This window comes from Dendrobates tinctorius, unplaced genomic scaffold (genome assembly GCF_039654945.1).
Source record: "Dendrobates tinctorius isolate UK_male_01 unplaced genomic scaffold, ASM3965494v1 ptg000369l, whole genome shotgun sequence".
NCBI lineage: Eukaryota > Metazoa > Chordata > Amphibia > Anura > Dendrobatidae > Dendrobates > Dendrobates tinctorius.
Window position 1 is genome coordinate 332,324 of NW_027362035.1, and position 144,179 is coordinate 476,502.

Sequence of the window (144,179 nt, forward strand, 5' to 3'; positions counted from 1 at the left end):
ATCTCCCAGTACTTAAAAGGTATATGAAATATCCGCTCCAGCTTCTACAAAATGTACAGAGTGGTATCCCAACTAGTGAAGCCCCCACTGCTCGGCCTCTATCCCATTTGTGTATAATGATTTGTCGATGTAAACTCAAGAGTGGAATCTATGGAAGGAAATGTAATGGGAAGATCTGCACGTCTTCTGGGATTTGTACCCAGTACTGGTTGTAAAACGCAGACCAGAATCCACAAGAACAAATGAGGTCTGGGATAAACCAGACATGGTTCTACCAACGTTAAAAGCTTATCCTGGGCCTGGTTTAGTCTAAAACTACTAATAAAAAAAACAAACCCTTACCGAGTGATCCTGCGCCACTGCCCAGGGTCCTCCGGTGCAGATGATGGTTACATCCTTAATTGATCATGTTTGTCCCGGTTTTATGACAGGAAAGTGGTGGACAACACCCTAAGGAGTTTGGACAAGTGGCGATACAGCTGCAACAGATGGACCTGTTCCGACCAACCCTCTGGTCGATTGGCGGACCAGGTCTAGACTATTTGGTTGAGTACACGGTCTCAATGAGCCCAGAAACTCTTGTTCTTGTAGTCTATCTGAATCTTTTGCTGTACATGGGCCAATGTGAACATGCCTCTAGACTTATATTGTGGTTCATTTCTTTCGGTTTTTGACTGGGTACACCTTGACGATGGTGGGATGGCTTTTACACTTTTTGGATAAAAAGACCATGTTTACCAAGTCCCCTATGTTGACCATATGCACTATTACTATATACTTATAGCAGGGTATATGTTCATTTTGTTTCCATCTTGGGGGTTTATAAATATCTGTAGTAAAAGTTCAAAGGCGACTTGGAGAAGAACGTGGCAGCGAGCGGATGTGGGTGCTCCGATTTCTGCCTGAGCCTCATTCACACTTGTGTATAAAGATGCAGATATAGACACTCTATCGCTCTTTGCAGAGTGATCCGTTTATTACATGATATTTTTTGCTATCTGCCCCGGTTCTTTAGGCAGATGTTTATTTACATCCCATTGACTTCGATGGGTTTGAAATGTGGCCCACGTGAATAAGCTGGATCCTGCTGTGTATAACAACCGTGTCAATGTATCTGATGTTTTTATAAAGCTATTAGACATGTAATGCACCAGCGTAAACGAGCCCTTATGTTGGTGGATGAGCCAGAGATGCTCTGCTGTATTCACGGTGCTCTCTGGTATTTTTCTTATTTATTCATACTGTAACAAGTCCCCGGTATGTAAATGTATGATTCCACTAATGTGGCCTCATTTGTCCTTGTAATTGGTTTCATGGCGTTCTTCTCTCCATAGGGTCATATGATCTTATAACGCCTTGTAGTTCCTTATCAGTCTGTCCCTTCCAGCGGTCACCAGAACTTTCGGCATGATGCCATCATATGGATCGTAACACACAGGCTGCCCAGAGAGGGACAGACACCTATCACAGTTACTACTGATGACTAGAAAGCTCCAGCATTTTCTATATGACAACGTGGACTGTACCATACAGGCTCTTCACAGGGGAATAAAAACACCTATCACAGTTACTACTGATGACTAGAAAGCTCCAGCGTTTCCTATATGACAACGTGGACTGTACCATACAGGCTCTTCACAGGGGAATAAAAACACCTATCACAGTTACTACTGATGACTAGAAAGCTCCAGCGTTTCCTATATGACAACGTGGACTGTACCATACAGGCTCTTCACAGGGGAATAAAAACACCTATCAAGTTACTACTGATGACTAGAAAGCTCCAGCGTTTCCTATATGACAACGTGGACTGTACCATACAGGCTCTTCACAGGGGAATAAAAACACCTATCACAGTTACTACTGATGACTAGAAAGCTCCAGCGTTTCCTATATGACAACATGGACTGTACCATACAGGCTCTTCAAAGGGGAATAAAAACACCTATCACAGTTTCTGAATATTATAAAGGAAACTCTGGAGCTTTGATAATTTCATTGCATAGGTTCTTCATAAGGGTGCAGAGATTCCTAACACAGGTACTAATGATTAGGAAGGATCCAACATTTCCTGTGTGATGTCATTGTATGAACTATATCACACACGCTCTTTACAGGATGATATGAAAACTCCTCTCACAGTTACTGATGATGAGAAAGGATTCAGAACATCTTGTATGATGTCATTACATGTTCTCCACAGGAGGAACATAAACCCTATCACAAATACTGATGGTAAGACAGACTACAGCACTTCCCATATACATTTAACACACTGACTATAGGACACAGGCAGGAGGAGAAGATTACATATGGTATAACTAACAGGTGTTTAGGGATAAAGACTGTCTAGGCAGGAGTGGCTATAAACAAAAAAAACAGCAGTGCTCCCTGTGTGCATCTGGTCATAGCCTGTGGTCATCATTAATGGCCCCCCTCACCCCGTATTCTTCTCTCATCATCAGTACTACAGTCCATTTCTCTGATATTACCCCACCTTCACGCTGCCAATTTCTTTCTTTCCATTGCAAAAGGTGAAAACTACACTGAATGGCTGCACAAGTCTGTATGACAACACATCATTTTATCTTGTTTAACCAGACATCTACTTTCAGTAAGCCAAGAGGAATAGACTCATCTGTATGTTGACTTTTGAATTTGCGTTTGTTCTTTGGCTGGTCAAGAAAACACAGACTTTTGTTCCTATAAGCCTGTAATTTTGACTTTTAAGTTGACGTTTGTTGTAACATATTGCGCCGTTATCCTGGATGACAGAAATGCTGGATAATTGAATAATGATGTTTACTGATATGTTAATTACACATTGTCCAGGCCAACTAGTTTGTTGACTTGAAAAAAGGAGCAGGAAAAACTATGCAAATAGATTAAATAATCAAACTTTGTAAGTTGATCTCGTCATCATTCTTCCCCTGTGAATGATGGCTTGAAGAACAGCTGTTGATTAGAAAAAGGGGATATATACCTCTGTGAGATTATACCATACATTCAAGAGATGCAAAGACTCTTTCCAAAACCACAGCCAGGAACACTTTACAGCAGACCTAGGCACAGTGCGAGACAGCCGAGGGGCTGGAAAACTGGGGTCCACGGGCCGCACCGTGCCGCTCGCTCACTGTCTCCATAGGTACCGCTGACTTCATTGGTGGAGGAGCCTCCGGCCACTTCCTCCACCAATCAGCGTGTGGAACAGCAGATGCAATGACATCATTTCATCGTGTTAGCTGTGTGCTGCGGTGCGGAGTCAGCACACCGGAGACAAGCAGAGCGCCGGGGAACCTGACCGAGGTGAGTATGTGGTGTTCATTTTTATTCATGTGTATGGAATGTTTGGGTGGGCATGGGGAGGCTAAGGGGGTATCGAGCTTAACAAGGGGAGTCTATGGGGGTGTGGCGCTTTACAGAGCGAGGCTATGGGAGTGTTGAGCTTTGCAAGGGGCGGCTATGGGGGTGTTGAGCTTTGCAAGGGGCGGCTATGGGGGTGTGGAGCTTTGCAAGGGGCGGCTATGGGGGTGTGGCGCTTTACAAAGCGAGGCTATGGGGGTGTGGAGCTTTGCAAGGGGAGTCTATGGGGGTGTTGAGCTTTGCAAGGGGAGGCTATGGAGCTTTACAAAGCGAGGCTTTGGGGGTGTGGAGCTTTGCAAGGGGAGGCTATGGAGCTTTGCAAGGGGAGTCTATGGGGGTGTGGAGCTTTGCAAGGGGAGTCTATGGGGGTGTGGAGCTTTGCAAGGGGAGTCTATGGGGGTGTTGAGCTTTGCAAGGGGAGTCTATGGGGGTGTTGAGCTTTGCAAGGGGAGTCTATGGGGGTGTTGAGCTTTGCAAGGGGAGTCTATGGGGGTGTTGAGCTTTGCAAGGGGAGGCTATGGAGCTTTACAAAGCGAGGCTATGGGGGTGTGGAGCTTTGCAAGGGGAGTCTATGGGGGTGTTGAGCTTTGCAAGGGGAGGCTTTGGGGGTGTGGAGCTTTGCAAGAGGAGGCAATGGGGGTGTGGAGCTCTGCAAGGGGAGGCTATGTATAGCTCCCAAGCATCCCGGATATGGTGGGACAATCCCGTTTTTAACTGCCTGTCCCGAGTGGGACTTTTTTTTCCCCGCACTGCACTGAGTTGCCACGCCCCCCATGCACCGACCCCATCCTCACGTTCAGAGAAACCCCCCACAGCCTGCGATGACTTGCTAGTTGCTTCTGTGTGGCACAGGACCAGTGAGGTCACAGGAGGGGAGGAGTCAGGGGTCACATGATCAGGGGCTCGGTGTGTGTGCAGGACTCTGCTGTGCTGGTTGTCATGATGCTGGTGAGAAGTTTGTGTGGGGTCAGGAGGGGTTTACAGGGTGTACGGAGCAGAGTCGCGTGTGTACGAGGTGTACGGAGCGGAGCCGCGTGTGTAGGAGGTGTACGGAGCGGAGCCACGTTTGTATGAGGTGAGCGGAGCCGTGCGTGTATGAGGTGTATGGAGCGGAGCAGTGTGTGTGAATCATATATCCTGCATCGGGAGGCTCAGGTGGGGATTACAATGGGAGCCAGGCTGCTATAGTATCTTTATAGAATCTCTTTTTCTCTGTTTCTTTCTTTCTCTCTAATCTTTTTTTCTCTGTTCTTTCTTTCTCCGCTCTCTGTTCTTTCTTTCCTCTTTCTTTCCCCTCTTCCTTTCTCTCTCTGTTCCTTCCCCTCTTCCTTTCTCTCGCTCTCTGTTCTTTCTTTCTCTCGCTTTTTTTTCTGTCCACTCTTTCTCTGTTCTTTCTATATCTCTCTGTTCTTTATTTCTTTCCCCTCTTTCTTTTGCTCTGTTCTTTCTTTCTCTCTAATCTTTCTTTCTATCTCTGTTCTTTCTCTAGGTGTGGTTGGGGGCACGGACATGGTTGTAACTAGTTGTGAAATGGGTGTGGTCTAAAACTTGCCACGGCGTGCTGCGCAACCTTTGTCCCTCTTTCCCTTCAAAAGTTGGGAGGTATGTCTATGGAGGTGAGCAACTTCACAAGGCGATGCTATGGGGGTGTTGAGCTTTGCAAGGGGTGGCTATGGGGATGTCGTGCTGCTCAAGGGGAGGCTGTGTTGGGCACATGCAGTACATAGGGAGGCTGTGTGGGGCTCATGCGCTATATACACACTGTGTGGGGCTCATATGATATGCAGAAGGGGCTGTACTTGGGTTCAAATGATATTTAGCGAGATGTCAGCATACTTAATTCTGCTCAATATTAAGTGATACAATTAATATAATTATCAATAATATAATTATATTGATATGAATATTGAGTAGAATTAATTCTGGCATATTGGTTCGGCCCTCCACAACAGTCACTGTCTCACATGTGGCCCCTCAGGAAAATTAAATGCCCACCCCTGGTTTACAGGATAGCTGCCAAATCATGGCTCCATCCCTAGGGACACGGATTTGACATTCTATGGGATGCCAGCTTAGGTGACCACGGCCCCGGATGAAAGAACACAGAGCTGCTCCATTGATCATCAGAGAATCCATGGATATGTTTGGGATAGTCAGGATTTGGACCCACCAATCACATGAGCCCCATGGATACATTTGGGAAAGCCAAGAATGGGACTCACTGGTCACCTGGCTCCATGGAGTTTCAGAGAAACCAGGTTGTGACCCTCTGGTCACCTGGCCTTGTACCCCAACGGACTGTCAACTTCCTACGTTTGTCATTACCTCCTTTCTGTGCATGCCACAGGTGGGGATAGTCGGCCCTGGAAGATCTGAAGTAACAGCTGCCATTATCCCGGCGAGTCATCAGAAGGTGAGACTGTGTAACTTTGCACCATCTTGGGTACTGTGCTGGGACTGTTTTATGTGTTATTTGCCTGTTTTGTGGTTCAATAAAGTATTGCCACAGTTTTACCCCCACCCTGTGCTGTCTGAAATGTATTGGTGGGATGATCCCTGGTCCATAAAGATTCGGCTAGCGGACTAGGGCACACGCTGACCCCCGTGTCTTCACAGTCTGGTGTTAAGATTTTCATCGAAATCATCAGTGATGTGGATTGGGTACCATCTCATCTACTGGTAGAATATGAGCTGCAATGTGAGCATATATAATCAACACATCCATAGTGTGAGCAGCTGGCCAGTTACTAAATACAATTGGTCAATGCATGTAGAGCGGAGTCCACGGCTCTAAGGAATGCAGACTTTTTCCAGCTGTGTTTTATTAGACATTAACTTGCTCGTCTGTTCAGCCTCAGGAATCAACATTTCCCTTCAGTGACAGTAAGCAGAGGACGTGTTGATCTTATGTATACATAAGGCCAGACAGGAGATTGCTAAAGGTAAATGTAAAGCAATCATCCTATTAATGTCATGCGTATCTCAGAAGGCCTCAAGCCCATGTTCTCCCAGGCACTAGGCCCATTGTGTGGATGGGAACAGTAGATGCAGGGAAGCTGTCACCACAAGGGGGTCTCACATGTAGTCCCAGGAGATGGGCTGCTGGAATATTTTTCATTCTTTGAGCCAAAAAAAAAATGTTTAAAGGAGAGGGTGTAAACACCTATGCACATTCAGGCTGTGTGCCCACGATGCGTTTTGTTAAGCGTTTCCGCAGCGTTTGTGCCGGATCAGACGCTGCAGAAACGCTTAAAAGATGCATCCAATTAAATAGCATGCGTTTTTGGCTTTTTGTGCCAATGCATGCGTTTTTAACCGCTCAGGAATCGCTTAGCGGCTAAAAACGCAGCATGCTCATTAATTCCCGCATTGCTGAGCGTTTTTAGCCATCCCCAATGATCCCAGAAATCGTGTGTCAAAAAACGCGTCAAACGCGTCAAAATCGCGTCAAAAATCGCGGGGAAAAAGACGCACGATTTCTGGGAAGGGGATCCTTTTCCTGAGCGTTTAAAAACGCTAGCGTGGGCACATAGCCTCGGGCTGAACCCGAAGGTAGGGGGGGAAGCTACATGTTTAATGAGGGAGTTGACATTGAAGGGAGAGGATTTAGGATGAGGCCTGGAGCACATGTTTCCGGCTGGGCTGGATCCACGTGCTACTGTTGAGGGATCTGTCGTCTGGATTTTAGGAACTTTGGGGATTGTTGCAACTGGATAAATGGGCTTCGGTTGTGTTGCGTATCACAGTCCATGCTCCTCTAGACGGCTACAGCCTATACTGGCGGGGGAAATAAAATCTGTAGGGCAACCAAAAGTTGGGAGACAGCGAGTACCGCCTGGTATGGGGGCAGTAAACGAGACCTTGTGGACTGGAGGCAATGTATTTTGGCCATCTACCCGGAGTTATAAAACCATGGATATAAGGAATAACAAATAGTTGCCAAAGCAAATGTTTAAGGGGGAGGGTGTGTACACTTCCACCCATTCAGGGGGCCTAATCACAGGGAGGGGGGAAGAAGCCAAATGTTTAGTCATGGAGTGGGGGAGAGTGATGTCGAACAGAGAGGATGGAGGATGAGGTCCTGGAGCACGTGTGTGGATGGCCTATGAAGTTTAGAGATCAGTTGCCGGCTGGGCTGGACACATGTGCTACTGTAGAAGGATTTGTCATCTAAATTTCAGAAACTATTAAGGATTGTGCTGCTGGATGAATGCACTTCGGTTGTGTTACCTGTCTTCTAGAGGAGCGTGGACTGTGACTACAGACTAGACTGGTGGGAGATACAAAATCTGTGGGCCAACCAAAATTTAGGAGACAGTGAGTATCGCCTGGTACAGGGGCAGTGGGACTACCGGCCCCAGGGAGGGGATCCTGTGGACTAGGGTCAATGTAGTTTGGCCATCTACCTGGAGTTGTGTTATAACCATAGATAAGTAAACAACTTTTTTTTATATCATTCACTTGCCTATGTGATTATTACAACCCCCAACCTCAGATTTTCACACTTAGGATAGGCAATCAACATTAGATCGGTATTTACATGATTTGATACTTGGTGCGGTGCCCAGCCCTGGGATTCCCAATGCTATAAATTCAGTATAGAGGCAGAGTCCAGTGGTCATTTCTGACAGATGAATGCAAATTCCGTTCATCACCATTTGACATTTATCAAGGTGTCGGAGCCACTATTGTTTCCCAATTAATCCACAATTTACAGCTTATAAGACGGAGACAACCACTGTCCGGGGCTCACTCCTAGCGTGCGATGTAGGTATTCAATCATTTTATGCAGTCTCACTCCAGTAGACAAGAAGAGTAAAAAAAAAAAAAAACTCACATGATGACAACGAGCCACGGCATGAACCCGCACGATGACAACAAAGATCCACGGCATGAACCCGCACGATGACAACAAAGATCCACGGCATGAACCCGCACGATGACAACAAAGATCCACGGCATGAACCCGTGTGATGACGACAAAGATCCACGGCATGAACTGGCGCGATGACGACAAAATCCACGGCATGAACCCGTGCAATGACGACAAAGATCCACGGCATGAACTGGCGCGATGACGACAAAAATCCACGGCATGAACCCACACGATGATGACAAAGATCCACGGCACGAACCCGAGATGACGACAAAGACCCACGGCATGAATCAACACGATGAAAATAAAGATCTGCAGTATGAATTGATCCGATGACAACAAAGATCCAGGGCATGAGTTCGCGCGGTGACAAAAATGCACGGCCTGAACCCACATTATGACAACGAGCCACGGCATGAACCCACGCAATGACGACAAAGATCCACGTCATGAACCCGCGCAATGACAACAAAGATGCACGGCCTGAATCAACACGATGACAACAAAGATCCAGGGCATGAGCACGCGCGGTGACAAAGATGGACAGCCTGAACCCACATGATGACGACAAAGATCCACGGCATGAACCCACACGATGACGACAAAGATCCACGGCATGAACCCACACGATGACAACAAAGATCCACGGCATGAACCCACACGATGTCAACAAAGATCCACAGCATGAACCCGCGTGATGACAACAAAGATCCACGGCATGAACCCGCGTGATGACAACAAAGATCCAGGGCATGAGCTCGCGCAGTGACAAAGATGGACAGCCTGAACCCACATGATGACGACAAAGATCCACAGCATGAACCCACACGATGACAACAAAGATCCACGGCATGAACCCGCGTGATGACAACAAAGATCCACGGCATGAACCCGCGTGATGACAACAAAGATCCACGGCATGAACCCGCGTGATGACAACAAAGATCCACGGCATGAGCTCGCGCGGTGACAAAGATGGACAGCCTGAACCCACATGATGACGACAAAGATCCACAGCATGAACCCACACGATGACAACAAAGATCCACGGCATGAACCCGCGTGATGACAACAAAGATCCACGGCATGAACCCGCGTGATGACAACAAAGATCCAGGGCATGAGCTCGCGCGGTGACAAAGATGGACAGCCTGAACCCACACGATGACAACAAAGATCCACGGCATGAACCCACACGATGACAACAAAGATCCACGGCATGAACCCGCGTGATGACAACAAAGATCCACGGCATGAACCCGCGTGATGACAACAAAGATCCACGGCATGAACCCGCGTGATGACAACAAAGATCCAGGGCATGAGCTCGCGCGGTGACAAAGATGGACAGCCTGAACCCACACGATGACAACAAAGATCCACGGCATGAACCCACATGATGACAACAAAGATCCACGGCATGAACCCGCGTGATGACAACAAAGATCCACGGCATGAACCCACATGATGACAACAAAGATCCACGGCATGAACCCGCGTGATGACAACAAAGATCCACGGCATGAACCCGCGTGATGACAACAAAGATCCACGGCATGAATCAACACGATGACAACAAAGATCCACGGCATGAACCCACACGATGACAACAAAGATCCACGGCATGAATCAACACAATGACAACAAAGATCAGCGCCATTAAACCGCAGTCGACAAGATGTGGAGGCAAACTTATAGCAAGCAACGACAATGTTGCAGCATAAATCCACACAACGCTAATGAAAAGCCATACGACACATGAATCTGTACGACACAAATAAAAAGCCGTAGCGCAGGTCAATTACCGCAGCTTTATGGAGTATGTGGATGAGATCGGAGTGTCCCATAAGCCCCTGCGGATTTTGCAGCTGTGTCTAGCATGTGCGATTGTACCCTATACCACCGTGCAAATTACCAGTCTGTACAGAACTAAACTCTGCTCTCACCTTCATAAATGTAACCCTAGGCACCTGGAGACCCCACATCCAGCATCCGTATGCCGTGGTGGAGCACCACCCCTCGTTGTGGTGGCTCAGGCTACAGCGGCAATGTAGTAAAAGGTACCAGGTCTACTCCGCATTGGCCACAGTCTAAGGCACGGCGTGCGGATCATTATTACACTACAGTTCCCACAATGCACCACAGCAAAGCACATGGCCTCACTGACCCGCTGAGGAGAAGGCACCAGACGAGATGTGGTGGGGGAATGGGTTTATTTGCAGCCAGCTGTTCAAACCTGTCATCATCCATCATGTATCATACAAAGGTCAGGCCCATGAAACAGATCCACATGTCGCCCTGCACCCTCCTCACATTCATACATTGCTGGACCTCTGGTCTGTGACCCCGTCCTACACGATGACACACAGTGGGGCTGGAGTGGCAGGTCTGGGTAATATGGCCGCCGGGGCTTCTGTTCTGCATCATACCTGAGCACGCCCAGCTGGTACACAGCTCTGCCACATGGATGATGGTAAATTATCGTCACCTCCGGGCAGAAGGTTTGCCAGCAATAGCTCCCCCAAAAACATGGCAGAAAATGATTTGAAGACGAAATCCAGCCAGATGCTGTCAGGAGCAGAGACGAGCGATACCAGCCGGGCGGACATCACTACGGCCTCCTGGAGATCAGGGCTCTAATCCCACTGACCCCATGGCAGGAGTAAAGCTACCTGGGAGCGCCTGGTGCTGCTCCGAAATAGGATCAGGTCCAATAGGGGGCTGCACCCCACACAGCTGGTGCTGAGCCGCTTACATGGGACTGCACATCTCCATATAGGGCAGTGACACATTCAGCTCTGCTGCCTCTGGACACACTGACCCCCCACCACAAGGGGCCCTGGCTCGGCCGTTCATGCTTGTGATGTGGCGAGGAGTGGGAAGTTACATTCATGGTGTGCGGACAAAGTAAAAAACTAAATACAAAAACAGTGAAGATGTAATAAAACAAAAGTAAAAAAAAAAACAACAGTCAGATGGCAATACCCCCAAATACTGACCTCCCCCACCCCATAGGGCCGAGGAGAAGACCACCTGATGGAGGCGGACATGGCAGCTGAAACGCCAATCAGCGATAACTTACCGACATCACCAGGATCAGGCACACATTCACTACCACAGCTTCAACACCCGCGGGGCCACTGACCCCAGAGCTCACGTCCGATGCCACAGCCGGAGCCACCACCAAGGTGGAACATCTGGGAACTGCATGCTGGGAAACCCTGTAACCAGCTGAGACCCTGTTTACCTTGCAGGAGCTTCTGTGATCTTGTGGCAACCTCGACAGAGAGGTGACCCTGGGGTGTAGCCCCATCCAGAGCAGAATCTACCGGCAGACATAACAGCATCCATCATAAAACATAATCAGTGCAAATATCAGAGAGCCACCATCATTGTCAGCAGTCGCGCGGGCCCAGCGAGCAGGGGCCGATCGATCCTCCACCGTCATTCCCATCAGTCTGTAAACCGCGCGGAGGAGACATCGGCGCGTCCATCGTCCTCTCTGACACGTAGTAAACATTGAGCAGCATCCATAGCAGAGTTCTCCAGAGAAATTAGAGCACGGAGAGAAAGCAGAGTAGGAAAATCTCTGGGCCGAGGGCACAGGAAAGCGGAGCACACAGGCGACACCGCAGTGTCGGGCAATAGGACAAGGAACTGGCGGCGGAGAATGGACGAGGAAATACCACTGCAGGATGAATACACAGAGCGGGCAGACATCATGTACACGCCGCGGGCTGCTATGCCCGAGACTCCTGTCCCACGTCACTGCAGATACCTGTACACCTTGAAGCAATGGTTTCCCGAGTCAGCAACCACCACATGACCATCGGAGGTTAGCGCCAGCCCCTGCGGACCGTACAGAGGGTCAGCCATGGTGTTAATGTAGGACAGAAATGAGCCAGAACTGTCAAAAACCTGGAAGGACAAGATGAAGGATGGGAGAGAAAAGACAAGGCGTTAAAGGACGAGTGCGCAGCGCAGGCGCTAAACTGCGGCCGGGACTGGGCCACCTGCTCCTATGTATAAAGAGTGGGGGCGTTACTGGATGTGTGCGCTATACTGCTGTCTGCTCCTATCTATAAAGAGAGGGGGCGTTACTGAGTGTGTGCGCTGTGCAGGCGCTATACTGCGGCCGAGACTGGGCCACCTGCTCCTATGTATAAAGAGGGGGGCGTTACTGGATGTGTGCGCTATACTGCTGTCTGCTCCTATCTATAAAGAGAGGGGGCGTTACTGAGTGTGTGCGCTGTGCAGGCGCTATACTGCGGCCGAGACTGGGCCACCTGCTCCTATGTATAAAGAGGGGGGCGTTACTGGATGTGTGCGCTATACTGCTGTCTGCTCCTATGTATAAAGACAGGGGGCGTTACTGAGTGTGTGCGCTGTGCAGGCGCTATACTGCTGCCGAGACTGGGCCACCTGCTCCTATGTATAAAGAGGGGGGCGTTACTGGATGTGTGCGCTATACTGCTGTCTGCTCCTATCTATAAAGAGAGGGGGCGTTACTGAGTGTGTGCGCTGTGCAGGCGCTATACTGCGGCCGAGACTGGGCCACCTGCTCCTATGTATAAAGAGGGGGGCGTTACTGGATGTGTGCGCTATACTGCTGTCTGCTCCTATGTATAAAGAGTGGGGGCGTTACTGAGTGTGTGCGCTGTGCAGGCGCTATACTGCGGCCGAGACTGGGCCACCTGCTCCTATGTATAAAGACAGGGGGCGTTAAAGGACGAGTGCGCAGCGCAGGCGCTAAACTGCGGCCGGGACTGGGCCACCTGCTCCTATGTATAAAGAGTGGGGGCGTTACTGGATGTGTGCGCTATACTGCTGTCTGCTCCTATCTATAAAGAGAGGGGGCGTTACTGAGTGTGTGCGCTGTGCAGGCGCTATACTGCGGCCGAGACTGGGCCACCTGCTCCTATGTATAAAGAGGGGGGCGTTACTGGATGTGTGCGCTATACTGCTGTCTGCTCCTATCTATAAAGAGAGGGGGCGTTACTGAGTGTGTGCGCTGTGCAGGCGCTATACTGCGGCCGAGACTGGGCCACCTGCTCCTATGTATAAAGAGGGGGGCGTTACTGGATGTGTGCGCTATACTGCTGTCTGCTCCTATGTATAAAGACAGGGGGCGTTACTGAGTGTGTGCGCTGTGCAGGCGCTATACTGCTGCCGAGACTGGGCCACCTGCTCCTATGTATAAAGAGGGGGGCGTTACTGGATGTGTGCGCTATACTGCTGTCTGCTCCTATGTATAAAGAGTGGGGGCGTTACTGAGTGTGTGCGCTGTGCAGGCGCTAAACTGCGGCCGAGACTGGGCCACCTGCTCCTATGTATAAAGAGGGGGGCGTTACTGGATGTGTGCGCTATACTGCTGTCTGCTCCTATGTATAAAGAGTGGGGGCGTTACTGAGTGTGTGCGTTGTGCAGGCGCTATACTGCGGCCGAGACTGGGCCACCTGCTCCTATGTATAAAGAGGGGGGCGTTACTGGATGTGTGCGCTATACTGCTGTCTGCTCCTATGTATAAAGACAGGGGGCGTTACTGAGTGTGTGTGCTGTGCAGTCGCTAAACTGCGGCCGAGACTGGGCCACCTGCTCCTATGTATAAAGAGGGGGGCGTTACTGGATGTGTGCGCTATACTGCTGTCTGCTTCTATGTATAAAGACAGGGGGCGTTACTGAGTGTGTGCGCTGTGCAGGCGCTATACTGCTGCCGAGACTGGGCCACCTGCTCCTATGTATAAAGAGGGGGGCGTTACTGGATGTGTGCGCTATACTGCTGTCTGCTCCTATGTATAAAGACAGGGGGCGTTACTGAGTGTGTGTGCTGTGCAGGCGCTAAACTGCGGCCGAGACTGGGCCACCTGCTCCTATGTATAAAGAGGGGGGCGTTACTGGATGTGTGCGCTATACTGCTGTCTGCTCCTATGTATAAAGACAGGGGGCGTTACTGAGTGTGTGCGCTGTGCAGGCGCTATACTGCGGCCGAGACTGGGCCACCTGCTCCTATGTATAAAGAGGGGGGCGTTACTGGATGTGTGCGCTATACTGCTGTCTGCTCCTATGTATAAAGAGTGGGGGCGTTACTGAGTGTGTGCGCTGTGCAGGCGCTATACTGCGGCCGAGACTGGGCCACCTGCTCCTATGTATAAAGAGGGGGGCGTTACTGGATGTGTGCGCTATACTGCTGTCTGCTCCTATGTATAAAGAGAGGGGGCGTTACTGAGTGTGTGCGCTGTGCAGGCGCTATACTGCGGCCGAGACTGGGCCACCTGCTCCTATGTATAAAGAGGGGGGCGTTACTGGATGTGTGCGCTATACTGCTGTCTGCTCCTATCTATAAAGAGAGGGGGCGTTACTGAGTGTGTGCGCTGTGCAGGCGCTAAACTGCGGCCGAGACTGGGCCACCTGCTCCTATGTATAAAGAGGGGGGCGTTACTGGATGTGTGCGCTATACTGCTGTCTGCTCCTATGTATAAAGACAGGGGGCGTTACTGAGTGTGTGCGCTGTGCAGACGCTATACTGCTGCCGAGACTGGGCCACCTGCTCATATGTATAAAGAGGGGGGCGTTACTGGATGTGTGCGCTATACTGCTGTCTGCTCCTATCTATAAAGAGAGGGGGCGTTACTGAGTGTGTGCGCTGTGCAGGCGCTAAACTGCGGCCGAGACTGGGCCACCTGCTCCTATGTATAAAGAGGGGGGCGTTACTGGATGTGTGCGCTATACTGCTGTCTGCTCCTATGTATAAAGACAGGGGGCGTTACTGAGTGTGTGCGCTGTGCAGACGCTATACTGCTGCCGAGACTGGGCCACCTGCTCATATGTATAAAGAGGGGGGCGTTACTGGATGTGTGCGCTATACTGCTGTCTGCTCCTATGTATAAAGACAGGGGGCGTTACTGAGTGTGTGCGCTGTGCAGGCGCTAAACTGCGGCCGAGACTGGGCCACCTGCTCCTATGTATAAAGACGGGGGCGTTACTGGATGTGTGCGCTATACTGCTGTCTGCTCCTATGTATAAAGACAGGGGGAGTTACTGAGTGTGTGTGCTGTGCAGGCGCTAAACTGCGGCCGAGACTGGGCCACCTGCTCCTATGTATAAAGACGGGGGCGTTACTGGATGTGTGCGCTATACTGCTGTCTGCTCCTATGTATAAAGACAGGGGGCGTTACTGAGTGTGTGCTGTGCAGGCACTAAACTGCGGCCGAGACTGGGCCACCTGCTCCTATGTATAAAGAGGGGGGCGTTACTGGATGTATGCGCTATACTGCTGTCTGCTCCTATGTATAAAGAGGGGGGTGTTACTGGATGTATGCGCTATACTGCTGTCTGCTCCTATCTATAAAGAGAGGGGGCGTTACTGAGTGTGTGCTGTGCAGGCGCTATACTGCTGCCGAGACTGGGCCACCTGCTCATATGTATAAAGAGGGGGGCGTTACTGGATGTATGCGCTATACTGCTGCCTGCTCCTATCTATAAAGAGAGGGGGCGTTACTGAGTGTGTGTACTGTGCAGGCGCTACACCGCTGCCGAGATTGTGCTGCCTTTTCCTATGTATAAAGAGAGGGGGCGTTACTGGATGTATGCACTGCGCAGATGCTATACTGCTGCCGACACTGCGCTGCTTGCTCCTATGTATAAAGAGAGGGGGCGTTACTGGATGTGTGCTCTGTGCAGACGCTATACTGCTGCTGAGACTGGGCACCTGCTCCTATGTATAAAGAGAGGGGGCATTATAGAATGTGTGCACAGCGCAGGCGCTATACTGTCAAGACTGTGCTGCCTACTCCTATGTATAAAGAGAGCGTGTGATGACACAGCATTTTTTCTTAATTATGCCAGACTTAAATTCAGTAGGACCAGAATCAAACTGCTGTCTGAAGTATTTACTCTTAAATTGATATATGCAAATGAACAAATGGTTATTTACCTCTTATATCAGCTCCTATAGTTAATTGTACAGCTATCTTTGCAAAATAGGGATGCAAGGACACTGAACAATGATGTTTGCGGATATGTTGATTACACATTGCAAACATTGAAGGATAAACTATATATAAACAAACAATGTGGATTAACTTCATAACATCTTTCTCTTGACCTCAGGATACCAGCTTGAAGGACAATTGTGAACTATATAAGGAGACTTTTTTCCTTTGTTCCAAGAGACTCTATAGGATGTTAGCTTAGGGAACCGCGGCCCCAGCTGGAAGAACAGAAAGCTGCTTCATTGACCATCACTAAACCCTCGAAGATTACTTGAAGAATCCAGGTTGGGACAGTCAGGTCATCTGGCTACATACATCACTGCCCTCTATTTGTTTCCTATGCTTGTCATTACTGCCTCTCTGTGTGGGCCCACCAAAAGCGAAGTGTCACTGCTGGGGGTATTCGGCCCTGGAAGCAGCTCTAATCATAGTGAGTCAGAGGGAAGGGTGAGACTCTTATTTGCACCATATTGGGTATTGGCTGGGACTCTTGTATATGGTATTGTTTGTTGGTGGTTCAGTAAATTATTGCCACACTGTTTTAACCTCACCCTGTGTTGTCCAAGTAGTGTTCTGCCCACAGGAAGAGAGAGCGGGTATTCAGTAGAATGAGCCCTGGTCCATGCAGTCTTTCTAAAGACAGCTAGGCCAGCAGACAAGAGCACCCACTGACCCCGTGTCTCCACATATGGCGGCAGCAGTGGGACACCACTCAGCCCAGCGGATCCAGGGGAGGTGCAGGGGACTGGTGTTTGTAGACACAGTTCAAGGAGGGCTCCACAACTAGGGAGGCATATAGACAGACCCAGCAAACCACAGGTAAGGCATACACAGCAGGTTTCGGACGCCACCATGTCGAACCCCACCAACTTGGCCTTGGGAAGAGGAACAGAGTGGATGTATAGCCGCATCAAAAAACGGTAACCACAGGAGCTGTGCCAGCTTTGACGGACTGAAAACTGGACCACCGACACTTGGTTGGCTTAGATAAGGAATTGGTCCGTTAGGATGTCCAGAAAGTCTTGGAGGACAAGGGAAACTCTGCTAAGATGGAAATTGCCAGAGAAATGACCCAATGCTGGTCTAGTGTCAACCCAGTCCCCAGCAGCTCGAATCCAGGAGTTGTTTTTTGCATTGGGACCTTAAGTGGGGAAAGGGCTTACGTTAAGGAATCCGTTTTGGGAGGTCCAGTACTCCCAAGATAGTCCCCCACTAAGGTCCTTATCTCCACTACAGGATGTGCCAGTGTTTAATGAGTCCAACATCCAAGTCTATGAACATCTGCAAGATTTTGAGACTCTAATGCTGAAACACCAGGTGCCCACAGCTAGTTGGGCTACTTGTAGACAAGTCCGACTGGTTCGGCCCAGGTTGCTGCCCGGTCACTTGGGCCTCAGGATTGCCAGGACTATGGAACTATTAAAGACATCCTGTTGGCCGTTTTTACCACCACCCCTGAGAGATATAGCACCAAGTTCCGGACATTGTCTCGCCACGGGGTCTCTTGTGTAGAATTTGGCAGTCAACTCCAGCGAGACTGCAACCACTGGCTTGACTATATTGCTACCCACTCTGCTGCTGCCCTTTGGGACATGATCGTGCTTGAGCAACTTAAAGAGTAGATAACAGAAGAAGGGGGGTGCTCAACCGTGGAGGTGCAGTGCCAAGAAGAAAATCAATCGAAAGTATAATATAATATAACTTCGGCACTCAGTGAGTGCCAAAGTTATATTATATTAAACTTAAAGAGAAAATGGCACCAGAAATACGAGAGTGGGTATCTGACTGGAAGCCCGACATCTCAGAGCAAGCAGCCCAATTGGCTGACAAGTTTACAGCCAACCGACTCCACTGGAGACTTGATATGATCACCGATCCCTGAAGACCCATCAACCAAAGATTCGTTGGGCCACCAGTCGGTCAAGCAGGATTATCCAGCTACCCAGCAGAAAACAAACCAGGACAAAGGTTTAGTAACAGTACCCGTGATTTGCCCAACCCACAGTGCTGTTATACATGCATGCTCCGTGGATACGATGCCAAAGATTGTTCCCAGGGCCGGGTCTCCATAGCTGGACTACATCTGCCAGCCCAGCAGGTCAAAATCTCCCAAAAGGAGCCAGCATTGTCTGAGGGATGCTATCCCCGGGATACACCAGCAGCGGAGAACGTGATATATTCTATCCATACTCTATGGTGGGTGGTTTGGCCACCCTACACCAGTCCATCGCCACATCCGGCCAGTCAAGGTCAGTGATATCCAGGCCTGGGGACTTTGCATGCTGGGTCCTCCATCACCATGGTCAGCCCAGATATTGTCTCACCAGAACAAAATTTACGCGGTCGCCAAGTGACATTCTCCCTGGCTGGAGGTCAGTGCTCGGACATTCCTCTAGCATGTGTGCATCTGGACTGGGGTACCTACCAGGGAAAAGTCGAAGTGGGACTCATGGACGACCTCCCCACACCAGTTATTTTGTTGAATTACCTACGACAAGGACTGTCCAGCCAATTTGTCAGACTCATCACCGTAACCAAGCCAAGCAACACCGTGATGTGGATCCTTCTGCCACCCATTCCAAGGATAACCAACACTCCAAGCCTCCATAATCCTACTCTGAGCCGACAGTGGTGAGTAAACCTGACTAGACTATGGCCATTGACTGGAAGAAGACCAGTGGCAAGGAATTTAGGGAAGCCAAACTCACAGACTTGCCCGCAGTATGGCCGCTCGACCTGGGAAAAGAAATCAGGGGAGGTGAAGGTATATAGATGGGAAAATGGACTGTTATATCGGAAAAAGCCAGCATCCTGCCAAGAGAAACCCTGGACCCTTGTCCATCAGCTCGTGGTGCCCCAGCATTATCAAACGCAACTCCTGTGCCTGGTCCATTACGTCACTGTAGCTGGGCATATGGGGTCAGAAAGACCCGGGCCCGACTGCTGGGTAGTTTCTTTTGACCAAGGGTCGCTCAACAGGTGCGGAAATACCAAGCATCTTATCCGGTTTGTCAACAGATGTGAAGTCCAATGGGGGAGTGTCATAGAAAATATTAAAAATCCTTGAGGTCACTCATATAGCCCCTTCCTTTTTCTCGTTCATCTACCATTTGTCATGAGGAGACAGGAGCTAGCACTTAAACCTGTCTTTATTTAAAATGGCAGTGACAGAGAGGTTTAGCAGATTAATTAAAATGCAAGGATTCCTCTTTATGTCCAGATGACTGAAGAGGTTGTGTATTGTCCACTGAGAGACAGGAAAAGTATTATTAGGGTCTGAAGTGGATCAAAGAAGATCTGACACCTTTTACAAATAGCTATGGTCACGGCAGTACAATGGGAGAGCAGACAGCCTCCGGGAGAAAATATGGAATATTGGAAATTCTATACATCCAATATTAATGAGACGTACGTTGTCGGCACCAGGATAACTAGGTAAAAATACACATTTTTTCATAATTATAACCACCACCATATTACTGCCAGCAGCTCAACCACGTTTGGTCTCTATGTGTAGATAAAATCCTGATAGAAAAGATGACCTCAGTCTCAAACTTCTGTGATCGCATTATGAGGAGTTATTGCATAAACTGGGATTTCCAAAAATCATGAAGGACTGAGTGGTGGTGGCGGCCTTCTCCGTTGATCATCAGCCAATCGCGTAATTGTCCGGATGATAGGGCGCAGCATAGAGCTCTTTGCTCCAAAGATCACAGCTGGTGGTATTCGTGACCTTCCCGGCCTGTGATATCAGGGATTTGTGGGATTAGAAAAGTCCTGACAAATATCGTCAGCCGTCACCAGCTGGAAAGGGGGTAAGCCAACAATGACCCCAAGTGTCCCTGCCAGCCAGCCCTCAAGGGTCTTGTCCCAGCTCCCAGCCTGCATCTGACTTCCGGCGGTGCTACACCTGAGACCAAGCTGGTCACATCAGCATCACCTGCCCACAGAGGCAAAAGAAGAACCCCACACCCAAGACCCAGGCAACTACTGCAGCTGTTCTTTTTGTGGGTGGGGTAGTTGGGAGGGTCTGTGAAAACTTGCAATCAGTTACCGTGGGTGATAAAGTCACTATGGGACTCAAGGACACCGGAGCTGAACGAACCCTCATCCGCCTGGAGTTGGTGTGCCCTGAAGACCTTATCCGCGGGAAAACCCTGACTGTCATGGGGATTGGGGGGGGGGGGGGGGTGTTCACCGACGCTTTACCCATGGCCCAGGTTTTCGTAGACTGGGGTGCGGGGAGGGGGTTAAGGGAAGTCGAGGTGTCTAAGACTCTCCCCACAAAAGTTCTGTTGGGGACTAATCAGGGACGGTTGGTTGCGCAATACATTCCTAACCACCCTCCCAGATCCGGGAATTCCTGTGATGAAATTACTGATTATGTGAAAGTTAATATGTTGAATGATGATAATATGTCTTGTGATAGCTGATGTTGCTGAGGATCCCCAAAAAGGAGCCAGCGTGAGTGTTAAGGACGATGGGAGCAGGCATGGAGACCATGAAGCAGGTGGTCCTGAGCAGCTGACCAGTGTCACGACGAAGTGTGACATGGCCGGTGGTAGCTGCCCCATGCTTAGCACTGCTCCTGAAGTATTGGGGGAGGAAGAGGAAATGGTACCCACAGTCTGTCAGGCTGATAGGAAAGGGTTGTCCTCCGGGGAGACGGCCTACATAGCCACTGTCACTCGTAGTACGAGTGCCCAGAATGCAAACAATGTGCTGCCTTCTAGGCCCACATCACCCTGCGGGTTAACTGAACCAGCTGCAGATCCACAGTAGGTCTCAGAAGGTTCCAGTGAGGTTGGAGCTTTAATGTCGCCTCTGGCTACATCTAGCCACGAGTTCCAGGTGGCTCTGGGTTCAGATGCCAGTCTAGAGACGTTAAGGGACCTCACAGAGAAGCCTATCTCAGAGTCTGATACGGAGAGGGTATTCTGGGACAGGGGAGGTTGTATCGGGAGACTGTTCCGTGTAACCCCCAACAGGAGTGGATGAGGGCAAGACAGCTGGTGGTGCCCCATCAGTTCAGGGAGGAGTTGTTGTGGGTTGAGATTCCTAAAGCTAGACATTTGGGGGTCCGCAAAATCAAGATTCAGGTGTCACACCACTTCTATTGGCCAAAAATGGGCACAGATGTTGCCAATTACTGCTGCTCCTGTATCACGTGTCAAAGAGTGGCGAAGTCAGGACCTGGGTCCAAGGCTCCCCTGATCCCCTTGCCAGTAATAGAAGAGCCAATCCAGAGGATTGCTGTGGACGTTGTCGGACAACTGGCTGTACCCAGTAGCTCTGGGAAACAGTTCATCCTTACTGTGATATACTATGCTACCAGGTACCTGGAGGCAGTAGCTCTGTCTTCAATTAGGGCCGATAATGTGGCGGATGCCCTTTTGACCATTTTTTCTATAGTAGGATTTCCCAGGGAGATGCTAACGGACCTGGGGACTCAGCTCATTTCTTGGTTAATGGAAGCTCTCTGTAAGAAAATGCAGGTGCGGCACCTGATATCGAGTCTATATCACCCACAGACCAATGGTTTGTGTGAACATTTCAATGGTACCCTTAAGCAGATGCTTAAGATGCTGATTGAGTCCCATGGGTGCGACTGGGAGCAATACCTCCCACACCTGCTTTTTCATAAAATCATAGAATCGTAGAGTTGGAAGGGACCTCCTGGGCCATCTGGTCCAACCCCCTGCTCAAAGCAGGATTCGCTAAATCATCCCAGTCAGATGTCTGTCCAGCCTCTGTTTGAAGACTTGCATTGAAGGAGAACTCACCACTTCTCGTGGCAGCTTGTTCCACTCATTGATCACTCTGTCAAAAAGTTTTTTCTAATATCTAATCTGTGTCTCCTCCCATTCAGTTTCATCCCATTGCTTCTAGTCTTTCCTTGTGCAAATGAGAATAAAGTTGATCTTTCTACAATGTGACAACCCTTGAGATATTTGTAGACAGCTATTAAGTCTCCTCTCAGTCTTCTCTTTTGCAAACTAAACATTCCCAAATCCTGCAACCTTTCCTCATAAGACAAGAGAGGTACCACAGGCCTCAACGGAGTACTCCTCCTTTGATCTCCTGTATGGCAGATGTGTTACGGGGGTTTCTTGGTCTGGTAAGGGAATACTGGGAAGGAGAACTGAACACCCCCAAAAGTGTCCGTCATAGAGTATGTCATGGGGCTCCATAACAAAATGCAGGCAAGGATGCAGCTGGTGCAGTAGAGCATGGTGCAGGTACAGGCCAGCCAGAAGCTGTAGTATGACCTAAACGCCCGGGAGAGGGTGTACGAAGTGGGTCAGAAGGTGTGGGTCCTAGTCACAATGACCCAGAACAAGCTTCAGGCAGCCTGGGAAGGTCCATACCCCATACATCAGCGCCTCTTCCACCATCGGTTCATTGTCCAAACAGATGCAATGGACACCGTATTGGGAGCCATACTCAGTCAATTGGGGGGCGATGGTCAGGAACACCCAAAAGCCTAAGTCTCCCAGAATCTGTTGGACCGGGAGAGGGCATATGACACAACAGAAAAAGAATGCTTGGCCATAGTCTGGGCACTAAAAAAAAAAAATTGCAGCCTTACCTCTACGGCAACAAATTCATGGACATAACCGGCCACAGCTGGCTAAATCAAACTGCTGGTGACAACGGACGTTTGCTCAGACGGAGTCTGGCCTTACAGTCCTATCATTTTTCTGTCTCCCATAAAAAGGACAAATATCATGGAAATGCAGATGGATTGTCCCAACAAGGAGAGAAGGATGACTGGAAGCCTAAGATGTCTGGAAGCTCCGTCAACAGCGGCTCACGCAGGACCCAGCAGTCTTCAGGGCTAATTAAGAAGGGTGAGGAATGTGATGACACAAAATTTCTTCTTAATTATGCCAGACATAAATTCAGTAGGCCACAATCAAACTGTTGACTGAAGTATTGACTCGTTTTGTAGATTGAATTGATAGTTGCAAATATTTACTTCCTATATCAGCTTCTACAGTTTATTGTACTGCTATCTTTGCAAAATAGGGATGCGGGGTCACTGAACAATGATGTTTGCTGATATGTTGACTACACATTGTACCAGGCCATGCAATTTGTTGACTTACAAACATTGAAGGACCAACTATATATAAACAAACCTTGTGGGTTAACTTTATCATATTTTTCTCTTCACCTCTGGATGCTGGCTTGAAGGACAATTGTGCATCTATGTAAGGAGACTTTTTCCTTTGTTTCAAGAGACTCTACAGGATGTCAGCTTAGGGGACTGCGGCCACAGCTGGAAGAACACAGAACCTCTTCATTGACCATCACTGAACCCTCAGAGACGTCTTGAAGAATCCAGGTTGGGACAATCAGGTCACCTGGCCACAAACCTCACTGCCCTGTTAGCTTCCTAAGCTTGTCGTCAGCACACAGCACATGTCCGCTGCCGTCTATTGAACGCAGATGACTCCTCTGTGATCACTGAGCCGTGTGGATCCACAACATCCAATACATTCGATTGATGTAATTTCTCTTGCGGAGATGCTAATAAGTAGATATGCAGGGGTCTGGAGAGAGGCGCCACGTCTGTCTCTGTGCGTGAGCTGCGAGCGTCTGTGGACGCACAGTGGGCATGGGATTTCTTAAAATACAATCCACTGTCCTGTAACATCTGTACTTGTGCAGTGTCCGACCCACAGTGTTTACTGATCGTGGGCACATACCCTTAGTCATCACTTAGCCTGACGCATGATCGGACCGCCATCCCACCCTTACACACCTGAATCCGGCTGTTTCCCCAGTCGGCCACAATGATGTTTCCATTGGAATCCACAGCAACTCCGGTCGGAGCGTTAAACTGACCGTTTCCTTCTCCATGAGAGCCGAACTTATAGAGGAACTCTCCCTCTGCGCTGTACACCTGCAGGAGGTAAACAAGAGCGCCACAGTCATACGTGACCCGTGACCTTATTACCGCCACAGCGCCGAGAGAGAACACTGACAAAAGGCGTGAGAACCAGGGGGATCGGGCACATAAGGGCGAGCGCCACTGATCTGGTGACCACCTAGGTGAGATTAGGGGTGACGGCGTCTACATCGGCCACACAGACCGTCCCGTGGGGTGCGACATATTGGCACATCGCTCACCTTCACAGAGTGGTTGTGGAAATCAGTCACAATAATCTCATTCTTGTTATTAACGGCCACAAAATGGGGACCTGGAAAGAGAGCGCACAGTCAACATCCTGTGCCGACAAGCCCCACCCTCACAGGTGCCTCCCACCAATCACAGCCACACATACCATCCAGACTGCCAGACAAGCCCCGCCCTCACAGGCGCCTTCCAATCACAGCCACACATACCATCCAGACTGCCAGGCAATCCCCGCCCTCACAGGCACCTCCCACCAATCACAGTCACACGCACCATCCAGACTGCCAAACAAGCTCCGCCCTCACAGGCGCCTCCCACCAATTACAGCCACACATGCCATCCAGACTGCCACATAGGCCCCGCCCTCACAGGCACCTTCCCACCAATCACAGCAACACGTACCATCCAGACTGCCAGACAAGCCCCACCCTCACAGGTGCCTCCCACCAATCACAGCCACACATACCATCCAGACTGCCAGACAAGCCCCGCCCTCACAGGCGCCTTCCAATCACAGCCACACATACCATCCAGACTGCCAGGCAATCCCCGCCCTCACAGGCACCTCCCACCAATCACAGTCACACGCACTATCCAGACTGCCAAACAAGCTCCGCCCTCACAGGCGCCTCCCACCAATTACAGCCACACATGCCATCCAGACTGCCACATAGGCCCCGCCCTCACAGGCACCTTCCCACCAATCACAGCAACACGTACCATCCAGACTGCCAGACAAGCCCCACCCTCACAGGCGCTTCCCACCAATCACAGTTACACGTACCATCCAGAGGTCCAAACAAGCCCTGCCCTCACAGGAGCCTCCCACCAATCACAGCCACACATACCATCCAGAGTGCCAAACAAGCCCTGCCCTCACAGGCGCCTCCCACCAATCACAGCCACACATACCATCCAGACTGCCATATAGGCCCCGCCCTCACAGGCGCCTCCCTCCAATCACAGCCACATGTACATTCCAGAGTGCCAAACAAGCCCTGCCCTCACAGGCCCCTCCCACCAATCACAGCCACATGTACCATCCAGAGTGCCAAACAAGTCCTGCCCTCACAGGCCCCTCCCACCAATCACAGCCACACGTACCATCCAGACTGCCTGTCTGCTGCTTGTCCCCGGGGCCGCGGCCGCCGAACCTGCCCACCAGCTTCCCGTTAGACTGGAAGATGAAGATGCAGCAGGACTTGTTGTCCACCACGATCAAGTGGCCGTTCCGGTCCACGGCCACACCCTTAGGACCCATGAGACGCCCGACGCCCACCTTGTTCTATGGACACAGTAACAGTGAGGGAAACCACACACAGAAAACAGCCGGCACCAAGCAGAGAGACACAGCCGGCACCAAGGAGAGAGAAAGACACAGCCGGCACCAAGGAGAGAGACACAGCCGGCACCAAGGAGAGAGAGAGACACAGCAGGCACCAAGGAGAGAGAGAGACACAGCAGGCACCAAGGAGAGCGAGAGACACAGCCGGCACCAAGGAGAGAGAGAGACACAGCCGGCACCAAGGAGAGAGAGACACAGCTGGCACCAAGGAGAGAGAGACACAGCTGGCACCAAGGAGAGAGAGAGCTGACACCAAGGAGAGAGATAGCAGGCACCAAGGAGAGAGAGACAGCCGGCAGCAAGGAGAGAGAGACACAGCCGGCACCAAGGAGAGAGAGAGACAACTGGCACCAAGGAGAGAGAGACACAGCCGGCACCAAGGAGAGAGAGAGACAGCCGGCACCAAGGAGAGAGAGAGCTGGCACCAAGGAGAGAGATAGCCGGCACCAAGGAGAGAGAGACAGCCAGCAGCAAGGAGAGAGAGAGACACAGCCGGCACCAAGCAGAGAGACACAGCTGGCACCAAGGAGAGAGAGAGACAACCGGCACCAAGGAGAGAGAGAGAGACACAGCCGGCACCAAGGAGAGAGACACACAGCCGGCACCAAGGAGAGAGAGCTGGCACCAAAGAGAGAGAGACAGCTGGCACCAAGGAGAGAGTTAGCCGGCACCAAGGAGAGAGAGACAGCTGGCAGCAAGGAGAGAGAGACAGCCGGCAGCAAGGAGACAGGGAGGCAGACAGCCGAAAGAGAGAGACAGCCGGTATCAAAGAGAGAGACACAGTCGGCACCAAGGAGAGAGAGACAGACACAGCTGGCACCAAGGAGAGAGAGAGACACAGTCGGCACCAAGGAGAGAGAGACAGACGGCACCAAGGAGAGAGACAGCCTGCACCAAGGAGAGAGAGATAGCTGGCACCAAGGAGAGAGAGACAGCCGGCACCAAGGAGAGAGACAGCCTGCACCAAGGAGAGAGAGACAGCAGGCACCAAGGAGACAGAGACAGCCGGCACCACGGAGACAGGGAGGCAGACAGCCGAGAGAGAGAGAGACAGCCGGCATCAAGGAGAGAGACACAGCCGGCACCAAGGAGAGAGAGAGACAACCAGCACCAAGGAGAGAGAGAGACACAGCCGGCACCAAGGAGAGTGAGAGCTGGCACCAAAGAGAGAGAGAGACAGCTGGCACCAAGGAGAGAGAGACAGCCGGCCGAGAGAGAGAGAGACAGCCGGTATCAAGGAGAGACACACAGCCGGCACCAAGGAGAGAGAGACAGACACAGCTGGCACCAAGGAGAGAGAGAGACACAGCCGGCACCAAGGAGAGAGAGAGAGAGACAGCCTGCACCAAGGAGAGAGACAGCCGGCACCAAGGAGAGACACAGTCGGCACCAAGGAGAAAGAGACAGCCGGCACCAAGGAGAGAGACAGCCGGCACCAAGGAGAGATAGCTGGCATCAAGGAGAGAGAGAGACAGCCGGCACCAAGGACAGAGAGACAGCCGGCACCAAGGACAGAGAGACAGCCGGCACCAAGGACAGAGAGACAGCCGGCACCAAGGACAGAGAGACAGCCGGCACCAAGGACAGAGAGAGACAGCCGGCACCAAGGACAGAGAGAGACAGCCGGCACCAAGGAGAGAGAGACAGCCGGCACCAAGGAGAGACAGCCGGCACCAAGGAGAGAGACAGCTGGCACCAAGGAGAGAGACAGCTGGCACCAAGGAGAGAGACAGCCGGCACCAAGGAGACAGGGAGGCAGATAGCCGAGAGAGAGAGACAGCCGGCATCAAGGAGAGAGACACAGCCGGCACCAAGGAGAGAGAGGGAGAGACAGCCGTCACCAAGGAGAGAGACACAGCCGGCACCAAGGAGAGACACACAGCCGGTATCAAAGAGAAAGGGAGACAGCCGGCACCAAGGAGAAAGAGAGACAGCCGGCACCAAGGAGAAAGAGAGACAGCCGGCACCAAGGAGAGAGAGACAGACACAGCCGGCATCAAGGAGAGAGACACACACCCGGCACCAAGGAGAGACAGCCTGCACCAAGGAGAGAGACAGCCGGCACCAAGGAGAGAGAGAGAGAGAGACAGCCGGCACCAAGTAGAGAGAGAGAGACAGCCGGCACCAAGGACAGAGAGACAGACAGCCGGCACCAAGGAGAGAGAGAGCTGGCACCAAAGAGAGAGAGACAGCTGGCACCAAGGAGAGAGAGAGAGACAGCCGGCACCAAGGAGACAAGGAGGCAGACAGCCGAGAGAGAGAGACAGCCGGTATCAAGGAGAGAGACACAGCCGGCACCAAGGAGAGAGAGACAAACACAGCCGACGCCAAAGGAGAGAGACAGCCGGCACCAAGGAGAGAGAGAGAGACAGCCTGCACCAAGGAGAGAGAGAGAATGCACCAAGGAGAGAGAGAGACAACCGGCACCAAGGAGAGAGAGACAGCCGGCACCAAGGAGAGAGAGAGACAGCCGGCACCAAGGAGAGAGAGAGACAGCTGGCACCAAGGAGACAGGGAGGCAGACAGCCGAGAGAGACAGCCGGCATCAAGGAGAGACACAGCCGGCACCAAGGAGCGAGAGAGAGAGACACAGCCGGCACCAAGGAGAGAGAGAGAGAGAGACAGCCGGCACCAAGGAGAGAGAGACAGCCGGCTCCAAGGAGAGAGAGACAGCCGGCACCAAGGAGAGAGAGAGACAGCCGGCACCAAGGAGACAGGGAGGCAGACAGCCAAGAGAGAGAGACAGCCGGCATCAAGGGCTGTCACATTGTAGAAGGATCAACTTTATTCTCATTTGCACAAGGAAAGACTAGAAGGAATGGGATGAAACTGAATGGGAGGAGACACAGATTAGATATTAGAAAAAACTTTTTGACAGTTAGAGTGATCAATGAGTGGAACAGGCTGCCATGAGAAGTGGTGAGTTCTCCTTCAATGGAAGTCTTCAAACAGAGGCTGGACAGACATCTGACTGGGATGATTTAGCGAATCCTGCTTTGAGCAGGGGGTTGGACCAGATGGCCCAGGAGGTCCCTTCCAACTCTACCATCCTATTATTCTATGATTCAAGGAGACACAGCCGGCACCAAGGAGAGAGAGAGAGACACAGCCGGCACCAAGGAGAGAGAGAGACACAGCCGGCACCAAGGAGAGAGAGAGAGACACAGCCGGTACCAAGGAGAGAGACACAGCCGGCACCAAGGAGAGAGACACAGCCGGCACCAAGGAGAGAGACAGCACCAAGGAGAGAGACACAGCCAGCACCAAGGAGAAAGAGAGCCGGCACCAAGGAGAGAGAGAGAGACAGCCGGCACCAAGGACAGAGAGAGAGACAGCCAGCACCAAGGAGAGAGAGAGACACAGCTGGCACCAAGGAGACAGGGAGGCAGACAGCCGAGAAAGAGACACAGCCGACACCAAGGAGAGAGAGACACAGCCGGCACCAACGAGAGAGAGAAAGACAGCTGGCACCAAGGAGAGACAGACAGCCAGGAGAGACAGCCAGGAAAGAGAGAGACCGACAGCCAGCATCAAGGAGAGAGACAGGCAGACAGCCAGGAGACAGACAGCCAGGAGACAGACAGCCAGCCAACACCAAGGAGACAGACAGCCAAGAGAGAGAGAGCGAGACAGACAGCCAAAAGAGAGACGAACAGCCAGAAGAGAGAGAGAGACAGACAGACAAACAGCCAAAAGAGAAAGACAGTCGGCACCAAGGAGAGACAGACATCCAGGAAAGAGAGAGACAGCCAGCACCAAGGAGAGAGACAAGGAGAGAGACAGCCAGGAGAGAGACACAGCCGGCACCAAGGAGATAGAGCCGGCACCAAGGAGAGACAGACATCCAGGAAAGAGAGACAGCCAGCATCAAGGAGAGAGACAAGGAGAGAGACAGTCAGGAGAGACAGCCACCCAGGAAAAAGACAGTCAGCCAGGAGAGAGAGACAGCTGGCACTAAGGAGAGACAGCCAGAAGAGAGAAACAGACAGCCACGAGAGAGAGACAGACAGCATCAAGGAGAAACAGACAGCATCAAGGAGAAACAGACAGACAGCCAGGAGAGACACAGCTGGCTCTAAGGAGAGACAGACAGCCAAGAGAGAGACGGACAGCCAGAAGAAAAAGGGACGACAGCCAGGAGAGACAGACAGCCAGGAGAGAGACAGCCAGCACCAAGGGGAGAGACATAGCTGGCACCAAGGAGAGAGACATAGCCAGCACCAAGGAGAGAGAGAGGCAGACAGCCAGGAAAGAGACAGACAGCCAATACCAAGGAGACAGACAGACAGCCAACACCAAGGAGACAGATAGCCAGGAGAAAGAAAGCATGAGACAGACAGCCAGAAGAGAGAGAGACAGACAAACAGCGAGGAGAGACAGCCGGCACCAAGGAGAGACAGACATCCAGGAAAGAGAGAGACACAGCTGGCACCAAGGAGAAAGAGCCAGCACCAAGGAGAGAGAGACAGCCAGGAAAGAGAGAGACAGCCAGGAGAGAGACAGCTAGCTAGGGGAGACAGCCGGTTACCATGGAGAGACAGCAAGCACAATGGAGAGACAGAGACAGCCAGGACTGTATATACACATGCGACATGGCAGATGAGAAACAGCTTCAAGAGACGAGACGCCGATTCACATCTCACCTTGAACTTCCCCTCGGGAGAGAAGATGCTGACCCAGCGATTGTCATAATCTGCCACAATGATGTCCCCATTCATGTCCACGGCCACACCGGTGGGGCGCTGCAGCTGCCCCGGAGACCGGCCCCGCACCCCAAAGCGCAGCCTAAACTGCCCCTCATTAGAGAAGATCTGCGGATGATGAGAGTGGCAGTCACCCGAGGACCTGTACATAGCGGATAGAACACCCGGCAGCGATCCGTACGCGGCGGCTGACCCCACGGCAGCGATCCGTACGCGGCGGCTGACCCCACGGCAGCGATCCGTACGCGGCGGCGGACCCCACGGCAGCGATCCGTACGCGGCGGCGGACCCCCACGGCAGCGATCCGTACGCGGCGGCGGACCCCCACGGCAGCGATCCGTACGCGGCGGCGGACCCCCACGGCAGCGATCCGTACGCGGCGGCGGACCCCCACGGCAGCGATCCGTACGCGGCGGCGGACCCCCACGGCAGCGATCCGTACGCGGCGGCGGACCCCCACGGCAGCGATCCGTACGCGGCGGCGGACCCCCACGGCAGCGATCCGTACGCGGCGGCGGACCCCCACGGCAGCGATCCGTACGCGGCGGCGGACCCCCACGGCAGCGATCCGTACGCGGCGGCGGACCCCCACGGCAGCGATCCGTACGCGGCGGCGGACCCCCACGGCAGCGATCCGTACGCGGCGGCGGACCCCCACGGCAGCGATCCGTACGCGGCGGCGGACCCCCACGGCAGCGATCCGTACGCGGCGGCGGACCCCACGGCAGCGATCCGTACGCGGCGGCGGACCCCACGGCAGCGATCCGTACGCAGCGGCGGACCCCACGGCAGCGATCCGTTACCTGTATACACTGGTTATTGCTGTCCGCCACCACGATGCGGTTGTTGCTGGACGTGGAAATCCCCTGGAGATTGGAGAATTCTCCTTTATCTCGGCCGCGGGATCCTGAAAGATGATGAGAGCGGACATCAATGGCAGAACACGTAGCGGTGACTGTCTGCAGCGCTGCACACAGGATTGTCACTCACTGTCCTCACACCAGCGGGATAAACGGGATGTATCAGAGGAAAAACATCCAAACACCATGTACAACATCACAAGTACCACTGCCTGGGCACACAGTATCACTCCCATCCTCCCTGACCCCAGCACACAGGATCACTTCCATCCTTCCTGACCCCAGCACACAGTATCACTTCCATCATCCCTGACCCCAGCATCACTCTCTCCATCCTTCCTGACCCCAGCACACAGTATCACTCCCATCCTCCCTGACCCCAGCACACAGTATCACTTCCATCATCCCTGACCCCAGCATCACTCTCACCATCCCTGACCCTAGCACACAGTATCACTCCCATCATCCCTGACCCCAGCAAACAGTATCACTCCCATCATCCCTGACCCCAGCACACAGTATCACTCCCATAATCCCTGAACCCAGCACACAGTATCACTCCCATCTTCCCTGACCCCAGCACACAGTATCACTTCCATCCTCCCTGACCCCAGCACACAGTATCACTCCCATCCTCCCTGACCCCAGCACACAGTATCACTCCCATCCTCCCTGACCCCAGCACACAGTATCACTCCCATCCTCCCTGACCCATGCACCACTCTCATCCTCCCTGACCCCAGCACACAGTATCACTCCCATCCTCCCAGACCCCAGCACACAGTATCACTTCCATCATCCCTGACCCAAGCACCATTCTCACCATCCCTGACCCCAGCACACAGTATCACTCCCACCATCCCTGACCCCAGCACACAGTATCACTCCCACCATCCCTGACCCCAGCACACAGTATCACTCCCACCATCCCTGACCCCAGCACACAGTATCACTTCCATCATCCCTGACCCCAGCACAAAGTATCACTTCCATCATCCCTGACCCCAGCACACAGTATCACTTCCATCATCCCTGACCCCAGCACACAATATCACTCCCATCATCCCTGACCCCAGCACACAGTATCACTCTCACATCCCTGACCGCAGCACACAGTATCACTCTCACCATCCCTGACCCCAGCATCTCTCATCCTCCCTGACCCCAGCACACAGTATCACTTCCATCCTCCTTGACCCCATCACAAATTACCACTCCCATCCTCCCTGACCCCAGCACACAGTACCACTCCCATCCTCCCTGACCCCAGCACACAGTATCACTCCCATCATCCCTGACCCCAGCACACAGTATCACTTCCATCCTCCCTGACCCCATCACACAGTACCACTCCCATCCTCCCTGACCCCAGCACACAGTATCACTCCCATCCTCCTTGACCCCAGCACCACTCTCATCCTCCCTGACCCCAGCACCACTCTCATCCTCCCTGACCCCAGCACACAGTATCACTCCCATCCTCCCTGACCCCAGCACACAGTATCACTTCCATCATCCCTGACCCCAGCACCAGCATCATTCTCACCATCCCTGACCCCAGCACACAGTATCACTCCCACCATCCCTGACCCCAGCACACAGTATCACTCCCACCATCCCTGACCCCAGCACACAGTATCACTTCCATCATCCCTGACCCCAGCACACAGTATCACTTCCATTATCCCTGACCCCAGCACACAGTATCACTTCCATCATCCCTGACCCCAGCACACAGTATCACTTCCATCATCCCTGACCGCAGCACACAGTATCACTCTCACCATCCCTGACCCCAGCACCTCTCATCCTCCCTGACCCCAGCACACAGTATCACTCCCATCATCCCTGACCCCAGCACACAGTATCACTTCCATCCTCCCTGACCCCAGCACACAGTATCACTCCCATCCTCCCTGACCCCAGCACACAGTATCACTCCCATCCTCCCTGACCCCAGCACACAGTATCACTCCCATCCTCCCTGACCCCAGCACACAGTATCACTTCCATCATCCCTGACCCCAGCACCATTCTCACCATGCCTGACCCCAGCACACAGTATCACTCCCACCATCCCTGAATCCAGCACACAGTATCACTCCCACCATCCCTGACCTCAGCACACAGTATCACTTCCACCATCCCTGACCCCAGCACACAGTATCACTTCCATCATCCCTGACCCCAGCACACAGTATCACTTCCATCCTTCCTGACCCCAGCACACAGTATCACTCTCACCATCCCTGAACCTAGTACACAGTATCACTTCCGTCATCCCTGACCCCAGCACACAGTATCACTCCCATCATCCCTGACCCCAGCACACAGTATAACTCCCATCATCGCTGACCCCAGCACACAGTATCACTCTCACCATCCCTGACCCCAGCACCACTCCCATCATCCCTGACCCCAGCACACAGTATCACTCTCACCATCCCTGACCCCAGCACCGGCATCATTCTCACCATCCCTGACCCCAGCATCACTCTCATCCTTCCTGACCCCAGCACACAGTATCACTCCCATCCTCCCTGACCCCAGCACACAGTATCACTCCCATCATCCCTGACCCCAGCACACAGTATCACTCCCATCATCCCTGACCCCAGCACACAGTATCACTCCCATCATCCCTGACCGCAGCACACAGTATCACTCTCATCCTCCCTGACCCCAGCACACAGTATCACTCCCATCATCCCTGACCCCAGCACACAGTATAACTCCCATCATCCCTGACCCCAGCACACAGTATCACTCTCACCATCCCTGACCCCAGCACCAGCATCACTCCCATCATCCCTGACCCCAGCACACAGTATCACTCTCACTATCCCTGACCCCAGCACCGGCATCACTCTCACCATCCCTGACCCCAGCATCACTCTCATCCTCCCTGACCCCAGCACACAGTATCACTCCCATCCTCCCTGACCCCAGCACCGGCATCACTCTCATCCTCCCTGACCCCAGCACACAGTATCACTCCCATCATCCCTGACCTCAGCACACAGTATCACTCCCATCCTCCCTGACCGCAGGACACAGAATCACTCTCACCATCACTGACCCCAGCACACAGTATCACTCCCATCCTCCCTGACCCCAGCACACAGTATCACTCTTATCCTCCCTGACCCAGCACACAGTATCACTCCCATCCTCCCTGACCCCAGCACACAGTATCACTCTCACCATCCCTGACCCCAGCATCACTCTCATCCTTCCTGACCCCAGCACACAGTATCACTTCCATCATCCCTGACCCCAGCACATAGTATCACTCCCATCACCCCTGACCCCAGCACACAGTATCACTCCCATCATCCCTGACCCCAGTATCACTCTCACCATCCCTGACCGCAGGACACAGTATCACTCTCACCATCCCTGACCCCAGCACACAGTATCACTCTTATCCTCCCTGACCCAGCACACAGTATCACTCCCATCCTCCCTGACCCCAGCACACAGTATCACTCTCACCATCCCTGACCCCAGCATCACTCTCATCCTTCCTGACCCCAGCACACAGTATCACTTCCATCATCCCTGACCCCAGCACATAGTATCACTCCCATCACCCCTGACCCCAGCACACAGTATCACTCCCATCATCCCTGACCCCAGTATCACTCTCACCATCCCTGACCGCAGGACACAGTATCACTCTCACCATCACTGACCCCAGCACACAGTATCACTCCCATCCTCCCTGACCCCAGCACACAGTATCACTCATCCTTCCTGACCCCAGCACACAGTATCACTCCCATCCTCACTGACCCCAGCACACAGTATCACTCTCACCATCCCTGACCCCAGCACCAGCATCACTCTCATCCTTCCTGACCCCAGCACACAGTATCACTCCCATCCTCCCTGACCCCAGCACACAATATCACTCCCATCCTCCCTGACCCCAGCACACAGTATCACTCTCATCCTCCCTGACCCCAGCACACAATATCACTCCCATCATCCCTGACCCCAGCACACAATATCACTCCCATCCTCCCTGACCCCAGCACACAGTATCACTCTCATCCTCCCTAACCGCAGCACCAGTATCACTCTCACCATCCCTGACCCCAGCACCAGTATCACTCCGTAATCCCTGACCCCAGCACCACTCTCATCCTTCCTGACCCCAGCACACAGTATCACTCCCGTCGTCCCTGACCCCACCACACAGTATCACTCCCGTCGTCCCTGACCCCACCACACAGTATCACTCCCATCATCCGTACCTACTCGCAGGATCATCTCGTCCTCTATGGGGTTCTCCTTCTTCTTGTTGGTGCTGTACATGCTGGACGGCCTCCTCACCGCCTTCTGGCGGATGTGACCTCCGCTGGGGGATTTCACCCTGCGCTTAACGTCCTCGGGGGAGGCCGGTACGTCTCCAGGCTTCACGGCCCGCACCCGGTAGGGGCTCCCGCGCAGAGGCTGGCCATAGAGCCGCAGGGACAGGTGGTGCTCGCCTTCATGGCGTGGGGTGAAGAAGACCTCGTAGGTGCCGTTCTTATTGTCTGCCACCTCTCCGTCCTGGGCCCCTCCATCTGGAGCAGTCAGCTGGGCCTGCAGGGTGGCATTGCCGCTTTTCACCAGCTCACCATCTTTATCCTTGGTGGTGACGGTGACGGAGGTTTGGTGTCCCACCAGCGCCTGGCGCAGACCCTCCCCTGTGGCCACCGAGGCGTGGGCCACCGCACTGGTGGTGAGCAGCGCTCCCAGGTTCTGCAGGGAGCGGCGCAGCCCGTCCGTCTCCACTCGGAATTCCAGCTGCGGGTTTTGCTGCGGGTGGAAGGGGAAGTCTCGGGAGGCCAGCTCGCTCAGCCGCTCGCTCATCTGCTTCCGCACCAGCAGGACCTCCGTCTCCGAGCCATGACCCAGCGCCTGCTCCGTGAAGCGCACGCTGCTCTCCATGTTATCCAGCCCCTGTTTGAGGGATGAGAGCTGCGCCTGCAGCACCTGCGGAGAGAGGAAGCGTCAGCCCCTGCTATGCACAGCCCCGCTCCGCAGCCCCTTGCCCTGCTCCGCACCTTCTGCTTGCTGACAGAGATGGCATCCAGGTCCTGGAGTAGTGCATTCTTCCTCTGCTGCAGCGCACGCTCCAGCTCCTCAAAGGTGGCGCAAATCTCGCTCACGGCGGCGTTCTTCCTCTCGCTGAGCTGCCGGCTGATCTCCCCTACCAGGTCAATGGCCGACGTCAGCTGCGGGATTCTGGGGGGCAGAAGCATAGCATAAGGCGGGTTACACTCTGCGGACACGCCGCTGCCCTGGTCCATAAAAATTCCGCCCTTGGAGTGCAACCTGAGGATGTAGACGCTTCAGCTCTTGAAGAGGCGGCCATATTTTGTAATCCCAGATAACTCTATTAATGCTCTGTGGAGGGCCCCCCAATATAGAGTCTTACATGACTGACACTACAGGTGCCAGCAATCCTCCTGACAGGTGAGGGCACTAGTACCACGCTCCTCTCCCCGGGACCACAGGTTGCCGTGTCTTCTATATCACACTAACTACCACCAAGTACAGCAATAAATAGATTATACTGGAGTCCAACATGACTGAAACTACAGGTCCCAGCAATCCTCCTGACAGGTGAGGCCACTAGTACCACGCTCCTCTCCCCGGGACCACAGGCTGCTGTCTATTCTATATCACACTAATTACCACCAAGTACAGCAATAAATAGATTATACTGGAGTCCAACATGACTGAAACTACAGGTCCCAGCAATCCTCCTGACAGGTGAGGACACTAGTACCGCGCTCCTCTCCCCGGGACCACAGGCTGCTGTCTATTCTATATCACACTAATTACCACCAAGTACAGCAATAAATAGATTATACTGGAGTCCAACATGACTGAAACTACAGGTCCCAGCAATCCTCCTGACAGGTGAGACCACCAGTACCGCGCTCCTCTCCCCGGGACCACAGGCTGCCGTGTCTTCTATATCACACTAATTACCACCAAGTACAGCAATAAATAGATTATACTGGAGTCCAACATGACTGAAGCTACAGGTCCCAGCAATCCTCCTGACAGGTGAGGCCACTAGTACCACGCTCCTCTCCCCGGGACCACAGGCTGCCGTGTCTTCTATATCACACTAATTACCACCAAGTACAGCAATAAATAGATTATACTGGAGTCCAACATGACTGAAGCTACAGGTCCCAGCAATCCTCCTGACAGGTGAGGCCACTAGTACCGCACTCCTCTCCCCGGGACCACAGGCTGCTGTCTCTTCTATATCACACTAATTACCACCAAGAACAGCAATAAATAGATTATACTGGAGTCCAACATGACTGACACTACAGGTCCCAGCAATCCTCCTGACAGGTGAGGCCACTAGTACCACGCTCCTCTTCCCGGGACCACAGGTTGCCGTGTCTTCTATATCACACTAATTACCACCAAGTACAGCAATAAATAGATTATACTGGAGTCCAACATGACTGAAGCTACAGGTCCCAGCAATCCTCCTGACAGGTGAGGACACTAGTACCACGCTCCTCTCCCCGGGACCACAGGTTGCCGTGTCTTCTATATCACACTAATTACCACCAAGTACAGCAATAAATAGATTATACTGGAGTCCAACATGACTGAAGCTACAGGTCCCAGCAATCCTCCTGACAGGTGAGGCCACTAGTACTGCGCACTGCTCCCCAGGACCACAGGCTGCCGTGTCTTCTATATCACACTAATTACCACCAAGTACAGCAATAAATAGATTATACTGGAGTCCAACATGACTGAAGCTACAGGTCCCAGCAATCCTCCTGACAGGTGAGGACACTAGTACCGCGCTCCTCTCCCCGGGACCACAGGCTGCCGTGTCTTCTATATCACACTAATTACCACCAAGTACAGCAATAAATAGATTATACTGGATTAAATCCATTATAACATATCAATCTTTATTACAAGATACCTACAAAACATCCAGAAATGTTACATAAACCTCCCCATAAATCCAGAAATAGGCAGTGTGGCTGCGAGGCGATTCAGGCCTCTTATTGTTACACACATTCAAGGGGTGCACAGACATAAACAAGTAATTAAAAAAGATTTTCGATTTCATATTTATTTTTTATTTTTAAATCACAAGGTTACAATATATAGAAATTACAGCATACGACGAAGATATTACACTGAATGAGGACAGATAGCTTGGGACATTCATAAAGAGCATGAGGGTAGTCGTGGAGGGCCGGAGGGTGGTCGTGGAGGGACCGTGAATCATTCAGAACTTAGTAAAAAGCGCTTGTCATGTCTGAAAGAGGAGACCCCTACAACAACCACTTCTGCAAGATGCAATTGAATCCACTCATGTGCCATTGCTAGGTGTAGAACCACACTGCCCAGTACCCCAACACGCTTTTCATGCTCAGCTTTGTCAGGGGGTCCATCTATTTTGATGAAAATGTAGTGTCAGCCATGTAGGACTCCAGCATAATCTATTTATTGCTGTACTTGGTGGTAATTAGTGTGATATGGAAGAGACAGTAGCCTGTGGTCCCGGGAAGCAGAGCGTGGTACTAGTGTTCTCACCTGTCAGGAGGATTGCTGGGACCTGTAGTTTCAGTCATGTAGGACTCCAGTATAATCTATTTATTGCTGTACTTGGTGGTAATTAGTGTGATATAGAAGACACGGCAACCTGTGGTCCCGGGGAGAGGAGCGTAGTACTAGTGACCTCACCTGTCAGGAGGATTGCTGGGACCTGTAGTGTCAGTCAAGTAGGACTCCAGTATAATCTATTTATTGCTGTACTTGGTGGTAATTAGCGCGATATGGAAGATGCGGCAGCCTGTGGTCCCGGGGAGAGGAGCGTGGTACTAGTGTTCTCACCTGTCAGGAGGATTGCTGGGACCTGTAGTGTCAGTCATGTTGGACTCCAGTATAATCTATTTATTGCTGTACTTGGTGGTAATTAGTGTGATATAGAAGACACGGCAGCCTGTGGTCCCGGGGAGAGGAGCGTAGTACTAGTGACCTCACCTGTCAGGAGGATTGCTGGGACCTGTAGTGTCAGTCAAGTAGGACTCCAGTATAATCTATTTATTGCTGTACTTGGTGGTAATTAGTGTGATAAAGAAGACACGGCAGCCTGTGGTCCCGGGGAGAGGAGCGTGGTACTAGTGTTCTCACCTGTCAGGAGGATTGCTGGGACCTGTAGCTTCAGTCATGTTGGACTCCAGTATAATCTATTTATTGCTGTACTTGGTGGTAATTAGCGCGATATGGAAGATGCGGCAGCCTGTGGTCCCGGGGAGAGGAGCGCGGTACTAGTGTCCTCACCTGTCAGGAGGAATGCTGGGACCTGTAGTGTCAGTCATGTTGGACTCCAGTATAATCTATTTATTGTTGTACTTGGTGGTAATTAGTGTGATATGGAAGACACGGCAGCCTGTGGTCCCGGGGAGAGGAGCGCGGTACTAGTGTCCTCACCTGTCAGGAGGATTGCTGGGACCTGTAGTGTCAGTCATGTAGGACTCCAGTATAATCTATTTATTGCTGTACTTGGTGGTAATTAGTGTGATATGGAAGAGACAGCAGCCTGTGGTACCAGGGAGAGGAGCGCGGTACTAGTGTTCTCACCTGTCAGGAGGATTGCTGGTACCTGTAGTGTCATGTAGGACTCCAGTATAATCTATTTATTGTTGTACTTGGTGGTAATTAGTGTGATATGGAAGACACGGCAGCCTGTGGCCCGGGGGAGAGGAGCGTGGTACTATTGGTCTCACCTGTCAGGAGGATTGCTGGGACCGGTAGTGTCAGTCATGTAGGACTCCAGTATAATCTATCTATTGCTGTACTTGGTGGTAATCATTGTGATATGCTGTACTTTCGTTACCCCAAGGATTCGTTACTTGATTTAGATTATGGTTAATATTTCCAGTTATTGGCTTTAATCTCGCCTTCTCTTCCTTTCCTTTACCCTCCGTACTGTTATTCCCAGCCAGCAGTAAGACGATGGGGGAAGTAGTACCTGCTGCGAATGCTGTCCAGCTGGCTGCGAAGAGACGCTTTGTGCTGTTCCAAGACGTCTCTCAATGGCACTGTGCAGTGCTCCCGATGCTCCCCCTCCGTACACTCCACACACATGGCCGTCTCACAGGGTCCGCAGTAATACTCCATCGTCTGCAGAGAGAGTCATGGGGAAACTGCAAGATAAGGGATGACTGCCCACCTCACCCTGGGATCGGTGCAGAATAAGGGGATGACTGCCCACCTCACCCTGGGATCGGTGCAGAATAAGGGGGTGACTGCTCACCTCACCCCGGGATCAGTGCAGAATAAGGGGGTGACTGCTCACCTCACCCCAGCATTGGTGCAGGATAAGGGGTGACTGCTAACCTCACCCCGGGATCGGTGCAGGATAAGGGGCGACTGCTAACCTCACCCCGGGATCGGTGCAGGATAAGGGACGACTGCTAACCTCACCCCGGGATCGGTGCAGGATAAGGGACGACTGCTAACCTCACCCCGGGATCGGTGCTGGATAAGGGGCGACTGCTCACCTCACCCCGGGATCGGTGCAGAATAAGAGGGTGACTGCTCACCTCATCCCAGCATCGGTGCAGGATAAGGAGCGACTGCTCACCTCACCCCGGGATCGGTGCAGAATAAGGGGGTGATTGCACACCTCACCCCAGCATTGGTGCAGGATAAGGGGTGACTGCTATGCTTACCCCAGGATCGGTGCAGGATAAGGGGCGACTGCTAACCTCACCCCGGGATTGGTGCAGGATAAGGGGCGACTGCTCACCTCACCCCAGGATGAGTGCAGGATAAGGGGCGACTGCTCACCTCACTCCGGGATCGGTGCAGAATAAGGGGGTGACTGCTCACCTCACCCCGGCATTGGTGCAGGATAAGGGGCGACTGCTCACCTCGGGATCGGTGCAGAATAAGGGGGTGACTGCTCACCTCACCCCAGCATTGGTGCAGGATAAGGGGCGACTGCTCACCTCGGGATCGGTGCAGAATAAGGGGGTGACTGCTCACCTCACCCCAGCATTGGTGCAGGATAAGGGGCGACTGCTCACCTCACCCCGGGATCGGTGCAGAATAAGGGGGTGACTACTCACCTCACCCCAGCATTGGTGCAGGATAGGGGGCGACTGCTCACCTCACCCTGGGATCGGTGCAGGATAAGGGGTGACTGCTCACCCCAGGATCAGTGCAGGATAAGGGGCGACTGCTCTCCTCACCCCAGCATTGGTGCAGGATAAGGGTCAACTGCTCACCTCCCCCCGGGATCGGTGCAGGATAAGGGGCAACTGCTCACCTCACCCTGGAATCGGTGCAGGATAAGGGGCAACTGTTCACCTATCCCCCGGGACCGGAGCAGGCTCGTGAACAATTGCTCACCTCACCCGAGAGATTGGTGCAGGATAAGGGGTGACTACTCACATCACCCCGGGATCAGTGGAGGATAAGGGGCGACGACTCGCCTCACTCCGGGATCGGTGCAGTATAACAGTAATTAGACCTACTGGTAAATGTATTTCCAGGAACCCAATCCTGACAGCATCATGGAGGACATCCTTCTTTTCCTCATTGGGACAGGAAACAAGAGGTTAAAAGGACCCTCCCATCTCCACCCCTCAGTGTCTTTTCAAAGTACCACATCTGGATGAATGCAACAAAAAAAATGTATTAATGATTCTTTATACAAACGTTACATCACATTAGTATAGAATTTTCTCAGAACTGAGGGAACTAGTAGTCCTGTCAGGATGGGTTCCTGGAAACACCATTACCAGTAGGTCTATTTACTGTTTTCCAGTTTACCAATCCTGACAGCACCATGGAGAATACCAAAGTATGATGACCTAGGGCGGGACCACTACATGAAGAACCTTCCTACCGAAGGCTAATTGCTCTGAGACTACATCTAGTTTATAATGTTTCAAGAAGGTAATTTAGACTAGACCAAGTTGCGATTCTACAAATCTGATCCACTGAAGCCCCCCTTTTTCAGCCCATGAAGTAGCTATGGCCCTACTTGACTGGGCCCTAAGAGTATCTGGGAGAGATCTTCCCTGAGCCTCATAGGCTAGACCAATAGTGGATCTGATCCACCTAGCTATTGTGGATTTGGCTGCTCTTCTACCCCTATTTGAACCCCCATATTGCACAAACAGGCTTGTGTCCTATCTCCAGCCCCTAGTTGCCTCTAGGTATTTAAGGACCATTACTCTGACATCTAGGCAATGAAAGGACTGTTCCTTCAGGTTTCAAGGGTGCTGGCAGAAGGAGGGGAGGACAACTTCCTGATTCACGTACGGAGTTGATACAACTTTGGGGAAGAATACTGGGTCGAGCCTCAGGACCAGTCGATCCTCAAACACCTGTAAATATGGGTCCTGAATAGATAGGGCTTGTAATTCCCCTATTCTTTTTGCCGATGTGATCACTACCAGGATTAAATGAGAGCCTACTAGTGTCCATATCATCTGCTGGTTCATATGGGTGTTAACCTAGTACTAAATGCACTTTGTAAAGATCCCAAGGAGGGACAGACTTCCTCACAGAAGGCTTCAGCCTCTTTATAGCTCTAGAAAACCTAGCTATCCAGGGGTGGGTGGATAGGGGAGAGTCAAAAAACACGCTAAGTGCAGAGCTCTGTTCCCTAAGAGTACTTGGTCAAAGACCCTTCTTGAAACCTGTCTGCAGGAAATTCAAGGATCTTGGGGATGTCAGGGTGAGACATATCTACCGACAATTCTTCGCAATAAATGCAGAAGCACTTTCAAATTTTGTTGTATATAGCAGAGGTCACGGGCTTTCTGCTTGCTTGAAGGGTAGAAATTACTTCGTTGGACAATCCTTTTGACTTCAGGACCTGCCTCTCAGGATCCATGCTGAGTTTTCAAGACTGTCTGGGTTGTGGTGGAGAATTGGTCCCTGGTGGAGAGCTTTTCTTCTTGGAAGGAGGATTGGGTCTTCTTCCGTCATTTTCCTCAGCAGAGGGAACCAACTCCTCTTCGGCCAGAAGGGCACCACTAAGACAATCTTCGCCCTTTCCTCCTGTACCTTCCTGAGCACCCTCAGAATTAGAGGTGGAAATGCAGAGGACAGCCCCTCTACCCATGGCTGGGACAGTGCGTCGACTCCTGCTGAACCGTCTAGGGGGTCTAGGGTGAAAAATCTTCGGACCTTCGCATTCTCTCTGGCTGAGAAGAGACACCCCAGAGGGCTGACACAGCATACTGAACACTTCTTCGTTCAGCTCCCACTCCGTGGGGGATAAGTTTCTTCTGCTCAAGAAGTCTGCCACCTGGTTTCTGGATCCCTCCAGGTGCACTGCAGAGATGGATAGAACCATTGCTTCCGCCCATCTGAAGATATTCTTAGCCAGGTGTTGCAGTGCAGGATGTTTTGGTCCCCCTTGATGATGCAGGAATGCCACGGCCATCATGTTGTCGGACAGAATCTGCCTCCGACTATCGACTGGACCTGAAGTAGTACCTTCCATACTGCATACAGCTCCCTGAAATTCGAGGACCTGGATCCTATCTCTGGACTCCATTCCGCTTGGAAATATCTCCCTTCCACATGGCTGCCCCAGCTTAGCTGACTTGCGTAGGTGGTGACCACGACACATGGGGAGAAAATCCATGGAATTCCTGCCTGGAGGTTTTCCAGGGTGGTTCACAAACCTAAAGATTCCCTTACTGGGAGGGACAAGGGCATTACTTTGTCCAGAGACTGTTGGCGTTTGTCCCAGGTGGATAGAACCGCTCCCTGAAGCTCCCGAGAGTGGAACTGACTCCACCCGTATGCAGGGGATACAAGATGTCATTAGCCCCAAGATTCTCATTGCTTCTCTGATGGAGCAGCGGGTTCCTGTAAACTGGTGGATTCTTTCCACCATGGCGTGCTGTTTTTCTTCTAGCAAGAAAGATGCTCTCAATCGGAAGTCTAGTAAGACTCCGAGGAATTTCTTCCTGGGTTCTGGAACGAGGTCTGACTTCTCCCAATTTATGACCCATCCCAGCTTCTGAAGCGTGGAGACTGAGATCTGGCAATGGTCCCTGAGCTGTTCCTCAGAGCTTGCCATTATCAGGACGTTGTCTAGATAGCGGATTATGATGATGTCCCATTTCCTCAGGTAGGCGACTATCTCCGCGACAAGCTTGGTGAATATTCTGGGTGCTGAGGCTAGCCCAAAAGGAAGACATCAGAACTGGTAGTGCCAGACCCTCCCCTGGACCATCAGAGCAAACCTTAGGAATCTCTGGTAAGAAGCATGGACCAGAACGTGATAGTTCGCGTTTTTTTAAAATCTAGGGTACACATCACCATATTTTTGTCTATAAGAGGAATCACAGATTTGATGGATTCCATCTCGAACTTTTTGCATTTTATCCATTGGTTTAAGAGCTTGAAATTTATTATTGTCCTGCTCTCTCCTTAGGGTTTCTTTATTGAGAAGAGGCTGAAGTAATGGCCCTTGCATTTTTCTCTCTCGAGGACCAGGACTACCGCTCCTATCTTTAGTAGGTCCTGGACATCTGACCACATGGGTGAAGCGGTTGACTGAAGGCGGGAGTTCGTTATTATGAACTTTTCGGGGGCGAAACTGGGTGAAGTCTATTTTATTTTGTAGCCGTTGGAGACTCTCTCTAAAGGGGGCTTTACATAGCGATATCGCTAGCAATATCGCTAAAGCGTCACCGATTTTGTGACGTTATAGCGATATTGCTAGCGATATCGCTATGTGTGATACCTACCTCCGACCGGCTCCCCCGCTGTCTGTCGCTGATCGCACGAAATCGTGCAGCTCCATTTCTCGTCGGGCACTTCGTGCTGGCGCCGACGAACGACGCGTGGACGCAGGCGGGAGGACGTCAGGATCGCCGCGTCTGAAAGGTAAGTAACGACCGCTGCTGCGTCGCTACATCGCTGTGAGATTTGCCTGTGTGGCAGCTCACTAGCGACCATTTAGCGATGCACCAGCGATCCTGACCGGGTCGTATCGTGGTCGGGATCGCTGGTGCATCGCTAAATGTAAAGGGGCCTTTAGATGCATACATTTTCTGAGATCTGCTGCCAGCCCCCCTCCAGGAACCACCCTAGCCGTCCCCCAACTCTCATGGCTTCACTTTTTTCCTGAGCCCGAACCAAAAATGGAGTTCTTAACCCTACCTCCCTTGGAGTAACTCCATCTACCCGTTTTCCCTTTCTCCTTATAGCCTGACTTCTGGCTAGGTTGGGGCCTACGAAAGGGCTGATATTTGTTGTTGCTCCTCAGGGACCCCCTTCTTTTTGCATGATGCCTTTTCTACAAAAAACACGCCCCGTAAGAAGCCAGCGGTGAAACGCGCATTGGGGTGGGGAGCTGTCACTCTCTATTTCATCTGATCTCCAGGAATTGATATTACATTTATATTATTGTCTTGGTCACATGAAAACTTTCCTTTCTCACTGAGTTGTTAATTATATACTTGTAACTAATTGTGGAATGGTTTTTGTACCTAGTGTTTCCTATAGATTTTTGATTCATTTACGGTCTGGTGACTGGCACACCTGGTTTATGATCATGTTTATATTATATTCTTACTGGCATCTCTCTTTTTGAGACATTTTCTCAGCTTTTTTAATTTTTTGTAATTGTATTTTTATGCATCATTAATAAACATTGAGTTTCTATCACTATTGGATCTCTTCTTTTTCCTCTGACTACTGTCATTGGAATTTTGCTTCCAAACACTTTATAGCCAGAGAAGGGAATGGAACAGAGTTTATTTTTGTACTGAGTGTCCCCCGACCAAGTGTTTAAAAAGATAGCCCTTCGGGCAGCATTGGACAAAGACCCGTTCCTGGCTGCGAATCGTACAGATTCTGCAGACTCGTCAGCCGTGAAGCCGGTCACCAGTTTTAGGAGGGGAAGGGATTTTAAGATGGTGTCCCGGGAGTCTTAGCTCTCAAGTGTTCCTCTAAGTTGTCGACCCATAAGTGCATGGACAGAGCCACCGAGGTTGCTGTGATGTTAGCTCGGATTATGGTTGCCGTGATTTCCCAGGTTCTTTTTAGGTGACCATCCGCCATCCGGTCCATGGGTTCTTTCAAGCTGGATGAATCTTCAAATGGGATCAAAGTTCTTTACGCCACCTTGACTACCGTAACGTCTATATGGGGATGTCTTCCCAGGCTTTGACGTCCTTTGGCTCAAAGGGTAGGCGGAGTTTAAAGTCTCTCGGAATGACAAGTCTTTATTCTGCATCCTCCCATTCCTCCATGATCATAGAACGAATGTGGGCGTTGACCGGGAACACTCTACTTCTCTGGGAACGTAACCCTCCAAACATCTCATCCTGTACAGAGAGGGGTTTTGGGGTTTCCTCCACCTGCATTGTATCTCATTTCGCACGAAGGAGTTCAGCTGTGTTCTCAAAGGAAAAGAGGTACCTCTTCCCTCCCTCTGGTGGGTCAGTAAAAACTTCCCCTTCCCCCTGGTCAGAGTCATCCGACATCTCGTCTTCAGAGGACACGTCCGTCTCCCTTGGTATTTTACGGGACCCTCCCCTGGGATTCGGATTGTGAGGTATGATAATGTACTATCCCAGAAATTGATGCCTGGATCTCCTCTCTTATTATGGACCTCATGTCTGACAGCAAAGAAGTCTGTTCCTCTGTGATAATTTTTGAAGTGCAGGGTTCCTATAGGTGTTTCTGCCAGGACTCTGGAAGTTTGGTGTTACAGATAGCACAACTTTTAACTCTCCCTGACTTCGTGTTATCCTTCTTTGGAGTTGCTGAGACTGGTGTTCCCCCTAGAATACACAGAGTATATGCCATGTGTTTCTAAGTGTAGGATAAGGGCTACAAACGGGTGTTGCTTTGCAAGCTTACTTACATGCCCCTGGCTTTGTTCCAAGTTAATATCTAATGTCTGTCGTAGTGGAATCCTCCATGTAGGATTTCTGGTAAGAAGTCCTAGCTTACAGTAGAGCAGCCAACACACACGGGGACCCTATTTATACGATACCCATGTTTGGCTGTAAGTTCTCGCTGGATCTCTTCCTGCATTCCACGGTGGAACGCACGCTGGAACGCATGCTGGAGCGCACGCCGTCTGCGACCCGGAAGTGCTCTGCCTGGCCCGCAGAGATGACGTCACTGGAAGTGCGCCCGAAGGATTGCAGCTTGCCGGAGGCAGACGCCCCAGCCAAGAGCCCCCAGGCAGGCGGAAGCGTCTCACAACTCAGGAGCAGCGCTGCACTGAGGTAGGCTGAGGGACCCCCACATCGGATAGTGTCGGCTGCAGATCACTTGCTAGCAGGAAGGAAAGGCTGGGCCCCCCGATCCACGCTGATCTGCCAGTTGCGGCCAGGGATAGGAGCTTCTTCTCATTGGGAAAAGAAAAAAAAACACTGAGGGGTGGAGATGGGAGCATCCTTTTAACCTCTCGTTGTTTCCTGTCGCAATGAGGATAGAAGAATGACGTCCTCCATGGTGCTGTCAGGATTGGTGAACTGGAAAAGCGGATGATTGCTCACCTCACCTCGGGATAGGTGCAGGATAATTAGGTGACTGCTCACCTGACCAAGTGATTGGTGCAGGATAATTAGATGACTGCTCACCTCACCCCGAGATAGGTGCAGGATAAGGGGAGACTGCTCACCTCACCCCAGGATCAGTGGAGGATAAGGGGCGATTGCTCACCTCACCCCCGGGATTGGTGCAGGATAAGGGACGACTGCTCTTCTCATCCCGGGATTGGTGCAGGATAATTAGGTGACTGCTCCCCTGACCCCAAGGATTGGTGCAGGATAAGGGGCGGCTGTTCACCTCACCCCGGGATCGGTGCAAGATAAGGGGGTAACTGCTCACCTCACCCCGGGATCGGTGCAAGATAAGGGGGCAACTGCCCTACTTATCCCGGGATCAGTGCAGGATAAGGGGCAACTGCTCTACTCATCCCGGGATCAGTGCAGGATAAGGGGCAACTGCTCTCCTCATCCCGGGATCAGTGCAGGATAAGGGGCAACTGCCCTCCTCATCCCGGGATCAGTGCAGGATAAGGGGCAACTGCCCTCCTCATCCCCGGGATCGGTGCAGGATAAGGGGCAACTGCTCTCCTCACCCCGGGATTGGTGCAGGACAAGGGGCAACTGCTCTCCTCATCCCGGGATCGGTGCAGGATAAGGGGTGACTGCTCTCCTCATCCCGGGATCGGTGCAGGATAAGGGGTGACTGCTCTCCTCATCCCGGGATCAGTGCAGGATAAGGGGTGACTGCTCTCCTCATCCCGGGATCGGTGCAGGATAAGGGGCGACTACTCTCCTCATCCCGGGATCGGTGCAGGACAAGGGGCAACTGCTCTCCTCATCCCGGGATCAGTGCAGGATAAGGGGTGACTGATCTCCTCATCCCGGGATCAGTGAAGGATAAGGGGTGACTGCTCTCCTCATCCCGGGATCAGTGAAGGATAAGGGGTGACTGCTCTCCTCATCCCGGGATCAGTGCAGGATAAGGGGTGACTGCTCACCTCACCCCAGGATCAGTGGAGGATAAGGAGCGATTGCTCACCTCACCCCCGGGATTGGTGCAGGATAGAAGGCGACTGCTCACCTTGCCCTGATGATTGGGGCAGGATAAAGAGGTGGCGGACGTGTGCCCATCACTCGGGAGGACGCTTTGCTCCTGTCGCCCACTCTCCGGGCTCCGCTGCAGAACTTCCATGAGGTTGGTGATGAAGAAGTTGTTCTGCAGAGCGGAGACCCCGCGCTCTGGGAGTATGGACGTCTGCCGGCACACGGGGCAGGACAGGGTCAGGCTCTGCGGGGGGATGTAGCTCTGCAGACACCTGGAGGTGGGGAGAGTGAATGGATTAGTGGAGAAGGTTGGAGCAAAATGCCAGCAGCCCCGCACTGCCCTGATCTGTGATGTGCGATAATCCCGGTGGGGCCCTGACGTTCGATAATCCCGGTGTGGCAGTTATGTGTGATAATCCAGGTGTGGCACTGACGTGTGATAATCCTGATGTGGCGCTGACGTGTGATAATCCCGGTGTGGCCCTGATGTGCGATAATCCCGGTGTGGCCCTGACGTGCGATAATCCCGGTGTGGCCCTGACGTGCGATAATCCCGGTGTGGCCCTGACGTGCGATAATCCCGGTGTGGCCCTGACGTGTGATAATCCAAGTGTGGCCCTGACGTGCGATAATCCCGGTGTGGCCCTGACGTGCGATAATCCCGGTGTGGCCCTGACGTGCGATAATCCCGGTGTGGCCCTGACGTGCGATAATCCCGGTGTGGCCCTGACGTGCGATAATCCAGGTGTGGCACTGACGTGTGATAATCCCGGTGTGGCACTGACGTGTGATAATCCCGGTGTGGCACTGACGTGTGATAATCCCGGTGTGGCACTGACGTGTGATAATCCCGGTGTGGCACTGACGTGTGATAATCCCGGTGTGGCACTGACGTGTGATAATCCCGGTGTGGCACTGACGTGTGATAATCCCGGTGTGGCACTGACGTGTGATAATCCCGGTGTGGCACTGACGTGTGATAATCCCGGTGTGGCACTGACGTGTGATAATCCCGGTGTGGCACTGACGTGTGATAATCCCGGTGTGGCACTGACGTGTGATAATCCCGGTGTGGCACTGACGTGTGATAATCCCGGTGTGGCACTGACGTGTGATAATCCCGGTGTGGCACTGACGTGTGATAATCACGGTGTGGCACTGACGTGTGATAATCACGGTGTGGCACTGACGTGTGATAATCACGGTGTGGCACTGACGTGTGATAATCACGGTGTGGCACTGACGTGTGATAATCACGGTGTGGCACTGACGTGTGATAATCACGGTGTGGCACTGACGTGTGATAATCACGGTGTGGCACTGACGTGTGATAATCACGGTGTGGCACTGACGTGCGATAATCCCGGTGTGGCACTGACGTGCGATAATCCCGGTGTGGCCCTGACATGCGATAATCCCGGTGTGGCACTGACGTGCGATAATCCGGTGTGGCACTGACGTGCGATAATCCGGTGTGGCACTGACGTGTGATAATCCCGGTGTGGCACTGACGTGTGGTCCTGACGTGCGATAATCCCGGTGTGGCACTGACGTGCGATAATCCAGGTGTGGCCCTGACGTGCGATAATCCCGGTGTGGCACTGACGTGTGATAATCCCGGTGTGGCACTGACGTGTGGTCCTGACGTGCGATAATCCCGGTGTGGCCCTGACGTGTGATAATTCCGATGTGGCACTGACATGTGAAAATCCCGGTGTGGTACTGACGTGTGATAATCCCGGTGGGGTCGATGTGACACTTATGTCCTCCTTACGTTAGGACACTGGACACTCACTTTTCGCAGAAGGTGTGCAGACATGGCAGGACCTTGGGCACATGGTAGCGCTCCAGGCAGATGCTGCAGATAAGGAACTGCTTGTCAATCTGACGCACCACCGGACTCGCCATAATTGCACGCAGAGGCTTCACAGGAAAACCTGCAGTAAGAAAGAAGCATGGTGGAAAAGGGCGATACAGGAGCCGCAGCGGAGTAACAGGCAGGACGCGGCTCAGGAGCCGCAGTGGGGTAACAGGCAGGACACGTCCCAGGAGCTGCCGCGGGGTGAAAGGCAGGATGCGGCCCAGGAGCTGCTGTGGGGTAACAGGCAGGACGCGGCCCAGGAGCCACAGCGGGTAACAGGCAGGATGCGGCCCAGGAGCCGTAGCAGGGTAACAGGCAGGATGCGGCCCAGGAGCCACAGCGGAGTAACAGGCAGGACGCGGCCCAGGAGCCGCTGTGGGGTAACAGGCAGGACGCGGCCCAGGAGCCACAGCGGGGTAACAGGCAGGATGCGGCCCAGGAGCCGTAGCAGGGTAACAGGCAGGATGCAGCCCAGGAGCCGCCGCAGGGTAACAGGCAGGACGCGGCCCAGGAGCCGCCGCAGGGTAACAGGCAGGACGCGGCCCAGGAGCCGCCGCAGGGTAACAGGCAGGACGCGGCCCAGGAGCCGCCGCAGGGTAACAGGCAGGACGCGGGCCCAGGAGCCGCCGCAGGGTAACAGGCAGGACGCGGGCCCAGGAGCCGCTGCAGGACAGGACGCGGCCCGGGAGCCGCTGTGGGGTAACAGGCAGGACGCGGCCCAGGAGCCACAGCGGGGTAACAGGCAGGATGCGGCCCAGGAGCCGTAGCAGGGTAACAGGCAGGATGCGGCCCAGGAGCCACAGCGGAGTAACAGGCAGGACGCGGCCCAGGAGCCGCCGCAGGGTAACAGGCAGGACGCGGCCCAGGAGCCGCCGCAGGACAGGACGCGGCCCGGGAGCTGCCACAGGGTAACAGGCAGGACGCGGCCCGGGAGCCGCAACGGGGTAACAGGCAGGACGCGGCCCGGGAGATGCAGCGGGGTAACAGGCAGGACATGGCCCAGGAGCTGCAGCGGGGTAACAGGCAGGACAAGGCGCGGGAGCCGCAGCAGGGTAACAGGCTGGACGCGGCCCGGGAGCCGCAGTGGGGTAATGGGCATGACACGGCCCGGGAGCTGCAGCGGGGTAACAGGCAGGACACGGCCCGGGAGCCGCAGCGGGGTAACAGGCAGGACCCAATACGGACCCCTGCAGTACCCAATACTGACCCTTGCGGTACCCAATACTGACCCCTGCGGTACCCAATACTGACCCCTGTGGTACCCCACTGCTAACCGTGACTCAGTCCGAGTGTGCTCCATTAATAACCACCCTTTGTTTTCTATCCCTGAGCCAGCTCTTAACCCAGCTACACATATTTTCCCTTATCCCCATTGTTCTCATTTTATGTATCAACCTTTTGTGTGGCACCGTATCAAAGCTTTTGAAAAGTTCATGTACACCACGTTCACTGCATTCCCTTGGTCCAGTCTGGAACTTACTTAAATAGTCTGGGTGAAATGGTGGATGAGGAAAAAGCCAATATGCTAAATGACATTACAACAATATTTACACAAGAAAATCCCATGACGGATAACATGATCAGTGATCACAAAAATTCTCCATTAAATGTCACCTGCTTAATCCAGCAAGAAGTATGGCGGCGTCTAAAAATCACTAAAGGTGACAAACCCCCGGGCCCGGGCCCGCACTGGTCGCTACAGCGCACTGGTCACTACAGCGCACTGGTCACTACAACGCACTGGTCACTACAACGCACTGGTCACTACAACGCACTGGTCACTACAGCGCACTGGTCACTACAACGCACTGGTCACTACAGCGAACTGGTCACTACAGCGCACTGGTCACTACAACGCACTGGTCACTACAGCATACTGGTCACTACAGCGTACTGGTCACTACAACGTAATGGTCACTACAACGTACTGGTCACTACAGCGCACTGGTCACTACAGCGCACTGGTCACTACAAAGTACAGGTCACTACAAAGTACAGGTCACTACAGCGTACTGGTCACTACAGCGTACTGGTCACTACAGCGTACTGGTCACTACAACGTACTGGTCACTACAGCGTACTGGTCACTACAGCGTAATGATCACTACAACGTACTGGTCACTACAGCGTACAGGTCACTACAACGTAATGATCACTAAAGCGTACTGGTCACTACAAAGTACAGGTCACTACAAAGTACAGGTCACTACAAAGTACAGGTCACTACAACGTAATGATCACTACAGCGTACTGGTCACTACAGCGCACTGGTCACTACAGAGCACTGGTCACTACAGCGCACTGGTCACTACAGCGCACTGGTCACTACAGCGCACTGGTCACTACAAAGTACAGGTCACTACAGCGTACTGGTCACTACAGCGTACTGGTCACTACAGCGTACTGGTCAATACAGCGTACTGGTCAATACAGCGTACTGGTCACTACAACGTACTGGTCACTACAACGTACTGGTCACTACAACGTACTGGTCACTACAGCGTACTGGTCACTACAGCGTACTGGTCACTACAGCGTACTGGTCACTACAGCGTACTGGTCACTACAAAGTACAGGTCACTACAACGTCAGTTTGCAATTTTCACTCGGCAACATCCACTGCTGCCTGTTTCTGGAAAAGACCCATGGAGTCAAAATCATCACTACATCTGTTGATGAATTCCCCAAGGGGTATAATTTCAAAAATGGGGTCACTTGAGGGGGGATTCTGCTCTTCTAGCAGTTTGGGGCTCTGTATATGGAGTCAACAAACTGTTCTAGGAAAATCTGCGCTCCAGGAGGCAAATGGCGCGCCGTCCTTCCGAGTCTCTCTGTATGGTTTAGCAGCACTGTACAGCCACATATGGGGTGCTGCCACGTTCAGGAGAAATTGTGGGACAAAATTTGTTGCCGTTTTACCCACTTCTTGTGTGAAAAAGTAAAATCTTTGGCTAAAACAACATTTTAGAGGTAAAAATGTCGTTATTTTGTCTTCACTGCCAAATGGTATAAAATTCTGTGGCACAGCCGTGGTGTCAGTATGATCACTGCACCCCTAGATGTATTCACTGAGAGGTGTAGTTTGTAAAATGGGGTCACTTATGGAGGGTTCTGCTATTCTGGCCCCTCAGGGGCTCTCCCACTGGGTCATGGCACCTGCAAACCAAGAAAGTAAAATCTGGCGCTCCTTCCCTTCTGAGATTTTTCACTGTACCTGAAAAATATTTCACGATTACATGTAGTATATTGGGGCACTCAGGAAACAATGGAGCTCAGTTATAAAAAAAATTAAAATCTTGGGGCTAAAACAATATTTTAGTGGTGAAAATGTAATTTATTCTTTCTTCACCGCTCAGTGGTATAAAACCAGTGGTGAGCGCCGCTGATCGCGGCCGGGTGTCGGCTGATTATCACAGCTGACACCCAGCACTATGTGTCAGGGGCGGTCACGGACCACCCCCGACACATTAACCCTGGCACACTGCGATCAAACATGATCGCAGTGTACTGGGGGTTTAGAGAAGCATCGGCGGGGAGGGGGCTCCCTCCGTGCTTCCCTGAGACCCCCAGCGCAGCGTGATGTGCTGCGCTGGGGGCCTCCTTCCCTGCAGGCCTCCAAGATGGCCGCAGGGGCCTTCGGGGGCCTGCAGGGAGGCGGCTTCCTCCGTGCCTGCAGAGAGCAGGCACGGAGGAAGCCTGTGCAGCGCCTGTCAGATCGCTGATCTGACAGAGTGCTGTGCAAACAGTAATGTCCCCCCGGGACAAAGTAAAAAAAAAAAAAAAAAGTGTAAAAATAATTTATAAAAAATCCCTAAATAAATTAAAAAAAAAATTATACATACATATTATATATATATATATATATATATATATATATATATATATATATATATATATATATATATATATATATATTTATTCCCTAATAAATTCATTTTTTGGAAATAAAAAAAAAACAAAAAAACAATAAAAGTACACAAATTTAGCATCACCGTGTCCGTAACGACCCGCCCTATAAAACTGTCCCACTAGTTAACCCCTTTAGTATACCCCTTAAAAAATAAAAAAAACAATGCTTTATCATCATACCACCGAACAAAAAGTGGAATAACGCGCGATCAAAAAGACGCATATAAATATCCATGGTACCACTGAAAACGTCATCTTGTCCCAAAAAAACGAGCGACCATACAGTGTCATCAGCGAAAAAATAAAAAAGTTATAGCTCGCAGAATAAAGCGATGCAAAAATAATTATTTTTTATATAAAATTGATTTCATTGTATAAAAGCGCCAAAACATAAAAAAACGACCTAAATGAGGTATCGCTGTAACCGTACTGACCCGAAGAATAAAACCGCTTTATCAATTTTACCGCACGCGGAACGGTGTAAACGCACCCCCCAAAAGAAATTCATGAAATGCTGGTTTATGCTCATTTTGCGTCCAAAAAGCGGAATAAAAAGCGATCAAAAAATGTCACGTGCCCGAAAATGGTACCAATAAAAACGTCAACTCGTCCCGCAAAAAATAAGACCTCATATGACTCGGTGGGTCAAAATAAGGAAAAATTTATAGCTCTCAATATGTGGTGATGCAAAAACTATTTTTACAATAAAAAGCGTCTTTTAGCGTGCGACAGCTGCCAAACATAAAAACCGCCATAAATCGTAAATCAAACCCCCCCGTAATCACCCCCTTAGTTAGGGAAAAATAATAAAATTAAAAAAATGTATTTATTTCCATTTTCCGGTTAGGGCTAGGGTTAGGGCTGAGATTAGGGGTGTGTTGGGGTTAGGGCTGAGATTAGGGGTGTGTTGGGGTTAGGGCTGAGATTAGGGTTAGGGGTGTGTTGGGGTTCGGGTTGGAGTTAGAATTGGGGGGTTTCCACTGTTTGGGCACATCAGGTGCTCTCCACATGCAACATGGTGTCTGATCTCAATTGCAGCCAATTCTGCGTTGAAAAAGTCAAATGGCGCTGCTTCCCTTCCGAGCTCTGCCATGAGCCCAAACAGTGGTTCCCCCCACATATGGGATATCAGCCTACTCAGGACAAATTGCACAACAACTTTTGGGGTCCAATTTCTCCTGTTACCCTTGGAAAAATAAAAAATTGGGGGCAAAAATATAATTTTTGAGGAAAAAATATATGATTTTTTTATTTTTATGGCTCTATGTTATAAACTTCTGTGAAGCCCTTGGGGGTTTAAAGTGCTCACCACACATCTAGGTAAGTTCCTTAGGGGGTCTAGTTTCCAAAATAGGGTCACTTGTGGTGGGTTTCAACAGTTTAGGCACATCAGGGGCTCTCCAAACGCGACATGACACCCACAGACCATTCCATCAAAGTCTGCATTCCAAAACGTCACTACTTCCCTTCCGAGCCCCGACGTGTGCCCATACAGTAGTTTTCTCCCACATGTGGGGTATCAGCATACTCAGGACAAATTGGACAACAACTTTTGGGATCCAATTTCTCCTGTTACCCTTGGGAAAATAAAAATTGGGGGTGAAAAGATCATTTTTATGGAAAAAATATGATTTTTTTAATTTTCAGATCTGAATTCCAGCCAATTTTGCGTTGAAAAAGTCAAACGGCGCTCCTTCCCTTCCGAGCTCTGCCATGCGCCGAAACAGTGGTTCCCCACCCCACATATCAGGTATCAGTGTACTCAGGACAAATTGTACAATAACTTTTGGGGTCCAATTTCTCCTGTTAGGCTGCGTTCACACGTCATGTTTTTTTCCGCGTTTTTGCGGTGGTTTTTAACGCGCGATTTTGCCGCGAAAACGCAAAAAAACAGCATCCCATGCGATCCTATGGGATTCCACAATGCTGTGCTAATGCTGCTGATTTTCCTGTGGCGGAATCGCATCGCAGAAAAATATGCAGCATGCTCATTAATTTGTGGAATCGTGGCGATTCCGCCCACATAGGAATGCATTGTTCCGCTTACTTTACTGTGGCTGTGCCCACCATGCGAAAAGTAAGCAGAACATTTGCGGATGGTACCCACGGTCCGGAGGAGAGGAGATTGACCTCCAGGCTTTGGGTACCATATCCCTGTAAAAAATAGAATTAAAATTAAAAAATCGGGTTATATTCACCTTCCGATGTCCCGCGCAGCGTCCCCAGGCTTCAGGAATGCTCCCGGCAGGTCCTATTCCCAGCAATGCATTGCGATAATGACCTTTGCTGACGCTGCTATCTCGCGAGACCGCGACGTTATCAAAGGTCATTGCCGCAATCCATCATTGGGAACGGGACCTGCCGCAGCATCGCGGAGGCCCGGGAAGGCTGTGCGGGACATCGAAAGGTGAATATAACCCGATTTTTTTTATTATTTTTAACATCCTATCTTTTACTACTGATGCCGCATAGGCAGCCTCAATAGTAAGAAGTTTGTCACACTCGTCAAACACTGTGTATGACGAATGTGACCAACCAGCTACAGATCGCTTGGAAAACGCTAGCATTCTGCAAGCTAATTACACTTCCAAATCGCTAGTTTTCCCGCAGGAAAATCGCGGGAATTTAAATGCGATTTTCCCGCGGAATGGAATTCCGGAATTCTCGCGGTAACTTCTGCGGGAATTCCACAATGTGTGAACCCAGCCTTACCCTTGGAGAAATAAAAAAAATTGAACCTGAAGTAATTTTTTTCTGTGAAAAAAAGTTAAATGTTCATTAAACATTCAAAAACTTCCTGTGAAGCCCCTGAAGGGTTAATAAACTTCTTGAATGTGGTGTTGAGCACCTTGAGGGGTGCAGTTTTTAGAATGGTGTCACTTTGGGGTATTTTCTATCATATAGACCCCTCAAAGTGGCTTCAAATGTGATGTGGTCCCTAAAAATAAAATGGTGTAAAAGTGAGAAATCGCTGGTCAACTTTTAACCCTTATAACTTCCTAACAAAAAAAAATAATGTTGGTTCCCAAATTGTGCTGATGTAAAGTAAACATGTGGGAAATGTTACTTATCAAGTTTTTTGTGTGCCGTATCTCTGTGATTTAAGGGCATAAAAATTCAAAGTTGGAAAATTGCGAAATTTTCAAAGTTTTCACTTTTTTTTTCACAAATAAACACAAGTTATATGAATGAAATTTTACCACTAACATGAAGGACAATATGTCACGAGAAAACAATGTCAGAATCACCGGGATCCATGGAAGCTCCAGATTTATCACCTCATAAAGGGACAGGGGTCAGAATTGTAAGAATTGGCCTGGGAATTAACGTGCAAATTACCCATGGGGGTGAAGGGGTTAAAGCTATGAAAATTCAAAGTTGGAAAAAAAAAATTTTCACCAAATTTCCCTTTTTTCACATCAAAGAAATGTTACCACTAACATGAAGTACAATAAGAAATGAAAAAACATCTGTCATGGGGAGGAGCACAGAGTAATGTAGAAGGCAGAGGACAGGTCTAGGAGGAGGAGCAGAGTAATGTAGAAGGCAGAGGACAGGTCTAGGAGGAGGAGCACAGAGTAATGTAGAAGGCAGAGGACAGGTCTAGGAGGAGGAGCGCAGAGTAATGTAGAAGGCAGAGGACAGGTCTAGGAGGAGGAGCGCAGAGTAATGTAGAAGGCAGAGGACAGGTCTAGGAGGAGGAGCACAGAGTAATGTAAAAGGCAGAGGACAGGTCTAGGAGGAGGAGCGCAGAGTAATGTAGAAGGCAGAAGACAGGTCTAGGAGGAGGAGAACAGAGTAATGTAGAAGGCAGAGGACAGGTCTAGGAGGAGGAGCGCAGAGTAATGTAGAAGGCAGAGGACAGGTCTAGGAGGAGGAGCGCACAGTAATGTAGAAGGCAGAGGACAGGTCTAGGAGGAGGAGCACAGAGTAATGTAGAAGGCAGAGGACAGGTCTAGGAGGAGGAGCGCAGAGTAATGTAGAAGGCAGAAGACAGGTCTAGGAGGAGGAGAACAGAGTAATGTAGAAGGCAGAGGACAGGTCTAGGAGGAGGAGCACAGAGTAATGTAGAAGGCAGAGGACAGGTCTAGGAGGAGGAGCACAGAGTAATGTAGAAGGCAGAGGACAGGTCTAGGAGGAGGAGCACAGAGTAATGTAGAAGGCAGAGGACAGGTCTAGGAGGAGGAGAACAGAGTAATGTAGAAGGCAGAGGACAGGTCTAGGAGGAGGAGCGCAGAGTAATGTAGAAGGCAGAGGACAGGTCCAGGAGGAGAAGCACAGAGTAATGTAGAAGGTAGAGGACAGGTCTAGGAGGAGGTGCGCAGAGTAATGTAGAAGGCAGAGGAGAGGTCTAGGAGGAGGAGCACAGAGTAATGTAGAAGGCAGAGAACAGGTCTAGGAGGAGGAGCAGAGAGTAATGTAGAAGGCAGAGGACAGGTCTAGGAGGAGGAGAACAGAGTAATGTAGAAGGCAGAGGACAGGTCTAGGAGCAGCACAGAGTAATGTAGAAGGCAGAGGACAGGTCTAGGAGGAGGAGCACAGAGTAATGTAGGAGGCAGAGGACAGGTCCAGGAGGAGAAGCACAGAGTAATGTAGAAGGTAGAGGACAGGTCTAGGAGGAGGTGCGCAGAGTAATGTAGAAGGCAGAGGACAGGTCCAGGAGGAGAAGCACAGAGTAATGTAGAAGGCAGAGAACAGGTCTAGGAGGAGGAGCAGAGAGTAATGTAGAAGGCAGAGGACAGGTCTAGGAGGAGGAGAACAGAGTAATGTAGAAGGCAGAGGACAGGTCTAGGAGCAGCACAGAGTAATGTAGAAGGCAGAGGACAGGTCTAGGAGGAGGAGCACAGAGTAATGTAGGAGGCAGAGAACAGGTCTAGGAGAAGGAGCACAGAGTAATGTAGAAGGCAGAGGACAGGTCTAGGAGGAGGAGAACAGAGTAATGTAAAAGGCAGAGGACAGGTCTAGGAGGAGCACAGAGTAATGTAGAAGGCAGAGGACAGGTCTAGGAGGAGGAGAACAGAGTAATGTAGAAGGCAGAGGAGAGGTCTAGGAGGAGGAGCACAGAGTAATGTAGGAGGCAGAGGACAGGTCTAGGAGAAGGAGCACAGAGTAATGTAGAAGGCAGGGGACAGGTCCAGGAGGAGAAGCACAGAGCAATGTAGAAGGCAGAGGACAGGTCTAGGAGGAGGAGCACAGAGAAATGTAGAAGGCAGAGGACAGGTCTAGGATGAGCACAGAGTAATGTAGAAGGCAGAGGACAGGTCTAGGAGAAGGAGCACAGAGTAATGTAGAAGGCAGAGGACAGGTCTAGGAGGAGGAGCACAGAGTAATGTAGAAGGCAGAGGACAGGTCTAGGAGGAGGAGCGCAGAGTAATGTAGAAGGCAGAGGACAGGTCTAGGAGGAGGTGCGCAGAGTAATGTAGAAGGCAGAAGACAGGTCTAGGAGGAGGAGAACAGAGTAATGTAGAAGGCAGAGGACAGGTCTAGGAGGAGGAGCACAGAGTAATGTAGAAGGCAGAGGACAGGTCTAGGAGGAGGAGCACAGAGTAATGTAGAAGGCAGAGGACAGGTCTAGGAGGAGGAGCACAGAGTAATGTAGAAGGCAGAGGACAGGTCTAGGAGGAGGAGAACAGAGTAATGTAGAAGGCAGAGGACAGGTATAGGAGGAGGAGCGCAGAGTAATGTAGAAGGCAGAGGACAGGTCCAGGAGGAGAAGCACAGAGTAATGTAGAAGGCAGAGAACAGGTCTAGGAGGAGGAGTACAGAGTAATGTAGAAGGCAGAGGACAGGTCTAGGAGGAGGAGAACAGAGTAATGTAGAAGGCAGAGGACAGGTCTAGGAGAAGGAGCGCAGAGTAATGTAGACGGCAGAGGACAGGTCTAGGAGGAGAAGCACAGAGTAATATAGAAGGTAGAGGACAGGTCTAGGAGGATGAGCAGAGTAATGTAGAAGGCAGAGGACAGGGCCAGGAGGAGAAGGAGAACAGAATAATGTAGAAGGCAGAGGACAGATCTAGGAGGAAGAGCACAGAGTAATGTAGAAGGCAGAGAACAGGTCTAGGAGGAGGAGCACAGAGTAATGTAGAAGGTAGAGGACAGGTCTAGCAGGAGGAGCACAGAGTAATGTAGAAGGCAGAGAACAGGTCTAGGAGTAGGAGCACAGAGTAATGTAGAAGGCAGAGGACAGGTCTAGGAGGAGGAGCACAGAGTAATGTAGAAGGCAGAGGACAGGTCTAGGAGGAGGAGTACAGAGTAATGTAGAAGGCAGAGGACAGGTCTAGGAGGAGTACAGAGTAATGTAGAAGGAGAGAGGACAGGTCTAGGAGAAGGAGCACAGAGTAATGTAGAAGGCAGAGGACAGGTCTAGGAGGAGCACAGAGTAATGTAGAAGGCAGAGAACAGGTCTAAGAGGAGGCGCACAGAATAATGTAGAAGGCAGAGGACAGGTCTAGGAGGAGGAGCAGAGAGTAATGTAGAAGGCAGAGGACAGGTCTAGGAGGAGGAGAACAGAGTAATGTAGAAGGCAGAGGACAGGTCTAGGAGCAGCACAGAGTAATGTAGAAGGCAGAGGACAGGTCTAGGAGGAGGAGCACAGAGTAATGTAGAAGGCAGAGGACAGGTCTAGGAGGAGGAGCACAGAGTAATGTAGAAGGCAGAGGACAGGTCTAGGAGGAGGAGCGCAGAGTAATGTAGAAGGCAGAGGACAGGTCTAGGAGGAGGAGAACAGAGTAATGAAGAAGGCAGAGGACAGGTCTAGGAGGAGGAGCACAGAGTAATGTAGAAGGCAGAGGACAGGTCTAGGAGGAGGAGCACAGAGTAATGTAGAAGGCAGAGGACAGGTCTAGGAGGAGGAGAACAGAGTAATGTAGAAGGCAGAGGACAGGTCTAGGAGGAGGAGCGCAGAGTAATGTAGAAGGCAGAGGACAGGTCCAGGAGGAGAAGCAAAGAGTAATGTAGAAGGCAGAGGACAGGTCTAGGAGGAGGAGCGCAGAGTAATGTAGAAGGCAGCAGACAAGTCTAGGAGGAGGAGCACAGAGTAATGTAGAAGGCAGAGGACAGGTCTAGGAGGAGGAGAACAGAGTAATGTAGAAGGCAGAGGACAGGTCTAGGAGGAGGAGCGCAGAGTAATGTAGAAGGCAGCAGACAAGTCTAGGAGGAGGAGCACAGAGTAATGCAGAAGGCAGAGGACAGGTCTAGGAGGAGGAGAACAGAGTAATGTAGAAGGCAGAGGACAGGTCTAGGAGGAGGAGCGCAGAGTAATGTAGAAGGCAGAGGACAGGTCCAGGAGGAGGAGTACAGAGTAATGTAGAAGGCAGAGGACAGGTCTAGGAGGAGGAGTACAGAGTAATGTAGAAGGCAGAGGACAGGTCTAGGAGGAGGAGCACAGAGTAATGTAGAAGGCAGAGGACAGGTCTAGGAGAAGGAGCGCAGAGTAATGTAGAAGGCAGAGAACAGGTCTAGGAGGAGAAGCACAGAGTAATGTAGAAGGCAGAGGACAGGGCCAGGAGGAGGAGCACAGAGTAATGTAGACGGCAGAGGACAGGTCTAGGAGGAGAAGCACAGAGCAATGTAGAAGGTAGAGGACAGGTCTAGGAGGATGAGCAGAGTAATGTAGAAGGCAGAGGACAGGGCCAGGAGGAGAAGGAGAACAGAGTAATGTAGAAGGCAGAGGACAGATCTAGGAGGAAGAGCACAGAGTAATGTAAAAGGCAGAGGACAGGTCTAGGAGGAGGAGAACAGAGTAATGTAGAAGGTAGAGGACAGGTCTAGCAGGAGGAGCACAGAGTAATGTAGAAGGCAGAGAACAGGTCTAGGAGGAGGAGCACAGAGTAATGTAGAAGGCAGAGGACAGGTCTAGGAGGAGAAGAACAGAGTAATGTAGAAGTCAGAGGACAGGTCTAGGAGGAGGAGCACAGAGTAATGTAGAAGGTAGAGGACAGGTCTAGCAGGAGGAGCACAGAGTAATGTAGAAGGTAGAGAACAGGTCTAGGAGGAGGAGGACAGAGTAATGTAGAAGGCAGAGGACAGGTCTAGGAGGAGAAGAACAGAGTAATGTAGAAGGCAGAGGACAGGTCTAGGAGGAGGAGCACAGAGTAATGTAGAAGGCAGAGGACAGGTCTAGGAGGAGGAGCACAGAGTAATGTAGAAGGCAGAGGACAGGTCTAGGAGGAGGAGCACAGAGTAATGTAGAAGGCAGAGGACAGGTCTAGGAGGAGGAGCGCAGAGTAATGTAGAAGGCAGAGGACAGGTCTAGGAGGAGGAGCACAGAGTAATGTAGAAGGCAGAGGACAGGTCTAGGAGGAGGAGCACAGAGTATTGTAGAAGGCAGAGGACAGGTCTAGGAGGAGGAGCAGAGTAATGTAGAAGGCAGAGGACAGGTCTAGGAGGAGGAGCACAGAGTAATGTAGAAGGCAGAGGACAGGTCTAGGAGGAGGAGCGCAGAGTAATGTAGAAGGCAGAGGACAGGTCTAGGAGGAGGAGCACAGAGTAATGTAGAAGGCAGATGACAGGTCTAGGAGGAGGAGCACAGAGTAATGTAGAAGGCAGAGGACAGGTCTAGGAGGAGGAGCACAGAGTAATGTAGAAGGCAGAGGATAGGTCTAGGAGGAGGAGAACAGAGTAATGTAGAAGGCAGAGGACAGGTCTAGGAGGAGGAGCACAGAGTAATGTAGAAGGCAGAGGACAGGTCTAGGAGGAGGAGCGCAGAGTAATGTAGAAGGCAGAGGATAGGTCTAGGAGGAGGAGCACAGAGTAATGTAGAAGGCAGAGGACAGGTCTAGGAGGAGTAGCACAGAGTAATGTAGAAGGCAGAGGACAGGTCTAGGAGGAGAAGAACAGAGTAATGTAGAAGGCAGAGGACAGGTCTAGGAGGAGGAGCGCAGAGTAATGTAGAAGGCAGAGGACAGGTCTAGGAGGAGGAGCACAGAGTAATGTAGAAGGCAGAGGACAGGTCTAGGAGGAGGAGCACAGAGTAATGTAGAAGGCAGAGGACAGGTCTAGGAGGAGGAGCAGAGTAATGTAGAAGGCAGAGGACAGGTCTAGGAGGAGGAGCACAGAGTAATGTAGAAGGCAGAGGACAGGTCTAGGAGGAGGAGCGCAGAGTAATGTAGAAGGCAGAGGACAGGTCTAGGAGGAGGAGCACAGAGTAATGTAGAAGGCAGAGGACAGGTCTAGGAGGAGGAGCACAGAGTAATGTAGAAGGCAGAGGACAGGTCTAGGAGGAGGAGCACAGAGTAATGTAGAAGGCAGAGGATAGGTCTAGGAGGAGGAGAACAGAGTAATGTAGAAGGCAGAGGACAGGTCTAGGAGGAGGAGCACAGAGTAATGTAGAAGGCAGAGGACAGGTCTAGGAGGAGGAGCGCAGAGTAATGTAGAAGGCAGAGGATAGGTCTAGGAGGAGGAGCACAGAGTAATGTAGAAGGCAGAGGACAGGTCTAGGAGGAGGAGCACAGAGTAATGTAGAAGGCAGAGGATAGGTCTAGGAGGAGAAGAACAGAGTAATGTAGAAGGCAGAGGACAGGTCTAGGAGGAGAAGCACAGAGTAATGTAGAAGGCAGAGGACAGGTCTAGGAGGAGAAGAACAGAGTAATGTAGAAGGCAGAGGACAGGTCTAGGAGGAGGAGCACAGAGTAATGTAGAAGGCAGAGGACAGGTCTAGGAGGAGGAGCACAGAGTAATGTAGAAGGCAGAGGACAGGTCTAGGAGGAGAAGAACAGAGTAATGTAGAAGGCAGAGGACAGGTCTAGGAGGAGGAGCGCAGAGTAATGTAGAAGGCAGAGGATAGGTCTAGGAGGAGGAGCACAGAGTAATGTAGAAGGCAGAGGACAGGTCTAGGAGGAGAAGAACAGAGTAATGTAGAAGGCAGAGGACAGGTCTAGGAGGAGGAGCACAGAGTAATGTAGAAGGCAGAGGACAGGTCTAGGAGGAGAAGAACAGAGTAATGTAGAAGGCAGAGGACAGGTCTAGGAGGAGGAGCACAGAGTAATGTAGAAGGCAGAGGACAGGTCTAGGAGGAGAAGAACAGAGTAATGTAGAAGGCAGAGGACAGGTCTAGGAGGAGGAGCACAGAGTAATGTAGAAGGCAGAGGACAGGTCTAGGAGGAGGAGCACAGAGTAATGTAGAAGGCAGAGGACAGGTCTAGGAGGAGAAGAACAGAGTAATGTAGAAGGCAGAGGACAGGTCTAGGAGGAGGAGCGCAGAGTAATGTAGAAGGCAGAGGATAGGTCTAGGAGGAGGAGCACAGAGTAATGTAGAAGGCAGAGGACAGGTCTAGGAGGAGGAGCGCAGAGTAATGTAGAAGGCAGAGGATAGGTCTAGGAGGAGGAGCACAGAGTAATGTAGAAGGCAGAGGACAGGTCTAGGAGGAGAAGAACAGAGTAATGTAGAAGGCAGAGGACAGGTCTAGGAGGAGAAGCACAGAGTAATGTAGAAGGCAGAGGACAGGTCTAGGAGGAGGAGAACAGAGTAATGTAGAAGGCAGAGGAGAGGTCTAGGAGGAGGAGCAGAGTAATGTAGAAGGTAGAGGACAGGTCTAGGAGGAGGAGCACAGAGTAATGTAGAAGGCAGAGGATAGGTCTAGGAGGAGGAGCACAGAGTAATGTAGAAGGCAGAGGACAGGTCTAGGAGGAGAAGAACAGAGTAATGTAGAAGGCAGAGGACAGGTCTAGGAGGAGGAGAACAGAGTAATGTAGAAGGCAGAGGAGAGGTCTAGGAGGAGGAGCAGAGTAATGTAGAAGGTAGAGGACAGGTCTAGGAGGAGGAGCACAGAGTAATGTAGAAGGCAGAGGATAGGTCTAGGAGGAGGAGCACAGAGTAATGTAGAAGGCAGAGGACAGGTCTAGGAGGAGAAGCACAGAGTAATGTAGAAGGCAGAGGACAGGTCTAGGAGGAGGAGAACAGAGTAATGTAGAAGGCAGAGGAGAGGTCTAGGAGGAGGAGCAGAGTAATGTAGAAGGTAGAGGACAGGTCTAGGAGGAGGAGCGCAGAGTAATGTAGAAGGCAGAGGATAGGTCTAGGAGGAGGAGCACAGAGTAATGTAGAAGGCAGAGGACAGGTCTAGGAGGAGAAGAACAGAGTAATGTAGAAGGCAGAGGACAGGTCTAGGAGGAGAAGCACAGAGTAATGTAGAAGGCAGAGGACAGGTCTAGGAGGAGGAGCACAGAGTAATGTAGAAGGCAGAGGACAGGTCTAGGAGGAGTAGCACAGAGTAATGTAGAAGGTAGAGGACAGGTCTAGGAGGAGGAGCACAGAGTAATGTAGAAGGCAGAGGACAGGTCTAGGAGGAGTAGCACAGAGTAATGTAGAAGGCAGAGGACAGGTCTAGGAGGAGAAGAACAGAGTAATGTAGAAGGCAGAGGACAGGTCTAGGAGGAGAAGCACAGAGTAATGTAGAAGGCAGAGGACAGGTCTAGGAGGAGGAGAACAGAGTAATGTAGAAGGCAGAGGAGAGGTCTAGGAGGAGGAGCGCAGAGTAATGTAGAAGGCAGAGGACAGGTCCAAGAGGAGAAGCACAGAGTAATGTAGAAGGCAGAGGACAGGTCTAGGAGGAGGAGAACAGAGTAATGTAGAAGGCAGAGGAGAGGTCTAGGAGGAGGAGCAGAGTAATGTAGAAGGCAGAGGACAGGTCTAGGAGGAGGAGCGCAGAGTAATGTAGAAGGTAGAGAACAGGTCTAGGAGGAGAAGAACAGAGTAATGTAGAAGGCAGAGGACAGGTCTAGGAGGAGGAGCACAGAGTAATGTAGAAGGCAGAGGACAGGTCTAGGAGGAGAAGAACAGAGTAATGTAGAAGGTAGAGGACAGGTCTAGGAGGAGGAGCACAGAGTAATGTAGAAGGCAGAGGACAGGTCTAGGAGGAGGAGCGCAGAGTAATGTAGAAGGCAGAGGACAGGTCTAGGAGGAGGAGCAGAGTAATGTAGAAGACTTGCAGGCGGCAATCACCGTTGCGCGGGGGCGGTAACACTGTCGCTCAGGGGCAGTCTCACCATTCCTCGGAGGCAGTCACTGTTACTCAGGGGGGCAGGCGGTGCTGTCCTGCAGAGGCTGCGGGCACAAGGAGCAGTAGCGGCCGGTACTTGCAGGTGACTCCCCTAGGTTTGGCTCACTCACCTTAGGGCGCGGTCCCGGCGGCGCGCACTCTCCCTCGGGCGCGGTCCCGGCGGCGCGCACTCTCCCTCGGGCGCGGTCCCGGCGGCGCGCACTCTCCCTCGGGCGCTGTCAGGCCGCGGCCTTCTCGTCTCCTGCTGCCATTGTAGAGAGAACAGCTGAGAGTGATGACGTCACCGCAGCGACTGCCATCACTGTCCCGCCTCTGGCTGACGTCACCAGCTGCACCCACCACGTGACGGCGAGTCGCCGGATGATTGCCATGGTAACTGGAGCCTCATGATCCCGAGGAGAGTGCGCGCGCAGAAACCGGCGACAGAGGGGGGGAGGAGGATACACGGCGGAGAGGGGACATGATGGAGGTGGGGTGGAGTGATGGTGGTAGTGAGGGGACATGATGGAGGTGGGGTGGAGTGATGGTGGTAGTGAGGGGACATGATGGAGGTGAGGTGGAGTGATGGTGGTAGTGAGGGGACATGATGGAGGTGGGGTGGAGTGATGGTGGTAGTGAGGGGACATGATGGAGGTGGGGTGGAGTGATGGTGGTAGTGAGGGGACATGATGGGGGTGGGGTGGAGTGATGGAGGTAGTGAGGGGACATGATGGAGGTGGGGTGGAGTGATGGTGGTAGTGAGGGGACATGATGGAGGTGGGGTGGAGTGATGGTGGTAGTGAGGGGACATGATGGAGGTGGGGTGGAGTGATGGTAGTGAGGAGACATGATGGAGGTGGGGTGGAGTGATGGTGGTAGTGAGGGGACATGATGGAGGTGGGGTGGAGTGATGGTGGTAGTGAGGGGACATGATGGAGGTGGGGTGGAGTGATGGTGGTAGTGAGGGGACATGATGGAGGTGGGGTGGAGTGATGGTGGTAGTGAGGGGACATGATGGAGGTGGGGTGGAGTGATGGTAGTGAGGAGACATGATGGAGGTGGGGTGGAGTGATGGTGGTAGTGAGGGGACATGATGGAGGTGGGGTGGAGTGATGGTGGTAGTGAGGGGACATGATGGAGGTGGGGTGGAGTGATGGTGGTAGTGAGGGGACATGATGGAGGTGAGGTGGAGTGATGGAGGTAGTGAGGGGACATGATGGAGGTGGGGTGGAGTGATGGTGGTAGTGAGGGGACATGATGGAGGTGGGGTGGAGTGATGGTGGTAGTGAGGGGACATGATGGAGGTGGGGTGGAGTGATGGTGGTAGTGAGGGGACATGATGGAGGTGAGGTGGAGTGATGGTGGTAGTGAGGGGACATGATGGAGGTGGGGTGGAGTGATGGTGGTAGTGAGGGGACATGATGGAGGTGGGGTGGAGTGATGGTAGTGAGGAGACATGATGGAGGTGGGGTGGAGTGATGGTGGTAGTGAGGGGACATGATGGAGGTGGGGTGGAGTGATGGTGGTAGTGAGGGGACATGATGGAGGTGGGGTGGAGTGATGGTGGTAGTGAGGGGACATGATGGAGGTGAGGTGGAGTGATGGAGGTAGTGAGGGGACATGATGGAGGTGGGGTGGAGTGATGGTGGTAGTGAGGGGACATGATGGAGGTGAGGTGGAGTGATGGTGGTAGTGAGGGGACATGATGGAGGTGGGGTGGAGTGATGGTGGTAGTGAGGGGACATGATGGAGGTGGGGTGGAGTGATGGTGGTAGTGAGGGGACATGATGGAGGTGGGGTGGAGTGATGGTGGTAGTGAGGGGACATGATGGAGGTGAGGTGGAGTGATGGTGGTAGTGAGGGGACATGATGGAGGTGGGGTGGAGTGATGGTGGTAGTGAGGGGACATGATGGAGGTGGGGTGGAGTGATGGTGGTAGTGAGGAGACATGATGGAGGTGAGGTGGAGTGATGGTGGTAGTGAGGGGACATGATGGAGGTGGGGTGGAGTGATGGTGGTAGTGAGGGGACATGATGGAGGTGAGGTGGAGTGATGGTGGTAGTGAGGGGACATGATGGAGGTGGGGTGGAGTGATGGTGGTAGTGAGGGGACATGGTGGAGGTGGGGTGGAGTGATGGTGGTAGTGAGGGGACATGATGGAGGTGGGGTGGAGTGATGGTAGTGAGGAGACATGATGGAGGTGAGGTGGAGTGATGGTGGTAGTGAGGGGACATGATGGAGGTGAGGTGGAGTGATGGAGGTAGTGAGGGGACATGATGGAGGTGAGGTGGAGTGATGGTGGTAGTGAGGGGACATGATGGAGGTGGGGTGGAGTGATGGTGGTAGTGAGGGGACATGATGGAGGTGGGGTGGAGTGATGGTGGTAGTGAGGGGACATGGTGGAGGTGGGGTGGAGTGATGGTGGTAGTGAGGGGACATGATGGAGGTGGGGTGGAGTGATGGTAGTGAGGAGACATGATGGAGGTGAGGTGGAGTGATGGTGGTAGTGAGGGGACATGATGGAGGTGAGGTGGAGTGATGGAGGTAGTGAGGGGACATGATGGAGGTGAGGTGGAGTGATGGTGGTAGTGAGGGGACATGATGGAGGTGGGGTGGAGTGATGGTGGTAGTGAGGAGACATGATGGAGGTGAGGTGGAGTGATGGTGGTAGTGAGGGGACATGATGGAGGTGAGGTGGAGTGATGGTGGTAGTGAGGGGACATGATGGAGGTGGGGTGGAGTGATGGTGGTAGTGAGGGGACATGATGGAGGTGGGGTGGAGTGATGGTGGTAGTGAGGGGACATGGTGGAGGTGGGGTGGAGTGATGGTGGTAGTGAGGGGACATGATGGAGGTGGGGTGGAGTGATGGTAGTGAGGAGACATGATGGAGGTGAGGTGGAGTGATGGTGGTAGTGAGGGGACATGATGGAGGTGAGGTGGAGTGATGGAGGTAGTGAGGGGACATGATGGAGGTGAGGTGGAGTGATGGTGGTAGTGAGGGGACATGATGGAGGTGGGGTGGAGTGATGGTGGTAGTGAGGAGACATGATGGAGGTGAGGTGGAGTGATGGTGGTAGTGAGGGGACATGATGGAGGTGAGGTGGAGTGATGGTGGTAGTGAGGGGACATGATGGAGGTGGGGTGGAGTGATGGTGGTAGTGAGGGGACATGATGGAGGTGGGGTGGAGTGATGGTGGTAGTGAGGGGACATGATGGAGGTGAGGTGGAGTGATGGTGGTAGTGAGGGGACATGATGGAGGTGGGGTGGAGTGATGGAGGTAGTGAGGGGACATGATGGAGGTGGGGTGGAGTGATGGAGGTAGTGAGGGGACATGATGGTGGTGGGGTGAAGTGATGGTGGTAGTGAGGAGACATGATGGAGGTGGGGTGGAGTGATGGAGGTAGTGAGGGGACATGATGGAGGTGGGGTGGAGTGATGGAGGTTGTGATGTACAATGTCTGTGAGGTATGGGGTTTTGTCTACAAAATATGATGTTTTCTGTTGTAACTTTCCAGAAAAATCCAGCCCTCTATGCCAATGCAGGCTGTCAGCTCATGCAGCACCTTCCCCCCTCCTCTTTTCGCCCATGGCTCACTCACACACTGACCAGTGCCCCCTGCCTGGGCTAGCTCTGAAACCTTAAACCAACTTCCTCTCGAAGAGCAGGGGGAAGGGATCCCTTTGTTCGGAAAAACACAGGCTGTATGCCGGTATATGGGAAACATAAAAGTCATATTACGAAAACCATACCAAGTAGAGATATGAAAATCATATTTTTGTAACCTGAGCGGTCCCAGCTTCGATACCGTGTCTCTTTCGAAGTTCCACCCTGCCCAGAACATGAGATATGATTTGCGCCCAAATGGACGGTCATATCGCATAGATGTTTGATGTTTTCTTGATGGGCTCATTACGCTGGGAAACATGATACCACTGATGAGTCCATACCAGCTTCTCCCATAAAGTTATAGCTAATCTAAGTTTTGTAGCCAAAACATAACTTGGATAAGAGAGGTGGGATCAACCCAGAATGCACCTCTCCGTGATGTCACATAGGAAAGTCTATAAGGCATTTCCTGGGCAAACCAGCTCAGAACAGCTGCAGAGTCCGTGCTGACAAGAACTCCAGATGAATGGAGACGTGTGGCTCCTCCCCCCTTAAAGCCGCATGGTCTGCCTAAGGAACAATATGGAACTGTGAGTGTAATCTCTTTGTTTTCTCCACTTTTATTTTATACCTGTACTGTACATATTTTATGTCTCAATTTTATAGCAACTTTTATCTGTAATCACTGTCCTCTTTCGGAAAATAAATGAAATTATTTAGATCTGTCTCCATGCTCTAAGAATCGAACTATACGCCTTTGATAGATAATCGCTACTAATTCAAAGGGTTTGCCACGGACCCTCTTAATTTAACACTGTGAATTAAGTAACCGTGACTGGTGGCAGCGCGTTGTGCACGGCTATTACGGCTTGCTGGCAGTACAGAAGGGTCTTATATTGCTGAATAAGGGTCTGCAGCCACAGCATTGATAATTCCCTTACTGCAGAAGCCTAATTGCCGGTTCACAACAGGCAGCCCGTCCGGCGACCAATTATCCTAGGTGCAGTTCCCTGACTGACCTGAGGGTAAGGGGGGCGCCGGAGAGCTGTGAGTTCCAAAGTGGAACTGAGAAAGTGGGATATACATAAATCCCCGCAGTACTTGGAAGATTGATAGCAGTGGTGGGGCATCCAAATTAAACTCCCCCTGCGGCAAATTGTAGAGCGAGATTAGCTTGCTGGATATTTTTGGTCACATGGTGCCAGTGTTGGGATAACTAAGATAAGCCCCACTGCGCCTGTGATAGCCGTGTGCCGGCATTGTGTCACGCCCCTCCGTCCGCTGATACACCCGTGTCAGTGGTGGGACTGTGACATAGTGGTGACACAGGGTCCGCTGTCCGTCGCGTTTTACTGCCAGCGGGACCCCCGTTAGTCGTCGCCCGTAAGTGGACGAACGGCGGAGGGCTGTTCGTCACATATTGGTGGCAGCGCGGTGGGATAATCCTAGAGCATTAGTGATTTGGTTTGAGCAATCATTCCTCTCACTAAAGACCTGCACGGTTCCTGCGGGAATCCTGCATCATAGGTTTTGGAGAACAGACTCAGTGGTTACTAGTCCTGAGACATTAGTGTGTACTTGCAAGTATCCCCCTCCCGTTTCTTCGTTTTTCTTTTTCTATCTTTTATTTGGCAACCATGGCGGCGATGACAGTGGAGTGGTATCAGAAGCAGAAAAAGGACACCCTTGCTGGGTTATGCACGTACCGAGGCATAGACGCCGCAGGCGGAACCAAAGATCAAATGATCGCGGCTCTAGTGCAGCTGGACAACGGCCAGAATCCAGCGAGCGCAGAAGTTGGCCCAAGTTGCCATGGGGCTGCAGCAGAGGCTCCACTCCTGAGCGCTGGCCCCACATTCAACCAGAACGGGGTGGACCCCTATCTGCAAATGGCCTTGGACGAACTCCCCGCCGAAGACAGGGATGGGCGGGTGAGGCTGATCCAGCAATATCGGCAGGAGGCCCAAGCCGAACGTGAGCGCCAAGCTGAGGCTGAGAGAGCCGAGCGCCAGGCGCAGAGGGCCCATGAACTGGAGGTACTCCAGCGGGGTGGGAATGCCCCCACAGCCCGAAGCAGTGAGCCCAGCAGCGTCCAGACTCCTAAACCCCGGCCAGAGCATTTTCCCGTGATGGAAAAGGATGGGGACTTGGACACATTTCTGCGAGCCTTTGAGAAAGCCTGCAGACAGTACCAGCTGCCTAGAGACCAATGGGCAAGGTACTTGACCCCAGGGCTAAAAGGCAAAGCCCTGGAGGCATTTGCTTCTCTTCCGCCAGAAGCCGATGACGACTATGACGCCATAAAGCAGGCGCTGATCGCCAAATACCGGCTGACACCTGAGGTATACCGAAAGAAGTTCCGACACCTCCAACGTGGCCCACACGATAGCTACAGTGATGTGGTGCAAGGACTCAGGACCCACTTTGACCAGTGGATCCATGGACTGTCCGTTGAAACCTTTGAGCAGCTACGGGACCTGATGATCAAAGACCAGTTCCTGCATCTCTGCCCAGCTGAGGTCCGACAGTTCATCCTGGACCGCGAACCAACGAACGCGGACAAAGCGGCGCAGATCGCCGACAACCACGAGGCCAACCGGAAGCCCGAGACGCGGAGGCCAGTCGCCACCAGCTGGAAAGGGGGTAAGCCAGCAACCAACCCCAATGCCCCAGCTAGCCGTCCCTCCGGAGGCCCTGTCCCTGTTGCCAACAACAGGCCGGCTACTGACAGTCGCCTGTGTCACCACTGCAAGCGGCCTGGTCACTTCTCTTACACCTGTCCGAATAGGCCGAAGAACCCCCCAGCCAAGGCCCCCGGGCCCAACGCCTCTGTTCTTTTGGTGGGAGGTGTGGTTGGGAGGGCTGACGACACCGTTCAACCTGTTCAGGTGGGGGCCCGTCTTGCTACAGGCCTCAAGGACACCGGGGCTGAACGAACCCTCATCCGTCCTGGACTGGCGGCCCCTGAAGAGTTTGTTGAGGGGAAAACCCTGACTGTCACCGGGATTGGAGGCACCCGTTGTCCCTTGCCAGTGGCACGAGTTTTTCTTGACTGGGGTGCCGGGAGCGGGTTGAGGGAGGTGGGAGTGTCTGAAAATTTGCCCACTGATGTTTTATTGGGGACTGACTTGGGGAGGATGGTTGCATACTATGTCCCTGACACCCTTCCCCAAACTGATAATAAGGGTAACGTTAACCCTGATGATGTTGATGATGGGAAACTGAATGTGTTACCTGCTAATGCCTTGATGAGTAATGATGCAACTAACAACCATTCTTTCCCCAGGTACGATGCTGATGCTGATGTGAATGTACCAAAGCAAACTGATAACCATTCTTCTCCTAGGAAGGATGATGATGATGTTGATGTATCTGTGCCGACTGAACCCGTTAACCCTTTCTTTGAAGCGGTAGATGTGTCCACAGGTACCGAGGTGCTCAGCCCCGTCACTCTGCGGAGTGAGACGGCTGAGGAACCCCTGGCAGGAGCAAGCAACGGTGCTCAAGAGGATGGGGAGGTGCATGGGGACCATGAGGAAGGTAATGCCATGCAGCTGACCAGTGCCACCGAGGAAGGTAACTGGCCCATAAGTAGCACTGCTCCTGAAGTGTTGGGGGTGGATGGGGAGGTAGAGCCCAGGGCAGCACCAGCTGGTGGGTCTGTAGAAATCCCCAGGGAGACAGCATACATAGCAGCTGTCACACGCAGTCAGAGTGCCCAGATCGCAGGTAACGCACTGTCTTCTGGACCCTCTGCTGCTACAGGAGAGACTGAACCAGAGGTGAACCCAGAGCCGGTTCCAGAGGGTCCCAGTAAAGGAGGTACCCTGACGTCACTTCTGGCAGCCTCCAGCATGGAGTTCCAGGCTGCTCTGCACTCAGATGCCAGCCTGGAGAAATTGAGAGGTCTCGCCGAGACGCCCACCTCCAAGTCTGATAAGGAGAGGGTGTTCTGGGAACGAGGAAGGTTGTACCGGGAGACAGTACCCGGAGATCCTAAAAAGGAGTGGTTGAGGGAAAGACAGCTGGTCGTCCCCTATCAGTTCAGAACCGAGTTGTTGCGGATTGCCCATGAGATTCCACTCGCTGGACACTTGGGGATCAGCAAAACAAAGGCACGGCTGTCTCAACACTTCTATTGGCCCAAGATGGGGACAGATGTAACACACTACTGCCGCTCCTGTGCCACCTGTCAAAAAGTGGGTAAGGCGGGGCCTGCTCTTAAGGCTCCCCTTATTCCTTTGCCGGTGATAGAGGAGCCTTTCCAGAGAATCGCGGTGGACATTGTAGGACCGCTGTCCGTCCCCAGCAGCTCCGGAAAGCGATACATTCTCACCGTGGTAGACTACGCTACCCGGTACCCAGAGGCAGTAGCTCTGTCTTCAACCAGGGCAGATAAGGTGGCTGACGCACTGGTGACCATCTTTTCAAGGGTAGGATTTCCCAGGGAGATGCTTACCGATCAAGGGCCCCAATTCATGTCTCGCCTAATGGAGGCTCTCTGTGAGAAAATGCAGGTGACGCACCTGGTATCGAGTCCGTATCACCCACAGACTAATGGTTTGTGTGAACGCTTCAACGGTACCCTCAAACAGATGCTCCACATACTGGTTGAGACCCAAGGGCGCGACTGGGAGCGGTACCTCCCACACCTGCTGTTCGCTTACAGAGAAGTTCCGCAGGCCTCGACCGGGTTCTCCCCCTTCGAGCTCCTGTATGGCAGGCGAGTCCGGGGACCCCTTGGGTTGATAAGAGAATCCTGGGAAGATGAGCCAAACCCCACAGAAGTGTCCATCGTGGATTATGTCATGCGCTTCCGTGACAAGATGCAGACCTTGACGCAGTTGGTGCATGACAACATGACGCAGGCTCAGGCTGACCAGAAGCACTGGTACGACCAGAACGCCCGGGAGCGGACCTACCAGGTGGGTCAAAAGGTGTGGGCGCTGGTCCCTGTACCAACGGATAAGCTTCAGGCAGCCTGGGAAGGCCCATACGTCGTCCACCAACAGCTCAACCCGGTCACCTACGTGGTCACGCTTGACCATGCTCGGGGTAGGCGCAAGGCCTTTCACGTCAACATGCTGAAGGCGCACTACGAACGTGAAGCTTGCGTCCTACCGGTCTGCAATCTGCCAGAGGATGGGGAGGAAGATTCCCTCCTGGACATGCTGGCCCAGGCCAAGGCCAATGGGTCCATTGAGGACATGGAGATAAGTGGTTCGCTCACCGTGTCCCAGCGGTTGCAGTTGATGGCCACCCTGGAACTCTTCCGGCCCGTGTTCACCAACCGTCCTGGGAGGACGGAGTTAGCGGTTCATGAGGTGGACACCGGGAATCATGCCCCATTACGGCGAACACCTTATCGGATCTCTGAAACGGTGCAACAAGTCATGCGCCAAGAGAAATCGATGAGATGTTAAGGCTGGGGGTGATTCGACGGTCAAAAAGCGCGTGGGCTTCACCTGTAGTCCTCGTGCCTAAAAAGGATCGAACCACGCGGTTCTGTGTGGACTACAGGGGGCTCAATGCCATCACAACCTCTGATGCCCACCCGATGCCGCGCATCGAGGATCTGCTCGAGCGGTTGACAAACGCCAACTACATATCCATCATGGATTTGAGTCGGGGATACTGGCAGATTCCCCTGAGCCCTGAGGCGCAGGAGAAATCCGCCTTTATCACCCCCTTTGGACTGTACGAGTCCACGGTCATGCCCTTCGGCATGAAGAATGCCCCTGCCACTTTCCAGCGGATGGTCAACCACCTGCTTCGGGGACTGGAGGAGTACGCCGTGGCATACTTAGACGATATTGCCGTCTTCAGTTCCACCTGGGAGGAACACCTTCAGCACCTCCAGGAGGTGCTCAAGCGTCTTCACCAGGCAGGCCTGACCATCAAGCCGGGGAAGTGCCAGATAGGCATGCACAAGGTCCACTACCTGGGGCACCGGGTAGGCGGGGGTTCCATGAGTCCGGAGCCAGAAAAAGTGGACGCAATCGTGTCCTGGCCCACCCCCAGGACCAAGAAACAGGTGAAGTCCTTCTTGGGCACTGCAGGGTACTATAGGCGGTTCGTACAGGACTATAGCGCCCTTGCCAAACCCTTGACTGACCTCACCAAGCAGAGGCTACCCCAAACAGTCAACTGGACAGATGACTGTGAGGCGGCTTTCCAAGCTTTGAAAGCAGCCCTGTGCAACTCTCCAGTGTTGAGAGCAGTCGACAGCAGTCGCCCGTTTCTGGTACAGACCGACGCCAGCGAGTTTGGCCTCGGTGCTGTGCTTAGCCAGGTCGACTCGGGGGACCAAGAGCACCCCGTGTTGTACCTGAGCCGGAAACTTTTGCCGAGGGAAGTGGCATACTCGACCATCGAGAAGGAGTGTCTGGCCATGGTGTGGGCACTGCAGAGTTTGCAGCCCTACCTGTATGGGCGCGCCTTCACGGTGGTAACCGACCACAACCCTCTGAGCTGGTTGCACACAGTGTCCGGAACCAATGGAAGGTTGCTCCGCTGGAGCCTTGCCCTTCAACAGTACGACTTCACTGTAAAACACAGGAAGGGCAGCGAAAACGGCAATGCCGATGGGTTGTCCCGCCGGGGCGAACCCGCTGAGGTGCGCATGGCCGATTACCGAGAGGTAATGCCTCCTTAGCGCCCTCTTAAGGGGGGAGGTGTGATGTACAATGTCTGTGAGGTATGGGGTTTTGTCTACAAAATATGTTTTCTGTTGTAACTTTCCAGAAAAATCCAGCCCTCTATGCCAATGCAGGCTGTCAGCTCATGCAGCACCTTCCCCCCTCCTCTTTTCGCCCATGGCTCACTCACACACTGACCAGTGCCCCCTGCCTGGGCTAGCTCTGAAACCTTAAACCAACTTCCTCTCGAAGAGCAGGGGGAAGGGATCCCTTTGTTCGGAAAAACACAGGCTGTATGCCGGTATATGGGAAACATAAAAGTCATATTACGAAAACCATACCAAGTAGAGATATGAAAATCATATTTTTGTAACCTGAGCGGTCCCAGCTTCGATACCGTGTCTCTTTCGAAGTTCCACCCTGCCCAGAACATGAGATATGATTTGCGCCCAAATGGACGGTCATATCGCATAGATGTTTGATGTTTTCTTGATGGGCTCATTACGCTGGGAAACATGATACCACTGATGAGTCCATACCAGCTTCTCCCATAAAGTTATAGCTAATCTAAGTTTTGTAGCCAAAACATAACTTGGATAAGAGAGGTGGGATCAACCCAGAATGCACCTCTCCGTGATGTCACATAGGAAAGTCTATAAGGCATTTCCTGGGCAAACCAGCTCAGAACAGCTGCAGAGTCCGTGCTGACAAGAACTCCAGATGAATGGAGACGTGTGGCTCCTCCCCCCTTAAAGCCGCATGGTCTGCCTAAGGAACAATATGGAACTGTGAGTGTAATCTCTTTGTTTTCTCCACTTTTATTTTATACCTGTACTGTACATATTTTATGTCTCAATTTTATAGCAACTTTTATCTGTAATCACTGTCCTCTTTCGGAAAATAAATGAAATTATTTAGATCTGTCTCCATGCTCTAAGAATCGAACTATACGCCTTTGATAGATAATCGCTACTAATTCAAAGGGTTTGCCACGGACCCTCTTAATTTAACACTGTGAATTAAGTAACCGTGACTGGTGGCAGCGCGTTGTGCACGGCTATTACGGCTTGCTGGCAGTACAGAAGGGTCTTATATTGCTGAATAAGGGTCTGCAGCCACAGCATTGATAATTCCCTTACTGCAGAAGCCTAATTGCCGGTTCACAACAGGCAGCCCGTCCGGCGACCAATTATCCTAGGTGCAGTTCCCTGACTGACCTGAGGGTAAGGGGGGCGCCGGAGAGCTGTGAGTTCCAAAGTGGAACTGAGAAAGTGGGATATACATAAATCCCCGCAGTACTTGGAAGATTGATAGCAGTGGTGGGGCATCCAAATTAAACTCCCCCTGCGGCAAATTGTAGAGCGAGATTAGCTTGCTGGATATTTTTGGTCACATGGTGCCAGTGTTGGGATAACTAAGATAAGCCCCACTGCGCCTGTGATAGCCGTGTGCCGGCATTGTGTCACGCCCCTCCGTCCGCTGATACACCCGTGTCAGTGGTGGGACTGTGACATAGTGGTGACACAGGGTCCGCTGTCCGTCGCGTTTTGGTGGCAGCGGGACCCCCGTTAGTCGTCGCCCGTAAGTGGACGAACGGCGGTGGGCTGTTCGTCACAGAGGTAGTGAGGGGACATGATGGAGGTGAGGTGGAGTGATGGTGGTAGTGAGGGGACATGATGGTGATGGGGTGGAGTGATGGAGGTAGTGAGGGGACATGATGGAGGTGGGGTGGAGTGATGGTGGTAGTGAGGGGACATGATGGAGGTGAGGTGGAGTGATGGTGGTAGTGAGGGGACATGATGGAGGTGGGGTGGAGTGATGGAGGTAGTGAGGGGACATGATGGAGGTGGGGTGGAGTGATGGAGGTAGTGAGGGGACATGATGGTGGTGGGGTGGAGTGATGGCGGTAGTGAGGAGACATGATGGAGGTGGGGTGGAGTGATGGAGGTAGTGAGGGGACATGATGGAGGTGGGGTGGAGTGATGGAGGTAGTGAGGGGACATGATGGAGGTGGGGTGGAGTGATGGTGGTAGTGAGGAGACATGATGGAGGTGGGGTGGAGTGATGGTGGTAGTGAGGGGACATGATGGAGGTGGGGTGGAGTGATGGTGGTAGTGAGGAGACATGATGGAGGTGGGGTGAAGTGATGGAGGTAGTGAGGGGACATGATGGAGGTGAGGTGGAGTGATGGTGGTAGTGAGGGGACATGATGGAGGTGGGGTGGAGTGATGGTGGTAGTGAGGGGACATGATGGAGGTGGGGTGGAGTGATGGTGGTAGTGAGGGGACATGATGGAGGTGGGGTGGAGTGATGGAGGTAGTGAGGGGACATGATGGTGGTGGGGTGGAGTGATGGAGGTAGTGAGGGGACATGATGGTGGTGGGGTGGAGTGATGGTGGTAGTGAGGAGACATGATGGAGGTGGGGTGAAGTGATGGAGGTAGTGAGGGGACATGATGGAGGTGGGGTGGAGTGATGGAGGTAGTGAGGGGACATGATGGTGGTGGGGTGGAGTGATGGTGGTAGTGAGGGGACATGATGGAGGTGGGGTGGAGTGATGGTGGTAGTGAGGGGACATGATGGAGGTGGGGTGGAGTGATGGAGGTAGTGAGGGGACATGATGGTGGTGGGGTGGAGTGATGGTAGTGAGGGGACATGATGGAGGTGGGGTGAAGTGATGGTGGTAGTGAGGAGACATGATGGAGGTGGGGTGAAGTGATGGAGGTAGTGAGGGGACATGATGGAGGTGAGGTGGAGTGATGGTGGTAGTGAGGGGACATGATGGAGGTGAGGTGGAGTGATGGTGGTAGTGAGGGGACATGATGGAGGTGGGGTGGAGTGATGGTGGTAGTGAGGAGACATGATGGAGGTGGGGTGAAGTGATGGAGGTAGTGAGGGGACATGATGGAGGTGAGGTGGAGTGATGGTGGTAGTGAGGGGACATGGAGGTGGGGTGGAGTGATGGTGGTAGTGAGGGGACATGATGGAGGTGGGGTGGAGTGATGGTGGTAGTGAGGGGACATGATGGAGGTGGGGTGGAGTGATGGAGGTAGTGAGGGGACATGGTGGTGGGGTGGAGTGATGGAGGTAGTGAGGGGACATGGTGGTGGGGTGGAGTGATGGTGGTAGTGAGGAGACATGATGGAGGTGGGGTGAAGTGATGGAGGTAGTGAGGGGATATGATGGAGGTGGGGTGGAGTGATGGAGGTAGTGAGGGGACATGATGGTGGTGGGGTGGAGTGATGGTGGTAGTGAGGGGACATGATGGAGGTGGGGTGGAGTGATGGTGGTAGTGAGGGGACATGATGGAGGTGGGGTGGAGTGATGGAGGTAGTGAGGGGACATGATGGTGGTGGGGTGGAGTGATGGTAGTGAGGGGACATGATGGAGGTGGGGTGAAGTGATGGTGGTAGTGAGGAGACATGATGGAGGTGGGGTGAAGTGATGGAGGTAGTGAGGGGACATGATGGAGGTGAGGTGGAGTGATGGTGGTAGTGAGGGGACATGATGGAGGTGGGGTGGAGTGATGGAGGTACTGAGGGGACATGATGGTGGTGGGGTGGAGTGATGGTGGTAGTGAGGGGACATGATGGAGGTGGGGTGGAGTGATGGTGGTAGTGAGGGGACATGATGGAGGTTGGGTGGAGTGATGGAGGTAGTGAGGGGACATGATGGAGGTGGAGTGGAGTGATGGTGGTAGTGAGGAGACATGATGGAGGTGGGGTGAAGTGATGGAGGTAGTGAGGGGACATGATGGAGGTGATGGTAGTGAGGGGACATGATGGAGGTGGGGTGGAGTGATGGAGGTAGTGAGGGGACATGATGGTGGTGGGGTGGAGTGATGGAGGTAGTGAGGGGACATGATGGTGGTGGGGTGGAGTGATGGTGGTAGTGAGGGGACATGATGGTGATGGGGTGGAGTGATGGTGGTAGTGAGGGGACATGATGGTGGTGGGGTGGAGTGATGGAGGTAGTGAGGAGACATGATGGAGGTGGGGTGGAGTGATGGTGGTAGTGAGGGGACATGATGGAGGTGGGGTGGAGTGATGGAGGTAGTGAGGGGACATGATGGGGGTGGAGTGATGGTGGTAGTGAGGGGACATGATGGAGGTGGGGTGGAGTGATGGAGGTAGTGAGGGGCATGATGGTGGTGGGGTGGAGTGATGGTGGTAGTGAGGGGACATGATGGAGGTGGGGTGGAGTGATGGAGGTAGTGAGGGGACATGATGGAGGTGGGGTGAAGTGATGGAGGTAGTGAGGGGACATGATGGAGGTGGGGTGGAGTGATGGAGGTAGTGAGGGGACATGATGGAGGTGGGGTGGAGTGATGGTGGTAGTGAGGGGACATGATGGAGGTGGGGTGGAGTGATGGTGGTAGTGAGGAGACATGATGGAGGTGGGGTGAAGTGATGGAGGTAGTGAGGGGACATGATGGAGGTGAGGTGGAGTGATGGTGGTAGTGAGGGGACATGATGGAGGTGGGGTGGAGTGATGGAGGTAGTGAGGGGACATGATGGAGGTGGGGTGGAGTGATGGTGGTAGTGAGGGGACATGATGGAGGTGGGGTGGAGTGATGGTGGTAGTGAGGGGACATGATGGAGGTGGGGTGGAGTGATGGTGGTAGTGAGGAGACATGATGGAGGTGGGGTGAAGTGATGGAGGTAGTGAGGGGACATGGTGGTGGGGTGGAGTGATGGAGGTAGTGAGGGGACATGGTGGTGGGGTGGAGTGATGGTGGTAGTGAGGAGACATGATGGGGGTGGGGTGGAGTGATGGTGGTAGTGAGGAGACATGATGGGGGTGGGGTGGAGTGATGGAGGTAGTGAGGAGACATGATGGGGGTGTGGTGGAGTGATGGTGGTAGTGAGGGGACATGATGGTGGGGTGGAGTGATGGAGGTAGTGAGGGGACATGATGGAGGTGGGGTGGAGTGATGGAGGTAGTGAGGGGACATGATGGTGGTGGGGTGGAGTGATGGTGGTAGTGAGGGGACATGATGGGGGTGGGGTGGAGTGATGGAGGTAGTGAGGAGACATGATGGAGGTAGTGAGGGGACATGATGGGGGTGGAGTGATGGAGGTAGTGAGGAGACATGATGGTGGTGGGGTGGAGTGATGGTGGTAGTGAGGGGACATGATGGGGGTGGGGTGGAGTGATGGAGGTAGTGAGGGGACATGATGGTGGTGGGGTGGAGTGATGGAGTTAGTGAGGGAACATGATGGTATTGGGGTGGAGTGATGGAGGTAGTGAGGAGACATGATGGGGGTGGGGTGGAGTGATGGTAGTGAGGGGACATGATGGTGGGGTGGAGTGATAGTGGTAGTGAGGGGACATGATGGAGGTGGGGTGGAGTGATGGAGGTAGTGAGGGGACATGATGGAGGTAGTGAGGAGACATGATGGGGGTGGGGTGGAGTGATGGAGGTAGTGAGGAGACATGATGGTGGTGGGGTGGAGTGATGATGGTAGTGAGGGGACATGATGGGGGTGGGGTGGAGTGATGGAGGTAGTGAGGAGACATGATGAAGGTGGGGTGGAGTGATGGAGGTAGTGAGGGGACATGATGGGGGTGGGGTGGAGTGATGGAGGTAGTGAGGAGACATGATGGTGGTGTGTTTTGAGTTCATTCTCCCCTCCGTCACTGGCCTGGTGAACTCCTTATTCTAGTGAAGGAAGGTAGTGAGCCTGATTATCAGGCACCTGGGACTAATGAAGACGATTGGCTGAGTGGAGTCACTGACTGGATTTAAGGCAGCCTACGCCCTTTCTGCCCTGCGGGTGATTTCTCTGTGGACTCTTGGACACCAGTCTGATTCCTGCTCTCCTAAAGCTAAGTTTTCTGTTTTGCCTTTTTGCATTTAAGTTTTGTTTTTGTTTTTCTTGCTTTTTGGATTCTGCCACTCCCTGCTGGAGTGTGCAGTATTCCGTTAGCTCGTTCTCCTGAAAGTACCTGAGTGCTGATTTAGTTTTTGAAGCTTAGTTGCTTCAGGGCCATTTTTATATCAGCTTGTTGGCTTTTGTCTCTGATAGGGTTTTGGCAGATTGCAGACAGCAGCCTTCCTATCCGTTCCTATCTAGGTAGTTTTTGGGCCCCGTCTTTGCTCAGCCTGTCTGTCTGTGTAAGTGTTTTCATCTTGCTTCACCGTCATTATATGTGGGGGGCTGTCTATTCCTTTGGGGTCTGCTCTGGGGCAGTTAGATTTCCCCTTCCTTCTTTAGGCCTATGTATCTCTCCGGCTGTGAGCGAGTGGTCTAGGTCATCGTACGAACCCCCCACGGCTACTGCTAGTTGTGTTGATAGGTTCAGGGGTCTGCAATCTGATAGTTGCCAACCTCTCTGGTTTTCTGGACTTAGCTAGCATTTCTGTTTTTGCCTCCTACGGTGACTCAATCAAAACAGAATCACCCGCCATACCGCAGATCCTGGGGTACTCAATAGCAGGAAAGAATTGTGTTTAAAAAAAAAAAAAAAAAGGAGTGTGTATATTCCTTCCTCTATATCTCTGAGGCCGTAGGGGGAATTTTTTTTTCTCTCAATGGAGATAAAGCAATTGTCTGATCGTGTGGAGCAGCGCGCTGCTGAAGTTCGAGGAATTTCCGCCTATCTTGCTCGTTCACATGCTGTTGAACCAAAGATCCCTACACCTGATGTAGTTTTTGGGGATCGATCTAAATTTTTGAGTTTCAAAAATAATTGTAAATTATTTTTTGCTTTGAAGCCTAACTCGTCAGGGAGCCCCGCGCAGCAGGTTAAAATTGTCATCTCTTTGCTGCGTGGCGATCCCCAGGATTGGGCGTTTTCTTTGAAACCAGATGATCCTATTCTGACTAATGTGAACGCATTTTTTCAATCCTTGGGGTTGCTGTACGACGAACCTAATGCTATTGATCAGGCTGAAATGACCCTGTTAGCATTGAACCTGGGTCGAGAATCTGCAGAGTTGTACTGTCAAAAGTTCCGAAAGTGGGCAGTACTTACTACCTGGAATGATAATGCCTTGGCTGCTCTCTTTCGGAAGGGTTTGTCAGAAGCCGTAAAAGATACTATGGTGGGATTTCCTGTTCCCTCTGGTCTGGATGATTCTATGTCTTTAGCCATTCAGGTTGATCGGCGTTTACGTGAACGCAGGATTACACGAGAGGTGTTGCCACCGGTTTAACAGACGTCTCAACCTATGCAATGTGATAGAGTTTTGTCTAAGGCGCAACGTCAGGAATTCAGAAGGTGTAATAAGCTGTGCTTTTTCTGTGGAGATGCCTCACATATTATTTCTGTTTGTCCTAAACGTGAAAAACGCTTTGCACACACGTTTTCTGTTGGTGGGGTTCAGCCTAAGTTTCTTTTGGCGATTAGTCTGATCTGTTCCCTGTCCACATTTTCCGCCAAGGCTTTTGTGGATTCGGGAGCAGCGCTAAACCTAATGGACTTGGATTTTGCTAAACGTTGTGGATTTCCATTGACACCTCTGCAGACGCCTATCCCTTTGAGGGGGATTGATGCTACCCCTCTGGCAAAAAATAAACCTCAGTTTTGGACCCAGGTGGTAATGCGGGTCGCCCCAGACCACCAAGAAAATTGCAGATTTTTGGTGTTGCATGGTCTGCATGATGCCGTTGTTCTGGGGTTTCCCTGGTTGCCGAATCATAATCCAGTTTTGGATTGGAAGTCTGTGTCTGTGGTGAGTTGGGGTTGCCGGTGTAACTTTAGTGAGGCTCCGTTTTTTTCCACCTCTCCTCAGTCGCATGAGGTTCCTGACTATTTGGCGGACTTCTATGATGTATTTAGTGAGAATGAGTCTGCGTCCTTGCCTCCTCATAGGAGTTTTGACTGTGCAATTGAACTAAGCCCGGGGTGTAAATTTCCTAAGGGTCGGCTCTTCAATTTATCTGTACCCGAGCACGAGGCTATGCGGTCCTATATTAAGGAGGCATTGGAGAAGGGTCATATTAGACCATCCTCTTCACCCTTAGGTGCCGGTTTTTTTTTTTGTGGCCAAGAAGGATGGTTCTTTAAGGCCTTGTATTGATTATCGTGCCCTCAATAAAATTACTATTAAATATCGTATCCGTTACCCCTGATTTCGGATCTATTCTCTAGAGTCAGAGGTGCTTGCTGGTTTACCAAGCTTGACCTCAGGGGGGCGTATAATCTTATCTGCATTAAGCAGGGGGATGAATGGAAGAAGTCGTTTAATACTCCGGAGGGACATTTTGAGTACCTGGTGATGCCTTTTGGGCTCACTAATGCCCCTTCTGTCTTCCAGTGCTTCATAAACGATATTTTCCGAGACTTTGTCGATAAATTTTTGATTATCTATCTGGATGATATTTTGATCTTCTCCAAGGATTGGGATGCTCATGTGGAACATATTCGGACTGTGTTCCGGATCTTGAGAGAGAATTCTCTGTATGTCAAAGGATCAAAATGCCTTTTTGGAGTACAGAGGATTTCTTTTTTGGGATTTATTTTGTCTCCGTCAACTATTGAAATGGACCCGGCCAAGGTACAGGCCATTTATGATTGGGTTCAGCCCACTTCTTTGAAGGCCCTCCAGAAGTTTTTGGGTTTTGCTAATTTTTATGGGAAATTTATAGCAAAATTTTCTAGTATTGCCAAATCATTGACTTACCTGACCAGGAAGGGTGCGGATGTGTTGAATTGGTCTCCGGAGGCGGTTGCTTCCTTTCAGGAGCTGAAGCGTAGATTTACCTCCGCCCCGGTTCTGCAGCAACCTGATGTCTCACTCCCGTTTCAGGTAGAGGTGGATGCTTCTGAGATTGGTGCAGGAGCGGTGTTGTCCCAAAAGGATCCGGTAACATCTAAAATGAATCCTTGTGCTTTCTTTTCCCGAAAGTTCTCTTCATCTGAACGTAACTATGATGTGAGGAATCGGGAACTGTTGGCCAAGAAATGGGCATTTGAGGAGTGGAGACATTGGTTGGAGGGAGCCAAACATCAAGTTGTGGTCCTCACTGACCACAAAAATTTGATTTACCTAGAGTCGGCTAAACGCTTGAACCCTAGACAGGCTAGGTGGGCCTTGTTTTTTACACGTTTTCATTTTGTGGTCTCTTTCCTTCCTGGAACTAAGAATGTCAAGGCAGACGCCCTCTCTAGGAGTTTCTTTGCTGATTCTCCTGTGGTGACCAAGCCTGCTACCATCTTAGGCGAAGGGGTAGTTCTTTCTGCCATCTCGCCCGATTTGAGACTTACTCTGCAAGAGTTCCAGGAGGACAAACCTGAGCGTTGCCCCAGTGGAAAGTTGTATGTTCCTGACCAGTGGAAGAAGAGAGTGATGTCTTAAGTTCATTGCTCTGCATTGGCTGGTCATCCAGGTATTTTTGGTACTAGAGATCTGGTGAGTCGCTCTTTTTGGTGGCCCACCTTGTCTCATGATGTCAGGAATTTTGTGCAGTCCTGTGGGACTTGCTCCCGCTCTAAATCTTGTTCTCGCTCTAGTGGGTTGTTGATGCCATTGCCGGTCCCCAGGAGGCCATGGACCCATATTTCAATGGATTTCATCTCTGATATGCCGGTCTCTCAAAGAATGACTGTTATTTGGGTGATTTGTGATAGGTTCTCTAAGATGGTTCATCTTCTACCACTCCCTAAGTTGCCATCTTCCTCTGAGTTGGTGCCCCTGTTTTTACAACAGGTGGTTCGCTTGCACGGGATTCCTGAGAACATTGTATCTGACAGAGGAGTTCAATTTGTGTCTAAATTTTGGAGGACGTTCTGTTCCAAGTTGGGAATTCAGTTGTCCTTCTCCTCTGCTTTTCACCCTCAGACCAATGGGCAGACAGAGAGAACAAACCAGACCTTGGAGTCGTATTTGAGATGTTTTATTTCCACTGATCAGGATGATTGGGTTTCCTTTTTGCCCTTGGCCGAATTTGCTTTAAATAATAGAGCTAGTTCTGCCACTTTGATGTCACCTTTTTTTTGTAACTTTGGGTTTCATCCTCGATTTTCTTCAGGGCAGGTGGAGCCCTCTGCCTGCCCAGGTGTTGACACTGTGGTGGAGAGAATGCACCAGATCTGGGACCAAGTAGTGGATAAGTTATCTCTCTCTCAGGAAAAGGCCCAGCGGTTTTCCAATCGACATAGGACCATTGGTCCCCAGTTTAAGATTGGTGATATGGTGTGGTTATCATCAAAAAATATTGCTATGAAGGTGGCTTCTCCTAAGTTTAAGCCTAGATTTATTGGACCTTACAAGATTTTGGAGATTATTAATCCGGTCTCTTTTCGTTTGGCTCTTCCTGTCACATTTAAGATCCATAATGTGTTTCATAAGTCCTTGTTGAAGAGGTTTGTTGAGCCAGTTGTGCCTGAGGTGGCACCTCCGGACCCTGTATTGGTTGAAGGTAACTTGGAATATGAGGTAGAGAAAATTCTGGATTCCCGTCTGGCTAGACGGAGACTCCAGTATTTGGTTAAGTGGAAGGGTTATGGTCAGGAGGATAATTCCTGGGTCTCTGCCTCTGATATTCATGCCAAAAGATTGGTGCGTGCCTTTCATCGGGCTCACCCTGATCGCCCTGGTAGCGTTGTTGAGGGTTCGGTGACCCCTCCTCAAGGGGGGGGTACTGTTGTGAGTTCATTCTCCCCTCCGTCACTGAGGCCTGGTGAACTCACTATTCTAGTGAAGGAAGGTAGTGAGTCTGATTATCAGGCACCTGGGACTAATGAAGACGATTGGCTGAGTGGAGTCACTGACTGGATATAAGGCAGCTTACGCCCTTTCTGCCCTGCGGGTGATTTCTCTGTGGACTCTTGGACACCAGTCTGATTCCTGCTCTCCTAAAGCTAAGTTTTCTGTTTTGCCTTTTTGCATTTAAGTTTTGTTTTTGTTTTTCTTGCTTTTTGGATTCTGCCACTCCCTGCTGGAGTGTGCAGTATTCCGTTAGCTCGTTCTCTTGAAAGTACCTGAGTGCTGATTTAGTTTTTGAAGCTTAGTTGCTTCAGGGCCATTTTTATATCAGCTTGTTGGCTTTTGTCTCTGATAGGGTTTTGGCAGATTGCAGACAGCAGCCTTCCTATCCGTTCCTATCTAGGTAGTTTTTGGGCCCCGTCTTTGCTCAGTCTGTCTTTCTGTCTGTGTAAGTGTTTTCATCTTGCTTCACCGTCATTATATGTGGGGGGCAGCCTGTTGCTTTGGGGTCTGCTCTGGGGCAGTTAGATTTCCCCTTTCCTTCTTTAGGCCTATGTATCTCTCCGGCTGTGATCGAGGGGTCTAGGTCATCGTAGGAACCCCCCACGGCTACTGCTAGTTGTGTTGATAGGTTCAGGGGTCTGCAATCTGATAGTTGCCAACTTCTCAGGTTTTCTGGACTTAGCTAGCATTTCTGTTTTTGCCTCCTACGGTGACTCAATCATAACAGTGGTGGGGTGGAGTGAAGGTGGTAGTGAGGGGACATGATGGGGGTGGGGTGGAGTGATGGAGGTAGTGAGGGGACATGGTGGTGGGGTGGAGTGATGGAGGTAGTGAGGGGACATGATGGTATTGGGGTGGAGTGATGGAGGTAGTGCGGAGACATGATGGTGGTAGTGAGGGGACATGGTGGTGGGGTGGAGTGATGGAGGTAGTGAGTGGACATGGTGGTGGGGTGGAGTGATGGTGGTAGTGAGGAGACATGATGGAGGTGGGGTGGAGTGATGGAGGTAGTGAAGGGACATGATGGTGGTGGGGTGGAGTGATGGAGGTAGTGAGGGGACATGATGGGGTGGGATGGAGTGATGGTGGTAGTGAGGGGACATGATGGGGGTGGGGTGGAGTGATGGTGGTAGTGAGGGGACATGATGGCGGGGTGGAGTGATGGTGGTAGTGAGGGGACATGATGGCGGGGTGGAGTGATGGTGGTAGTGAGGGGACATGATGGGGGTGAGGTGCAGTGATGGAGGTAGTGAGGGGACATGATGGCAGAGGGGACGTGGTGGGGTGGAGTGATGGTGGTAGTGAGGGGACATGATGGGGGTGGGGTGGAGTGATGGTAGTAGTGAGGAGACATGATGGAGGTGGGGTGGAGTGATGGAGGTAGTGAGGGGACATGATGGCAGTGAGGGGACGTGGTGGGGTGGAGTGATGGTGGTAGTGAGGGGACATGATGGGGGTGGGGTGGAGTGATGGTAGTGAGGAGACATGATGGAGGTGGGGTGGAGTGATGGAGGTATTGATGGGACATGATGGCAGTGAGGGGACGTGGTGGGGTGGAGTGATGGTTGTAGTGAGGGGACATGGTGGTGGGGTGGAGTGATGGTGGTAGTGAGGGGACATGGTGGTGGTGGGGTGGAGTGATGATGGTAGTGAGGGGACATGGTGGTGGGGTGGAGTGATGGTGGTAGTGAGGGGACATGGTGGTGGGGTGGAGTGATGGTGGTAGTGAGGGGACATGATGGAGGTGGGGTGGAGTGATGGAGGTAGTGAGGAGACATGATAGAGGTGGGGTGGAGTGATGGAGGTAGTGAGGGGACATGATGGAGGTGGGGTGGAGTGATGGAGGTAGTGAGGGGACATGATGGAGGTGAGGTGGAGTGATGGAGGTAGTGAGGGGACATGATGGAGGTGGGGTGGAGTGATGGAGGTTGTGAGGGGACATGATGGAGGTGGGGTGGAGTGATGGAGGTAGTGAGGGGACATGATGGAGGTGGGGTGGAGTGATGGAGGTAGTGAGGGGACATGATGGAGGTGGGGTGGAGTGATGATGGTAGTGAGGGGACATGGTGGTGGGGTGGAGTGATGGTGGTAGTGAGGGGACATGGTGGTGGTGGGGTGGAGTGATGGTGGTAGTGAGGGGACATGGTGGTGGGGTGGAGTGATGGTGGTAGTGAGGGGACATGGTGGTGGTGGGGTGGAGTGATGGTGGTAGTGAGGAGACATGGTGGTGGTGGGGTGGAGTGATGGAGGTAGTGAGGAGACATGATGGAGGTGGGGTGGAGTGATGGAGGTAGTGAGGGGACTTGATTGTGCTGGGGTGGAGTGATGGAGGTAGTGAGGAGACATGATGAAGGTGGGGTGGAGTGATGGTGGTAGTGAGGGGACATGATGGTGGTGGGGTGGAGTGATGGAGGTAGTCAGGGGACATGATGGAGGTGGGGTGGAGTGATGGAGATAGTGAGGGGCCATGATGGTGGTGGGGTGGAGTGATGGAGGTAGTGAGGAGACATGATGGAGGTGGGGTGGAGTGATGGTGGTAGTGAGGGGACATGATGGAGGTGGGGTGGAGTGATGGAGGTAGTGAGGGGACATGATGGAGGTGGGGTGGAGTGATGGAGGTAGTGAGGGGACATGATGGAGGTGAGGTGGAGTGATGGAGGTAGTGAGGGGACATGATGGAGGTGGGGTGGAGTGATGGAAGTAGTGAGGGGACATGATGGAGGTGGGGTGGAGTGATGGAGGTAGTCAGGGGACATGATGGAGGTGGAGTGATGGAGGTAGTGAGAGGACATGATGGAGGTGGGGTGGAGTGATGGAGGTAGTGAGGGGACATGATGGGGGTGGGGTGGAGTGATGGTGGTAGTGAGGGGACATGATGGGGGTGGGGTGGAGTGATGGTAGTGAGGGGACATGGTGGTGGTGGGGTGGAGTGATGGTGGTGGTGGGGTGGAGTGATGATGGTAGTGAGGGGACATGGTGGTGGGGTGGAGTGATGGTGGTTGTGAGGAGACATGATGGATGTGGGGTGGAGTGATGGAGGTAGTGAGGGGACATGGAGGTGGGGTGGAGTGATGGTGGTAGTGAGGGGACATGATGGAGGTGGGGTGGAGTGATGGAGGTAGTGAGGGGACATGATGGAGGTGGGGTGGAGTGATGGAGGTAGTGAGGGGACATGATGGAGGTGAGGTGGAGTGATGGAGGTAGTAAGGGGACATGATGGAGGTGGGGTGGAGTGATGGAGGTAGTGAGGGGACATGATGGAGGTGGGGTGGAGTGATGGAGGTAGTGAGGGGACATGATGGAGGTGGGGTGGAGTGATGGAGGTAGTGAGGGGACATGATGGATGAGGGGTGGAGTGATGATGGTAGTGAGCAGACATGGTGGTGGGGTGGAGTGATGGTGGTAGTGAGGGGACATGGTGGTGGTGGGGTGGAGTGATGGTGTTAGTGAGGGGACATGATGGAGGTGGGGTGGAGTGATGATGGTAGTGAGGGGACATGGTGGTGGGGTGGAGTGATGTTGGTAGTGAGGGGACATGGTGGTGGTGGGGTGGAGTGATGGTGGTAGTGAGGGGCCATGATGGGGATGGGGTGAAGTGATGGAGGTAGTGAGGGGACATGGTGGTGGTGGGGTGGAGTGATGGTGGTAGTGAGGGGCCATGATGGGGGTGGGGTGGAGTGATGGAGGTAGTGAGGGGACATGATGGAGGTGAGGTGGAGTGATGGAGGTAGTGAGGGGACATGATGGAGGTGAGGTGGAGTGATGGAGGTAGTGAGGAGATATGGAGGTGGGGTGGAGTGATGGAGGTAGTGAGGGGACATGATGGAGGTGGGGTGGAGTGATCATGGTAGTGAGGGGACATGGTGGTGAGTGAAGTGATGGTGGTAGTGAGGGGACATGATGGGGGTGGGGTGGAGTGATGGAGGTAGTGAGGGGACATGATGGAGGTAGTGAGGAGACATGATGGTGGTGGGGTGGAGTGACGGAGGTAGTGAGGGGACATGATGGCAGTGAGGGGACGTGGTGGGGTGGAGTGATGGTAGTGAGGAGACATGATGGGGGTGGGGTGGAGTGATGGTGGTAGTGAGGAGACATGATGGAGGTGGGGTGGAGTGATGGATGTAGTGAGGGGACATGACGGCAGTGAGGGGACGTGGTGGGGTGGAGTGATGGTGTTAGTGAGGGGACACGATGGAGGTGAGGTGGAGTGATGGAGGTAGTGAGGAGACATGATGGAGGTGGGGTGGAGTGATGGAGGTAGTGAGGGGACATGATGGAGGTGGGGTGGAGTGATGGTGGTAGTGAGGGGACATGATGGAGGTGGGGTGGAGTGATGGAGGTAGTGAGGAGACATGATGGTGGTGGGGTGGAGTGATGGAGGTAGTGAGGGGACATGGTGGTGGGGTGGAGTGATGGTGGTAGTGAGGGGACATGTTGGTGGGGTGGAGTGATGGTGGTAGTGTGGGGACATGATGGAGGTGAGGTGGAGTGATGGAGGTAGTGAGGGGACATGATGGTGGTGGGGTGGAGTGATGGTGGTAGTGAGGGGACATGATGGAGGTGAGGTGGAGTGATGGTGGTAGTGAGGGGACATGATGGTGGTGGGGAGGAGTGATGGAGGTAGTGAGAAGACATGATGGTGGTGGGGTGGAGTGATGGAGGTAGTGAGGGGACATGGTGGTGGGGTGGAGTGATGGTGGTAGTGAGGGGACATGGTGGGGTGGAGTGATGGTGGTAGTGAGGGGACATGATGGAGGTGAGGTGGAGTGATGGAGGTAGTGAGGGGACTTGATGGAGGTGAGGTGGAGTGATGGAGGTAGTGAGGGGACATGATGGAGGTGAGGTGGAGTGATGGAGGTAGTGAGGAGACATGATGGAGGTGGGGTGGAGTGATGGAGGTAGTGAGGGGACATGATATAGGTGGAGTGATGATGGTAGTGAGGGGACATGGTGGTGGGGTGGAGTGATGGTGGTAGTGAGGGGACATGGTGGTGGTGGGGTGGAGTGATGGTGGTAGTGAGGGGACATGGTGGTGGTGGGGTGGAGTGATGGTGGTAGTGAGGGGACATGATGGTGGAGTGATGGAGGTAGTGAGGGGACATGATGGAGGTGAGGTGGAGTGATGGAGGTAGTGAGGGGACATGATGGAGGTAGTGAGGGGACATGATGGAGATAGTGAGGGGACATGATGGTGTTGGGGTGGAGTGATGGTGGTAGTGAGGGGACATGATGGGGGTGGGGTGGAGTGATGGTGGTAGTGAGGGGACATGATGGTGGTGGGGTGCAGTGATGGTGGTAGTGAGGAGACATGATGGTGGTGGGGTGGAGTGATTATGGAGGTGGGCTGGAGTGATGGAGGTAGTGAGGGGACATGGTGGTGTGGTGGAGTGATGGTGGTAGTGAGGGGACATGATGGGGGTGGGGTCGAGTGATGGTGGTAGTGAGGGGACATGATGGAGGTGGGGTGGAGTGATGGAGGTAGTGAGGGGACATGAAGTTGGTGGGGTGGAGTGATGGAGGTAGTGAGGAGACATGTTGGTGGTGGGGTGGAGTGATGGAGGTAGTGATAGTGAGGGGACATGATGGCAGTGAATGGACGTGGTGGGGTGGAGTGATGGTGGTAGTGAAGGGACATGATGGGGGTGGGGTGGAGTGATGGTGGTAGTGAGGAGACATGATGGAGGTGGGGTGGAGTGATGGAGGTAGTGAGGGGACATGATGGCAGTGAGGGGAAGTGGTGGGGTGGAGTGATGGTGGTAGTGAGGGGACATGGTGGTGGGGTGGAGTGATGGAGGTAGTGAGGGGACATGATGGGGGTTGGGTGGAGTGATGGAGATAGTGTGGGGACATGGTGGTGGGGTGGAGTGATGGTGGTAGTGAGGGGACATGGTGGTGTGATGGAAGTAGTGAGGGGACATGGTGGTGGGGTGGAGTGATGATGGTAGTGAGGGGACATGGTGGTGGGGTGGAGTGATGGTAGTGAGGGGACATGATTGAGGTGGGGTGGAGTGATGGTCGTAGTGAGAGGACATGGTGGTGGGGTGGAGTGATGGAGTTAGTGAGGGGACATGATGGGGTGGGGTGGAGTGATGGTGGTAGTGAGGGGACATGATGGAGGTGGGTTGGAGTGATGGAGGTAGTTAGGGGACATTATGTTGGTGGGTTGGAGTGATGGAGGTAGTGAGGGGACATGATGGTGGGGTGGAGTGATGGAGGTAGTGAGGGGACATGATGGTGGTGGGGTGGAGTGATGGTGGTAGTGAGGGTACATGATGGTGGTGGGGTGGAGTGATGGTGGTAGTGAGAGTACATGATGGAGGTGGGGTGGAGTGATGGAGGTAGTGAGGGTACATGATGGTGGTGGGGTGGAGTGATGGAGGTAGTGAGGGGACATGATGGTGGTGGGGTGGAGTGATGGAGGTAGTGAGGAGACATGATGGAGGTCGGGTGGAGTGATGGTGGTAGTGAGGGGACATGATGGGAGTGGGGTTGAGTGATGGAGGTAGTGAGGGGACATGATGGGGTGGAGTGATGGTGGTTGTGGGGTGGAGTGATGGAGGTAGTGAGGGGACATGATGGTGGTGGGGTGGAGTGATGGTGGTAGTGCGGGGACATGATGGAGGTGGGGTGGAGTGATGGTGGTAGTGAGGGGAAATGATGGTGGTGTGGTGGAGCGATGGTGGTAGTGAGGGGACATGATGGTGGTGGGGTGGAGTGATGGAGGTAGTGAGGGGACGTGATGGTGGTAGTGAGGGGACATGGTGGTGGGGTGGAGTGATGGTGGTAGTGAGGGGACATGATGGGGGTGGAGTGATGGAGGTAGTGAGGGGACATGATGGTGGGGTGGAGTGATGGAGATAGTGAGGGGACATGATGGTGGTGGGGTGGAGTGATGGAGGTAGTGAGGGGACATGATGGAGGTGGAGTGGAGTGATGATGGTAGTGAGGGGACATGGTGGTGGGGTGGAGTGATGGTGGTAGTGAGGGGACATGGTGGTGGTGGGGTGGAGTGATGGTGGTAGTGAGGGGACATGATGGAGGTGAGGTGGAGTGATGGAGGTAGTGAGGAGACATGATGGAGGTGGGGTGGAGTGATGGAGGTAGTGAGGGGACATGATGGAGGTGGAGTGGAGTGATGATGGTAGTGAGGGGACATGGTGGGGTGGAGTGATGGTGGTAGTGAGGGGACATGGTGGTGGTGGGGTGGAGTGATGGTGGTAGTGAGGGGACATGGTGGTGGTGGGGTGGAGTGATGGTAGTGAGGGGACATGATGGTGGAGTGATGGAGGTAGTGAGGGGACATGATGGAGGTGAGGTGGAGTGATGGAGGTAGTTAGGGGACATGATGGAGGTAGTGAGGGTACATGATGGTGTTGGGGTGGAGTGATGGTGGTAGTGAGGGGAAATGATGGGGGTGGGGTGGAGTGATGGTGGTAGTGACGGGACATGATGGTGGTGGGGTGGAGTGATGGTGGTAGTGAGGAGACATGATGGTGGTGGGGTGGAGTAATGATGGAGGTGGGGTGGAGTGATGGAGGTAGTGAGGGGACATGGTGGTGGTGGGGTGGAGTGATGGTGGTAGTGAGGGGACATGATGGGGGTGGGGTCGAGTGATGGTGGTAGTGAGGGGACATGATGGAGGTGGGGTGGAGTGATGGAGGTAGTGAGGGGACATGAAGTTGGTGGGGTGGAGTGATGGAGGTAGTGAGGAGACATGTTGGTGGTGGGGTGGAGTGATGGAGGTAGTGAGGGGACATGATGGCAGTGAGGGGACGTGGTGGGGTGGAGTGATGGTGGTAGTGAGGGGACATGATGGGGGTGGGGTGGAGTGATGGTGGTAGTGAGGAGACATGATGGAGGTGGGGTGGAGTGATGGAGGTAGTGAGGGGACATGATGGCAGTGAGGGGACGTGGTGGGGTGGAGTGATGGTGGTAGTGAGGGGACATGATGGTGGTGGGGTGGAGTGATGGAGGTAGTGAGGGGACATGATGGAGGTGGGGTGGAGTGATGGAGGTAGTGAGGGGACATGATGGAGGTGGGGTGGAGTGATGGAGGTAGTGAGGGGACATGATGGATGAGGGGTGGAGTGACGATGGTATTGAGGGGACATGGTGGTTGGGTGGAGTGATGGTGGTAGTGAGGGGACATGGTGGTGGTGGGGTGGAGTGATGATGGTAGTGAGGGGACATGGTGGGGTGGAGTGATGGTGGTAGTGAGGGGACATGGTGGTGGTGGGGTGGAGTGATGGTGGTAGTGAGGGGACATGGTGGTGGTGGGGTGGAGTGATGGTGGTAGTGAGGAGACATGATGGAGGTGGGGTGGAGTGATGGAGGTAGTGAGGGGACATGATGGAGGTGGGGTGGAGTGATGATGGTAGTGAGGGGACATGGTGGTGGGGTGGAGTGATGTTGGTAGTGAGGGGACATGGTGGTGGTGGGGTGGAGTGATGGTGGTAGTGAGGGGACATGGTGGTGGGGTGGAGTGATGGAGGTAGTGAGGGGACATGATGGTGGTGGGGTGGAGTGATGGTGGTAGTGAGGAGACATGATGGGGGTGGGGTGGAGTGATGGTGGTAGTGAGGAGACATGATGGGGGTGGGGTGGAGTGATGGAGGTAGTGAGGAGACATGATGGGGATGGGGTGGAGTGATGGTGGTAGTGAGGGGACATGATGGAGGTGGGGTGGAGTGATGGAGGTAGTGAGGGGACATGAAGTTGGTGGGGTGGAGTGATGGAGGTAGTGAGGGGACATGAAGTTGGTGGGGTGGAGTGATGGTGGTAGTGAGGGGACATGGTGGTGGTGGGGTGGAGTGATGGTGGTAGTGAGGGGACATGGTGGTGGTGGGGTGGAGTGATGGTGGTAGTGAGGAGACATGATGGAGGTGGGGTGGAGTGATGGAGGTAGTGAGGGGACATGATGGAGGTGGGGTGGAGTGATGATGGTAGTGAGGGGACATGGTGGTGGGGTGGAGTGATGTTGGTAGTGAGGGGACATGGTGGTGGTGGGGTGGAGTGATGGTGGTAGTGAGGGGACATGGTGGTGGGGTGGAGTGATGGAGGTAGTGAGGGGACATGATGGTGGTGGGGTGGAGTGATGGTGGTAGTGAGGAGACATGATGGGGGTGGGGTGGAGTGATGGTGGTAGTGAGGGGACATGATGGTGGTGGGGTGGAGTGATGGTGGTAGTGAGGAGACATGATGGGGGTGGGGTGGAGTGATGGTGGTAGTGAGGAGACATGATGGGGGTGGGGTGGAGTGATGGAGGTAGTGAGGAGACATGATGGGGATGGGGTGGAGTGATGGTGGTAGTGAGGGGACATGGTGGTGGGGTGGAGTGATGGAGGTAGTGAGGGGACATGATGGGGGTTGGGTGGAGTGATGGAGATAGTGTGGGGACATGGTGGTGGGGTGGAGTGATGGTGGTAGTGAGGGGACATGGTGGTGTGATGGAAGTAGTGAGGGGACATGGTGGTGGGGTGGAGTGATGATGGTAGTGAGGGGACATGGTGGTGGGGTGGAGTGATGGTAGTGAGGGGACATGATTGAGGTGGGGTGGAGTGATGGTCGTAGTGAGAGGACATGGTGGTGGGGTGGAGTGATGGAGTTAGTGAGGGGACATGATGGGGTGGGGTGGAGTGATGGTGGTAGTGAGGGGACATGATGGAGGTGGGTTGGAGTGATGGAGGTAGTTAGGGGACATTATGTTGGTGGGTTGGAGTGATGGAGGTAGTGAGGGGACATGATGGTGGGGTGGAGTGATGGAGGTAGTGAGGGGACATGATGGTGGTGGGGTGGAGTGATGGTGGTAGTGAGGGTACATGATGGTGGTGGGGTGGAGTGATGGTGGTAGTGAGAGTACATGATGGAGGTGGGGTGGAGTGATGGAGGTAGTGAGGGTACATGATGGTGGTGGGGTGGAGTGATGGAGGTAGTGAGGGGACATGATGGTGGTGGGGTGGAGTGATGGAGGTAGTGAGGAGACATGATGGAGGTCGGGTGGAGTGATGGTGGTAGTGAGGGGACATGATGGGAGTGGGGTTGAGTGATGGAGGTAGTGAGGGGACATGATGGGGTGGAGTGATGGTGGTTGTGGGGTGGAGTGATGGAGGTAGTGAGGGGACATGATGGTGGTGGGGTGGAGTGATGGTGGTAGTGCGGGGACATGATGGAGGTGGGGTGGAGTGATGGTGGTAGTGAGGGGAAATGATGGTGGTGTGGTGGAGCGATGGTGGTAGTGAGGGGACATGATGGTGGTGGGGTGGAGTGATGGAGGTAGTGAGGGGACGTGATGGTGGTAGTGAGGGGACATGGTGGTGGGGTGGAGTGATGGTGGTAGTGAGGGGACATGATGGGGGTGGAGTGATGGAGGTAGTGAGGGGACATGATGGTGGGGTGGAGTGATGGAGATAGTGAGGGGACATGATGGTGGTGGGGTGGAGTGATGGAGGTAGTGAGGGGACATGATGGAGGTGGAGTGGAGTGATGATGGTAGTGAGGGGACATGGTGGTGGGGTGGAGTGATGGTGGTAGTGAGGGGACATGGTGGTGGTGGGGTGGAGTGATGGTGGTAGTGAGGGGACATGATGGAGGTGAGGTGGAGTGATGGAGGTAGTGAGGAGACATGATGGAGGTGGGGTGGAGTGATGGAGGTAGTGAGGGGACATGATGGAGGTGGAGTGGAGTGATGATGGTAGTGAGGGGACATGGTGGGGTGGAGTGATGGTGGTAGTGAGGGGACATGGTGGTGGTGGGGTGGAGTGATGGTGGTAGTGAGGGGACATGGTGGTGGTGGGGTGGAGTGATGGTAGTGAGGGGACATGATGGTGGAGTGATGGAGGTAGTGAGGGGACATGATGGAGGTGAGGTGGAGTGATGGAGGTAGTTAGGGGACATGATGGAGGTAGTGAGGGTACATGATGGTGTTGGGGTGGAGTGATGGTGGTAGTGAGGGGAAATGATGGGGGTGGGGTGGAGTGATGGTGGTAGTGACGGGACATGATGGTGGTGGGGTGGAGTGATGGTGGTAGTGAGGAGACATGATGGTGGTGGGGTGGAGTAATGATGGAGGTGGGGTGGAGTGATGGAGGTAGTGAGGGGACATGGTGGTGGTGGGGTGGAGTGATGGTGGTAGTGAGGGGACATGATGGGGGTGGGGTCGAGTGATGGTGGTAGTGAGGGGACATGATGGAGGTGGGGTGGAGTGATGGAGGTAGTGAGGGGACATGAAGTTGGTGGGGTGGAGTGATGGAGGTAGTGAGGAGACATGTTGGTGGTGGGGTGGAGTGATGGAGGTAGTGAGGGGACATGATGGCAGTGAGGGGACGTGGTGGGGTGGAGTGATGGTGGTAGTGAGGGGACATGATGGGGGTGGGGTGGAGTGATGGTGGTAGTGAGGAGACATGATGGAGGTGGGGTGGAGTGATGGAGGTAGTGAGGGGACATGATGGCAGTGAGGGGACGTGGTGGGGTGGAGTGATGGTGGTAGTGAGGGGACATGATGGTGGTGGGGTGGAGTGATGGAGGTAGTGAGGGGACATGATGGAGGTGGGGTGGAGTGATGGAGGTAGTGAGGGGACATGATGGAGGTGGGGTGGAGTGATGGAGGTAGTGAGGGGACATGATGGATGAGGGGTGGAGTGACGATGGTATTGAGGGGACATGGTGGTTGGGTGGAGTGATGGTGGTAGTGAGGGGACATGGTGGTGGTGGGGTGGAGTGATGATGGTAGTGAGGGGACATGGTGGGGTGGAGTGATGGTGGTAGTGAGGGGACATGGTGGTGGTGGGGTGGAGTGATGGTGGTAGTGAGGGGACATGGTGGTGGTGGGGTGGAGTGATGGTGGTAGTGAGGAGACATGATGGAGGTGGGGTGGAGTGATGGAGGTAGTGAGGGGACATGATGGAGGTGGGGTGGAGTGATGATGGTAGTGAGGGGACATGGTGGTGGGGTGGAGTGATGTTGGTAGTGAGGGGACATGGTGGTGGTGGGGTGGAGTGATGGTGGTAGTGAGGGGACATGGTGGTGGGGTGGAGTGATGGAGGTAGTGAGGGGACATGATGGTGGTGGGGTGGAGTGATGGTGGTAGTGAGGAGACATGATGGGGGTGGGGTGGAGTGATGGTGGTAGTGAGGAGACATGATGGGGGTGGGGTGGAGTGATGGAGGTAGTGAGGAGACATGATGGGGATGGGGTGGAGTGATGGTGGTAGTGAGGGGACATGATGGTGGGGTGGAGTGATGGAGGTAGTGAAGGGACATGATGGAGGTGGGGTGGAGTGATGGAGGTAGTGAGGGGACATGATGGTGGTGGGGTGGAGTGATGGTGGTAGTGAGGGGACATGATGGAGGTAGTGAGGGGACATGATGGGGGTGGAGTGATGGAGGTAGTGAGGAGACATGATGGTGGTGGGGTGGAGTGATGGTGGTAGTGAGGGGACATGATGGGGGTGGGGTGGAGTGATGGAGGTAGTGAGGGGACATGATGGTGGTGGGGTGGAGTGATGGAGTTAGTGAGGGAACATGATGGTATTGGGGTGGAGTGATGGAGGTAGTGAGGAGACATGATGGGGGTGGGGTGGAGTGATGGTAGTGAGGGGACATGATGGTGGGGTGGAGTGATAGTGGTAGTGAGGGGACATGATGGAGGTGGGGTGGAGTGATGGAGGTAGTGAGGGGACATGATGGAGGTAGTGAGGAGACATGATGGGGGTGGGGTGGAGTGATGGAGGTAGTGAGGAGACATGATGGTGGTGGGGTGGAGTGATGATGGTAGTGAGGGGACATGATGGGGGTGGGGTGGAGTGATGGAGGTAGTGAGGAGACATGATGGAGGTGGGGTGGAGTGATGGAGGTAGTGAGGGGACATGATGGGGGTGGGGTGGAGTGATGGAGGTAGTGAGGAGACATGATGGTGGTGTGTTTTGAGTTCATTCTCCCCTCCGTCACTGAGGCCTGGTGAACTCCTTATTCTAGTGAAGGAAGGTAGTGAGCCTGATTATCAGGCACCTGGGACTAATGAAGACGATTGGCTGAGTGGAGTCACTGACTGGATTTAAGGCAGCCTACGCCCTTTCTGCCCTGCGGGTGATTTCTCTGTGGACTCTTGGACACCAGTCTGATTCCTGCTCTCCTAAAGCTAAGTTTTCTGTTTTGCCTTTTTGCATTTAAGTTTTGTTTTTGTTTTTCTTGCTTTTTGGATTCTGCCACTCCCTGCTGGAGTGTGCAGTATTCCGTTAGCTCGTTCTCCTGAAAGTACCTGAGTGCTGATTTAGTTTTTGAAGCTTAGTTGCTTCAGGGCCATTTTTATATCAGCTTGTTGGCTTTTGTCTCTGATAGGGTTTTGGCAGATTGCAGACAGCAGCCTTCCTATCCGTTCCTATCTAGGTAGTTTTTGGGCCCCGTCTTTGCTCAGCCTGTCTGTCTGTGTAAGTGTTTTCATCTTGCTTCACCGTCATTATATGTGGGGGGCTGTCTATTCCTTTGGGGTCTGCTCTGGGGCAGTTAGATTTCCCCTTCCTTCTTTAGGCCTATGTATCTCTCCGGCTGTGATCGAGTGGTCTAGGTCATCGTACGAACCCCCCACGGCTACTGCTAGTTGTGTTGATAGGTTCAGGGGTCTGCAATCTGATAGTTGCCAACCTCTCTGGTTTTCTGGACTTAGCTAGCATTTCTGTTTTTGCCTCCTACGGTGACTCAATCAAAACAGAATCACCCGCCATACCGCAGATCCTGGGGTACTCAATAGCAGGAAAGAATTGTGTTTAAAAAAAAAAAAAAGGAGTGTGTATATTCCTTCCTCTATATCTCTGAGGCCGTAGGGGGAATTTTTTTTTCTCTCAATGGAGATAAAGCAAGTGTCTGATCGTGTGGAGCAGCGCGCTGCTGAAGTTCGAGGAATTTCCGCCTATCTTGCTCGTTCACATGCTGTTGAACCAAAGATCCCTACACCTGATGTATTTTTTGGGGATCGATCTAAATTTTTGAGTTTCAAAAATAATTGTAAATTATTTTTTGCTTTGAAGCCTAACTCGTCAGGGAGCCCCGCGCAGCAGGTTAAAATTGTCATCTCTTTGCTGCGTGGCGATCCCCAGGATTGGGCGTTTTCTTTGAAACCAGATGATCCTATTCTGACTAATGTGAACGCATTTTTTCAATCCTTGGGGTTGCTGTACGACGAACCTAATGCTATTGATCAGGCTGAAATGACCCTGTTAGCATTGAACCTGGGTCGAGAATCTGCAGAGTTGTACTGTCAAAAGTTCCGAAAGTGGGCAGTACTTACTACCTGGAATGATAATGCCTTGGCTGCTCTCTTTCGGAAGGGTTTGTCAGAAGCCGTAAAAGATACTATGGTGGGATTTCCTGTTCCCTCTGGTCTGGATGATTCTATGTCTTTAGCCATTCAGGTTGATCGGCGTTTACGTGAACGCAGGATTACACGAGAGGTGTTGCCACCGGTTGAACAGACGTCTCAACCTATGCAATGTGATAGAGTTTTGTCTAAGGCGCAACGTCAGGAATTCAGAAGGCGTAATAAGCTGTGCTTTTTCTGTGGAGATGCCTCACATATTATTTCTGTTTGTCCTAAACGTGAAAAACGCTTTGCACACACGTTTTCTGTTGGTGGGGTTCAGCCTAAGTTTCTTTTGGCGATTAGTCTGATCTGTTCCCTGTCCACATTTTCCGCCAAGGCTTTTGTGGATTCGGGAGCAGCGCTAAACCTAATGGACTTGGATTTTGCTAAACGTTGTGGATTTCCATTGACACCTCTGCAGACGCCTATCCCTTTGAGGGGGATTGATGCTACCCCTCTGGCAAAAAATAAACCTCAGTTTTGGACCCAGGTGGTAATGCGGGTCGCCCCAGACCACCAAGAAAATTGCAGATTTTTGGTGTTGCATGGTCTGCATGATGCCGTTGTTCTGGGGTTTCCCTGGTTGCCGAATCATAATCCAGTTTTGGATTGGAAGTCTGTGTCTGTGGTGAGTTGGGGTTGCCGGTGTAACTTTAGTGAGGCTCCGTTTTTTTCCACCTCTCCTCAGTCGCATGAGGTTCCTGACTATTTGGCGGACTTCTATGATGTATTTAGTGAGAATGAGTCTGCGTCCTTGCCTCCTCATAGGAGTTTTGACTGTGCAATTGAACTAAGCCCGGGGTGTAAATTTCCTAAGGGTCGGCTCTTCAATTTATCTGTACCCGAGCACGAGGCTATGCGGTCCTATATTAAAGAGGCATTGGAGAAGGGTCATATTAGACCATCCTCTTCACCCTTAGGTGCCGGTTTTTTTTTTGTGGCCAAGAAGGATGGTTCTTTAAGGCCTTGTATTGATTATCGTGCACTCAATAAAATTACTATTAAATATCGTATCCGTTACCCCTGATTTCGGATCTATTCTCTAGAGTCAGAGGTGCTTGCTGGTTTACCAAGCTTGACCTCAGGGGGGCGTATAATCTTATCTGCATTAAGCAGGGGGATGAATGGAAGAAGTCGTTTAATACTCCGGAGGGACATTTTGAGTACCTGGTGATGCCTTTTGGGCTCACTAATGCCCCTTCTGTCTTCCAGTGCTTCATAAACGATATTTTCCGAGACTTTGTCGATAAATTTTTGATTATCTATCTGGATGATATTTTGATCTTCTCCAAGGATTGGGATGCTCATGTGGAACATATTCGGACTGTGTTCCGGATCTTGAGAGAGAATTCTCTGTATGTCAAAGGATCAAAATGCCTTTTTGGAGTACAGAGGATTTCTTTTTTGGGATTTATTTTGTCTCCGTCAACTATTGAAATGGACCCGGCCAAGGTACAGGCCATTTATGATTGGGTTCAGCCCACTTCTTTGAAGGCCCTCCAGAAGTTTTTGGGTTTTGCTAATTTTTATGGGAAATTTATAGCAAAATTTTCTAGTATTGCCAAATCATTGACTTACCTGACCAGGAAGGGTGCGGATGTGTTGAATTGGTCTCCGGAGGCGGTTGCTTCCTTTCAGGAGCTGAAGCGTAGATTTACCTCCGCCCCGGTTCTGCAGCAACCTGATGTCTCACTCCCGTTTCAGGTAGAGGTGGATGCTTCTGAGATTGGTGCAGGAGCGGTGTTGTCCCAAAAGGATCCGGTAACATCTAAAATGAATCCTTGTGCTTTCTTTTCCCGAAAGTTCTCTTCATCTGAACGTAACTATGATGTGAGGAATCGGGAACTGTTGGCCAAGAAATGGGCATTTGAGGAGTGGAGACATTGGTTGGAGGGAGCCAAACATCAAGTTGTGGTCCTCACTGACCACAAAAATTTGATTTACCTAGAGTCGGCTAAACGCTTGAACCCTAGACAGGCTAGGTGGGCCTTGTTTTTTACACGTTTTGATTTTGTGGTCTCTTTCCTTCCTGGAACTAAGAATGTCAAGGCAGACGCCCTCTCTAGGAGTTTCTTTGCTGATTCTCCTGTGGTGACCAAGCCTGCTACCATCTTAGGCGAAGGGGTAGTTCTTTCTGCCATCTCGCCCGATTTGAGACTTACTCTGCAAGAGTTCCAGGAGGACAAACCTGAGCGTTGCCCCAGTGGAAAGTTGTATGTTCCTGACCAGTGGAGGAAGAGAGTGATGTCTGAAGTTCATTGCTCTGCATTGGCTGGTCATCCAGGTATTTTTGGTACTAGAGATCTGGTGAGTCGCTCTTTTTGGTGGCCCACCTTGTCTCATGATGTCAGGAATTTTGTGCAGTCCTGTGGGACTTGCTCCCGGTCTAAATCTTGTTCTTGCTCTAGTGGGTTGTTGATGCCTTTGCCGGTCCCCAGGAGGCCATGGACCCATATTTCAATGGATTTCATCTCTGATATGCCGGTCTCTCAAAGAATGACTGTTATTTGGGTGATTTGTGATAGGTTCTCTAAGATGGTTCATCTTCTACCACTCCCTAAGTTGCCATCTTCCTCTGAGTTGGTGCCCCTGTTTTTACAACAGGTGGTTCGCTTGCACGGGATTCCTGAGAACATTGTATCTGACAGAGGAGTTCAATTTGTGTCTAAATTTTGGAGGACGTTCTGTTCCAAGTTGGGAATTCAGTTGTCCTTCTCCTCTGCTTTTCACCCTCAGACCAATGGGCAGACAGAGAGAACAAACCAGACCTTGGAGTCGTATTTGAGATGTTTTATTTCCACTGATCAGGATGATTGGGTTTCCTTTTTGCCCTTGGCCGAATTTGCTTTAAATAATAGAGCTAGTTCTGCCACTTTGATGTCACCTTTTTTTTGTAACTTTGGGTTTCATCCTCGATTTTCTTCAGGGCAGGTGGAGCCCTCTGCCTGCCCAGGTGTTGACACTGTGGTGGAGAGAATGCACCAGATCTGGGACCAAGTAGTGGATAAGTTATCTCTCTCTCAGGAAAAGGCCCAGCGGTTTTCCAATCGACATAGGACCATTGGTCCCCAGTTTAAGATTGGTGATATGGTGTGGTTATCATCAAAAAATATTGCTATGAAGGTGGCTTCTCCTAAGTTTAAGCCTAGATTTATTGGACCTTACAAGATTTTGGAGATTATTAATCCGGTCTCTTTTCGTTTGGCTCTTCCTGTCACATTTAAGATCCATAATGTGTTTCATAAGTCCTTGTTGAAGAGGTTTGTTGAGCCAGTTGTGCCTGAGGTGGCACCTCCGGACCCTGTATTGGTTGAAGGTAACTTGGAATATGAGGTAGAGAAAATTCTGGATTCCCGTCTGGCTAGACGGAGACTCCAGTATTTGGTTAAGTGGAAGGGTTATGGTCAGGAGGATAATTCCTGGGTCTCTGCCTCTGATATTCATGCCAAAAGATTGGTGCGTGCCTTTCATCGGGCTCACCCTGATCGCCCTGGTAGCGTTGTTGAGGGTTCGGTGACCCCTCCTCAAGGGGGGGGTACTGTTGTGAGTTCATTCTCCCCTCCGTCACTGAGGCCTGGTGAACTCACTATTCTAGTGAAGGAAGGTAGTGAGTCTGATTATCAGGCACCTGGGACTAATGAAGACGATTGGCTGAGTGGAGTCACTGACTGGATATAAGGCAGCTTACGCCCTTTCTGCCCTGCGGGTGATTTCTCTGTGGACTCTTGGACACCAGTCTGATTCCTGCTCTCCTAAAGCTAAGTTTTCTGTTTTGCCTTTTTGCATTTAAGTTTTGTTTTTGTTTTTCTTGCTTTTTGGATTCTGCCACTCCCTGCTGGAGTGTGCAGTATTCCGTTAGCTCGTTCTCTTGAAAGTACCTGAGTGCTGATTTAGTTTTTGAAGCTTAGTTGCTTCAGGGCCATTTTTATATCAGCTTGTTGGCTTTTGTCTCTGATAGGGTTTTGGCAGATTGCAGACAGCAGCCTTCCTATCCGTTCCTATCTAGGTAGTTTTTGGGCCCCGTCTTTGCTCAGCCTGTCTGTCTGTGTAAGTGTTTTCATCTTGCTTCACCGTCATTATATGTGGGGGGCTGTCTATTCCTTTGGGGTCTGCTCTGGGGCAGTTAGATTTCCCCTTCCTTCTTTAGGCCTATGTATCTCTCCGGCTGTGATCGAGTGGTCTAGGTCATCGTACGAACCCCCCACGGCTACTGCTAGTTGTGTTGATAGGTTCAGGGGTCTGCAATCTGATAGTTGCCAACCTCTCTGGTTTTCTGGACTTAGCTAGCATTTCTGTTTTTGCCTCCTACGGTGACTCAATCAAAACAGAATCACCCGCCATACCGCAGATCCTGGGGTACTCAATAGCAGGAAAGAATTGTGTTTAAAAAAAAAAAAAAAAAGGAGTGTGTATATTCCTTCCTCTATATCTCTGAGGCCGTAGGGGGAATTTTTTTTTCTCTCAATGGAGATAAAGCAAGTGTCTGATCGTGTGGAGCAGCGCGCTGCTGAAGTTCGAGGAATTTCCGCCTATCTTGCTCGTTCACATGCTGTTGAACCAAAGATCCCTACACCTGATGTATTTTTTGGGGATCGATCTAAATTTTTGAGTTTCAAAAATAATTGTAAATTATTTTTTGCTTTGAAGCCTAACTCGTCAGGGAGCCCCGCGCAGCAGGTTAAAATTGTCATCTCTTTGCTGCGTGGCGATCCCCAGGATTGGGCGTTTTCTTTGAAACCAGATGATCCTATTCTGACTAATGTGAACGCATTTTTTCAATCCTTGGGGTTGCTGTACGACGAACCTAATGCTATTGATCAGGCTGAAATGACCCTGTTAGCATTGAACCTGGGTCGAGAATCTGCAGAGTTGTACTGTCAAAAGTTCCGAAAGTGGGCAGTACTTACTACCTGGAATGATAATGCCTTGGCTGCTCTCTTTCGGAAGGGTTTGTCAGAAGCCGTAAAAGATACTATGGTGGGATTTCCTGTTCCCTCTGGTCTGGATGATTCTATGTCTTTAGCCATTCAGGTTGATCGGCGTTTACGTGAACGCAGGATTACACGAGAGGTGTTGCCACCGGTTGAACAGACGTCTCAACCTATGCAATGTGATAGAGTTTTGTCTAAGGCGCAACGTCAGGAATTCAGAAGGCGTAATAAGCTGTGCTTTTTCTGTGGAGATGCCTCACATATTATTTCTGTTTGTCCTAAACGTGAAAAACGCTTTGCACACACGTTTTCTGTTGGTGGGGTTCAGCCTAAGTTTCTTTTGGCGATTAGTCTGATCTGTTCCCTGTCCACATTTTCCGCCAAGGCTTTTGTGGATTCGGGAGCAGCGCTAAACCTAATGGACTTGGATTTTGCTAAACGTTGTGGATTTCCATTGACACCTCTGCAGACGCCTATCCCTTTGAGGGGGATTGATGCTACCCCTCTGGCAAAAAATAAACCTCAGTTTTGGACCCAGGTGGTAATGCGGGTCGCCCCAGACCACCAAGAAAATTGCAGATTTTTGGTGTTGCATGGTCTGCATGATGCCGTTGTTCTGGGGTTTCCCTGGTTGCCGAATCATAATCCAGTTTTGGATTGGAAGTCTGTGTCTGTGGTGAGTTGGGGTTGCCGGTGTAACTTTAGTGAGGCTCCGTTTTTTTCCACCTCTCCTCAGTCGCATGAGGTTCCTGACTATTTGGCGGACTTCTATGATGTATTTAGTGAGAATGAGTCTGCGTCCTTGCCTCCTCATAGGAGTTTTGACTGTGCAATTGAACTAAGCCCGGGGTGTAAATTTCCTAAGGGTCGGCTCTTCAATTTATCTGTACCCGAGCACGAGGCTATGCGGTCCTATATTAAAGAGGCATTGGAGAAGGGTCATATTAGACCATCCTCTTCACCCTTAGGTGCCGGTTTTTTTTTTGTGGCCAAGAAGGATGGTTCTTTAAGGCCTTGTATTGATTATCGTGCACTCAATAAAATTACTATTAAATATCGTATCCGTTACCCCTGATTTCGGATCTATTCTCTAGAGTCAGAGGTGCTTGCTGGTTTACCAAGCTTGACCTCAGGGGGGCGTATAATCTTATCTGCATTAAGCAGGGGGATGAATGGAAGAAGTCGTTTAATACTCCGGAGGGACATTTTGAGTACCTGGTGATGCCTTTTGGGCTCACTAATGCCCCTTCTGTCTTCCAGTGCTTCATAAACGATATTTTCCGAGACTTTGTCGATAAATTTTTGATTATCTATCTGGATGATATTTTGATCTTCTCCAAGGATTGGGATGCTCATGTGGAACATATTCGGACTGTGTTCCGGATCTTGAGAGAGAATTCTCTGTATGTCAAAGGATCAAAATGCCTTTTTGGAGTACAGAGGATTTCTTTTTTGGGATTTATTTTGTCTCCGTCAACTATTGAAATGGACCCGGCCAAGGTACAGGCCATTTATGATTGGGTTCAGCCCACTTCTTTGAAGGCCCTCCAGAAGTTTTTGGGTTTTGCTAATTTTTATGGGAAATTTATAGCAAAATTTTCTAGTATTGCCAAATCATTGACTTACCTGACCAGGAAGGGTGCGGATGTGTTGAATTGGTCTCCGGAGGCGGTTGCTTCCTTTCAGGAGCTGAAGCGTAGATTTACCTCCGCCCCGGTTCTGCAGCAACCTGATGTCTCACTCCCGTTTCAGGTAGAGGTGGATGCTTCTGAGATTGGTGCAGGAGCGGTGTTGTCCCAAAAGGATCCGGTAACATCTAAAATGAATCCTTGTGCTTTCTTTTCCCGAAAGTTCTCTTCATCTGAACGTAACTATGATGTGAGGAATCGGGAACTGTTGGCCAAGAAATGGGCATTTGAGGAGTGGAGACATTGGTTGGAGGGAGCCAAACATCAAGTTGTGGTCCTCACTGACCACAAAAATTTGATTTACCTAGAGTCGGCTAAACGCTTGAACCCTAGACAGGCTAGGTGGGCCTTGTTTTTTACACGTTTTGATTTTGTGGTCTCTTTCCTTCCTGGAACTAAGAATGTCAAGGCAGACGCCCTCTCTAGGAGTTTCTTTGCTGATTCTCCTGTGGTGACCAAGCCTGCTACCATCTTAGGCGAAGGGGTAGTTCTTTCTGCCATCTCGCCCGATTTGAGACTTACTCTGCAAGAGTTCCAGGAGGACAAACCTGAGCGTTGCCCCAGTGGAAAGTTGTATGTTCCTGACCAGTGGAGGAAGAGAGTGATGTCTGAAGTTCATTGCTCTGCATTGGCTGGTCATCCAGGTATTTTTGGTACTAGAGATCTGGTGAGTCGCTCTTTTTGGTGGCCCACCTTGTCTCATGATGTCAGGAATTTTGTGCAGTCCTGTGGGACTTGCTCCCGGTCTAAATCTTGTTCTTGCTCTAGTGGGTTGTTGATGCCTTTGCCGGTCCCCAGGAGGCCATGGACCCATATTTCAATGGATTTCATCTCTGATATGCCGGTCTCTCAAAGAATGACTGTTATTTGGGTGATTTGTGATAGGTTCTCTAAGATGGTTCATCTTCTACCACTCCCTAAGTTGCCATCTTCCTCTGAGTTGGTGCCCCTGTTTTTACAACAGGTGGTTCGCTTGCACGGGATTCCTGAGAACATTGTATCTGACAGAGGAGTTCAATTTGTGTCTAAATTTTGGAGGACGTTCTGTTCCAAGTTGGGAATTCAGTTGTCCTTCTCCTCTGCTTTTCACCCTCAGACCAATGGGCAGACAGAGAGAACAAACCAGACCTTGGAGTCGTATTTGAGATGTTTTATTTCCACTGATCAGGATGATTGGGTTTCCTTTTTGCCCTTGGCCGAATTTGCTTTAAATAATAGAGCTAGTTCTGCCACTTTGATGTCACCTTTTTTTTGTAACTTTGGGTTTCATCCTCGATTTTCTTCAGGGCAGGTGGAGCCCTCTGCCTGCCCAGGTGTTGACACTGTGGTGGAGAGAATGCACCAGATCTGGGACCAAGTAGTGGATAAGTTATCTCTCTCTCAGGAAAAGGCCCAGCGGTTTTCCAATCGACATAGGACCATTGGTCCCCAGTTTAAGATTGGTGATATGGTGTGGTTATCATCAAAAAATATTGCTATGAAGGTGGCTTCTCCTAAGTTTAAGCCTAGATTTATTGGACCTTACAAGATTTTGGAGATTATTAATCCGGTCTCTTTTCGTTTGGCTCTTCCTGTCACATTTAAGATCCATAATGTGTTTCATAAGTCCTTGTTGAAGAGGTTTGTTGAGCCAGTTGTGCCTGAGGTGGCACCTCCGGACCCTGTATTGGTTGAAGGTAACTTGGAATATGAGGTAGAGAAAATTCTGGATTCCCGTCTGGCTAGACGGAGACTCCAGTATTTGGTTAAGTGGAAGGGTTATGGTCAGGAGGATAATTCCTGGGTCTCTGCCTCTGATATTCATGCCAAAAGATTGGTGCGTGCCTTTCATCGGGCTCACCCTGATCGCCCTGGTAGCGTTGTTGAGGGTTCGGTGACCCCTCCTCAAGGGGGGGGTACTGTTGTGAGTTCATTCTCCCCTCCGTCACTGAGGCCTGGTGAACTCACTATTCTAGTGAAGGAAGGTAGTGAGTCTGATTATCAGGCACCTGGGACTAATGAAGACGATTGGCTGAGTGGAGTCACTGACTGGATATAAGGCAGCTTACGCCCTTTCTGCCCTGCGGGTGATTTCTCTGTGGACTCTTGGACACCAGTCTGATTCCTGCTCTCCTAAAGCTAAGTTTTCTGTTTTGCCTTTTTGCATTTAAGTTTTGTTTTTGTTTTTCTTGCTTTTTGGATTCTGCCACTCCCTGCTGGAGTGTGCAGTATTCCGTTAGCTCGTTCTCTTGAAAGTACCTGAGTGCTGATTTAGTTTTTGAAGCTTAGTTGCTTCAGGGCCATTTTTATATCAGCTTGTTGGCTTTTGTCTCTGATAGGGTTTTGGCAGATTGCAGACAGCAGCCTTCCTATCCGTTCCTATCTAGGTAGTTTTTGGGCCCCGTCTTTGCTCAGTCTGTCTTTCTGTCTGTGTAAGTGTTTTCATCTTGCTTCACCGTCATTATATGTGGGGGGCAGCCTATTGCTTTGGGGTCTGCTCTGGGGCAGTTAGATTTCCCCTTTCCTTCTTTAGGCCTATGTATCTCTCCGGCTGTGATCGAGGGGTCTAGGTCATCGTAGGAACCCCCCACGGCTACTGCTAGTTGTGTTGATAGGTTCAGGGGTCTGCAATCTGATAGTTGCCAACTTCTCAGGTTTTCTGGACTTAGCTAGCATTTCTGTTTTTGCCTCCTACGGTGACTCAATCATAACAGTGGTGGGGTGGAGTGAAGGTGGTAGTGAGGGGACATGATGGGGGTGGGGTGGAGTGATGGTGGTAGTGAGGGGACATGATGGGGGTGGGGTGGAGTGATGGTGGTAGTGAGGGGACATGGTGGTGGTGGGGTGGAGTGATGGTGGTGGTGGGGTGGAGTGATGATGGTAGTGAGGGGACATGGTGGTGGGGTGGAGTGATGGTGGTAGTGAGGAGACATGATGGATGTGGGGTGGAGTGATGGAGGTAGTGAGGGGACATGGAGGTGGGGTGGAGTGATGGTGGTAGTGAGGGGACATGATGGAGGTGGGGTGGAGTGATGGAGGTAATGAGGGGACATGATGGAGGTGGGGTGGAGTGATGGAGGTAGTGAGGGGACATGATGGTGGTGGGGTGGAGTGATGGTGGTAGTGAGGGGACATGATGGTGGGGTGGAGTGATGGAGTTAGTGAGGGGACATGATGGTGGGGTGCAGTGATGGAGTTAGTGAGGGGACATGATGGTGGGGTGGAGTGATGGTGGTAGTGAGGGGTCAAGATGGAGGTGGGGTGGAGTGATGGAGGTAGTGAGGGGACATGGTGGTGGGGTGGAGTGATGGTGGTAGTGAGGGGACATGGTGGTGGTGGGGTGGAGTGATGGTGGTAGTGAGGGGCCATGATGGGGGTGGGGTGGAGTGATGGAGGTAGTGAGGGGACATGATGGAGGTGAGGTGGAGTGATGGAGGTAGTGAGGCGACATGATGGAGGTGAGGTGGAGTGATGGAGATAGTGAGGGGAAATGATGGAGGTGAGGTGGAGTGATGGAGGTAGTGAGGAGACATGATGGAGGTGGGGTGGAGTGATGGAGGTAGTGAGGGGACATGGTGGTGGTGGGGTGGAGTGATGGTGGTAGTGAGTGGACATGGTGGTGGTGGGGTGGAGTGATGGTGGTAGTGAGGGGACGTGAGGGGACATGATGGGGGTGGGGTGGAGTGATGGAGGTAGTGAGGGGACATGATGGAGGTGAGGTGGAGTGATGGAGGTAGTGAGGGGACATGATGGAGGTAGTGAGGGGACATGATGGTGTTGGGGTGGAGTGATGGTGGTAGTGAGGGGACATGATGGGGGTGGGGTGGAGTGATGGTGGTAGTGAGGGGACATGATGGTGGTGGGGTGGAGTGATGGTGGTAGTGAGGAGACATGATGGTGGTGGGGTGGAGTGATGATGGAGGTGGGGTGGAGTGATGGATGTAGTGAGGGGACATGGTGGTGGTGGGGTGGAGTGATGGTGGTAGTGAGGGGACATGATGGGGGTGAGGTGGAGTGATGGTGGTAGTGAGGGGACATGATGGGGGTTGGGTGGAGTGATGGAGGTAGTGAGGGGACATGAAGGTGGTGGGGTGCAGTGATGGAGGTAGTGAGGGGACATGATGGCAGAGGGGATGTGGTGGGGTGGAGTGATGGTGGTAGTGAGGGGACATGATGGGGGTGGGGTGGAGTGATGGTAGTAGTGAGGAGACATGATGGAGGTGGGGTGGAGTGATGGAGGTAGTGAGGGGACATGATGGGGGTGGGGTGGAGTGATGGTAGTGAGGAGACATGATGGAGGTGGGTTGGAGTGATGGAGGTAATGATGGGACATGATGGCAGTGAGGGGACGTGGTGGGGTGGAGTGATGGTGGTAGTGAGGGGACATGATGGTGGTGGGGTGGAGTGATGGTGGTAGTGAGGGGACATGGTGGTGGTGGGGTGGAGTGATGATGGTAGTGAGGGGACATGGTGGTGGGGTGGAGTGATGGTGGTAGTGAGGGGACATGGTGGTGGGGTGGAGTGATGGTGGTAGTGAGGGGACATGGTGGTGGTAGGGTGGAGTGATGGTGGTAGTGAGGAGACGTGGTGGTGGGGTGGAGTGATGGAGGTAGTGAGGAGACATGATGGAGGTGGGGTGGAGTGATGGAGGTAGTGAGGGGACTTGATTGTGGTGGGGTGGAGTGATGGAGGTAGTGAGGAGACATGATGAAGGTGGGGTGGAGTGATGGTGGTAGTGAGGGGACATGATGGATGTGGGGTGGAGTGATGGAGGTAGTGAAGGGACATGATGGAGGTGGGGTGGAGTGATGGAGATAGTGAGGGGCCATGATGGTGGTGGGGTGGAGTGATGGAGGTAGTGAGGAGACATGATGGAGGTGGGGTGGAGTGATGGTGGTAGTGAGGGGACATGATGAAGGTGGGGTGGAGTGATGGAGGTAGTGAGGGGACATGATGGAGGTGGGGTGGAGTGATGGAGGTAGTGAGGGGACATGATGGAGGTGAGGGAGTGATGGAGGTAGTGAGGGGACATGATGGAGGTGGGGTGGAGTGATGAAGGTAGTGAGGGGACATGATGGAGGTGGGGTGGAGTGATGGAGGTAGTCAGCGGACATGATGGAGGTGGAGTGATGGAGGTAGTGAGAGGACATGATGGAGGTGGGGTGGAGTGATGGAGGTAGTGAGGGGACATGATGGGGGTGGGGTGGAGTGATGGTGGTAGTGAGGGGACATGATGGGGGTGGGGTGGAGTGATGGTGGTAGTGAGGGGACATGGTGGTGGTGGGGTGGAGTGATGGTGGTAGTAAGGGGACATGGTGGTGGGGTGGAGTGATGGTGGTAGTGATGGAACATGGAGGTGGGGTGGAGTGATGGTGGTAGTGAGGGGACATGATGGAGGTGGGGTGGAGTGATGGAGGTAGTGAGGGGACATGATGGAGGTGGGGTGGAGTGATGGAGGTAGTGAGGGGACATGATGGAGGTGAGGTGCAGTGATGGAGGTAGTAAGGGGACATGATGGAGGTGGGGTGGAGTGATGGAGGTAGTGAGGGGACATGATGGAGGTGGGGTGGAGTGATGGAGGTAGTGAGGAGACATGGTGGTGGGGTGGAGTGATGGTGGTAGTGAGGGGACATGGTGGTAGTGAGGGGACATGGTGGTGGTGCGGTGGAGTGATGGTGGTAGTGAGGGGACATGGTGGTGGTGGGGTGGAGTGATGGTGGTAGTGAGGGGACATGATGGTGGAGTGATGGAGGTAGTGAGGGGACATGATGGAGGTGAGGTGGAGTGATGGAGGTAGTTAGGGGACATGATGGTGTTGGGGTGGAGTGATGGTGGTAGTGAAGGGAAATGATGGGGGTGGGGTGGAGTGATGGTGGTAGTGAGGGGACATGATGGTGGTGGGGTGGAGTGATGGTGGTAGTGAGGAGACATGATGGTGGTTGGGTGGAGTGATGATGGAGGTGGGGTGGAGTGATGGAGGTAGTGAGGGGACATGGTGGTGGTGGGGTGGAGTGATGGTGGTAGTGAGGGGACATGATGGGGGTGGGGTCGAGTGATGGTGGTAGTGAGGGGACATGATGGAGGTGGGGTGGAGTGATGGAGGTAGTGAGGGGACATGAAGGTGGTGGGGTGGAGTGATGGAGGTAGTGAGGAGACATGTTGGTGGTGGGGTGGAGTGATGGAGGTAGTGAGGGGACATGATGGCAGTAAGGGGACGTGGTGGGGTGGAGTGATGGTGGTAGTGAGGGGACATGATGGGGGTGGGGTGGAGTGATGGTGGTAGTGAGGAGACATGATGGAGGTGGGGTGGAGTGATGGAGATAGTGTGGGGACATGGTGGTGGGGTGGAGTGATGGTGGTAGTGAGGGGAAATGGTGGTGTGGTGGAGTGATGGAAGTAGTGAGGGGACATGGTGGTGGGGTGGAGTGATGATGGTAGTGAGGGGACATGATTGGGTGGGGTGGAGTGATGGTGGTATTTAGGGGACATGATGTTGGTGGGTTGGAGTGATGGAGGTAGTGAGGGGACGTGATGGTGGTGGGGTGGAGTGATGGAGGTAGTGAGGGGACATGATGGTGATGGGGTGGAGTGATGGTGGTAGTGAGGGTACATGATGGTGGTGGGGTGGAGTGATGGTGGTAGTGAGGGTACATGATGGAGGTGGGGTGGAGTGATGGAGGTAGTGAGGGTACATGATGGAGGTGGGGTGGAGTGATGGAGGTAGTGAGGGCACATGATGGTGGTGGGGTGGAGTGATGGAGGTAGTGAGGAGACATGATGGAGGTGGGGTGGAGTGATGGTGGTAGTGAGGGGACATGATGGGGGTGGGGTGGAGTGATGGAGGTAGTGAGGGGACATGATGGGGGTGGAGTGATGGTGGAGTGATGGAGGTAGTGAGGGGACATGATGGTGGTGGGGTGGAGTGATGGTGGTAGTGCGGGGACATGATGGAGGTGGGGTGGAGTGATGGTGGTAGTGAGGGGAAATGATGGTGTGGTGGAGCGATGGTGGTAGTGAGGGGACATGATGGTGGTGGGGTGGAGTGATGGAGGTAGTGAGGGGACATGATGGAGGTGGGGTGGAGTGATGGAGGTAGTGAGGGGACATGATGGAGGTGGGGTGGAGTGATGGAGGTAGTGAGGGGACATGATGGATGAGGGGTGGAGTGACGATGGTATTGAGGGGACATGGTGGTTGGGTGGAGTGATGGTGGTAGTGAGGGGACATGGTGGTGGTGGGGTGGAGTGATGATGGTAGTGAGGGGACATGGTGGTGGGGTGGAGTGATGGTGGTAGTGAGGGGACATGGTGGTGGTGGGGTGGAGTGATGGTGGTAGTGAGGGGACATGGTGGTGGTGGGGTGGAGTGATGGTGGTAGTGAGGAGACATGATGGAGGTGGGGTGGAGTGATGGAGGTAGTGAGGGGACATGATGGAGGTGGGGTGGAGTGATGATGGTAGTGAGGGGACATGGTGGTGGGGTGGAGTGATGGTGGTAGTGAGGGGACATGGTGGTGGTGGGGTGGAGTGATGGTGGTAGTGAGGGGCCATGATGGGGGTGTGGTGGAGTGATGGAGGTAATGAGGGGACATGGTGGTGGTGGGGTGGAGTGATGATGGTAGTGAGGGGCCATGATGGGGGTGGGGTGGAGTGATGGAGGTAGTGAGGGGACATGATGGAGGTGAGGTGGAGTGATGGAGGTAGTGAGGGGACATGATGGAGGTGAGGTGGAGTGATGGAGGTAGTGAGGAAACATGATGGAGGTGACGTGGAGTGATGGAGGTAGTGAGGGGACATGATGGAGGTGGGGTGGAGTGATGATGGTAGTGAGGGGACATGGTGGTGGGGTGAAGTGATGGAGGTAGTGAGGAGACATGATGGTGGTGGGGTGGAGTGACGGAGGTAGTGAGGGGACATGATGGCAGTGAGGGGACGTGGTGGGGTGGAGTGATGGTGGTAGTGAGGGGACATGATGGGGGTGGGGTGGACTGATGGTGGTAGTGAGGAGACATGATGGAGGTGGGGTAGAGTGATGGAGGTAGTGAGGGGACATGATGGCAGTGAGGGGACGTGGTGGGGTGGAGTGATGGTGGTAGTGAGGGGACATGGTGGGAGTGGGGTGGAGTGATGGAGTTAGTGAGGGGACATGATGGTGGGGTGGAGTGATGGAGTTAGTGAGGGGACATGATGGTGGGGTGGAGTGATGGTGGTAGTGAGGGGTCATGATGGAGGTGGGGTGGAGTGATGGAGGTAGTGAGGGGACATGATGGTGGTGGGGTGGAGTGATGGAGGTAGTGAGGAGACATGATGGTGGTGGGGTGGAGTGATGGAGGTAGTGAGGGGACATGGTGGTGGGGTGGAGTGATTGTGGTAGTGAGGGGAAATGGTGGTGGTGGGGTGGAGTGATGGTGGTAGTGAGGGGCCATGATGGGGGTGGGGTGGAGTGATGGAGGTAGTGAGGGGACATGATGGAGGTGAGGTGGAGTGATGGAGGTAGTGAGGCGACATGATGGAGGTGAGGTGGAGTGATGGAGATAGTGAGGGGAAATGATGGAGGTGAGGTGGAGTGATGGAGGTAGTGAGGAGACATGATGGAGGTGGGGTGGAGTGATGGAGGTAGTGAGGGGACTTGGTGGTGGTGGGGTAGAGTGATGGTGGTAGTGAGTGGACATGGTGGTGGTGGGGTGGAGTGATGGTGGTAGTGAGGGGACATGATGGTGGAGTGATGGAGGTAGTGAGGGGACATGATGGGGGTGGGGTGGAGTGATGGAGGTAGTGAGGGGACATGATGGAGGTGAGGTGGAGTGATGGAGGTAGTGAGGGGACATGATGGAGGTAGTGAGGGGACATGATGGTGTTGGGGTGGAGTGATGGTGGTAGTGAGGGGACATGATGGGGGTGGGGTGGAGTGATGGTGGTAGTGAGGGGACATGATGGTGGTGGGGTGGAGTGATGGTGGTAGTGAGGAGACATGATGGTGGTGGGGTGGAGTGATGATGGAGGTGGGGTGGAGTGATGGAGGTAGTGAGGGGACATGGTGGTGGTGGGGTGGAGTGATGGTGGTAGTGAGGGGACATGATGGGGGTGAGGTGGAGTGATGGTGGTAGTGAGGGGACATGATGGGGGTGGGGTGGAGTGATGGAGGTAGTGAGGGGACATGAAGGTGGTGGGGTGCAGTGATGGAGGTAGTGAGGGGACATGATGGCAGAGGGGACGTGGTGGGGTGGAGTGATGGTGGTAGTGAGGGGACATGATGGGGGTGGGGTGGAGTAATGGTAGTAGTGAGGAGACATGATGGAGGTGGGGTGGAGTGATGGAGGTAGTGAGGGGACATGATGGCAGTGAGGGGACGTGGTGGGGTGGAGTGATGGTGGTAGTGAGGGGACATGATGGGGGTGGGGTGGAGTGATGGTAGTGAGGAGACATTATGGAGGTGGGTTGGAGTGATGAAGGTAGTGATGGGACATGATGGCAGTGAGGGGACGTGGTGGGGTGGAGTGATGGTGGTAGTGAGGGGACATGATGGTGGTGGGGTGGAGTGATGGTGGTAGAGAGGGGACATGGTGGTGGTGGGGTGGAGTGATGATGGTAGTGAGGGGACATGGTGGTGGGGTGGAGTGATGGTGGTAGTGAGGGGACATGGTGGTGGGGTGGAGTGATGGTGGTAGTGAGGGGACATGGTGGTGGTAGGGTGGAGTGATGGTGGTAGTGAGGAGACGTGGTGGTGGGGTGGAGTGATGGAGGTAGTGAGGAGACATGATGGAGGTGGGGTGGAGTGATGGAGGTAGTGAGGGGACTTGATTGTGGTGGGGTGGAGTGATGGAGGTAGTGAGGAGACATGATGAAGGTGGGGTGGAGTGATGGTGGTAGTGAGGGGACATGATGGAGGTGGGGTGGAGTGATGGAGGTAGTGAAGGGACATGATGGAGGTGGGGTGGAGTGATGGAGATAGTGAGGGGCCATGATGGTGGTGGGGTGGAGTGATGGAGGTAGTGAGGAGACATGATGGAGGTGGGGTGGAGTGATGGAGGTAGTGAGGAGACATGATGGAGGTGGGGTGGAGTGATGGTGGTAGTGAGGGGACATGATGAAGGTGGGGTGGAGTGATGGAGGTAGTGAGGGGACATGATGGAGGTGGGGTGGAGTGATGGAGGTAGTGAGGGGACATGATGGAGGTGAGGGAGTGATGGAGGTAGTGAGGGGACATGATGGAGGTGGGGTGGAGTGATGGAGGTAGTCAGGGGACATGATGGAGGTGGGGTGGAGTGATGGAGGTAGTCAGGGGACATGATGGAGGTGGAGTGATGGAGGTAGTGAGAGGACATGATGGAGGTGGGGTGGAGTGATGGAGGTAGTGAGGGGACGTGATGGGGGTGGGGTGGAGTGAAGGTGGTAGTGAGGACATGATGGGGGTGGGGTGGAGTGATGGTGGTGGTGGGGTGGAGTGATGATGGTAGTAAGGGGACATGGTGGTGGGGTGGAGTGATGGTGGTAGTGATGGAACATGGAGGTGGGGTGGAGTGATGGTGGTAGTGAGGGGACATGATGGAGGTGGGGTGGAGTGATGGAGGTAGTGAGGGGACATGATGGAGGTGGGGTGGAGTGATGGAGGTAGTGAGGGGACATGATGTAGGTGAGGTGGAGTGATGGAGGTAGTAAGGGGACATGATGGAGGTGGGGTGGAGTGATGGAGGTAGTGAGGGGACATGATGGAGGTGGGGTGGAGTGATGGAGGTAGTGAGGGGACATGATGGAGGTGGGGTGGAGTGATGGAAGTAGTGAGGGGACATGATGGAGGTGGAGTGGAGTGATGATGGTAGTGAGGAGACATGGTGGTGGGGTGGAGTGATGGTGGTCGTGAGGGGACATGGTGGTGGTGGGGTGGAGTGATGGTGGTAGTGAGGGGACATGGTGGTGGTGCGGTGGAGTGATGGTGGTAGTGAGGGGACATGGTGGTGGTGGGGTGGAATGATGGTGGTAGTGAGGGGACATGATGGTGGAGTGATGGAGGTAGTGAGGGGACATGATGGAGGTGAGGTGGAGTGATGGAGGTAGTTAGGGGACATGATGGTGTTGGGGTGGAGTGATGGTGGTAGTGAAGGGAAATGATGGGGGTGGGGTGGAGTGATGGTGGTAGTGAGGGGACATGATGGTGGTGGGGTGGAGTGATGGTGGTAGTGAGGAGACATGATGGTGGTTGGGTGGAGTGATGATGGAGGTGGGGTGGAGTGATGGAGGTAGTGAGGGGACATGGTGGTGGTGGGGTGGAGTGATGGTGGTAGTGAGGGGACATGATGGGGGTGGGGTCGAGTGATGGTGGTAGTGAGGGGACATGATGGAGGTGGGGTGGAGTGATGGAGGTAGTGAGGGGACATGAAGGTGGTGGGGTGGAGTGATGGAGGTAGTGAGGAGACATGTTGGTGGTGGGGTGGAGTGATGGAGGTAGTGAGGGGACATGATGGCAGTAAGGGGACGTGGTGGGGTGGAGTGATGGTGGTAGTGAGGGGACATGATGGGGGTGGGGTGGAGTGATGGTGGTAGTGAGGAGACATGATGGAGGTGGGGTGGAGTGATGGAGATAGTGTGGGGACATGGTGGTGGGGTGGAGTGATGGTGGTAGTGAGGGGACATGGTGGTGTGGTGGAGTGATGGAAGTAGTGAGGGGACATGGTGGGGTGGAGTGATGATGGTAGTGAGGGGACATGATTGGGTGGGGTGGAGTGATGGTGGTAGTTAGGGGACATGATGTTGGTGGGTTGGAGTGATGGAGGTAGTGAGAGGACATGGTGGTGGGGTGGAGTGATGGAGTTAGTGAGGGGACATGATGGGGTGGGGTGGAGTGATGGTGGTAGTGAGGGGACATGATGGAGGTGGGTTGGAGTGATGGAGGTAGTTAGGGGACATGATGTTGGTGGGTTGGAGTGATGGAGGTAGTGAGGGGACATGATGGTGGTGGGGTGGAGTGATGGAGGTAGTGAGGGGACATGATGGTGGTAGGGTGGAGTGATATTGGTAGTGAGGGTACATGATGGTGGTGGGGTGGAGTGATGGTGGTAGTGAGAGTACATGATGGAGGTGGGGTGGAGTGATGGAGGTAGTGAGGGTACATGATGGTGGTGGGGTGGAGTGATGGAGGTAGTGAGGGGACATGATGGTGGTGGGGTGGAGTGATGGAGGTAGTGAGGAGACATGATGGAGGTCGGGTGGAGTGATGGTGGTAGTGAGGGGACATGATGGGAGTGGGGTGGAGTGATGGAGGTAGTGAGGGGACATGATGGGGTGGAGTGATGGTGGTGGTGGGGTGGAGTGATGGAGGTAGTGAGGGGACATGATGGTGGTGGGGTGGAGTGATGGTGTTAGTGCGGGGACATGATGGAGGTGGGGTGGAGTGATGGTGGTAGTGAGAGGAAATGATGGTGGTGTGGTGGAGCGATGGTAGTGAGGGGACATGATGGTGGTGGGGTGGAGTGATGGAGGTAGTGAGGGGACGTGATGGTGGTAGTGAGGGGACATGGTGGTGGGGTGGAGTGATGGTGGTAGTGAGGGGACATGATGGGGGTGGAGTGATGGAGGTAGTGAGGGGACATGATGGTGGGGTGGAGTGATGGAGATAGTGAGGGGACATGGTGGTGGGGTGGAGTGATGGAGGTAGTGAGGGGACATGATGGAGGTGGAGTGGAGTGATGATGGTAGTGAGGGGACATGGTGGGGTGGAGTGATGGTGGTAGTGAGGGGACATGGTGGTGGGGTGGAGTGATGGTGGTAGTGAGGGGACATGATGGAGGTGAGGTGGAGTGATGGAGGTAGTGAGGAGACATGATGGAGGTGGGGTGGAGTGATGGAGGTAGTGAGGGGACATGATGGAGGTGGAGTGGAGTGATGATGGTAGTGAGGGGACATGGTGGTGGTGGGGTGGAGTGATGGTGGTAGTGAGGGGACATGGTGGTGGTGGGGTGGAGTGATGGTGGTAGTGAGGGGACATGATGGTGGAGTGATGGAGGTAGTGAGGGGACATGATGGAGGTGAGGTGGAGTGATGGAGGTAGTTAGGGGACATGATGGAGGTAGTGAGGGTACATGATGGTGTTGGGGTGGAGTGATGGTGGTAGTGAGGGGAAATGATGGGGGTGGGGTGGAGTGATGGTGGTAGTGAGGGGACATGATGGTGGTGGGGTGGAGTGATGGTGGTAGTGAGGAGACATGATGGTGGTGGGGTGGAGTAATGATGGAGGTGGGGTGGAGTGATGGAGGTAGTGAGGGGACATGGTGGTGGTGGGGTGGAGTGATGGTGGTAGTGAGGGGACATGATGGGGGTGGGGTGGAGTGATGGAGGTAGTGAGGGGACATGAAGTTGGTGGGGTGGAGTGATGGAGGTAGTGAGGAGACATGGTGGTGGGGTGGAGTGATGGAGGTAGTGAGGGGACATGATGGCAGTGAGGGGACGTGGTGGGGTGGAGTGATGGTGGTAGTGAGGGGACATGATGGGGGTGGGGTGGAGTGATGGTGGTAGTGAGGAGACATGATGGAGGTGGGGTGGAGTGATGGAGGTAGTGAGGGGACATGATGGCAGTGAGGGGACGTGGTGGGGTGGAGTGATGGTGGTAGTGAGGGGACATGATGGTGGTGGGGTGGAGTGATGGAGGTAGTGAGGGGACATGATGGAGGTGGGGTGGAGTGATGGAGGTAGTGAGGGGACATGATGGAGGTGGGGTGGAGTGATGGAGGTAGTGAGGGGACATGATGGATGAGGGGTGGAGTGACGATGGTAGTGAGGGGACATGATGGATGAGGGGTGGAGTGACGATGGTATTGAGGGGACATGGTGGTTGGGTGGAGTGATGGTGGTAGTGAGGGGACATGGTGGTGGTGGGGTGGAGTGATGATGGTAGTGAGGGGACATGGTGGTGGGGTGGAGTGATGGTGGTAGTGAGGGGACATGGTGGTGGTGGGGTGGAGTGATGGTGGTAGTGAGGGGACATGGTGGTGGGGTGGAGTGATGGTGGTAGTGAGGGGACATGGTGGTGGTGGGGTGGAGTGATGGTGGTAGTGAGGAGACATGATGGAGGTGGGTTGGAGTGATGGAGGTAGTGAGGGGACATGATGGAGGTGGGGTGGAGTGATGATGGTAGTGAGGGGACATGGTGGTGGGGTGGAGTGATGTTGGTAGTGAGGGGACATGGTGGTGGTGGGGTGGAGTGATGGTGGTAGTGAGGGGCCATGATGGGGGTGTGGTGGAGTGATGGAGGTAATGAGGGGACATGGTGGTGGTGGGGTGGAGTGATGATGGTAGTGAGGGGCCATGATGGGGGTGGGGTGGAGTGATGTAGGTAGTGAGGGGACATGATGGAGGTGAGGTGGAGTGATGGAGGTAGTGAGGGGACATGATGGAGGTGAGGTGGAGTGATGGAGGTAGTGAGGAAACATGATGGAGGTGGGGTGGAGTGATGGAGGTAGTGAGGGGACATGATGGAGGTGGGGTGGAGTGATGATGGTAGTGAGGGGACATGGTGGTGGGGTGAAGTGATGGTGGTAGTGAGGGGACATGATGGAGGTGGGGTGGAGTGATGGAGGTAGTGAGGGTACATGATGGTGGTGGGGTGGAGTGATGGAGGTAGTGAGGAGACATGATGGTGGTGGGGTGGAGTGACGGAGGTAGTGAGGGGACATGATGGCAGTGAGGGGACGTGGTGGGGTGGAGTGATGGTGGTAGTGGGGGGACATGATGGGGGTGGGGTGGACTGATGGTGGTAGTGAGGAGACATGATGGAGGTGGGGTAGAGTGATGGAGGTAGTGAGGGGACATGATGGCAGTGAGGGGACGTGGTGGGGTGGAGTGATGGTGGTAGTGAGGGGACATGGTGGGAGTGGGGTGGAGTGATGGAGTTAGTGAGGGGACATGATGGTGGGGTGGAGTGATGGAGTTAGTGAGGGGACATGATGGTGGGGTGGAGTGATGGTGGTAGTGAGGGGTCAAGATGGAGGTGGGGTGGAGTGATGGAGGTAGTGAGGGGACATGGTGGTGGGGTGGAGTGATGGTGGTAGTGAGGGGACATGGTGGTGGTGGGGTGGAGTGATGGTGGTAGTGAGGGGCCATGATGGGGGTGGGGTGGAGTGATGGAGGTAGTGAGGGGACATGATGGAGGTGAGGTGGAGTGATGGAGGTAGTGAGGCGACATGATGGAGGTGAGGTGGAGTGATGGAGATAGTGAGGGGAAATGATGGAGGTGAGGTGGAGTGATGGGGGTAGTGAGGAGACATGATGGAGGTGGGGTGGAGTGATGGAGGTAGTGAGGGGACATGGTGGTGGTGGGGTGGAGTGATGGTGGTAGTGAGTGGACATGGTGGTGGTGGGGTGGAGTGATGGTGGTAGTGAGGGGACATGATGGTGGAGTGATGGAGGTAGTGAGGGGACATGATGGGGGTGGGGTGGAGTGATGGAGGTAGTGAGGGGACATGATGGAGGTGAGGTGGAGTGATGGAGGTAGTGAGGGGACATGATGGAGGTAGTGAGGGGACATGATGGTGTTGGGGTGGAGTGATGGTGGTAGTGAGGGGACATGATGGGGGTGGGGTGGAGTGATGGTGGTAGTGAGGGGACATGATGGTGGTGGGGTGGAGTGATGTTGGTAGTGAGGAGACATGATGGTGGTGGGGTGGAGTGATGATGGAGGTGGGGTGGAGTGATGGATGTAGTGAGGGGACATGGTGGTGGTGGGGTGGAGTGATGGTGGTAGTGAGGGGACATGATGGGGGTGAGGTGGAGTGATGGTGGTAGTGAGGGGACATGATGGGGGTGGGGTGGAGTGATGGAGGTAGTAAGGGGACATGATGGGGGTGGGGTGCAGTGATGGAGGTAGTGAGGGGACATGATGGCAGAGGGGACGTGGTGGGGTGGAGTGATGGTGGTAGTGAGGGGACATGATGGGGGTGGGGTGGAGTGATGGTAGTAGTGAGGAGACATGATGGAGGTGGGGTGGAGTGATGGAGGTAGTGAGGGGACATGATGGCAGTGAGGGGACGTGGTGGGGTGGAGTGATGGTGGTAGTGAGGGGACATGATGGGGGTGGGGTGGAGTGATGGTAGTGAGGAGACATGATGGAGGTGGGTTGGAGTGATGGAGGTAGTGATGGGACATGATGGCAGTGAGGGGACGTGGTGGGGTGGAGTGATGGTGGTAGTGAGGGGACATGATGGTGGTGGGGTGGAGTGATGGTGGTAGTGAGGGGACATGGTGGTGGTGGGGTGGAGTGATGATGGTAGTGAGGGGACATGGTGGTGGGGTGGAGTGATGGTGGTAGTGAGGGGACATGGTGGTGGGGTGGAGTGATGGTGGTAGTGAGGGGACATGGTGGTGGTAGGGTGGAGTGATGGTGGTAGTGAGGAGACGTGGTGGTGGGGTGGAGTGATGGAGGTAGTGAGGAGACATGATGGAGGTGGGGTGGAGTGATGGAGGTAGTGAGGAGACATGATGAAGGTGGGGTGGAGTGATGGTGGTAGTGAGGGGACATGATGGAGGTGGGGTGGAGTGATGGAGGTAGTGAAGGGACATGATGGAGGTGGGGTGGAGTGATGGAGATAGTGAGGGGCCATGATGGTGGTGGGGTGGAGTGATGGAGGTAGTGAGGAGACATGATGGAGGTGGGGTGGAGTGATGGTGGTAGTGAGGGGACATGATGAAGGTGGGGTGGAGTGATGGAGGTAGTGAGGGGACATGATGGAGGTGGGGTGGAGTGATGGAGGTAGTGAGGGGACATGATGGAGGTAGTGAGGGGACATGATGGAGGTGGGGTGGAGTGATGGAGGTAGTGAGGGGACATGATGGAGGTGGGGTGGAGTGATGGAGGTAGTCAGGGGACATGATGGAGGTGGAGTGATGGAGGTAGTGAGAGGACATGATGGAGGTGGGGTGGAGTGATGGAGGTAGTGAGGGGACATGATGGGGTTGGGGTGGAGTGATGGTGGTAGTGAGGGGACATGATGGGGGTGGGGTGGAGTGATGGTGGTAGTGAGGGGACATGGTGGTGGGGTGGAGTGATGGTGGTGGTGGGGTGGAGTGATGATGGTAGTAAGGGGACATGGTGGTGGGGTGGAGTGATGGTGGTAGTGATGGAACATGGAGGTGGGGTGGAGTGATGGTGGTAGTGAGGGGACATGATGGAGGTGGGGTGGAGTGATGGAGGTAGTGAGGGGACATGATGGAGGTGGGGTGGAGTGATGGAGGTAGTGAGGGGACATGATGGAGGTGAGGTGGAGTGATGGAGGTAGTAAGGGGACATGATGGAGGTGGGGTGGAGTGATGGAGGTAGTGAGGGGACATGATGGAGGTGGGGTGGAGTGATGGAGGTAGTGAGGGGACATGATGGAGGTGGGGTGGAGTGATGGAGGTAGTGAGGGGACATGATGGAGGTGGAGTGGAGTGATGATGGTAGTGAGGAGACATGGTGGTGGGGTGGAGTGATGGTGGTAGTGAGGGGACATGGTGGTGGTGGGGTGGAGTGATGGTGGTAGTGAGGGGACATGGTGGTGGTGCGGTGGAGTGATGGTGGTAGTGAGGGGACATGGTGGTGGTGGGGTGGAGTGATGGTGGTAGTGAGGGGACATGATGGAGGTGAGGTGGAGTGATGGAGGTAGTTAGGGGACATGATGGTGTTGGGGTGGAGTGATGGTGGTAGTGAAGGGAAATGATGGGGGTGGGGTGGAGTGATGGTGGTAGTGAGGGGACATGATGGTGGTGGGGTGGAGTGATGGTGGTAGTGAGGAGACATGATGGTGGTTGGGTGGAGTGATGATGGAGGTGGGGTGGAGTGATGGAGGTAGTGAGGGGACATGGTGGTGGTGGGGTGGAGTGATGGTGGTAGTGAGGGGACATGATGGGGGTGGGGTCGAGTGATGGTGGTAGTGAGGGGACATGATGGAGGTGGGGTGGAGTGATGGAGGTAGTGAGGGGACATGAAGGTGGTGGGGTGGAGTGATGGAGGTAGTGAGGAGACATGTTGGTGGTGGGGTGGAGTGATGGAGGTAGTGAGGGGACATGATGGCAGTAAGGGGACGTGGTGGGGTGGAGTGATGGAGATAGTGTGGGGACATGGTGGTGGGGTGGAGTGATGGTGGTAGTGAGGGGACATGGTGGTGTGGTGGAGTGATGGAAGTAGTGAGGGGACATGGTGGTGGGGTGGAGTGATGATGGTAGTGAGGGGACATGATTGGGTGGGGTGGAGTGATGGTGGTAGTTAGGGGACATGATGTTGGTGGGTTGGAGTGATGGAGGTAGTGAGGGGACATGATGGTGGTGGGGTGGAGTGATGGAGGTAGTGAGGGGACATGATGGTGATGGGGTGGAGTGATGGTGGTAGTGAGGGTACAAGATGGTGGTGGGGTGGAGTGATGGTGGTAGTGAGGGTACATGATGGAGGTGGGGTGGAGTGATGGAGGTAGTGAGGGTACATGATGGAGGTGGGGTGGAGTGATGGAGGTAGTGAGGGCACATGATGGTGGTGGGGTGGAGTGATGGAGGTAGTGAGGAGACATGATGGAGGTGGGGTGGAGTGATGGTGGTAGTGAGGGGACATGATGGGGGTGGGGTGGAGTGATGGAGGTAGTTAGGGGACATGATGGGGGTGGAGTGATGGTGGAGTGATGGAGGTAGTGAGGGGACATGATGGTGGTGGGGTGGAGTGATGGTGGTAGTGCGGGGACATGATGGAGGTGGGGTGGAGTGATGGTGGTAGTGAGGGGAAATGATGGTGTGGTGGAGCGATGGTGGTAGTGAGGGGACATGATGGTGGTGGGGTGGAGTGATGGAGGTAGTGAGGGGACGTGATGGTGGTAGTGAGGGGACATGGTGGTGGGGTGGAGTGATTGTGGTAGTGAGGGGACATGATGGAGGTGAGGTGGAGTGATGGAGGTAGTGAGGAGACATGATGGAGGTGGGGTGGAGTGATAGAGATAGTGAGGGGACATGATGGTGGTGGTGTGGAGTGATGATGTTAGTGAGGGGACATGGTAGTGGGGTGGAGTGATGGAGGTAGTGAGGGGACATGATCGGGGTGGAGTGATGGAGGTAGTGAGGGGACATGATGGAGATGGGGTGGAGTGATGGAGGTAGTGAGGGGACATGATGGAGGTGGGGTGGAGTGATGGTGGTAGTGAGGGGACATGGAGGTGGGGTGGAGTGATGGAGGTATTGAGGGGACATGATGGAGGTGGGGTGGAGTGATGGAGGTAGTGAGGGAACATGATGGTGGTGGGGTGGAGTGATGGAGGTAGTGAGGGGACATGGTGGTGGGGTGGAGTGATGGTGGTAGTGAGGGGACATGATGGAGATGGGGTGGAGTGATGGTGGTATTGAGGGGACATGATGGTGGAGTGATGGTGGTAGTGAGGGGACATGATGGAGGTGGGGTGGAGTGATGGTAGTGAGGGGACATGGTGGTTGGGTGGAGTGATGGAGGTAGTGAGGGGACATGGTGATGGGGTGGAGTGATGATGGTAGTGAGGGGACATGATGTTGGTGGGGTGGAGTGATGGTGGTAGTGAGGGGACATGATGGAGGTGGGGTGGAGTGATGGTGGTAGTGAGGGGACATGATGGAGGTGGGGTGAAGTGATGGAGTTAGTGAGGGGATATGATGGTGGTGGGATGGAGTGATGGAGGTAGTGAGGGGACATGATGGAGGTGGGGTGGAGTGATGGAGGTAGTGAGGGGACATGATTGAGGTGGGGTGGAGTGATGGAGGTAGTGAGGAGACATGATGGTGGTGGGGTGGAGTGATGGAGGTAGTGAGGAGACATGATGGAGGTGGGGTGGAGTGATTGGGTTAGTGAGGGGACATGATGGAGGTGGGGTGGAGTGATGGAGGTAGTGAGGGGACATGATGGAGGTGGCATGGAGTGATGGAGGTAGTGAGGGGACATGATGGAGGTGGGGTGGAGTGATGGTGGTAGTGAGGGGACATGATGGAGGTGGGGTGGAGTGATGGAGGTAGTGAGGGGACATGATGGTGGTGGGGTGGAGTGATGGAGGTAGTTAGGAGACATGATGGGGGTGGGGTGGAGTGATGGTAGTAAGGGGACATGAGGGTGGGGTGGAGTGATGGTAGTGAGGGGACATGAGGGTGGGGTGGAGTGATGGAGTTAGTGAGGGGACATGATGGAGGTGGGGTGGAGTGATGGAGGTAGTGATGGGATATGATGGAGGTGGGGTGGAGTAATGGTGGGAGTGAGGGGACATGATGGAGGTGGGGTGGAGTGATAGTAGTGAGGAGACATGTTGGTGGTGGGGTGAAGTGATGGTGTTAGTGAGAGGACATGATGGTGGTGGGGTGGAGTGATGGTGGTAGTGAGGGGACATGATGGTGGTGGGGTTTAGTGATGAAGGTAGTGAGGGTACATGATTGTGGGGTGGAGTGATGGTGGTAGTGAGGAGACATGATGGTGGTGGGGTAGAGTGATGGTGGTAGTGAGGGGACATGATGGTGGGGTGGAGTGATGGTGGTAGTGAGGGGACATGATGGTATTGGGGTGGAGTGATGGAGGTAGTGAGGAGACATGATGGTGGTGGGGTGGACTGATGGTGGTAGTGAGGGGACATGATGGAGTTGGGGTGAAGTGATGGTGGTAGTGAGGGGACATGATGGAGGTGGGGTAGAGTGATGGAGGTAGGGAGGGGACATGGTGGGGTGATGGTATTGAGGGGACATGATGGAGATGGGGTGGAGTGATGGTAGTGAGAGGACATGATGGGGGTGGGGTGGAGTGATCGTGGTAGTGAGGGGACATGATGGAGGTGGGGTGGAGTGATGGTGGTAGTGAGAGGACATGATGGTGGCAGTGAGTGGACATGATGGTGGGGTGGAGTGATGGTGGCAGTGAGGGGACATGATGGGGGTGGGGTAGAGTGATGGTCACAGTGAGGAGACATGATGGAGGTGGAGTGGAATGATGGTGGCGGAGTGGACTGATGGTGGTATTGAGAGGACATGATAGGGGTGGGGTGGAGTTCGTGGTAGTGAAGGGACATGGTCGTGGGGTGGAGTGATTGTGGCAGTGTGGGGACATGATGGAGGTGGGGTGGAGTGATGCTAGTCAGGGGACATGATGGAGGTGGAGTGGAGTAATGGTGGTAGTGAGGGGACATGATGGTGGTGGGGTGGAGTGTTGGTGGTAGTGAGGGGACATGATGGTGTTGGTGTGGAGTGATGGTGGTAGTTAGGGGACATGATGGAGTTGGGGTGATGGTGGTAGTGAGGGGACATGATGGAGCTGGAGTGATGGTGGTAGTGATGGGACATGGTGGTGGGGTGGAGTGATGGTTGTAGTGAGCACTGCCTCGGCCAAGCGGCAACAGGCTCTGCTGAAGCTGATCTGCCTAGGTGACAAAGCACACTTCACTGCATAGATGTTGAAAGCTCTAACCGACCAGACTGATCTGTGGCTCTCACCCCTGAACCTACAACCAGGCATGGTCATGTGCTACAATGGCCTTAACCTGGTGGCAGCTCTGAAGATGGACAACATCGCACACGTACCATACCTGGTCCACTTGGTCAACTTAGTGGGTCAGCAGTTTCTCAATACTTATCTGCGTATCAGATCTGCCTGAGCTACTTGTGAAAGTACGCCATGTGTGCCCATTTCTGCAAGTTTGTTATAGCTGCCGCCACACTGGCAGTGCTGCAGCAGCGTTTGCAACTTCCAGCTCACCGACTACAATGTCACCATGTGTTGGAACTCAACATTACATTTGCTGGCAAGGCTTTGTGAGCAGCAAATGGCAGTAGTTGAATACCAGCTGCAACATGCCTATCAGTTTTCTAGTCAGCCTACACACATAACAGCTGATGAGTGGGCATGGAAGTCTGACATCTGTGCGATTCTCCAAAACTTTGAGTACTTGACTAAGTGAGCGGCGGTGATGCCATAATCAGGGTCACCATCCTGCTTCTCTGTCTACTGAAACGCTCACTGCTCAAAAGGCTTTGCAGGTGGAGCAAGAAACTATACTGATTGATGCTACACAGCCCATCCTCATCTCATCTTCTCAATGCGGATTGGGTTATAATGCCTCGTCAGAGTGAACCCAAAAGGCAAAAGAGACAAAGCTGTAAGACCGTATGCTATCCTGGATGATCAAAGTAATCGATCCTTGGCTAGATCAACATTCTTTGACCTATTCAACATCAAAGGACCAAGCACTCTCTACTCATTAAAGACGTGTGCAGGTACTGTGACAACAGAAGGCAGGAAAGCTACTGACTACCAAATCGAGTCCTTAGATGGGCAATTCTGCCTACCACTACCTACGATCATCGAGAGTAACCAGATCCCAGACAATAGATCTGAAATCCCTACACCAGATGTGGCAATCCATCACGCTCACTTAATACTCATAGCACACCTTATACCGGAACTCGACGATCAGGCCCAGATAATCCTGCTGTTGGGGAGAGATATCATACAGGTTCATAAAGTGAGAAGTCATATCAATGGTCTCCACAATGCTCCCTCTGCCCAAAAGCTAGACCTAGGATGGGTAATATTAGGAAACGTAAGCTTGAGACACATGCATGCCCCATCTTCTGTAATAAGCATGCTGACAAATACTCTGGAGAAAGGATGCTCATCTTTTTTCCAACCTTGCAACAACGAGTTCCTTGTCAGAGAACTACCACACAGCATCCAACTGCCCAATTATTTCATAGACTTTACTCACGACAGCAGTACGGTGTCAGGAAGCTATGAGGATCAGTTAGGGTGCACAGTTTTCCAGAGAACTAAGCAGGACAACCAAGTGGCAATGTCGGTAGAGGACAACTTGTTCTTAGAGGTAATGGACAAAGTACTTGTTAAAGATGAGACCAACAGCTGGGTTGCACCTCTTCCCTTCAGAACCCACAGATCACGTCTACTGAACAACAGAAATCAGGCATTAAAACGTTTCTCCTCAAACATAATCTGCAAAAGATACCAGATATGAATGATCACTTTTTCTCCTTCATGTCAAAGATTTTTGAAAACTCATGCAGAGCTAGCTCCCACTCTCAAAGACTGAAGAATGCTGGTTCCTACCCATGTTTGGAGTATACCACTCTAAGAAACCAGGCCAGATTAGAGTGTTGTTCGATTCCAATGCTAAGTTTGATGATGTCTCCCTGAATGACGTTCTACTGACAGGATGAGACTTCAATAACAAACTGCTGGGAGTTCTTAGGCGTTTCCGTAAGGAATCCATTGCCTTCATCGCTGACATCCAGCAAATGTTCCATTGTTTCCTTGTGAGAGAGACAGGAACTTCCTAAGATTCTTCTGGTACAGAGACAATGATCCTACTAAAGAAGTCACAGAGTATCGCATGAGAGTGCACATCTTTTTCATCAGTCCTTCACCTGCAGTCGCCATTTACTGACTCAAAAGGTCGACTCAAGAAGGAGTAACAGAATACGGAGCAGATGTCAGACAATTCATAGAAAAAGACTTTTATGTTGACTGTCTGAAAGCCATGCCTTCAAATGAGACTGCCATCAGTCTTAGGAGAGCTCAGGAGATTCTTGCCTGCTCGAACCTCAGTCTTCACAAAATAGCTTCAAACAGCCAAGAACTCATGGAAGCATTCCCTTCTCAGGACATATGTAACGGTCTCAGAGACCTGGACTTGGGGTAAGACCCTGCACCAATGCAACACAGCCTCGGGCATCTCTGTAGATTCCAGAGAAGCCCGAGATTCCAATCAGACACTTTTACCTTTCAGGTCAGCCAGGAAGAAAGACCTTTCACACGTAGAGTTGTTCTGTCTATGATCAACAGCCTGTATGATCCATTGGGTTTTGTAGCTCCTGTTACTATACAAGGCAAGGCCCTACTAAGAGACTTAACTAGGGAATGGCAGGCATGGTACTAAATAAGGAACATGCCTCTGAGGAGCCCATATGGCTAAAGTTTAACAAAAATACAGTTCAGTGCTCCATCTCCCTCCCTTTTTCACCATTCCCCAGTTGAAACACTAATTGGGATGCCCAACTAACCAATGGGATTAAAGGGGAAGGGGCATCCATCCACACCTACATGGGTTAAATTCAGGTGCCCGGGGTCAGTGACGTTCTCTTTCCCCAGGCTGACGCCTGGAAGCTCTTGTCTGAGGTCCCTGGAACCCCCTGCAGCTATGTCTGATTCCCTGATGGAGGCCCTGCGGCAGAGAGCAGCACAGGACGGTGAGCACTGGCTTCAAGCTCTTATTACTGGCCTCGGCGCTCACCTCTCTGTGCCCTCTCCTGACCCCTGTCCGCGCCTCAGGCGGCGCTGGCCTTCCCTGGGGCTCTATCCATTCCTGCCCTGACTTCTCCCTGTACCATTATGCCCTGTCCCTGCAGGCCTCACCTCCGACAGAGTCCCTCACGGCCAGAACCACCTCCCGCGTGGTGGTCCCTCCGGCCGTCTCCTTGTTTGAAGGCCCGTGCTCATCGCGTGGACCCCCTGCCCTTGGCCAGCACTCTTGCTGCTGATTCGCAGGGCCAGGGAGACAGGCGGTCCGCCCGATGCTCCCGCCCTCCGGAGCGGCTCCAGGTCGGCGGTATAAAGATGTAAGGCGCCCCCTGATGGAGTGTTCATCCGAAACGTACGTAGGGGTGGCAGGCAGGCCCTCTGGGAGTAGACTTTGATCCATCCTTATTTAAGGTAACTTACATCATTATACCGCTGTGTTTTAACTACTATCATTAGCATGATCTAAGAATCATATTTATTCACATAGGCAGTTACTTATAGCTTTGTACTATTAATATATAGTCTATCAACACTTTCATATACTTGCTATTATATGCCTATGGTTTATTCCCATGTGGACCTAGCCTTCCCTTGCTTGTGAGGGTTTATTTATACCCATGTCTTTTACTGCTATCTTTTATCTGTCTTCCATGTTCAAATAAAGTTTTCTATTCATTTTTCATATCGGATGTGTCAATTGTCCTTTGTTTGAATCTTCTTCCTTCCTCCTCTATTCCCCATAATCCTGTAGAATGTAAGCCCGCAAGGGCAGGGTCCTCTCCCCTCTGTATCAGTCTGGGATTGTTAGTTTACTGTAAGTGATATTTGTATTTTGATGTAGCTGTCAGGAATATGGCATAACTTCTTAGTGTTGTAGTCACACATACAGAGCTCTGCTACATCTCCTTGGGTTTTAAATGACACGCTGCCCTTCCCCCCCCATTGGTTTGTAAAGTACACTGAGCTCACAAACATCCCCCCTTCACAGCTGCATACCCCCTCAGTGTGCCTGTGTAATTCTATACCCTTGCCCCCTCCCTCAGGAATGTAGTTTGGTATCAGCAAAACCAGCCATTGTTTAGAAGCACACATGGTTCCATTGTGTATCAGATCAAATATAATGGTGTGGATTATTCATATATGCAAGATACCTGTATTTTTTATATCTACATCATTAGAACTATTCGCCACAGTGTTCTTGGATCTCCTCGCTCACTAGGAACTGAGAAACGGGAATCTGCTTCCCGTAATACGTAGAGATATGTTTAGTGTTAAATGGAAGGAAAACTCGTAGGCAAACCTATGATATCTCTGTCTGAGGTTCTCATCCAGAGATATGGCACTCATAAGCTTTTTAGTAACTTTCAAAAGGGGAGTGCATGCCATACCTCCGCCCAGCCAGTGATGTCACCCACCAGAGAGAGTATAAAGCTATGAAGCCCAATTAGGAGGGTGTAATTTTGCCCAGAGTGCCAGCAAGGAGCTGTGCTGATGAACAACTTTCCCTTGGGGATGGTGCCCCTCCCCCATCTCCACATGGCATGCCATTGACTGATCACTGTAAGTTCATGCCTTAATTTTTTTTTATAATTGTATATACTGTATCTGTCTTTCTTTGTAACATCTTTTGTGCTTTTGTAAACACTGGCCATTCTTTTTGGAGTAAAATCTATAATATTTACTAGTTCTTTTTTCCTTGCTCTATAAGTTTACTTGCCACGTCCACCGCGCAAAATTCACGCTACCAAGAGGGTTGGCTCCTGACCCAAGATTCATATAACAACTCGGAGCTGGTGGCAACCAGTGTTCTGGGGATTTGGGGAGACTCTGGCAGTGACGGATGGACGTTTCTATTGGTATTTCCCACCTGAGACTGGGAACATTCATACTGACCTCACTGCAGCATGCCCAATAGCCAGTACACAGCAAAGCAGCCTTTCTGGTGACTAGTTGTCCTAGGTATAGTTCCCTGACTGACCTGAGGGTCATAGAGCTGCAAGTTCCAAACCGGAACTGGAAGGTGGGATATAATAAATCCCTGACGAATTGGGGGCAACCAAACACTCCCTGTTCATGACAGTAACCCCTTCTCATGTACAGTACCATGGAATCAATGGTGCTATATAAATAATGATAATAATGAGGAGGAAGAACAGGAGGTGGCTGCCTGAGCTACAAAAGGTACTACCTACACCACCTTCATCCCGTCTATTCAGCGTGGATTGCCTGAAGACGAGGAGAGGAAGAACGTGGAGGACAACATGGACAGTCGCCCTCTTGGTGGGGACAGGGAAGTCTTGTCTGTTGACAGTCTGGCACACATGGCTTAGTTTATGTTCCGCTGATTTTCCCGTGACCATCACATTGTACGCATTTTGACCAACACTAATTACTGGTTAGTCACCCTTCTATATCCACATTACATGGAGAACTTTACATCTCTCCTTCCTGTGGCAGAGAGGGCTAATAAAATGTTGCAGTACCAGAAGGTCATAGTTGAAGAATTATTAAAAAATTCACATCTATAAATGTTGCTGTCAGAGGTCACAGTTCCTTGGACAACCAAGGAGTGGAGATGAGGGAGATACACGTCAGATGCAGCAGAGAGAGATAGGGGATAACTTTCAAAGGTCTGGGACAGTTTTCTCAGATGCTTCCATTGCCAAGGCCCTGATGCACAGGTTACTCTGACTAGGGAAAAGTTTTGGAAGATGCTGAAGGATTACCTAGCCGTGCCAGCGACCGCCGTGAATCCTCTGTTTATTACAACTATTGGGTATCCAAGCTAGAGACATGACATGAACTGTCTCTCTACTAAAGATGACTATGGTACATTCGGAGCATTTTTCTTAAAATCGGAAAAAGCGGTGTCGTAGCTGCTTTTGTTCTGACCAAGCGTCAGCTGTCCAGATCACCAGTGAGTCCGAATCGTGAGGTTTTCGCCCTTTCTGTTCACAAGCGCTTGGAGACAAAGTGACACACACACTGGTCATGGCTAAATCACTTTATCTGACGTAATGAAATATAAGACATGTTTTTATACCATTTACAACAATATGTGACTGGAGCTCATTTGGCCCCCACCATCACCTCAGGGTCGTACCTTGTTTACAATATACCCAGAACACGTTGTTGAGAACAAATATGATAACAAGTATAGTTTCCTTGAAGACAGAGACTACTAGTCTACATAAGAATAATTCTAGCAATAATAAGGCAAAAGGCAATTGAAGTCTTAAAGGCATTTAAAGGGATATAAAAGCAAACCATTAACTCTTCTATATCAATTTCCCCTTTTGTAAATGGTATAACCTTTGCCACAGGGTCAGCTGATGTCCACAAAGGAGCTACTGTCTCATGGGTCTAGTACCCATAAGGGGGCTTCCTCCCTGCTTCTCCCATCCACCCTCAGTGTGGACACTCACCTTCCCCATCAGCAATGGCCACCTGGGGTCTATGATACACTACAGAAGGTTCAGCCTTAGATTTTTTTTTTCCACACATACATTATTCACAAACAAAAAGCACAGAATGACAAATGTGCAAAAATACCTTGCAATAAGACATAACAGTAGTCAGCAAGTGCTGATAAAAGGTAATAACAAACACAGGGTATTTAGTCTATACTTTTTTTGCAAAAAAATGTATACCAAGCTGCCTCACCAACGTCAAGGTAACCCGTATTGAAGCAGTCCCTATCTAATGTATTTAATACCTGAACATATGAACTGTGTCTAAATGAGCAGGATTAAGATAGGCGCTTTCTGGTATGGGCACGTGATGCAAGACAGCTCCTTATGTGCATGTCACACAAGAGAGGGGTGGGGTCTCTCAAATCATGCATAAGCATGAAAAAAACTGGATTAAAAACACACATGTGACATGCACAATGTGAACAAGTCTGTTGGACCATGTTCACTCCACCCTGACTGAAACACAAACAAAAAGCACAGAATGACAAATGTGCAAAAATACCTTGCAATAAGACATAACAGTAGTCAGCAAGTGCTGATAAAAGGTAATAACAAACACAGGGTATTTAGTCTATACGTTTTTTTGCAAAAAAATGTATACCAAGCTGCCTCACCAACGTCAAGGTAACCCGTATTGAAGCAGTCCCTATCTAATGTATTTAATACCTGAACATATGAACTGTGTCTAAATGAGCAGGATTAAGATAGGCGCTTTCTGTGTTTGTACACCCGACGTACGTTTCGCGCCCGCCACAGGCGCTTTATCAAGGGACATACTACATATATACTACATGCATGCTACATACATACTGCATACATACTGCATGCTACATACATACCACATATATACTACATACATACTACATACATACTACATGCTACATACATACTACATATATACTACATTGCTGCGTGGGAAATTCCCACGCAGCAATAGCATAAAGTGAGACTAGGGACTTTTTTTTTTTTAAGTGGCGGAGGAATACAGTGCGGAAGGATACCTACCTTCCGTCATTGGATTCCTGCAGCCCGTAGAGAACGGCAGCATCAGCTGATGCTGCAGTTCTCTACTCAAGATCGTCGTGGGACACACTCGTGGACTGCTTCGGATCGTGGGTGAGTATTTTTGTGGTTTGTTATGTTAATATTTATTCCGTAAAAGACAATGGCTTCGGGGAACAATGTGACAAGTATTGGTAAGTATGTTACTCTATGTTATATGTACTGTATGTCTATGTATGTATTGTATGAATGTATTGTATGTAGTATGTATGTAGTATATATGTGGTATGTATGTAGCATGCATGTAGCATGCAGTATGTATGTAGCATGCATGTAGTATATATGTAGTATGTATGTGGTATGTATGTAGCATGTAGTATGTATGTAGCATGCATGTAGTATATATGTAGTATGTATGTAGCATGTAGTATGTATGTAGCATGCATGTAGTATGTATGTAGCATGCATGTAGTATGTATGTAGCATGTAGTATATATGTAGCATGTAGTATGTATGTAGCATGCATGTAGTATGTATGTAGCATGCATGTAGTATATATGTAGTATGTATGTAGCATGTAGTATGTATGTGGTATGTATGTAGCATGTAGCATGCATGTAGTATGTATGTAGTATATATGTAGTATGTATGTAGCATGTAGTATGTATGTGGTATGTATGTAGCATGTAGCATGCATGTAGTATGTATGTAGCATGCATGTAGTATGTATGTAGTATGTATGTAGCATGCATGTAGTATGTATGTAGCATGTAGCATGTAGTATGTATGTAGCATGCATGTAGTATATATGTAGTATGTATGTAGCATGTAGTATGTATGTAGTATGTATGTGGTATGTATGTAGCATGTAGCATGCATGTAGTATGTATGTAGTATATATGCAGTATGTATGTAGCATGCATGTAGTATATATGTAGCATATATGTAGTATGTATGTAGCATGTAGTATATATGTAGTATGCATGTTGCATGCATGTAGTATATATGTAGTATGCATGTTGCATGCATGTAGTATATATGTAGTATGTATGTTGCATGTAGTATATATGTAGTATGAATGTAGCATGTATGTAGTATGAATGTAGCATGTATGTAGCATGTAATTTTTTTTTTTTTTTTTTTTACATTCAACACATTAGCCGGATGATGGGACTACTACTGTCCCATCATTGGCTAATGTGTCAATCACTGTCATGGTAGCAGGCATCGCCCGATGGGACTTGTAGTCCCATCGGACGATGCCTGCACAGACCCCCGAAGCCTGCACAGCTCCCCGGCAGGCCGGCACAGCCCCCTGGCAGGCCTGCACAGCCCACCGGAGCCTGCACAGACCACCGGCAGGCCGGCACAGCCCCCCGGCAGGCCGGCACAGCCCACCGGAGCCTGCACAGCCCCCCGGCAGGCCGGCACAGCCCACCGGAGCCTGCACAGCCCCCCCGGCAGGCCGGCACAGCCCCCCGGCAGGCCGGCACAGACCACCGGAGCCTGCACAGACCCCCTGGCAGGCCGGCACAGCCCCCCGAAAGGCCCGTACAGACCCCAGAGAGGCTGTACAAGGCAAAAACAGGGTTTTTCTTATTCCGATACCGGAAGTCCCATAGACTTGAATGGGACTTCCGGTATCAGAATCGGCGATACCGATACTTTTTTTTAAGATCGGCCGATCCATTCCGATCCGATACTTTGAAGTATCAGACGGTATCGCTCAACTCTAATCATGAGTGTATATGCGGAAGCAATTATTGTCCTCACCACAGGTGTCTGCTCCAGTGTGTTGAAGACTGAACCACCGTCCATCATTGGGAATAGGGTCTGAGTGAGGGATTTCAGTCCTCCTCCTGGCGACCATATTTCCGATATCTGAGTCATATTCCCGCCACCACATTTGTACCTTTAGGCCGCGTTATATTAAACTGAAACCAGGGATTAGCGGCCCATCCGATTACAGCCAATGAGGCAGATATATCACGGGGCACACCTAGATTGAGTCCAAGTCTCATTGTGTAGGCAGTGTGGGGTTAATACCTCCCGTGGCTCCAGAGGTAAGGCCAAGTACGTCATGGTCCTCGCAGATACTGGGCTGTGTGGACAGATCCAACAGTCCTTCGGTTTCTGTCCTTTATAAGAAGAGCATGATGCCGAATAAGTTTGTTGTCCCAATCAGCATTTAAGAGTTTGTCCTGTGTCTCTGTAGAGTGCAGTAACCCTGTCACTGCCAGCAAGGTGATGAGGAGTACAGTCATTCTGCTGTTGACAGGACCTTCTTGCAGTGACTGGCGTGGATCCAGGTGGACTTTCCCTCAAGTTTTACTGAGGTGGATGTGGTCAGCTGGACTTGGAAGGGGCCGTCAAATCGTGGGTCCAGGCTCCTTCTCACGTGTCTGCATATAACCACCCAATCACCTGGATTCAGCTGGTGCACATCTGCACTGGTGTTAGGATCTGGAATGTATGAGAACACGTTTATACACCACATTAAGTCTTTCCTGCAAGTCCGGGACGTAGGCTGTCATAGACCCGTGTTGCATTTGTAGCACCTGTGGGAAGTACAGACCAGTCTTTGGTGCACTACCAAACAGGACTTCAAAGGGAGACAAGCCTGTCTTTCTATTTGGAGTGTGTCTAACTGAAAAGAGTGCAAGAGGCAAGCACTCTACCCAGCTCTATCCTGTGTCTGCCATGGCTCTACCCAGCTCTTTCCTGTGTCTGCCATGGCTCTACCCAGCTCTATCCTGTGTCTGCCATGGCTCTACCCAGCTCTATCCTGTGTCTGCCATGGCTCTACCCAGCTCTTCCCTGTGTCTGCCATGGCTCTACCCAGCTCTATCCTGTGTCTGCCATGGCTCTACCCAGCTCTTTCCTGTGTCTGCCATGGCTCTACCCAGCTCTTTCCTGTGTCTGCCATGGCTCTACCCAGCTCTATCCTGTGTCTGCCATGGCTCTACCCAGCTCTTCCCTGTGTCTGCCATGGCTCTACCCAGCTCTATCCTGTGTCTGCCATGGCTCTACCCAGCTCTATCCTGTGTCTGCCATGGCTCTACCCAGCTCTTTCCTGTGTCTGCCATGGCCTTTTGAATTTTCAGTTCAAGTGTCCCATTTAGTCTTTCCACTTTCCCACTACCTTGTGGCCTATATGGTGTATGAAATGTTTGCTGTACACCCAGGGCCTGCATGACTTCCCTCATTATTTCTCCCGTGAAGTGTGTACCCCTATCTGTTTCTGTGGTTTCTGGGACACCATACCTGCAGATCAGTTCTTTCATCAGTTTGTCTGTAGTCATTTTAGCATTTGCACATTTCACCGGGTAGGCCTCTGGCCATCCAGAGAAGAGATCTACACATACTAGGATATTTGCATACAATCCTACCTTGGTAGCTGTATGTCGTCAATCTGCAGTCTCTGAAACGGGTAGAGAGGCCTAGGTGTCGCTTTCTTAGGGACTTTTACTGTTTTACCTGGGTTGTGCTGTGCACAGATGAGGCATGATTGTACAAGTTTCGCTGCGTAACTGAAACCAGGAGCGATCCAGAAGGCATCTACCATGGCACACGTGACTTTTTGAGGTGTGAGTGGGGCCATGAGCTGCTTGCGCCATGATTGGGAACAGGGACTTTGGTGGGCACAATTTATCCTTATTCTCCCATACTCCATTTGAGTTCAGCTCAGCTCCCAGTCTCCCCCGGTGTACCTTCTCTGTTTGGGCAGCCTTTTGCTGGAGGGATTTCAGGACATCTAGACTCAATGTGGCTGGAATACGCTGACTCCCCGCCACCGTCCACTGCTCTCTCTAGGCCGCCTTGTGCTATTTTAGCAGCCTCGTTCGCCCTTCTATTGCCCTCTACCTCCACGGAGTCACCTTTGTGTGTGCTTTTACCTTGACAATGCCAACCTGGACTGGTAACATCAATGCCTCCATCAATTGTTTCACCAGCTCTGCATTTTAATGGGCTTCGAATCTGTGAAAATATTAGCGACTTTACCTGCAGCGGCTCTACACGCCTCAGTGAGTGCCTTCAACTCTGCCTCCTGCGCCGACATGTGAGGAGACAGTGGTTCCGCTCGGATTACCTCATGTGAGGATACTACTGCATATCCAGTGTAGAATCGTCCATCCTGGTGGTATCTGGGGCCATCTACAAAAAAGAAACTCAAAGTCTGCATTAGGAACAGGTTTTTCATGAACGTGTGCAAACCCAACTGTCTCCTGACTCATCAGTTCTATGCAGACACAATCAATTTTGTGTGAGGTCCCGGGTCTGATGACAAGCAGTCATAAAGTGGTTGGAATATTTGTGAAGTGGACCTTATCCAAGGCCTACTGTAGGTCACTAGACCTAGGAAAGTGCATAGATGCTGATGTGACCTGGGTAGAGGGAGATCTTGAATTGCCTGTTTCCTGTCAGCTGTCTGGTACCTTCGGCAATATAATGTCCCAACAAATGTCACCTTTTGTTTGTAATACTGTAATTTGTCACGTGAGACCTTGCAACCCTTAGGGTCATCCATGTACTGTAATAGTACAATCAGCGGATGAGGTGATTGCCACTACTCAAGGATCCCTGCCATCGCTGCCGAATAGATGACAGGGGATTTCTTTCCTCCTTTGTGGGAGGATTTTCCAACAATATTGTTCACCTCTATGAGTAAAGGAGAAAGATACTGACAGTCTGGGTGCAGAGGTACAGAGAAGAATGCACCTGCTAAATCAATGACTGTGAAACATTTTGACATTACTGGGATCTGTGACAGTATTGTGTGTGTGTGTGTTAGGGACGATTGAGGTCACACTCACTGTATCATCATTAATAGCCCTTAAGTTATGAACCTTTCTGTAAGTGGGTGGGGGGGGTTTCTTTGCACCAGAACCCCTGCCTTAACATACTCTCTAATATCTCTGCTCGGGGCAATTGATTTGGCTAGGCTCAAGGGGTATTACTTTTAAACAAGGAATGTTTCCTTCTTTCATTTTAATCATGACAGGGGGAATGGGCAGCCGACCCACATCAGTTTTTCCCCTTGCCCAAACAGTGTCGGGCCCCTGTCCCATTTCCTCATCCTCAGGCATTTTGGTGTCAGGTGTTAGTTTCACAGCTTTTGTCATATACACCATTGCCGCAATCTTACACAAATGTTTATCTGAGAGGGGACTTGTGACTGTAATACCCTCAGGAGAGTACTGTATGGTGGCCGGGATCGCACTCAGCACATCTGCTCCCAGTAATTTCATAGGGGTATTGTCACTAACAATAAGTTTTGTAAGTACCATAATTCCAGCACCTCACTGTTTCTAGGTCCTTAGGTCCCCTATTACGTCTCCACTTTTTTCCTTGTGCTCCAGCATACATGACAGGTCGTCTTATCTTCCTTGTTTTCTCAATTTCTTTAGCCACCTTAAGGAGGTCTTTCGGATCTACATGTCTCCATTCAGGTCTGGCTGTCTGTACTGCGTCTCGTAAGTCTTTGTTCATACCGTCAATGAATGCATTCACCAGTATTCTAACATCAAGTGGGTTTATGCAAATGTACCCCATGTCTGCCCATTTCAGCTGTAACCGTACAAAGTACATCTCTACCCTCTCTCCTCTTTGCTGTGTCACGTTAGTCAGGAGTACGGACTGCTCTGATTGTTCCACTGTAGCCCATTGTCTTAGTGACTCACAGTATGTCTCCCCAGACAGTGCAGATTTATCATCCATGCCCCAAGCCTGATTCTTTGTCACATCTGTATGTGTCTTAATTATATGATCTAGTGCGTCACCTGCCTTTAAACTCACCAACCTCTCTAGGTCTGCCCAGGTACAATTATATGTCTGCTGTACTTCCTTTATGTGTCTGTAAAACGGGAATGGTTGGTCTTCAGGGTCAGGCAGCTGCTTCAGCAAAGCTAGCTGGTCAGAGGGGCTCCAGGGATAATACACCTGCATCTTTCTTATTCTAGTCGCACTTCTAGGTCCTGATGGGGTTGGTCGTCTGATGTCTACTGTCAGCTTACTCCTCAAGGGCCAATGTCCCCACTATCCACACTATTATGTCAGCTTCTTATGATCTTGTCTGGATAGGATTTAGTGCAACTCGCTTAGGTCAGTAGCACAGGTCACAGAAGTAGCTATTCAGTCTGGGTTTGTCCGAGTCTGATCACAGTGTTTACAAGTCCATCTGTTTTGTCTGGGTCTCTGGTTACACTTTGTCAATCAAACATTCATAATACACCTTCCACACTGCTGCACATTCTCAAGCATCATTTATTCACTTGCTATTTTCTTCCCTTGTCTGTGCCTTTTTGTACATCCAAACATTCACACTCTGGTATTTTTGCCTTTTTCAATATTTGTACAACCTACCTGTTTCACTGCTTCCTTTCTGCTCTGTCTTTTACAATTTGCATAGCTGTCTTGGATCTCATTGGGGGCACCGACTGTACACAGAAAAAGTTGCCATGGCTTCAACCTTTTTCTACCGACAGCTCACCTTTCTTCTGAAATGCCCTCCCAGTGTGCCTGGACCTCTGTCTTACAGGCCACACTTAGCAAGTCAGAGAGAGCCTGCCAAGGTGTAGCGGGAAGGCTCCTTGCCTCTCGCCCGGTAGACCTACATGATGTAACGGGAAGGCTCTCTGCCTCTCACCCGTTAGATCAGCTGGCTAGAATAGGATCAGGCCTGAATCCTTCCAGCCCAGCTCCATGGATTGTTGTGGGAAGGCTATTTCAACTTTAGACAGCTCACCTTTCTTCTGAAATGCCCTTCTGTGTGCCTGGACCTCTGTCTTACAGCCCACACATAGCAAGTCAGAGTGAGCCTGCCAAGGTATATTCAGAGGGCTCCTCGCCCTCGCCTCTCACCCACAACAAAAAACCCGCTGACTAAAGTAAGAAGGCCCAGGTGTGATAGGCCTCTGACCTACTTTATCAGCCGTACAGTCGGCTACCTCCTCTGTTGATACACAATTTGCTATACAAATCAATCACACA

The 144,179-nt window shown here is 52.0% G+C and overlaps 1 protein-coding gene across 1 annotated transcript; it reads right to left on the reverse strand.

The window, feature by feature from the left end:
* Nucleotides 1-10,435: 10,435 nt before the first annotated feature.
* Nucleotides 10,436-66,926, reverse strand: TRIM3 (tripartite motif containing 3). The gene is made up of 12 exons (XM_073562897.1): nt 66,739-66,926; nt 50,659-50,800; nt 48,901-49,135; nt 40,304-40,455; nt 36,336-36,516; nt 35,541-36,264; nt 31,225-31,328; nt 30,362-30,529; nt 25,478-25,658; nt 24,367-24,437; nt 23,999-24,139; nt 10,436-12,157 (listed from the first exon to the last, which is right to left on the reverse strand). The coding sequence occupies exons 2-12, from the start codon at nt 50,769-50,771 to the stop codon at nt 12,005-12,007; spliced, it is 2,223 nt and encodes a 740-aa protein (XP_073418998.1). The 5' UTR covers nt 50,772-50,800; nt 66,739-66,926; the 3' UTR covers nt 10,436-12,004.
* Between the last annotated feature and the right edge of the window lie 77,253 nt (nt 66,927-144,179).

Coding starts and splice junctions, on each gene's coding strand:
- TRIM3 (XM_073562897.1), bottom strand. CDS start 50,771: ATGGCGAGTCCGGTGGTGCGTCAGATTGACAAGCAGTTCCTTATCTGC. Junction 31,329..35,540: donor CGAGATGATCCTGCGAGTAG/GTACGGATGATG, acceptor ATCATCTTTCAG/GATCCCGCGGCCGAGATAAA. Junction 12,158..23,998: donor GGGGAAACAGCCGGATTCAG/GTGTGTAAGGGT, acceptor TTGTCCTTCCAG/GTTTTTGACAGTTCTGGCTC.